This window comes from Salmo salar, chromosome ssa29, assembly GCF_905237065.1.
Source record: "Salmo salar chromosome ssa29, Ssal_v3.1, whole genome shotgun sequence".
In the NCBI taxonomy this organism is placed as follows: domain Eukaryota; kingdom Metazoa; phylum Chordata; class Actinopteri; order Salmoniformes; family Salmonidae; genus Salmo; species Salmo salar.
The window spans coordinates 35,538,456-35,682,634 of NC_059470.1; the positions used below are offsets into that span (position 1 = coordinate 35,538,456).

The 144,179-nt window shown below is 43.3% G+C and overlaps 4 protein-coding genes and 1 pseudogene across 4 annotated transcripts; 3 read left to right on the plus strand and 2 right to left on the minus strand.

Annotated features, from left to right (window-relative positions):
- Positions 1 to 12,385: 12,385 nt before the first annotated feature.
- On the minus strand, positions 12,386 to 44,706 carry LOC106590645 (calponin-3). The gene is made up of 7 exons (XM_045710671.1): positions 44,409 to 44,706; positions 21,973 to 22,094; positions 18,345 to 18,411; positions 17,392 to 17,529; positions 16,646 to 16,762; positions 16,116 to 16,262; positions 12,386 to 14,124 (listed from the first exon to the last, which is right to left on the minus strand). Exons 1-7 carry the CDS (start codon positions 44,463 to 44,465, stop codon positions 13,759 to 13,761), a joined length of 1,014 nt encoding a protein of 337 aa, XP_045566627.1. The 5' UTR covers positions 44,466 to 44,706; the 3' UTR covers positions 12,386 to 13,758.
- A 3,752-nt stretch (positions 44,707 to 48,458) lies between these two features.
- Positions 48,459 to 60,840, minus strand: alg14 (ALG14 UDP-N-acetylglucosaminyltransferase subunit). The gene is given in 4 exon segments (NM_001146548.2): positions 48,459 to 49,057; positions 56,786 to 56,908; positions 57,454 to 57,605; positions 60,667 to 60,840. Coding segments are annotated over 4 exon segments (651 nt in total). The 5' UTR covers positions 60,812 to 60,840; the 3' UTR covers positions 48,459 to 48,826.
- A 791-nt stretch (positions 60,841 to 61,631) lies between these two features.
- LOC106590651 (TLC domain-containing protein 4-B) lies at positions 61,632 to 86,664 on the plus strand. Its single transcript, XM_014181786.2, has 7 exons — positions 61,632 to 61,915; positions 70,674 to 70,843; positions 72,787 to 72,876; positions 73,005 to 73,063; positions 74,010 to 74,104; positions 79,194 to 79,267; positions 82,666 to 86,664. The coding sequence occupies exons 2-7, from the start codon at positions 70,689 to 70,691 to the stop codon at positions 82,979 to 82,981; spliced, it is 789 nt and encodes a 262-aa protein (XP_014037261.1). The 5' UTR covers positions 61,632 to 61,915; positions 70,674 to 70,688; the 3' UTR covers positions 82,982 to 86,664.
- LOC123731547 (uncharacterized) lies at positions 83,290 to 88,503 on the plus strand. Its single transcript, XM_045710823.1, has 3 exons — positions 83,290 to 83,305; positions 83,804 to 84,443; positions 84,513 to 88,503. The coding sequence occupies exons 1-3, from the start codon at positions 83,290 to 83,292 to the stop codon at positions 85,054 to 85,056; spliced, it is 1,200 nt and encodes a 399-aa protein (XP_045566779.1). The 3' UTR covers positions 85,057 to 88,503.
- A 6,377-nt stretch (positions 88,504 to 94,880) lies between these two features.
- LOC106590646 (uncharacterized) lies at positions 94,881 to 97,216 on the plus strand (annotated as a pseudogene).
- The last annotated feature ends 46,963 nt before the right edge of the window (positions 97,217 to 144,179 follow it).

The following is a 144,179-nucleotide window of genomic DNA, read 5'->3' on the forward strand; positions in this document are numbered from 1 at the left end:
TAAAACACAGATAATGACTTGGTGTTAAAGATAGAGACTCATGATTAACCAGATAATGACTTGGTATAAAAGATGGAGACTCAACCAGACTAAAACACAGATAATGACTTGGTGTAGAAGATGGAGACTCATGATTACGAAAAGATGGAGACTCAACCAGACTAAAACACAGATAATGACTTGGTGTAGAAGATGGAGACTCATGATCAACCAGACTAAAACACAGATAATGACTTGGTGTAAAAGATGGAGACTCATGATCAACCAGATAATGACTTGGTATAAAAGATGGAGACTCAACCAGACTAAAACACAGATAATGACTTGGTGTAGAAGATGGAGACTCATGATTAACCAGACTAAAACACAGATAATGACTTGGTGGAAAAGATGGAGACTCATGATTAACCAGACTAAAACACAGATAACGACTTGGTGGAAAAGATGGAGACTCATAATCAACCAGACTAAAACACAGATAATGACTTCTAGAAAACCAGGTACTAAGAGAAGTGTTTCTCAGTTTTGTTTTGGTGAAGACATTCTTGAGTTTACTAGCAATTATAAACATTTGTGTTCTTTTATTGATGAACATATTACCTTTTGTCACGTCCTGACCATAGAGAGCTCTTATTTTCTATGGTAGAGTAGGTCAGGGCGTGACTGGGGGGGTTTATCTAGTTTATTTAGTTCTATGTTGTTTTGGTTCTAGTTTCTTTTTTCTATGTTGGGATTTTTGTATGATCCCCAATTAGAGGCAGCTGGTCATCGTTGTCTCTAATTGGGGATCATATTTAAGTAGTTGTTTTCCCCACCTGTGTTTGTGGGAGATTATTTTGAGTTAGTGCATGTTGCACCTCTGTCGTCACGGTTTGTGTTTTGTTTGTAGTTTATTGTTTGTTTTGCAAAGTTTCACATTAAAATAAAAGATGTGGAACGATACCCACGCTGCACTTTGGTCTCCTTCCTACGACGAACGTGACAGAATATCCCACCACCAGAGGACCAAGCAGCGTGGCCAGGAGGAATGGACATGGGAGGACATCCTGGACGGAAAAGGATCCTGGACGTGGGAGGAGATCCAGACCGGATGGGATCGCCCCCCGTGGGAACAGGTGGAAGCAGCGAGGGAGGAACGGCGACGAGATCGGGAGTCACGGCAACGACGGAAGCCCGAGAGGCAGCTACCCCCAAAAATGGGGGGGGGGCACACGGGGAGATTGGCAGAGTCAGGGTTTAGACCTGAGCCAACTCCCCGTGCTTACCGTGAGGAGCGCGTGACCAGTCAGGCACTGTGTTATGCAGTGATACGCACTGTATCTCCAGTGCGCATTCATAGCCCGGTGCGCACTGTGCCCGCGCCCCGCATTTGCCGGGCTAAAGTGAGCATTCAGCCAGGACGGGTTGTGCTGGCTCAAGGCTCCTGGTCTCCAGTACGCCTCCTCAGTCCAGGATATCCTGCGCCAGCTCTACGCATTGTGTCGCCAGTGTGCATTCACAGCCCAGTTCGTCCTGTGCCAGCGCCCCGCACTTGCCGGGCTAAAGTGAGCGTTCAGCCAGGACGGGTTGTGCCAGTTCTATGCTCCAGACCTCCAGTGCGCTCCACGGTCCAGTATATCCTGCACCGGTTCGACGCACCAGGTCTCCAGTGTGCCTCCACAGCCCAGGACATCCTGTGCCTCCTCCTCGCACTCTCCCTGAAGTGCGTGTCCTCAGTCCAGTACGTCCTGTGCCTGCCCCCCGCACTCGCCCTGAAGTGCGTGTCACTAGTCCGGTGCAACCTGTACCAGTCCCACGCATCAGGCCTCCAGTGTGCCTTCCCGTTCAAGAGCTTCCGGCGAAAGTTCCCAGTCCAGAGCCTCCTGAGACGGCCCCACAGTCCGTAGCCTCCTGAGACGGCCCCACAGTCCGTAGCCTCCTGAGACGGCCCCACAGTCCGGAGCCTCCTGAGACGGCCCCACAGTCCGGAGCCTCCTGAGACGGCCCCACAGTCCGGAGCCTCCTGAGACGGCCCCACAGTCCGGTGCCTCCTGAGACGGCCCCACAGTCCGGAGCCTCCTGAGACGGCCCCACAGTCCGGAGCCTCCTGAGACGGCCCCACAGTCCGGAGCCTCCTGAGACGGCCCCACAGTCCGGAGCCTCCTGAGACGGCCCCACAGTCCGGAGCCTCCAGCAACGGTCCCCAGTCCGGAGCCTCCACCGATGCTGGTGGGTTCGCAGGATGAGAGGGTTATTTGTCCTGCACCAGAGCCGCCTCCTTTGCTGGCGGATCCGCAGGATGAGAGGGTTCTTCGTCCTGCACCAGAACTGCCACCAACACTAGACACCCCCCCTAACCCTCCCGTTTGGTTTCAGGTTTAGCGGCCGGAGTCCGCACCATAGAGAGCTCTTATTTTCTATGGTAGAGTAGGTCAGGGCGTGACTGGGGAGTTTATTTAGTTCTATGTTTTGGTTCTAGTTTCTTTTTTCTATGTTGGGGTTTTTGTATGATCCCCAATTAGAGGCAGCTGGTCATCATTGTCTCTAATTGGGGATCATATTTAAGTAGTTGTTTTTCCCACCTGTGTTTGTGGGAGATTATTTTGAGTTAGTGCATGTTGCACCTCTGTCGTCACGGTTTGTCTTTTGTTTGTAGTTTATTGTTTGTTTTGCAAAGTTTCACATTAAAATAAAAGATGTGGAACGATACCCACGCTGCGCTTTGGTCTCCTTCCTACGACGAACGTGACATCTTTCTATACGGAACATCTGACCTGGTTGACTCAGCAAGTAGAGCTCTTGGGGGAGTTATAGGAAAAACTAAAACAATCAAAGATATTGGTTATGCTACGTATTCCAGACTGTTTCAGAAAGATAATGACTTGGTGTAAAGATATTGGTTATGCTACGTATTCCAAACTGTTTCAGAAAGATAATGACTTGGTGTAAAAGATATTGGTTATGCTACGTATTCCAGACTGTTTCAGAAAGATAATGACTTGGTGTAAAGATATTGGTTATTCTACGTATTCCAGACTGTTTCAGAAAGATAATGACTTGGTGTAAAGATATTGGTTATGCTACGTATTCCAGACTGTTTCAGAAAGATAATGACTTGGTGTAAAGATATTGGTTATGCTATGTATTCCAGACTGTATCAGATAATGACTTGGTGTAAAGATATTGGTTATGCTACGTATTCCAGACTGTTTCAGAAAGATAATGACTTGGTGTAAAGATATTGGTTATGCTATGTATTCCAGACTGTTTCAGATAATGACTTGGTGTAAAGATATTGGTTATGCTACATATTCCAGACTGTTTCAGACATGCGAATGTCCTGTTCTGGACTATTCAGCAGGAGTGGGGGGCGCTAAGAGCTATTTAAAAAAAATTTCCATAACAGAGCAGTATGTTACTTTTTAGGTGTCCACAAATTTGCACTTATACTTGCAATAACTGGGGACACGGGCTGGGAACCCTGTGAGGTGAGATGGAAGGCAGGTATGGTGAGACTTTGGAATAGACTGTTAGATATACCAACAGCCAGAATAGCTGGTAACGTTTTTCAATGGGATCTGTCCATAGGGGGAGCCTGGTAACGTTTTTCAATGGGATCTGTCCATAGGGGGGGCCTGGTAACGTTTTTCAATGGGATCTGTCCATAGGGGCGGCCAAGGTAACTGAAATGTCTGACCTTTTTCAACAGTCTGACTGTGAACATCTGTACCAAAAACCAAAGTAAGGGAGACATAGATATGATTAAAAAACAACTGATGCAATATGATAAAAAAATGGGTGGAGGATCGATTTTTTACCTTTGTTTGTTTTTCACTCCTTATGCGATGCACAATGCAGAGAACACCGGAAGAATTATGATTTAATTACCACAGTGAATTATTGTTATGTTTGTTTACATGTCAATTTACCCCATAAGGGATGGTTTGCCAATTGGCGATTTGACACAATGAAAAAAATATATTATTCATTCCTTCATTTAATTCATATAGAAAATTATCTAAATTAAAATCTCCACAAATATTTTGGAGTAATCCTTGACGATTGCTAATCAATATCCAAAAACAGCCTACATTTTTTTTTACTGTGAACCTACACGTCATTACCAATGTGAGGGGACATGGCAGGTGAAACGGTGTTGCAGTAGTCTACTGCAGGTTTTTCCAAACTCTGTTCCTAAAAAATGAGCGGAACCGCATTGAGTTCACAAAAACTGTCTGAAAGGGACAAAGTGTGAAAACACCTTAGACCGGTTTGTGTGGTTAGATAGGATTATGACTGAAATGGTCTGGTACTCTTTACAGGCTGACCTACTGTTGAGCTTGATATACAGTACCAGTCAAACGTTTGGGGACACCAACTCGTTCAAGGGTTTGTCTTTATATTTGACATTGTAGAATAATAGTGAAGACATCACAACTATGAAATAACACATGTGGAATCAAGTAGTAACCAAAAAAAAAAAGTGTTAAACAAATCAAAATATATTTTATATTTGAGATTCTTCAAAAACAGCCACCATTCTCTCAACCAGCTTCATGGGCATCAGCATTTGTCCTGCCACTTTTAAAAGGGGGAGATCCAACTCTTAAATAATTATAGGCCAATCTCAAAGCTGTCACCCCTGGTGAAAATACTTGAAGCCCTTGCGTGAACAGCTAAAATAGTTTTTATTTACTAACTCTATTTTATCAATGTACCAATCGGGTTTCAGGAAGAAGCATAGCACAATTACAGCAGCCATGAAGGCTTTAAATGATATCACTGAAGCTCTTGACAAAAAACAGCATTGTGTCTCACTTTTTATTGATCTCTCTAAGGCTTTTGATACAGTTGATCATGCTATACTAAGGCAGAGATTGTCGAGTGTAGGTCTTTCAGAGCATGCAGTTGCATGGTTTGTTAACTATCTGTCTGATAGTGCACTCAATTTGATGGGCTTATGTCTGTTAAATTGTCTGTCTTTAATGGTGTGCCCCAAGTCTCTGTACTTGGTCCTCTGTTATTCACTATTTATATAAATAATTTACACAAAAATGTCCAAAATGCGCAACTTCATTTTTATGCTGATGATACTGTTATTTACTGTTTTGCTTCATCTCTTACAAAAGCTTTCCAGAACTTGCAAACTGCTTTTAATACTGTTCAACATACCTTGTGTCAATTGAAGCTTATCCTCAATACTGACAAAACTAAACTAATGGTGTTTTCTAAAGCAAGAAATAGACCTGTGAACCTTTCACCTATTACTACCTGGCAGGGCAAGGAGATTGAGGTTGTAACCTCATGTAAATATCTTGGAATTTTGATTGATGATGGCCTCTCTTTTAAAATGCATATTCAACAACTTACAAAAAAATTGAAGGTGAAATTTGGATTTTATTTTAGGAATAAGGCCTGTTTTTCTTTTGAAGGCAGAAGAAGGCTAGTATCAGCTACATTTATGCCTTTACTAGACTATGGGGATATTTTATATATGAATGCTTCCGTTCACTGTTTGAGATCAATTGACACCCTTTACCATGGCACTTTGAGATTTATTTTAAACTGCAAAACCCTTACGCACCACTGCACTTTGTATACCAGGGTTGGCTGGCCTTCTCTAGTCACTCGTAGGCATCGGTCACTGGTATACTTTTATTTACAAAGCCATTTTGGGTTTACTACCTTTTTATTTGGGCATTTTTATTGTTCAGAAATGTGGTGGGTACTCTCTTCGTTCGCAGGACTTTATCCTGCTAACTGTTCCAAATGTCCGAACTGAATTTGGTAAAAGGGCTTTTATGTACTCTGCGCCATCGTCTTGGAAACGCCTTACAAAATACTTTTAAACTGGAAGAACTTGTCCCGATTGGTATTTTTAAATCACTGATGAATGATCTTGAGACTGATTCCCTGACCTGTCAATGTTTTTAATTTGCTGTTTTTGATTTTGTTATACTCTTGTGAGTTCTAGGGTTTTTACTAGATTACTTGTAGTTTTTCATGTTGTCTGTCTGTAATTTTTGTAATGACTTGGTGCTGCCTATCTTGGCCAGGACGCTCTTGAAAAAGAGATTTTAAATCTCAATGAGCCCTTCCTGGTTAAATAAAGGTTAAATAAAAAAAAAAGAGGTAGTCACCTGGATTGCATTTCAATTAACAGGTGTGCCTTGTTAAAAGTTAATTTGTGGAATTTCTTTCCTTCTTAATGCGTTTGAGTCATACAGAATATAGCCCTATTTGGTAAAAGACCAAGTCCATATTATGGCAAGAACAGCTCAAATAAGCAAAGAGAAACGACAGTCCGTCATTACTTCAAGAAATTTACTTCAAGAACTTTGAAGGTTTCTTCAAGTGCAGTCGCAAAAACCATCAAGCACTATGATGAAACTGGCTCTCATGAGGACCGCCACAGGAAAGGAAGACCCAGAGTTACCTCTGCTGCAGATGATAAGTTCATTAGAGTTACCACCCTCAGAAATTGCAGCCCAAATAAATGCTTCAGAGTTAAAGTAACAGACACATTTCAACAACAACTGTTCAGAGGAGACTGTATGAATCAGGCCTTCATGGTCAAATTGCTGCAAAGAAACCACTACTAAAGGACACCAATAAGAAGAAGAAACTTGCTTAGGCCAAGAAACACGATCAATGGACATTAGACTGGTGGAAATCGGTTTGATGAGTCCAAATTTGCGATTTTTGGTTTCAACTGCCGTGTCTTTGTGAGATGCAGAGTAGGTGAACGGAAGATGTGTGGTTCACACCGTGAAGCATGGAGGATGTGGTGTGACTGTGTGGGGTGCTTTGCTGGTGACACTGTCAGTGATTTATTTAGATTTCAAGGCACACTTAACCAGCATGGCTACCACATAATTCTGCAGCGATACACCATCCCATCTGGTTTGCGCTTAGTGGGACTATCATTTGTTTTGCAAACAGAACAATGACCCAACACACCTCCAGGCTGTGTAAGGGCTATTTGACCAAGAAGGAGAGTGATGGAGTGCTGCATCAGATGACCTGGCCTCCACAATCACCCAACCTCAACCCAATTGAGATGATTTGGGATGAGTTGGACTGCAGAGTGAAGGAAAAGCAGCCAACATGTCACGCCTGCTCCCACTCTTCCTCCCTGGCGCTCGAGGGCGCCAGGCTCCCCAGCATGACGCGCTCCTGCCACCATCATTACGCACATCTGCCTTCCCCCCGTCACGCACATCAACAATTATCGGACTCACCTGGACTCACTCAATCACCTGTTTATTACCTCCCCTATACTTGTCAGTTCCCCAGCTCTGTTCCCCACTGCTGCATTGATTGTCGTTTGTCATTGTGTATCCGTGGGCTGACGCTGTTTCTGTCTTGCTCTTTGTCTGTTCCTAATTAAATGTCAACTCCCCGTACCTGCTTCTCGTCTCCGGCGTCGGTCCTTACACAACAAGGCATCAGCAGATGTGGGAACTCCTTCAAGACTGTTGGAAAAGCATTCCAGGTGAAGCTGTTTGAGAGAATGCCAATAGTGTTCAAAGCTGTCATCAAGGCAAAGGGTGGCTACTTTGAAGAATCTCAAATATAAAATATATTTTGATTTCTTTAACACTTTTTTTGGTTACTACATGATTCCATATGTGTTATTTCATAGTTTTGATGTCTTCACTATTATTCTACAATGTAAAGAATAAAGACAAACCCTTGAATGAGTAGGTGTGTCCAAACGTTTGACTGGTCCTCTATGTCAGAAGTTGCCTCTGAGCCTCTTAGTAATTGGCAGTAAAACCGAGGAAGTCTTACTTCTCACTTTATTACCCCCAGATTAAATCTGAGGTATTCACCATCTGACTGGGTGAAATACTGACTTCATTGTTCGGCCATGTTGTTGTTACTAACTCATAGTGTGGCGGTTGGGCCATACAGAAACCAGTGGCGGTTGGGCCGTCCAGAAACCAGTGGCGGTTGGGCCATACAGAAACCAGTGGCGGTTGGGCCGGACAGAAACCAGTGGCGGTTGGGCCGTACAGAAACCAGTGACGGTTGGGCCGTACAGAAACCAGTGGCGGTTGGGCCGTACAGAAACCAGTGGCGGTTGGGCCGTACAGAAACCAGTGGCGGTTGGGCCGTACAGAAACCAGTGGCGGTTGGGCCGTACAGAAACCAGTGGCGGTTGGGCCGTACAGAAACGTACATTCCTTCTCAGTTCCCCCAGTGGTGAATGTTGCCTTGTCTCACCCAATGTCAACATGCAAGGAAATGAGCTCTAACTACTGGACTGAGAAACAAGTAATTTACAGATAATGGCGTATGACTGTATGACTCTCATGCACCTCCCAGCTGGTTTAGATCAGCACCAGCCACAGACCTCTCTTCCTAAATGAAGACACACCTTGCGTTTCAAATCAAATCAAATCAAATGGTATTGGTCACATACACATGGTTTTACACACAAGGCTAATGGTTAGCACGCTAGGCTAGTGAGAGGCATTATAGACGCTATACTCCTTCACCACAGGCTGTGGGAGAACTTTAGTACAACATCCTATGTAGAAGGTGATGACATGCTTTGGTCATTCAAGCCAGATGCTGGACATTGCATCTGTAGCAGGATGTACTGTGTCTTGGATGTGACCATACAGTACTGGTTGGGGTGCAAATGGCAGTTGAATAATTACTTTGTACATATGCACATTCCCTGAGGCTGAGGAATGCAAGTGTATTGCTAACAGCCCTCCACTTGATCTGGTCTGAGATCAGGGCCTTGGCCTCCCCAGCAGGGGATGAATCTGGTCTGGGATCAGAGCCTTGGCCTCCCCAGCAGGGGATGGATCTGGTCTGGGATCAGAGCCTTGGCCTCCCCAGCAGGGGATGGATCTGGTCTGGGATCAGGGCCTTGGCCTCCTCAGCAGGGGATGGATCTGGTCTGGGATCAGAGCCTTGGCCTCCCCAGCAGGGGATGGATCTGGTCTGAGATCAGAGCCTTGGCCTCCCCAGCAGGGGATGGATCTGGTCTGGGATCAGGGCCTTGGCCTCCCCAGCAGGGGATGAATCTGGTCTGGGATCAGGGCCTTGGCCTCCCCAGCAGGGGATGGATCTGGTCTGGGATCAGAGCCTTGGCCTCCCCAGCAGGGGATGGATCTGGTCTGGGATCAGGGCCTTGGCCTCCCAAGCAGATCTCATGATGAGTAGCAGCCCGTCAGCTGCAGGAAATGGTCCCCCCCCCCAGCCTCCATGTGTCTCCCAGGAGCCTGATATATACTCTCCTTCACCCACCCCCATTCCTCATCCCCCCCATCCCCAAATCCCAGGAGCCTGATATATATCCTCCAACGCTCATCCCCCGTTTCCCCCATCCCGGGAGAGGTGCTTTGAGTCACGGCACAAGGAGCAGCTAGCTGGAGCTCTCAGCTAATAAAGTCCAGACCTCAGAGGGAGGCTAGCTGAGATACTCACAGGCTAACTTTCTATGCAACCAGCCATCCATCCATCCATCGGGTGTCATTAGATCCCAGACTGGCTCTACCACATTTAATTTGTATTATCTTTAACCTTTATTTAACTAGGCAAGTCAGTTAAGAACAAATTCTTATTTACAATGATGGCCTACCAGGGAACAGTGGGTTAACTTCCTTGTTCAGGGGCAGAACGACCTATTTTTACCTTGTCAGCTCGGTGATTTGATCTAGCAACCTTTCAGTTACTGCCCCAACGCTCTAACCACTAGGCTACCCGCCGCCCCCACTAGGCTACCCGCCGCCCCCACTAGGCTACCCGCCGCCCCCACTAGGCTACCCGCCACCCCCACTAGGCTACCCGCCAACCCCACTAGGCTACCCGCCACCCGCCGCCCCAACGTTACACTGCAGAACCACTCCAGTTATATGACATCACTAGAAATAGATACATGAATGGGTTATAGTCGTCTTTGAACATTATGGTCATTATTTTTAGAAATATACACAGTTTGTAACGTGAGATGAAGATAAAAGCTGTTTAAAACCACAGCTCCTCTGGTTGAATCCTGGTTAAGTACTTCAGTAGGATTCAAAATGGAGGGTCTGTGTTCATAAACTGTGTGTGTACCTTCTCTGTTCCCTATTCAACTCATTGGTAAACCTTCTCAGGTTACTGTGACTGAGCAAGACCGAATGGTAGCCTCTTAAACACTAACAGTCCATGACTAACCAAGGTTACTCCACACTGTTTTAAACACCTTCAGTACACAGGCTGCCTGAGCAGGATCTGTTGAGGTGTGTGTGAGTGAGTGAGTGAGGAGAGTCGGGGGGTATCTAGACAGTTGCAGGACTGGTTGGTTGGAGTTCTGCCTTCTCTTCATGGCCTTCCTACCGTGTTACTGTGGTAACCACCTTTTTTGGACTGCTTTCTCTTGTGTCTTGCGTTTTCATCTCAGATTCCACAGCTCTCACACAAAGCGCAGATTATTCCCAAGCAGCCAACTGACTAGGGATGAAAAAAAGGAGACGACCAATGTCCAACACTAACGCTCTGCAGCCCTGTCCATTACACAGGCAGCCGCCCCATCAGAACGGACACACAGGCAGCCGCCCCCTCAGAACGGACACACAGGCAGCCGCCCCCTCAGAACGGACACACAGGCAGCGTCGAACGAACCAGCAGCCCAAACAGAAGCCGCCCCAGAACGGACACACAGACAGCCACCCTCAGAACGGACACACAGACAGCCACCCTCAGAACGGACACACAGACAGCCACCCTCAGAACTGATTCACTGAACCATCCCTTTCCCAGAACTCAAGAGGAATGCTAGTTCACTCATCACTTTGCTTTCAGTTCAGCCTTTCTTCTGCACAAGAAGAGAGAGCAGCAAGCTTAACCTAATCGAATTCAATGTTCTATTTGACGTCTGATGTTTCTGTGGATGCTGGAGGATCCGCTAGTCCTCCGATCCGCTAGTCCCCTGATCCCGCTAGTCCTCTGAGCCCGCTAGTCCTCTGAGCCCGCTAGTCCCCTGATCCCGCTAGTCCCCTGATCCCGCTAGTCCCCTGATCCCGCTAGTCCTCTGATCCGCTAGTCCTCTGAGCCCGCTAGTCCCCTGATCCCGCTAGTCCTCTGATCCCGCTAGTCCCCTGATCCCGCTAGTCCTCTGATCCCGCTAGTCCCCTGATCCCGCTAGTCCTCTGATCCCGCTAGTCCTCTGATCCCGCTAGTCCTCTGATCCCGCTAGTCCTCTGTCATGGTCGTTTATCGGCTTGTATCACCGACCAAGCCATCGGAACTGTTAATCAAGTTCTACGTTAATGTCACGATTGAAAAATCATTCCTGAGACAGCATAAATGCAGGGGTTTCTTTCTTCTGGCCACACAAACATATACAAGCAAACAGAGAGACTAGCAGTTAACATTTAAATGATTAATTATAAAAACGGTAAACAACTAAACGGTCAGTACATGATGTATGAAGGGACACGAGGCAATTTTCTCTTCAGTTAGTGGCTGTGTCCGTAATGGCATCTTCCATTCCCTACAGTGCACTACTGTTGACTAGTGCACTATGGGCCCTAGTGCACAGTGAATAGGATGCCTTTTCAGACAAAGCCTGTGCCTTTCTTTTGCTGACTTGTTCTACTTCTGAGACTGACTGCGGTTACATAGTGGTCTACAGAAAACTGTGGGACATCAATTCAGACAGAGAACTGCTTTCCAACACCCCTCAAAAGTAGAGCACTATATTATAGAGAATAGGTTGCCATTTCAAACACAGCCCTGGTTTATAATTAGAGTGAGACATGGTGATAAATACAGTGGGAATGAAGGGGGTAATAAGATCATGAGCCATGTTGGCCATGCCCTGCTGGTTTTGGTGCTGGAGAGTTGGATTGGTTCCAAAACCACCTCTCTGACAGAACCCAGTGTGTGGCTCATGAGGGCATGAAGTCAGAGTTTCGACAGCTCAGGAAAGGTGTCCCTCAAGGGTCGATGTTAGGGCCGGTCCTTTTCACTCCGTATATTAATTATGTAGGTGAACATGTTAACTGTATGACACAATTGTGCCTCTAAAATTGAGAATGCTTTTCAGGATTTGCAACTGGCTTTGGATGCCATTCTGAACCAACTCTTCCACCTGAAACTGTGCTGAATGTCGTTCAGAAACAACTCTTCCACCTGAAACTGTGCTGAATGTCGTTCAGAAACAACTCTTCCACCTGAAACTGTGCTGAATGTCGTTCAGAAACAACTCTTCCACCTGAAACTGTGCTGAATGCCAGAAAGTCTCAGTACATGGTTTTGTCTAATCTCAAAGCAGACAAATGGAGTCATTTGCAGATTTTTACTTTAAATGGCATCTTTTCTTATAAGTACCTAGGCATGTATTTAGATGAACAGCTGCATTTCATACGGCACATTAAAAACTTGACAAAGAAACTGAAGCTGAAATTATATTTTTATTTTTAGGAACAAATCTTGTTTTTCTATGTCAGTTAGAAAGGATCTTGTGAGAGGGCCATTTTTTAAATCTGTGTTGGATTATGCTGGACGCAGTGTATCAAGGAGCACTTAGGGTCACAACTAACGCAAGACCACTCACCCATCACTGTCAACTATATAACATGGTGAAGTGGCCCTCGCTTCCTACCAGAAGGAACTGGTACATATTTGTGTACAAGGAAGTGCTTGTAATACTCCCTACATATATTTGCTCCTGACTAACACCATCACAATCCTACAGCCTCCACTCTCAGTTCAGTTCCAAGGGAAAGGACTGAAATGGGGAAACAATCCTTCTCCTACAAGATTTCCTGTACTTGGGACAAACTACAAAATACTTTAAAACTGGAAGAGATGGTGCCACTGCCCGAGTTTAAAGCTCTGATAGAAACGGGAATGTAACTGACCATTCTAATAGTGTATAATGTATTGTGTTGTGTGTACACACTGACTACTTCCTGCTGACTTCTTGCTAGGTCACCCTAGGAAAAAAATAGGTTTCTAACCTCAAGGCTATTTTCCTGGTTAAATAACATGCCGTGATAAGATTAGCCATACTGTATGCAATAAAAGCAGAACATTCTGGTTTGGTCATCTGGTCTAATGGAAAAGCCATTAGACCGTACTCACTTCAGGATAAAGCTAAATGGTCCATTTGGATGAGATTGAAACCTGCTAAAATGAAATAGATTAAATGTCCTGACTGAACATTTTCACTCAATTTGATTTGTATCAATAAAATAAAAAAAGGTAATATTGGTCATTTTAGGTTGGCTAGGAGATGGGTAAAGATGGGTAAATTTAAAAAAGTCAAAAGCAGCTGGTGAACCTTTTAAGACTGGCATGATTATGTGAATTCCTTTAAAGGGATGAGTCCATCAGTAAAGCAAGTCTGGGGATAAAAAAGTGGAATGGATGTAGACGATACAACGTTTACGTCACAATGTCCCATACTTCATAATGTAACAGTCGATTTAGAAGGAATGTTCTCAACCCTAATATATAGCACATCTCCAACACTGGATCTCAGGACATTACATACTTTAACTGACTGAAACCACTGCTGTTCAAATGGAAGAAGAGTTGGGAGGAGGTGAAGAAGAAATGAACTCAAGGCAATATTTCTCTCTTAGGCTTCAATTTAAAAACAACGCTAAACAGAAGACTACAGAGGAAAAAGATTGGCTCTGTTTGTTGTGGATAAAATACACTGTTTAACTGTTTCGTCTAGCGGCCGTTGTGGTGGAGCCGGATTAGTCTGGCAGCACAGACAGATCTGGGACCAGGCCAGTGCCGGATGGCCCTGAAGGGACAGCCCTAATAGTCGATGCCCTGGTCAACCTCGTTGTAGTGGGCCACGTCGCTGTAGTTGTCCTCTTCCTGATAAGCCACTGGGTACTCCTCCCCCTCTCCCTCCTGGAGGAACTCCTCAGCCTGATAGTCACTGTCGCTGATCTCTGAGCAGTTGGTGCCCAGGCTCCCGTCGGCATGAATGACAGGCTCGGTGGGCGAGCCGCAGTACTTTGGGTCGTACACCTGGCGTCCTAGGCCATATGCGCTCATACCCTTCTGGGACGCTGCCTTGTTGGTGCCCATCTGCAGGGAGATGGTGCAGTTGTCCACTTGCTGCACCTGCTTATTGTCGAAGATGTCACGACGCGTTCCCGGGCAGGACATACCGGCCTAGGAGAGGAGCGGAGAAGAGAGGAGGACAGGGACACATTTAGGAGATTTCCAAGAAAACAGTTATAAGGCAGGAATACTGACCTGGATGGTCTTCTTCAAGACAGCTATGGGTATTATGTACTATCAACAATGTGATTATGGTGATGTGCAAAGTAGATCTAGACTCCCCCAGGCTCTCTGTTACTTCCCCCAACTCTCTGTTACATTCCCCCCAGGCTCTCTGTTACATTCCCCCCCCAACTCTCTGTTACATTCCCCACGGGCTCTCTGTTACATTTCCCCCCCCCCAACTCTCTGTTACATTCCCCCCCCAACTCTCTGTTACATTCCCCCCCGGGCTCTCTGTTACATTCCCCCCGGGCTCTCTGTTACATTCCCCCCGGGCTCTCTGTTACATTCCCCAACTCTCTGTTACATTCCCCCCCCAACTCTGTTACATCCCCCCCCAACTCTGTTACATTCCCCCCCAACTCTCTGTTACATTCCCCCCCAACTCTGTTACATTCCCCCCCAACTCTCTGTTACATTCCCCCCAACTCTCTGTTACATTCCCCCCCCAACTCTCTGTTACATTCCCCCCCCAACTCTCTGTTACATTACCCCCCAACTCTCTGTTACATTACCCCCCAACTCTGTTACATTCCCCCCCCAACTCTGTTACATTCCCCCCCAACTCTCTGTTACATTCCCCCCCCAACTCTCTGTTACATTCCCCCCCCAACTCTCTGTTACATTACCCCCCAACTCTCTGTTACATTACCCCCAACTCTGTTACATTCCCCCCCCAACTCTCTGTTACATTCCCCCCCAACTCTGTTACATTCCCCCCCAACTCTGTTACATTCCCCCCCAACTCTCTGTTACATTCCCCCCCCAACTCTCTGTTACATTCCCCCCCAACTCTCTGTTACATCTCCCCCAACTCTGTTACATTCCCCCCCAACTCTCTGTTACATTCCCCCCAACTCTGTTACATTCCCCCCCAACTCTCTGTTACATTCCCCCCAACTCTCTGTTACATTCCCCCCAACTCTCTGTTACATTCCCCCCCAACTCTGTTACATTCCCCCCCAACTCTGTTACATTCCCCCCAGGCTCTCCGTTAAATCCCCCCAACTCTCTGTTACATTCCCCCCAACACTCTGTTACATTCCCCCCAACACTCTGTTACATTCCCTCCCCCCAACTCTGTTACATTCCCTCCCCCCAACACTCTGTTACATTCCCTCCCCCCAACACTCTGTTACATTCCCTCCCCCCAACTCTTTTACATTCCCTCCCCCCAACTCTTTTACATTCCCTCCCCCCAACTCTGTTACATTCCCTCCCCCCAACTCTGTTACATTCCCTCCCCCCAACTCTGTTACATTCCCTCCCCCCAACTCTCTGTTACATTCCCTCCCCCCAACTCTCTGTTACATTCCCTCCCCCAACTCTCTGTTACATTCCCTCCCCCCAACTCTCTGTTACATTCCCTCCCCCAACTCTCTGTTACATTCCCTCCCCCAACTCTCTGTTACATTCCCTCCCCCCAACTCTCTGTTACATTCCCTCCCCCCAACTCTCTGTTACATTCCCCCCAACTCTCTGTTACATTCCCCCCCAACTCTCTGTTACATTCCCCCCCAACTCTGTTACATTCCCCCCAACTCTCTCCCCCCAGGCTCTCTGTTACATTCCCCCAGGCTCTCTGTTACATTCCCCCCCAACTCTCTCCCCCCAGGCTCTCTGTTACATTCCCCCCAGGCTCTCTGTTACATTCCCCACAGGCTCTCTGTTACATTCCCCCAGGCTCTCTGTTACATTCCCCCCAGGCTCTCTGTTACATTCCCCCCCCCAACTCTTTTGAGAGTAGCACTTGCTGGGTAGCTCCTTTCATTACATAGGTTCCATCATGGTTTCAATAGGGGAAGTGGACCACTGTAAAAGTAACTGTGGGTTCCACCCGCTGACATACTAGTAGTGTTAAAATACATCATTGGCTTCACCTGGCTGGCTCCTTTGTTGGTGCCCATCTGCAGACTGATGGTGGTCTGGTCGTAAGGCTTGTCTGTCTGGGTCTTTGGGTCGTAAAGATGTCTCCTTGTCCCGTACGCTGTCATACCAGCCTGGCTTGCACACTTGTTGGTCCCCATCTAAACACGCAGGAACATAGAACCATTAGCTGAATAGACCCAATACAGGCATCCGGCCTCCATATACAGGCATCCGGCCTCCATATACAGGCATCCGGCCTCCATATACAGGCATCCGGCCTCCATATACAGGCATCCGGCCTCCATATACAGGCATCCGGCCTCCATATACAGGCATCCGGCCTCCATATACAGGGCGATTGTGCATGTATTACATTTGAAGAATCAGTAACATAAGCTACATATAAACATTCTATTATCGGGATGATTTCCACTGGCAAAATATTGTAGAATAATGAACAAAAACAACACATTTTATTGCATAGTCACATCCAGTAACAGAGCCTAACAACCTATCACACATCATCCCCAGCATGTCGTACCTGCAGCCCGATGACACACTGTCCAGCCTTGATCTTCCTATCATCAAAATGGCGTGTCTGTTTGTCTGCGTATTTTACACCAATGTCACACGATGTGTGCATGCCTTTGGTCTTTGCCTATGGAATGAGATAAGAAAGTGGAAATATATTGATGCTACAAGTCCCTTGGTGAGAAGGAACCCCATCAGAAAGTCTTGGTAACACTTTACTGTAGCTGTCCCCAGAGAAGGAACCCCATCAGAAAGTCTTGGTAACACTTTACTGTAGCTGTCCCCAGAGAAGGAACCCCATCAGAAAGTCTTGGTAACACTTTACTGTAACTGTCCCCAGAGAAGGAACCCCATCAGAAAGTCTTGGTAACACTTTACTGTAGCTGTCCCCAGAGAAGGAACCCCATCAGAAAGTCTTGGTAACACTTTACTGTAGCTGTCCCCAGAGAAGGAACCCCATCAGAAAGTCTTGGTAACACTTTACTGTAACTGTCCCCAGAGAAGGAACCCCATCAGAAAGTCTTGGTAACACTTTACTGTAACTGTCCCCAGAGAAGGAACCCCATCAGAAAGTCTTGGTAACACTTTACTGTAGCTGTCCCCAGAGAAGGAACCCCATCAGAAAGTCTTGGTAACACTTTACTGTAACTGTCCCAGTATACACTTATTACCATAACATGTATTCTTGTATGTTTTGAAAAACTAAAATGTATTATCACAGAAAACGTTCAGGAAAGTCTTTCTACCCCCCCTCACCATGCTGGCCAGGGAGAGCAATGTGCTCTGGACTTGGGTCATGTTGCCGTTCTCAAACAGGTCGTTGGCCTCGAAGATGTCATTAGGCTTCATGCCATAGGCCAGGATGGCTTTGATGAAGTTGCCAAGGTTCTCCAGCTGGGGGAACACAACAACACGGGTTACAGAGCTGGTACTATTCCCTATTCTATCTGACAAGACAATCCTATCCCTTCTACACCATACATTTCTATATGAATGTTCTGTGATGTTACATCCTCCTGAACAGGCCCCAGAACACAGAGGGGATGGGGAGGAGCATAGTAGGAATGGGGAGGGGCATAGCAGGGATGGGGAGGGGGTTAGGTAAAAACATCAGAAAGTAATAACTCCTTAAAGGTGTTGAGAGAGAAAGAGAGCAACAGAGAGAGAAAAAAAGAGACAGAGACCAAAGAGAGAGAGAGAAAGAGTGAGACAGAGAAAGAAAGAGACAGAGACGAGAAAGAAAGAGAAAGAAAGAGAGAGACAGAAAGAAAGAGAGAGAGAAAGAGTGAGAGAGAGAAAGAGTGAGAGCGCATGAGAGAGAGAGAGACAGGTGAAGGCTTAATGAATGAATCCATTTATTCTCCAGGCAGGACATTTTTACAGGTCTTAAATGGTGTTTAATGACGTGAATAGCCACTCTACGGCTTCTGTGCTCTCTTGGAAAAAGTGTTCATATTATTATGGAAGGGTGTGAACAACACCATACACTGAGGTTACGTTTGACGAAGACATGAGCCTGCCAGTTCAGAGCATGAGCCTACCTCGTGGCAGTTCAGAGCATTAGCCTACCTCGTGCCAGTTCAGAGCATTAGCCTACCTTGTGCCAGTTCAGAGCATTAGCCTACCTTGTGACAGTTCAGAGCATTAGCCTACCTTGTGCCAGTTCAGAGCATTAGCCTACCTTGTGCCAGTTCAGAGCATTAGCCTACCTTGTGCCAGTTCAGTTGTGAGTGGTTAATTTTCTTTATCGAGCCAGGCTGCAGTTTGTTTATCAATCTGGGGGAAAGGAGTGAAAGAGTCATGCATTAAAGTACCCATGTTCCTTAAAGCACTCATGTTCCTTAAAGCAGCCATGTTCCTTAAAGCACCCATGTTCCTTAAAGCACCCATGTTCCTTAAAGCACCCATGTTCCTTAAAGCACCCATGTTCCTTAAAGCACTCATGTTCCTTAAAACCTGTTGGGGCTAGGGGGCAGTATTTGCACGGCCGGATAAAAAAAACGTACCCGATTTAATCTGGTTACTACTCCTGCCCAGTAACTAGAATATGCATATAATTAGTAGATTTGGATAGAAAACACTAAAGTTTCTAAAACTGTTTGAATGGTGTCTGTGAGTATAACAGAACTCATATGGCAGGCCAAAACCTGAGAAGATTCCATGCAGGAAGTGGAAATCTGATTTGTGGAATCACCTTCTACACTTTGCCTTTGAAACACACCGTGAGTTAGGATTCATTTAGCTTTTACTAAGGCTTCCACTAGATGTCAACAGTCTTTACAAAGTGGTTTGAGTCTTCTCCGGTAGAAACTGACCGAAAGAGAGGCTTGGAAAGTTGATCACAGGGGGAGGGCCATTACTACTATGACGCGGGCGCCCATGGGAACCCTTTTGTTCCGAAACGTTTAGTAAGACAATGCAATCGTCCGCCTTGAATATTATTGAAGCTCTGGTTGAAAAAGGCCCTAAAGATTTATGTTATACAACGTTTGACATGTTTGAACGAACGTAAATATATATTTTTTGCACATTCGTGACGACAAGTCCAGCGCGCATCGTACATTATGAGTAGCCTTCGGAACGTGCTAACAAGAAGGAGCTATTGGGACATAAATTATTAACTTTTTCGAACAAAACTACATTTGTTGTGGACCTGGGATCCCTGGAAGTGCCTTCTGATGAAGATAATCAAAGGTAAGGTATATTTACAATAGTATATTTGATTTTAGATGGTTCCAAGATGGCGCTAACATGTATCGCCTAGCCTATTTTTCTGAGCATACCACCTCGTTTATTGCAAAGTGTGATTTCCCAGTAAAGTTATTTTGAAATCTGGCAATGCAGTTGCATTCACGAGATATTCATCTATAATTCTTTGAATGACAATATTACATTTTAACAATGTTTTCGAATAGTAATTTTGTAAATTGTAGCGCTGATCACCGGAAGCATTTGAGGGAAAATATTTTCTGAACGTCATGCGCCGATGTAAAATGCTGTTTTTATATACAAATATGAACTTTATCGAACAAAAAATGCATTTATTGTGTAACATGATGTCCTAGGAGTGTCATCTGATGAAAATTGTCAAAGGTTAGTGCTGCATTTAGCTGTGTTTTGGGTATTTGGGATGCATGCTAGTTGCTTTGAAAATGGCAGTGTGATTTTTTTTGGCAGGGTACTCTCCTAACATAATCTAATGTTTTGCTTTTGCTGTAAAGCCTTTTTGAAATCGGACAACGTGGTTAGTTTCAGGAGAGATGTATCTATAAAATGGTGTAAAATAGTCATATGTTTGAGAAATTGAAGTTATAGCATTTATGAGGTATTTGTATTTCGCGCGACGTGATTCCACTGGCTGTTGACTAGGGTGGGACGCAAGCGTCCCAGGTTCCCAGACAGGTTAAAGCACCCATGTTCCTTAAAGCACCCATGTTCCTTAAAGCACCCATGTTCCTTAAAGCACCCATGTTCCTTAAAGTACCCATGTTCCTTAAAGTACCCATGTTCCTTAAAGTACCCATGTTCCTTAAAGTACCCATGTTCCTTAAAGCACCCATGTTCCTTAAAGCACCCATGTTCCTTAAAGCACTCATGTTCCTTAACTTCTTGGGGCTATGTGGGACGCTAGCGTGCCACCCGTGGTGCACCCTATCAACAGCAGGTGCATTTCAAGAGCGGCAAATTTGAAACCAAATAAATGTCAAAATTCAAATTTTTCAAACATACAACTATCTTACACCCTTTGAAAGATAAACATCTCCTTAATCTAACCACGTTGTCCGATTTCAAAAAGGTTTTACGGCGAAAGCATAAAGTTAGATTATGTTAGGAGAGTACATTGACAATAGCTGTGTGTAATGTTTTGTCAATTCAAAGACAGGCGTCACCAAAACCATAAAACCAGCTAAAATGATGCACTAACCTTTTACAATCTCCATCAGATGACACTCCTAGGACATTATGTTAGACAATGCATGCATTTTTAGTTCTATCAAGTTCATATTTATATCCAAAAACAGCGTTTTACTATGGCATTGATGTTGAGGAAATCGTTTCCTCCAATAACCGGCAGTCAAGTCAGCACCACAAATTAAATAATTAAAATTAGAAAACATTGGTAAAATATTATATTGTCATTTAAAGAATTATAGATTTACATCTCTTGAACGCAATCAACTTGCCAGATTTAAAAATAACCTTACTGGGAAATCACACTTTGCAATAATCTGAGCACTGCGCCCAGAAAAATATGCTTTGCTATACAGACAAACGGCCATGTTGGAGAGATCTAAAATCGAAAATACTATGTAAATAATCCATTACCTTTGATTCTCTTCATCAGATGTCACTTCCAGGAATCCCAGGTCCATAACGAATGTAGTTTTGTTCAAAAAAGCTCATAATTTATGTCCAAAAATCTCCGTCTTGTTAGCACATGATCTAAGCCAGCCGGACTTCTCGTCATGAACGAGGGGAAAAAATATATTTACGTTCGTTCAAACATGTCAAACGTTGTATAGCATAAATCATTTGTGCCTTTTTTAACCAGAACATGAATAATATTCAAGGTGGACGAATGCATTCTCTTTTATAACGTATTGGAACGAGGGTACCCAACATGAACTCGCGCGCCAGAGTCTAATCGGCCATCACCGTTCCATGGCTCTTGTTCGGTCAGATCTCACAGTAAAAGACTCAAAACACTTTGTAAAGGCTGGTGACATCTAGTGGAAGCAATAGGAAGTGCCAAAACATTAATCAACCCCTGTGTGTTTCAATGGCATAGGCTTAAAGGTCATTCAACACATCAGGTATCCACTTCCTGTCAGAAAATGTCTCAGGGTTTTGCCTGCCAAATGAGTTCTGTTATACTCACAGACACCATTCAAACAGTTTTAGAAACTTTAGGGTGTTTTCTATCCATATATAATAAGTATATGCATATTCTAGTTACTGGGTAGGATTAGTAACCAGATTAAATCGGGTACGTTTTTTTATCCAGCCGTGAAAATACTGCCCCCTAGCCCCAACAGGTTAAAGCACTCATGTTCAATGTAAAAATGACATCTTACGACAAACTGATAGTAGTTTTAACAAGTGAATCTTGGGGAGGACAATATCTGCAGAATGGACATGTGTATCAAATGTGTATTCCACTGGGATGGGAAATAGACAAGATGCTAATCATGATATCAATCTGTGGACAGTGACAGGAGTGTGATTGATTACTCATATAAAATCAATGTCAGTGTTTCCACCCAGCAAACATCAGCTACAGATCAGATCAGATCAGATCACAGCACAGCACAGCACAGCAGAAACACACACACTTACTCTCCCAGGATGATTCCGTCCTTCAGGCCCTTCTGGAAGTTCTCTCCTATGGTCATCCCCGTCACTTCCTCGATCCAGAACCGAAGCTCCTCCTCCTTTTGCATGTCATATTTCCCTGCGATCTGAGAACAGTTAGTGTCTTTAGTAAAAGTTACTATCTTTGTAATCTTGGAACTTAAAGCCATATCTCTCATGTCCTGGCCAGATACTATGTTCAAGTCTGTCACATGAGACTAGTATCTTTGTAACAACACCATTCCCATTAAAAACTCTCATCCATCAACTGCCTCAATAAATATATCCTTCTGATAGATGTAGTTCATAATTTGACAGGGTTAAGAGATGTGAAAATGTCTCAAGCTGCTTTGAACTAAGGAACTGACAACAAAAATCACATCTCATACCAATAAACCCAGCAGAGACGTCCATGTGTTACATAATCACCAGCTTCTCTCTATTTACACACTGTGTCAGATCACAACGAATGAACGCCGGCCGTGCAAACACTCACCGAATCAGCTTCGGGAGGGAAATATCACGGGTTTGGATTGTGTGTTTCATAATCTACTTTGTATTAGAACACCGTTTTCCCTTGGAGAAGAATCTGTACACTTCAGATGTCAGCTAGCCAGGCTGTTACAGTGCTGTCAGGGGCCGAGATTACGGATTTGGCCCAAATGGCACTATATTCCCCATTTAGGGCACTTCTTTTAACCAGAGGCCTATGGGCCATTTAGTGCACTACTTTTAACCACAGGCCTATGGGCCATTTAGTGCACTACTTTTTAACCATAGGCCTATGGGCCATTTAGTGCACTACATTTAACCAGAGGCCTATGGGCCATTTATTGCATCTGTTTGTCACGTGTGTTCCCTCTCTGGCCTCTAGGTCACCAGGCTGCTCGTTATGGCGCCCACCTGTCACCATCGTTACGCGCACCTGCGCGTCATCAGACTCACCTGGACTCCATCACTTCCCTGGTTCCTTCCCCAGGCGTTATTGTTTCATGTCTGTGTACTGTTAGTGTTTCTTGTTTTGTATTATGTTCCTTTAATTTTATTAAAACACTCACTCCCTGAACTTGCTTCCCGACTCTCAGCACACATCGTTACACTGTTATATCCAGTCTCCACCCGAGCATTGAGCTGTGAGGTAAGTCATAGACTGGAGGGTTGAAGCTCAAACGTTTAAATGTTGTTTTGCCAACCAGACATTTAGCAGACTGTTTCCTGTGATGTGGATTGGCCACAACAAGGTCCTAAGAACAAACAGGTCCTCAGGGTTGTCACACCATAATACTTTCAGATTTACACCTTGGCTTCAATAAAGTCAGTGTGAGAAAAATAAATAGATAAACATAATTTATGACTCTACATCAAATGCAATTCACAGGGGAGATAATTCTGACAGTTAAATAACCCATTATGCAAGCGCATTATTTATACTGAGAACAAAAGAGAAGCTGTTGACTGAAAAATCAAGGCATTTATTGACTGGTCTGATATCTTTTCCTGGAGTGTATTAGTCCTAAACTATTGCCAGTATCAGGATACGATATGACACTGGTCGTTTCATTGTGTGGCCTGATGCTGTAAGGACAGCGTGTTCTCCCTGCGTCAGACATCAGCACACAGCTCTGAGAGGAAGTGATTAGGGTTGAATGGAGGGAACCTGGTTACCGAGATTTACCGCCCAAAACCACTCCCTTTTCATGGGATAAATAACTGAGAGAAACCGCTAAATTATTATATGCCATGTCTAAATCTGTCTTTCTCTACGGCCAGGTAGGTCTACATCTAATATGAAGACCGAATGCGCGTCTAATTTACCCATCTCCATGTAGCTTTCTCTACGGCCAGGTAGGCCTACATCTTCTGTAGCAGACCGAATGAGGGTCTAATTTACCCATCTCCATGTGGCTTTCAGGGGTCACCTTGTTTTTAAATTGTAAAGATTATAGTTGTTTTAATTGCAGCTGCAGATTTTTTTAAAAACAGCCTATCACTCGAATATCATTGCTTTAAATCAGTGGACTCTCTCACAGTGTCTCTCTCTCTCTCTCTCAACTCCATTAAAATTGCATCCAAAATCGATACTCCTGTTCTAGATTGACATAAAGCCCTATAGAGTATATAAATGCCAAGGCCTGCCTCTTTCGGGTAATACATTAAAATGCACTATTAGCATAATATTTAGCTAATAAATGATGGGCTATGGATAATAAGCATTGAAGTTACAGCCTCTGTCTCTTGTGCAACACGTACAGACCTGTGCTCCACTGGCCTCTCTCCTTAAAACAAACGCTCCTTAGCTCTTGGAGTCCCATGCAGGAAAAGCTAGACTACAATAGCTTGCTGGACATTTTACTAGCATTTGTTATATCAATAGACTATTGGAAGAGGGACACAAGCTCTTGTTTGCTGAATGTTAAATAAAGCATCCTATAGAACTCAGGGGGTAGACTGAAAGAAGAGTGAATGTGGTAGACCTAATAGCAGTTATTGATTCAGACCCATAACCATTCAATCTTCATGAAGAGAAGTGAAAGCCTTCTGCATCTAATACTTGTCCTATATTATATAAGGATGTCATTAGAATGATGAAGATAAGGACAACGAAACGTATTTCATGTAACTGTTGAAAGCGAGGAAGGAATGAAGCAACGCTAGAGAGAGAAAGAGGAGGTAGGCTAATAACATTAGGGGAAATATTATGAAAGGTACATATGCGTCAGCCTACTAATTATACACATAGGCCCCATTATATTTCAAAATTAAAATCAAATTAACTAGCCTATACTAGCCTGCACTAGCCTGCACTAGCCTGTACTAGCCTGTACTAGCCTGCACTAGCCTGCACTAGCCTGCACTAGCCTGCACTAGCCTGCACTAGCCTGCACTAGCCTGCACTTGTAACTTTGTAGGCCACATGTGCTGCACCAGAATCACACGTTCTCCTCTGCTTTATCATGGTTTGAACGAGGTGCATAATTCCAGTCCATATCATACAGTACAGTAATACAGTTCACACTCCAAAAGATTAGCCTACTGGAGCTAGTTTCATTTATTTACCCAAGAGAGCTTATAGCTAGCTACATCTATGGGCTTTTATGTTTTGGACAACGGCACAATCATTTGGGCTTGGGCTCATTAAACGTTGTTAATGTAGGGGGCTCATTAAACGTTGTTAATGTAGGGGGGCTCATTAAACGTTGTTAATGTAGGGCTCATTAAACGTTGTTAATGTAGGGCTCATTAAACGTTGTCAATGTAGGGCTCATTAAACGTTGTCAATGTAGGGCTCATTAAACGTTGTTAATGTAGGGCTCATTAAACGTTGTTAATGTAGGGCTCATTAAACGTTGTTAATGTAGGGCTCATTAAACATTGTTAATGTAGGGCTCATTAAATGTTGTTAACCTCTCTAGGGTAGGGGGCAGTATTTGCACGGCCGGATAAAAAAACGTACCCGATTTAATCTGGTTATTACTACTTCCCAGAAACTAGAATAAGCATATAATTGTTTGATTTGGATAGAAAACACCCTAAAGTTTCTAAAACTGTTTGAATGGTGTCTGTGAGTATAACAGAACTCATATGGCAGGCAAAAACCTGAGAAGATTCCTTACAGGAAGTGCCCTCTCTGACCATTTCTTGGCCTTCTACACTCTCTTTATTGAAAACTGAGGATCTCTGCTGTAACGTGACACTTCCTACGGCTCCCATAGGCTCTCAGAAGGCGGCAGAACGGTGAATGATGACTTTGCAGGCCATGGCTGAAAAACAGTAGCGCATTTGGATAGTGGTCGATCAGAGAACAATGAGACTGGAGGCGCGTGCACGAGCCGACACCATGTTTTTATTTTTTCGTGTTTGAACGAAAAACAGGGTTTCCCGGTCGGAATATTAACGCTTTTTTACGAGAAAAATCGCATAAAAATTGATTTTAAACAGCGGTTGACATGCTTCGAAGTACGGTAATGGAATATTTAGAATTTTTTTGTCACGAAACGCGTCGGGCGCGTCACCCTTCGGATAGTGTCTTGAACGCACGAACAAAACAGAGGATATTTGAACATAACTATGGATTATTTTGAACCAAACCAACATTTGTTATTGAAGTAGAAGTCCTGGGAGTGCATTCTGACGAAGAACAGCAAAGGTAATCCAATTTTTCTTATAGTAAATCTGAATTTGGTGAGGGTCAAACTTGGTGGGTGTCAAAATAGCTAGCCCGTGATGGCAAGCTATCTACTCAGAATATTGCAAAATGTGCTTTTGCCGAAAAGCTATTTTAAAATCGGACATAGCGATTGCATAAAGGAGTTCTATATCTATAATTCTTAAAATAATTGTTATGCTTTTTGTGAACGTTTATCGTGAGTAATTTAGTAAATTCACCGGAAGTTTGCGGGGGGTATGCTAGCTCTGAACGTCACATGCTAATGTAAAAAGCTGGTTTTTGATATAAATATGAACTTGATTGAACAAAACATGCATGTATTGTATAACATAATGTCCTAGGGTTGTCATCTGATGAAGATCATCAAACGTTAGTGCTGCATTTAGCTGTGGTTTGGGTTTATGTGACATTATATGCTAGCTTGAAAAATGGGTGTCTGATTATTTCTGGCTGGGTACTCTGCTGACATAATCTAATGTTTTGCTTTCGTTGTAAAGCCTTTTTGAAATCGGACAGTGTGGTTAGATTAACGAGAGTCTTATCTTTACTACGTAAATTAGTCATATGTAAGAGATTGTAGTGGGTTTTTAAAATTTTGAAAATCGCGCCATTATCAATTTTGAAACATATGACTATTTTACAGCCTAGAGAGGTTAATCTAACCACACTGCCCGATTTCAAAAAGGCTTTACAACGAAAGCAAAACATTAGATTGTCAGCAGAGTACCCAGCCAGAAATAATCAGACACCCATTTTTCAAGCTAGCATATAATGTCACATAAACCCAAACCACAGCTAAATGCAGCACTAACCTTTGATGATCTTCATCAGATGACACTCCTAGGACATTATGTTATACAATACATGCATGTTTTGTTCAATCAAGTTCATATTTATATCAAAAACCAGCTTTTTACATTAGCATGTGACTAGCATGTGACTAGCATTCCCACCGTACACTGGCGGTGAATTTACTAAATTACTCACGATAAACGTTCACAACAAGCATAACAATTATTTTAAGAATTATAGATACAGAACTCCTCTATGCACTCTATGTCCTATTGTGAAAGCACATTTTGCAATATTCTCAGTAGATAGCCCGGCATCACAGGGCTAGCTATTTAGACACCCAGCAAGTTTAGCACTCACCAAAGTCAGATTTACTATAAGAAAAATGTTATTACCTTTGGTGTTCTTCGTCAGAATGCACTCCCAGGACTTCTACTTCAATAACAAATGTTGGTTTGGTTCAAAATAATCCATAGTTATATCCAAATAGCGGCGTTTTGTTCGTGCGTTCAAGACACTATCCGAAAGGGTAAATAAGGGTGACGAGCATGGCGCAATTCGTGACAAAAAAAATCTAAATATTCCATTACCGTACTTCGAAGCATGTCAACCGCTGTTTAAAATCAATTTTTATGCCATTTTTCTCATAAAAAAGCGATAATATTCCGACCGGGAATCTGCGTTTAGATAAACAGACGAAAGAAAATAAAGCATGGGGTCGACTCGGGCACGCGCCTAAGCCCATAGTACTCTGATCGGCCACTTGCCAAAAGCGATAATGTGTTTCAGCCAGAGGCTGCCTCGATATCGTTCAGCTTTTTCCCGGGCTCTGAGAGCCTATGGGAGCCGTAGGAAGTGTCACGTTAGAGCAAAGATCCTCAGTCTTCAATAAAAAGAGCCAAGATGAAACAACTTGTCAGACAGGCCACTTCCTGCTTGGAATCTTCTCAGGTTTTGGCCTGCCATTTGAGTTCTGTTATACACAGACACCATTCAAACAGTTTTAGAAACTTTAGGGTGTTTTCTATCCAAAGCCAATAATTATATGCATAATCTAGTTACTGGGCAGGAGTAGTAACCAGATTAAATCGGGTACGTTTTTTTATCCGGCCGTGTCAATACTGCCCCCTAGCCCTAACAGGTTAATGTAGGGCTCATTAAACGTTGTTAATGTAGGGCTCATTAAACGTTGTTAATGTAGGGGGCTCATTAAACGTTGTTGATGTAGGGCTCATTAAACGTTGTTAATGTAGGGCTCATTAAACGTTGTTGTTGTAGGGCTCATTAAACGTTGTTAATGTAGGGGGCTCATTAAACGTTGTTAATGTAGGGGGCTCATTAAACGTTGTTAATGTAGGGGGCTCATTAAACGTTGTTAATGTAGGGGGCTCATTAAACGTTGTTGTTGTAGGGCTCATTAAACGTTGTTAATGTAGGGCTCATTAAACGTTGTTAATGTAGGGGGCTCATTAAACGTTGTTAATGTAGGGGGCTCATTAAACGTTGTTAATGTAGGGGGCTCATTAAACGTTGTTAATGTAGGGGGCTCATTAAACGTTGTTGTTGTAGGGCTCATTAAACGTTGTTAATGTAGGGCTCATTAAACGTTGTTAATGTAGGGGGCTCATTAAACGTTGTTAATGTAGGGGGCTCATTAAACGTTGTTAATGTAGGGGGCTCATTAAAAGTTGTTAATGTAGGGGGCTCATTAAACGTCGTTAATGTAGGGGGCTCATTAAACGTCGTTAATGTAGGGGGCTCATTAAACGTTGTTAATGTAGGGGGCTCATTAAACGTTGTTAATGTAGGGGGCTCATTAAACGTTGTTAATGTAGGGGGCTCATTAAACGTTGTTGTTGTAGGGGGCTCATTAAACGTTGTTAATGTAGGGGGCTCATTAAACGTTGTTAATGTAGGGGGCTCATTAAACGTTGTTAATGTAGGGGGCTCATTAAACGTTGATGATGTAGGGATCATTAAACGTTGTTAATGTAGGGCTCATTAAATCTATTTAATATATGTCTCATCAGACTCAGGTAGCACCAGGTTTGAATCGTCATGCTGATAAAAACTCTAATCAAATCCAGACATATTTATATGCTTTTGAATGACACTTCTGGTTTTGGTGGGAAATACAGTGTTACGCGGGATGGAACACTTGTAAAATACCAGGAAGTGATGCTATTGAGATCATGGTCATGGCTAGAAGCCATCAGAGGAAGTGAATGTGAAGCCAATTACAGCTGCATGCTCTTCTTCTTCTCCAGCTGCTTCCGCTCTCTCTCTCTCTCACACACACTTGTGTACACACACTGAACACGATAAGTTAATGGCTGGAACACATACCCACTGGCTCCCTGGAGCCTTTACCATGCTTCATCCTTAAATGACAAACACACAGCATAACATATACACTAACGCACAATCTCATTTGTGTAAACAGATGTACAGGATCTGCTAAAAATGGTAAGCCTACATGGGGAAAATGATTTGTTCTGCCACTAGTGTTTCTGTGCTGTAATGTACAGTACTTCAGTGTCAATGAGTAAGTACTGTGCTGTAAATTACCCACAATTAGATTGAATAATGCCATGGAGATTTAACAGGACTTTTCTACAATGTCAAACAAAAGCGTAAATGTAACTGTTCTTTATATGGTACTGTCGGATGAGCAGTTGCAGTCACCCATTAGCTCATAGTCCATTATAAACAGCTCAGAGTCCACTGTAAACAGCACTTCAACATTGGCCTATGTCCTATAAACATGGCCTTTCAACAAGCACATCACAGACACTCTAGTCATCCACACTGAGTCAGACAGACAAACTCATCTTTATGATAAAAAAAAAAACGTATTTCACCTTTATTTAACTAGTTAGGCTAGTTGAGAACAAGTTCTCATTTGCAACTGCGACCTGACCAAGATAAAGCATAGCAATTCGACACATACAACAACACAGAGTTACACATGGAATAAACAAAACATAAAGTCAATAACACAGAAGAACAAAAGAGAACAAAAAGTCTATACAGTGAGTGCAAATGAGGTAAGGCAATAAATAGGCCATGGTGGCGAAGTAATTATAATAGCAGTTAAACACTGGAATGGTAGGATGTGCAGAAGATGAATGTGCAAGTAGAGATACTGGGGTGCAAAGGAGCAAGATAAATAAATAAATAAATACAGTATGGGGATGAGGTAGGTAGATAGATGGGCTGTTTACAGATGGTCTGTGTACAGGTGCAGTGATCTGTGAGCTGCTCTGACAGCTGGTGCTTAAAGTTAGTGAGGGAGATATGAGTCTCCAGCTTCAGAGATTTTTGCAGTTCGTTCCAGTCATTGGCAGCAGAGAACTGGAAGGAAAGACGACCAAAGGAGGAATTGGCTTTGGGGGTGACCAGTGAGATATACCTGCTGGAGCGCATGCTATGAGTGGGTGTTGCTATGGTGGCCAGTGAGCTGAGATAAGGCGGGACTTTACCTAGCAGAGACTTGTAGATGACCTGGACCCAGTGGGTTTGGCGACGAGTATGAAGCGAAGGCCAGCCAACGAGAGCGTACAGGTCGCAGTGGTGGGTAGTATATGGGGCTTTGGTGACAAAACGGATGGCACTGTGATAACTCAACAAACTTGATGTAGTCTGAGTGTTGGAGGCTATCTTATAGATGACATCACCGAAGTCGAGGATCGGTAGGATGGTCAGTTTTACGAGGGTATGTTTGGCAGCATGAGTGAAGGATGCTTTGTTGCGATATAGGAAGCCGATTCTAGATTTAATGTTGTATTGGAGATGCTTAATGTGAGTCTGGAAGGAAAGTTTAGTCTAGCCAGACACAAAGGTATTTGTAGTTGTCAACGTAGTCTAAGTCGGAGCCGTCCAGAGTAGTGATGCTGGATGGGCGAGCAGTGATCGATTGAATAGCATGCATTTAGTTTTATTTGTGTTTAAGAGCAGTTGGAGGCCACGGAAGGAGAGTTGTATGGCATTGAAGCTCGTCTGGGGGTTAGTTAAGTGTCCAGAGAGGGGCCAGAAGTATACAGAATGGTGTCGTCTGCGTAGAGGTGGATCAGAGAATCACCAGCAGCAAGAGCAACATCATTGATGTATACAGAGAAGAGAGTCGCCCCGAGAATTGAACCCTGTGGCACACCCATAGAGACTGCCAGAGGTCCGGACAACAGGCCTTCCGATTTGACACACTGAACTCTATCAGAGAAGTAGTTGGTAAACCAGGCGAGGCAATCATTTGAGAAACCAAGGCTGTCAAGTCTGCAAATAAGAATGTGGTGATTGACAGAGTCGAAAGCCTTGGCCAGGTCGATGAATACGGCTGCACAGTAATGTCTCTTATCGAGGGGGGTTATGATATCGTTTAGGACCTTGAGCATGGCTGAGGTGCACCCATGACCAGCTCTGAAACCAGATTGCATAGTGGAGAAGGTACGGTGGGATTCAAAATGGTCGGTAATCTGTTTGTTAACTTGGCTTTCGAAGACCTTAGAAAGACAGGGTAGGATAGATATAGGTCTGTAGCAGTTTGGGTCTATAGAGTGTCTCCCCCTTTGAAGAGGGGGATGACCGTGGCAGCTTTCCAATCTTTGGGAATCTCAGACGATACGAAAGAGAGGTTGAACAGGCTAGTAATAGGGGTTGCAACAATTTCGGCAGATAATTTTAGAAAGAGAGGGTCCAGATTGTCTAGCCCGGCTGATTTGTATGGGTCCAGATTTTGCAGCTCTTTCAGAACATCAGCTATTTGGATTTGGGTGAAGGAGAAATGGTGGGGGCTTGGGCGGGTTGCTGTGGAGGATGCCGGGCAGTTGACCGGGTTTAGGGTTAGCCAGGTGGAAAGCATGGCCAGCCGTAGAGAAATGCTTATTGAAATTCTCAATTATAGTGGATTTAATCGGTGGTAAGTGTTTCCTAGCCTCAGAGCAGTGGGCAGCTGGGAGGAGGTGCTCTTATTCTCCATGGATCTAGTCAGAGGAAAGAGACGACCACATCTGACCACTCTTTTTTACACCTTTTTCCTCGACATTGAGCAGCTTAAATGTAGTTTATTCCCTGTGCATAGATTTACCTCGTTAGCACCAAATGCCAATACTGGGCTTCAAGGGGGTGCCATATACAGGCTAGCAATGCAAACCAAGCGTTCTACTGACCGGCTGCTAATAAAAACAGTGAGGTAACAACAGCTTTTCAGGACCTGTGACACTAAAAGCCCATAAATTTGTAGCAAACTCCCCCCACACACACGCACACACAAAAGCCTGTCAGCTGGGATGTCAAAGCTTTCAACAGAAAGACGTGCCCTCTCTGAAGCAATGTGTGTCTGTGTGTGTGTGAGAGTGTCCATTTCCCTCTGAAATTTGATGTCAGAAATGAGGCCCTGCTCTCAACTTAATAACAGACAAAAGGGCAAATCTTCAAATGCCCTTCCATCTCGTAAAAGGACATAAGTGGTGTTCTGGCTCAATGAAAGAACTGGGAGGAGTGGAAGGAACTTGTCCCTCATTTCTGAACAGCTTGAGAGCACACTGTCATTTACAGGAATTCATCTAGAAATCCACCATCACCAGAAAACATACTGAGCCTCCTCAGAGAGAAATCAGGGAAGATTAGAGGAGATTTTTCTTCTACAGTTCTCTCTCTCTCTCTCTCTCAGCACAGCAGTCCTTCTCTAGGAATGTTGCCAGGAACCCCTCCTCACCACCCAACCCTGTAGCCCAAGCATTTCCTGATGACGCTGCAGAAACATCTGGAAGGAGAAGGTTTTGAGGTACAGAAGGCCTAAGAAGTGCAACATGATGAATTCAATGTAGGATAGATACACCACTGCCGAGGCAATTGCTGTTTAAATCAGTATCCAGTCCGGTGTTGTTTCTCTCTTTTGAATTAACACGTTCCAGTCAATTCTACAGTCATAAAGTTTCTTACAATTAAGTTACCGTTCCCATTTACGCAATATCTTATAATAATTGAGGTCATCTCTAACCGGGCGGTGAAACCAGAACATTCTTTGACCAGAATGACCCCCACTTGATTAACCATTTGTTAAAAATCACACGTGACCAAGTATTGTCCAGCTGGTATTCATTAATATTTAACCACTATCCATTAGCGCTGAAAACATTCAGCATAATGTGAACAGATTGGATGTGCTAGAAATGTTTATACACAATTGAAGTCAGAAGTTTACATACACTTAGGTTGAAGTCATTAAAATTCGTTTTTCAACCACTTCCACAAAATGTCTTGTTAACAAACTATAGTTTTGGCAAGTCGGTTAGGACATCTACTTTGTGCATGACACAAGTCATTTATCCAACAATTGTTTACAGACAGATTATTTCACTTATAATTTACTGTATCATAATTCCAGTGGGTCAGAAGTTTACATACACTAAGTTGACTGTACCTTTAAACAGCTTGGAAAATTCCAGAAAATGATGTCATGGCTTTAGAAGCTTCTGATAGGCTAATTGACATAATTTGAGTCAATTGGAGGTGTACCTGTGGATGTATTTCAAGGCCTACCTTCAAACTCAGTGCCTATTTGCTTGACATCATCGGAAAATCAAAAGAAATCAGTCAAGACCTCCACAAGTCTGGTTCATCCTTGGGAGCAATTTCCAAATGCCTGAAGGTACCACATTCATCTGTATGTGGATATATTGAAGCAACATCTCAAGACATCAGTCAGGAAGTTAAAGCTTGGTCGCAAATGGGTCTTCCAAATGGACAATGACCCCAAGCATACTTCCAAAGTTGTGGCAAAATGGCTTAAGGACAACACAGTCAAGGTATTGAAGTGGCCATCACAAAGCCCTGACCTCAATCCCATAGAAAATTTGTGGGCAGAACTGAAAAAGCGTGTGCGAGCAAGGAGGCCTACAAACCTGACTCAGTTACACCAGCTCTGTCAGGAGGAATGGGCCAAAATTCACCCAACTTATTGTGGGAAGCTTGTGTGTTTGCCCCAAGTTAAACAATTGAAAGGCAATGCTACCAAATACTAATTGAGTGTATGTAAACTTCTAACCCACTGGGAATGTGATGAAAGAAATAAAAGCTGAAATAAATCATTCTCTCTACAATTATTCTGACATTTCACATTCTTAAAATAAAGTGGTGATCCTAACTGACCTAAAAACAGGGATTTTTTACTAGGATTAAATGTCAGGAATTGTGAAACTGAGTTTAAATGTATTTGGCTAAGGTGTATGTAAACTTCCGACTTCAACTGTATACAGTGCATTTTGAAAGTATTCAGACCCCTTGACTTTTTCAAAATGTTGTTACGTTGCAGCCTTAATCTAAAATGGATTTTTTTTTTTTATCTTCAGCAATCTACACAGAATACACCACAATGACAAAGCAAAAACAGTTTTTTAGAAATTTTACCAAATATATTAAAACCAGAATTAACTTATTTACATAATTATTCGTACCCTTTTTCTATTAGACTTGAAATTGAGCTCAGGTGCATCCTGTTTCCATTGATTATCCTTGATGTTTCTACAACTTGATTGGAGTCCACCTGAGGTAAATTCAATTGACTGGACATGATTTGGAAAGGCGCACACCTGTCTATATAAGGTCCCATAGTTGACAGTGCATGTCAGAGCAAAAACCATCCATGAGGTTGAAGGAATTGTCCGTAGAGTTCCGGGACAGGATTGTGTCGAGCCACAGATCTGGGGAAGGGTACCAAAAAAATGCTGCAGCATTCAAGGTCCCCAAGAACACAGTGTCCTCCATCATCATTAAATAGAAGTTTGGAACCACCAAGACTCTTCCTAGAGCTGGCCGCCCGGCCAAACTTAACAATTGGGGGAGAAGGGCCTTGGTCAGGGAGGTGACCAAGAACCCGATTAGAGCTCTGCCAGAGCTCCTCTGTGGAGATGGGAGAACCTTCCAGAAGGACAACAGTCTCTGCAGCACTCCACCGATCAGGCCTTTATGGTAGAGTGGCCAGACGGAAGCCACTCCTCAGTAAAAGGCACATGACAGCTCGTTTGGAGTTTGCCAAAAGGCACTTCAAATCTCTCAAACCATGAGGAACAAGATTCTCTGGTCTAATGAAACCAAGACTGAACTCTTTGGCCTGAATGCCAAGCGTCACATCTGGAAGAAACCTGGCACCATCCCTATGGTGAAGCATGGCGGTGGCAGCATCATGCTGTGGGGATGTTTTTCAGCGGCAGGGACTGGGAGAATAGTCAGAATCGAGGCAAAGATGAAAGGAACAAAGTACTGAGAGATCCTTGATGAAAACCTGCTCCAGAGAATAGGTTCACCTTCCAACAGGACAATGACCCTAAGCACACAGCCAAGACAACACAGGGGTGGCTTCGGGACAAGTCTCTGACTGTCCAGAGCCTGGACTTGAACCCGATCAAACATCTCTGGAGAGACCTGAAAATAGCTGTGCAGCAACGCTCCCCATCCAACCAAACAAAGCTTGAGAGGATCTGCAGAGAAGAATGGGAGAAACTCCCCAAATACAGGTGTGCCAAGCTTGTAGCGTCCTACCCCAGAAGACTCGAGGCTGTAATCGCTGCCAAAGGTGCTTCAACAAAGTATTGAGTAAAGGGTCTGAATACTTATGCAAATGTAATATTTCCATTTTTTTATTATTATAAATTAGCAAACATTTCTAAAACCCTGTTTTACTTTATCATTATGGGGTATTGTATGTAGATTGAGGATTTTTTTTAAATCCATTTCAGAAAAAGGCTGTAATGTAACAAAATGTGGAAAACGTCAAGGGGTATGAATACCTTCCGAAAGCACTGTAGCTTGGTGCTGAAATAAAACCAAGCACTGACATATCGTAAAAAAATCTCACATTTAGGCACACAAGGCCAAATCTTAACTTGAGACATACTGCATAACCAAGTTTTTGGGGACGATACCAGTATCGTGGTACTAGTTAGTATCTTGGAAAGTTAAATAAAAAGGTTCAATAAAAATTAAAAGGAAACAAAAACACGAAGAGGATTTAACTTCTTTAGGAAAACCACCTTAATGTTGGAAAACAAACAACATTTATCATCCTGAGTCAACACACATTTTTCACAAGCTATAGCACAGCAGGTTTTTAAAGGACCAAAGTGTTTGGTCTGCTTTGTGCCATTAAAAAAAATAAAAAAGATAGTTCCCTGCCCTAACAAAAAGCCCACCAGAGTCAATCATTTTCCATCAAGTCTTTAACGTGTTGTTACGGACAATAGTGTCATCTCAAACAAATACGTGCACAAGATAACAGTATCCTTCCCAAAGACTCATCCCCAAAGACTCATCCCCAAAGACTCATCCAAGTTGAACATGTCAAGGTTGGTGAAAACCCCACTATTTATCTGCTGGACTGGAATCTGAAAGTAAAATAATAATAAAAAGCTGAACAATGGTTCAGGAAAAGGGCTCACTTCCCATTCACCCCAAAACAGCATCACTGGGCTTAACATGACAACAAGGAATTCAGGAATCAGAATCTCACTGTGAAAAGAAGATCCAGCCTGAACCAATGCAGGGAGGGAAATAGAATATGAACACTCCAACCTGCAACCCACCTCCCTGCAGCTCTCTCTCTCCCCATCTGTAATGGAACTTTTCATGCATCTGCAGAGCACATGCTCAGAACTTTTTCCAGTTTAAAAACAATATCCCACATATAGAGTTAGGCACATGCTCAGATAGGGCTCTACCTGTGCAGAGCACATGCTCCTTTGTCCTTCCAGTCTACAAAGTGCCCTTTTGGGTGGTGGTATAAAAAAACATTTACATAAATGTTTTCGTCGTTCTTGTTCCGAACCCACTGCCCTTAAGTCGTCGTTAAATTCTCAAATTAAATTCAGAACCAAAAAGTTGCGCGTCTTGATTGTTGACCAACGCCAATGACCAGTCATCAGAATTGACGTGCAAAACCTGACGTGTATATCCAGATTAGTTACCAGAAAGAAGTTGTTTCATTTCTTCCAGTTTTGCCTGGCAAGAAACAGAGTAGGCCTACGTTGATCATCCATATAAAATACAGTTTAGGATTCTACTACTGACTGGTCTCTACCAGAACAATAGGCTACCTGTGATTTCATTGATCATTTTCATATTTCAGATAGACCTAGTTTGGGTGCCATTCATGATATATATCCATAGTTGATATTTGCTGCTAACATGAATGACTTTCAGCTTCAAATGCAGGTGTAAAACGCTGTTTTATTTCTGTAGCCTAGTGATCTTCAACTAGATTCAACCGTGGGCCAATTTATTTATTGAGCGAATGGTCGGGTGGCCCACAGGCCTTGCTCTAAGATGCCCACAGGCCTCACAAGACTCGTCCAAAGGTCCCCCATTACCAATTGAAAATAATGAAGTGGTGGGCGTCTCAGGCTCTGCATACTCTTGGATTGCATCCTACCTGGCAGGCCGCTCCTACCAGGTAACGTGGAGAGGATCTGTGTCTGCATCACATACTCTTACTACTGGTGTCCCCCAGGGCTCGGTTCTAGGCCCTCTCCTCTTCTCTCCATACACCAAGTCATTCAGCTCCGTCATATCCTCACATGATGTCTCCTATCATTGCTATGACGATGACACTCAACTACTTTTCTCCTTCCCCCTTCTGACACCCAGGTGGCGACAGCATCTCTGCGTGACAGGCAGATATCTCAACTTGGATGTTGACCCACCACCTCAAGCTCAACCTCGACAAGACGGAGCTGCTCTTCTTCACGGGGAAGGCCTGCCCGTTCAAAGACCTCTCCATCACGGTTGAAAACACCAGTGTCACCCTACCAGAGTGCAAAGAACCTTGGCGGGAACCTGGACAACACCCTGTCGTTCTCTGCAAACGTTAAAGCAGTGTCTCGCTCTACAACATCCGTAGAGTACAACCTTACCTCACACAGTAAGCGGAGCAGGTCCTAAATCCAGGCACTTGTCATCTCCCTTCTGGACTACTGCAACTCTCTGTTGGCTGGGCTCCCCACTTGTGCCATCAAACCCCTGCAACTTATCCAGAACACTGCAACCGCCTGGTTTTCAACCTTCATAAATTCTCTCATGTCACTACGCTCCTCCGCACACTCCACCGGCATCCACTACAAGACCACGGTGCTTACATCCCACCCCTATGGGAGGGCAGTTCCCGCTCAGCCCAGCTCTTCTCGGTCCTGGCACACCAATGGTGGAACCAGCTTCCTCCTGAAGCTAGGACAGCAGAGACCCTCCCCATCTTCCAAAAACATCTGAAAACCTCTTCAAACAGTATCTTAATTAACCCTCCTCCTCACCTTGACCGCCTCTTCTATGCCAGTGATATGTTGTAATTTCAATGACGGCCTACCAGGGAACTGTGGGTTAACTGCCTTGTTCAGGGGCAGAACGACAGATTTTTACCTTGTCAGCTCAGGGATTCGATCTTGCAACCTTTCGGTTACAAGTCCAACACTCTAACCACTAGGCTACCTGCCTCCTAGTGGTTAGATAATACACAGTGAGTAGCAGCAGTGTAAAAACAAAGGGGGGGGGTGTCAATGTACATAGGCCGTGTGGCCATTTGATTAATTGTTCAGCAGTCTTATGGATTGGGGGGTTGAAGCTGTTAAGGAATCTTTTGGAACTGGACTTGACGCTCCGGTACCGCTTGGCGTGCGGTAGTAGAGATAAGTCTATGACTTGGGTGACTGGAGTCTGACAATTTTTGGGGCCTTCTTCTGACACCGCCTAGTATATTGGTCCTGGATGGCAGGACGCTTGGTCCCAGTGATGGACTGGGCACTAAATTATCCTTGGTATGACCTTCTTAAAACAATTCCATATAGCTAGACAGAGCTTAGATTCTTATGGGATAAAAACAGTTCTGTAGGAATAAGGTTTGTGCAGTAGGTCTAATATATTTTCACAGCATATTGGCTATATGCCTTGCCTGCCAATATTGTTCTTCTCAGACCATATTGTATTTCAAAACTCAAGCTTTGATAACAAAATAGATCAGTTGGTGTAGCAGTTGCGAGGCACAGTGGAGCATAAATGTAAATAATTAGCTTTTTATTTTACTGGTTAGTAAGTGTATCTGATGGGCATGATGGTTTCAAGAGAACGGTGAACTCAGGAAAAAATCATGACGTCAGTGATCTTCAGGTGGAAAAGTCGGAGCTCTAGAAAGATGCCAAGTTTACGACTTTGAATTCCGAGTTGGATGACCGTTGAAAATGATTTTTCCCAGTGGAATTTCAATTTTCTTCAGAGTTCACAGTTGTATTGAACGCACTGAAGTCAGAAGTCTGAGATTTCCGAGTTTCCAATTGTTTTGAATACGGCATTGGCCTCAATGGAGGGAGGGGGAAGCAGAGGGTCTGCCTCTCACGGTCCCTGCTCTCCCCTTCCTTACCTCCGGTGAGACTGACTAGAGAGGGGACACTCGAGTCGCACCACAACCACGTCTGCCTCATGCACAAATTCATGTTGTTCCTGTGAACAGAGAAAGTGAAAAATTCCTCAATATTGAAATAGACATGACGAGCTGCTAATAATAATAAAAACGCAGGGCTATTGATAGACTTGGCTACTCATTCATTGCAGCTGCATTGCGAGTGGAAGGAGGGAGAAGTGCATTTTATGTTTTGTAATAGAGTTGAATGAAAACGGTGAATAAAAACTTAAAAAGCAGCTCTTTGCTGTATTCTCTCAGTCTCTCTCTGATCATGGTTTGATAAAAGTTATAAAATCTCACGTAGGCTAGTATCAAACTTTGCTGTTGCCGGGCTCTTGGAAGCAACCTATAGGCGCAGTGACTGGAGCGATCTGATTGGCCGGTGCAGTAGGCACACTGGATTTATCCACAGACCTCTTGGTCCTCCGGGTAGGCGGAATTTGTCTTTTCAGGCAAATTGAAATAGTTCAAAACAGGAACACTTTGCCTACCCAGTGAACAGGGTTTCTGCATCAAGTACATCTACCGCCAACAGCTAAGCACAACATAGAAAAGCCAACTCTAATTGCTTGCGGTACAAAAATGTTTGGTGATCAACTAGGAATGCCTTGAAGATCACGATCGACCGGTTGGTGTCCATTGGGTTAGAGGCTACTCGGTGGTAACCAAACTCCTTCTGGCCTCATTAACAATTCTCGCTTTCACATTAAAGCACCAGATTCTGGGAAAAGCTCTGCCCTTTAACAAGAGCAGTGACCTCAAGAACTGGATAAATAATTCATCTTGAAGTTCCCTCCAACTGCTGTAGAAAAGATGGAACAGTGTGAATTCCTGTTCTATTTTAAAACACTTGAGAAGTAAGGTCAAGGTAACACCAGTCAGACATTTGGTCCACACTTCAACCCCAGAGAGTGGTGGTACCGTGGACAGGACTTCAGGGTTGTTTGATTACTAATGAGTGACATGATGATTTGAAGGACTATATAAATAAAATTGGCTGAGGGAAAGTAACTTTGAACACAATGACAGTTAGAAAAATTCAGCTTTTTTCAGCTTTTATTCAAGTCCTTCATTTAAAGTGTGTGTTAATTTTGCATTTTTTTATTTAACTAGGCAAGTCAGTTAAGAATAAATTCTTATTTACAATGACAGCCTACCCCAGCCAAACCCGGACTACAGCCGGATGTGACACAGCCTGGATTCGAACCGGGGACTGTAGTGATGCCTCTATGTACTGAGATGCAGTGCCTTAGACCGCTGCGCCACTCAGTGTGGGTGTGTGCGTGCCTTTGTGTGTGAGTGTAGTTGATTGACAGATGCTGGTCATCTTTCAAGATTAACACGTGTATACATTAGAAAACCAAGCTGCTTTTCATTTCCAGCTGTCAGAATCCACCGCATATTAATACAAGCAGCTCTCAAATAAAGCCGGTGTTGGCAGCCACCCTGGAAAATACCGGAAAGCACACAAGCATTAGAAAAACAAGAGACGATATTTTCATTTAAACGTTTTCCCGGCTGGGCCAGCCCAGCGTTGGTTGAACTACGCTCGCGCATCTGATTTCAGTCGAGGTTTAGAACATTACCTCACCCAAAAGCTTGTCATACCGCCGCAAACATAAACAGGGGTCACTAAGTAGTTAATAAAAGGGCCAATACAGCCATTTTTATCTCAATATCAAATCATTTCTGGGTAAAAATGAAATACCTTACTGTGATTATTTTTGACCATTTTAATTGAGAATTCAAGCAAGAACTTTGCTAGGACTGGTCTGAGTGGGGAGGGGGAAACTGAAAACTAGCTGTTATTGGCAGAGGTTCGGAACACTTTCTTATTGGTCTATTAACTAATTTACCGCCTGGTGGTGTCAACAGGCAGGTCAAAAGAGGCAGAGAATTCAGACAGTCTTTTCAAACAGCTCTTACATTAAAAGGTCATTATCATCACGGTATTATTCCAACCTCAGTGTGTAAATGAATATTAAACACACAGGACATTTTTGTCTGCACTGGGCCTTTAAAGGAATGAGATGGTCTGGTCTCATTAAGGCAAGACAAACAGAGAGAGAGATGGTTTGAGACACAGGATTTTAACCCTGTCTGGAACCACAGCTCAGTCAATCTGTTCTCATAATATCCCATCTTCCGGTAGAGAGACTTCTCAAAAGGACAAAACTCATAACAGAAAGGCGAGAAAAAGACAGTGAGAGAGAAAGATGTCAGACCTGTAGCTCAGTGAATTAGAGATCTTTCGGATTGTGTTGTTTGTTGCCGGTAACCTTGGTTTCCAGGTTCCAGTTTCTCATGTTCAGGTAGTGTGTCAATGTGAGACTATGGGGATGATAGAGATCGGTCATTGAGGCATTCTAAGCATGTCTGACATGGGACCTTAATGAGACCTCAGCACAGGTTATTGTTATAACAGATTTGTTAATAGCATGCTGGTTCCTCCAGTTTCTGCTCTGTATTCAGTCAGAGCTTGATACATTGACATCTGCTGACGTTTGACAAACTACTGACTCAACTTTTGACACACTATCGTAGAAATATGTCACTTAAAAGCTACTCTAACAACACTTGATAGGTTTCTGTCGATGACCAGCTTTCTGCTAACTGACAACACACTTCCAGTATCCCAGATTCCACTGTGTTGTTCACAAGTCATTGTCCTGGTCTATAACTCCTTCAGCTTTGTTGAAAAGTGCCCATTGTCTTCCCTCTTTAACCAGATATTCTCATCATTGGCCAACAGGAAATAGACCATGACAGTCTGCTGATATTTTATCTGGAGAGAACGCTTGGTTTGCTTTCTGTTGGCACCAATGCTATCAAGGCAAACAGAGACTGGGCAGACAGAAACTGTAAACACGAGACAATTTCAAATAGCCGACTAACACGTTAAACATGGGCCTATCTCCTCCGGCCTTGACTGCCTGTTTTCGAAGGGTAGGCTGACCGATGACGTCATGATTCAATCATTTCCTATTGGTAGCCTAGGAGACCAATGTTCTAAGAACAAGACATTCCTCTAATGATTTAATACTACTCTGATCTTTTCTTCTGAGCACAGCTTGACAGTATCCAGACAGCCAATTTATACAATGCCCATTACTTCCTACCGTTCAATGGTCATTTCAACTAATTACATGCCCATTTGAGTCTAACTATGTTTACTTTAACTGTCTGACCTTGAATGTAAGACAGAATGTAAGGTTGTTTTACCTCAATATTTCATCTTTTTTGTTGTTGTTGTAAAATGTGTATAAAACTACCATTGTGATCTCTCATGGACTGTAAGTACCTACATCCACAACTCCATCTACACAATTTGAAAATGGTTACATTTCTCTCACTTATACGGGCTGTCATTGAAACACATTCAGGAGTGTGGCTTTAAACCATACATTTTTGTTAAATTGACATGAATGAACCTAGTCCAACATCTGACTGACAGCTGTACAGTTAATTAGTGTTACAATGGAAAGTTATATCTGGAGTATTTCTCCTGTCTTATCCGGTGTCCTGTGTGAATTTAAGTATGCTCTCTCTAATTTTCTCTCTCTCTCTCTCAGAGGACCTGAGCCCTAGGACCATGCCTCAGGAGTACCTGGCCTGATGACTCCTTGCTGTCCCCAGTCCACCTGGCCGTGCTGCTGCTGCTCCAGTTTCAACTGTTCTGCCTGCGGCTATGGAACCCTGACCTGTTCACCGGACGTGCTACCTGTCCCAGACCTGCTGTTTTCAACTCTCTAGAGAGCAGGAGTGGTAGAGATACTCTCAATGATCGGCTATGAAAAGCCAACTGACATTTACTCTTGAGGTGCTGACTTGTTACACCCTCGACAACTACTGTGATTATTATTATTTAACCCTGCTGGTCATCTATGAACATTTGAACATCTTGGCCATGTTCTGTTATAATCGCCACCCGGCACAGCCAGAAGAGGACTGGCCACCCCTCATAGCCTGGTTCCTCTCTAGGTTTCTTCCTGGGTTCTGGCCTTTCTAGGGAGTTATTCCTAGCCACCGTGCTTCTACACCTGCATTGCTTGCTGTTTGGGGTTTTAGGCTGGGTTTCTGTACAGCACTTTGAGATATTAGCTGATGTAAGAAGGGCTATATAAATACATTTAATTTAAAGTCCTAATCTCTCCCCATTGGTTGCCCAATTGAAATGTGGGGGCATAGCCTATCTATCCATCGCCCCCCTACGTTACTGACTCCTTAATGTCTCCCTGCTACAAACAATGAATTGGACTTGGCTTCCATTCATGCCACTTCCAGTGATTGGTTTTATTGGAATATTTTGTAAATTTAGGACTGCCTATCTTAATTGATGTGAGACAAACTCCGGGTAAACTATTTTCTACTTTTTGTCTAAGTTTCTAGGTAGCCCATCAACCACAATTGTGCATCAGAATCAAATAAACCCCCGTCCAAAACAAATACTCATATTTTCAACTCTGCTTGTAACCTTATCCTAGCCGAATAAAGTCAATTCCCCAATGTACGACGGAGCTATCATATAGCGGAGTTGAGTTGTATCGGGTGCCTGTATCCTAACCTGGCTGTATCCTATCCTAACCTGGCTGTATCCTATCCTGACCTGGCTGTATCCTATCCTGACCTGGCTGTATCCTATCCTGACCTGGCCGTACCCTATCCTGACCTGGCCGTACCCCATCCTGACCTGGCCGTACCCTATCCTGACCTGGCCGTACCCTATCCTGACCTGGCCGTACCCTATCCTGACCTGGCCGTACCCTATCCTAACCTGGCCGTATCCTATCCTGACCTGGCTGTATCCTATCCTGACCTGGCTGTATCCTATCCTGACCTGGCCGTACCCTATCCTGACCTGGCCGTACCCTATCCTGACCTGGCCGTACCCTATCCTGACCTGGCCGTACCCTATCCTAACCTGGCCGTATCCTATCCTGACCTGGCCGTACCCTATCCTAACCTGTGATTATAAATACCCCAAAACTAATTATTTAACTACTTGTCGGGTTCTTTACTCACTTTGCTTTTCACCTCTGCTGATAATCCGTAGGCTGGTCCCTTATTGAATGAAGTCATCTTTGTTCCGAGATTTAAAAGTCAATATTCCTGGCTACAAAGTAGCTGAAACGATTCCTTTCGGTTTCTTTTTATCACTCAATGAACAGCGTACTTCTGGGTCCCGTTCAGTCAGTCCAAAAGAGGCGTTTAATCCGTGCAGAGGTGGTGGTGTGTGAGTATCGCAGTGTCGGGTCGGACACAGAAACTTCTCGACTACATTACCTACTTTTTCTTTTGTTGAAAAAATGCCGCAAGACTATTGACGGAAGACTTCAGAGCCAATCAAAGGAGCCGAATATACATGCCCTCTGCTCATTGGAGGCTGCTACTGCTGCACATTTATATGGAAGTGATTTATGCTCCTCATTTCAACAAGAACAATCCTACATCTTATCTATTTTATTGCTGAGCATTTGGTTTGACATGAAACGTCCTCTTTAATGATGTTGTGGCTATACATTTCAGTTATTCAGCATGAAAAAAGGACAGCAATTGAAGCACAATAGCCTATATGTTATACATGTACAGTATATGTAAGTTATACATGTATTTATGTTCCTAGGCCGTCATTGTAAATACCAATGTGTTCTTAACTGACTTGCCTAGTTAAATAAAGGTAAAATAAAATGTTAAAAGCATTTGTTTGATCTGTAGGCTACTAAAATAAAATGTATTTACATTCACTATAATGAGCCTATTTTGATCTACCTGATCTAGGTTCCTCTTATAGATTGGATAGGGTGGCAGGTAGCCTAGCGGTTAAGGGCATAGGGCTGGGAACCAAAAGGTCACTGGTTTGAATCCTTGAGCTGACTAGGTGAAAAATGTGTGGATGTGCCCTTGAGCAAGGCACTCAAAAAATACTGCTTCTGCAAGTTGCTCTGAATAAGAATGTCTAGTAAATCACTGAAGATATCAATTACATCTTGGGTGGTTGCCATGCATGTTATTGGTGTAATAATAACAGCCAAGCTGCTACACACTGGAAGCCCTGAGTCCATAATAAGCAGTATTGGTCCCTTTGACTCAATCCAAGTTGGAAGAGGAGTCTCAAGGGCATGACACACACACACACACACACACACACGTTGTCTTTGTTGAGATAGCGATCTTCCAATGTCATTCAACCTTTGCGGTGTGTATAAAGGGACCTTGTTTGAAAGTATGCAGTTTGTCAGTGTCAGGTTTACAGGTAATATTGTAGGACAGAAGTTTCATCATCGTCAACACTCCACCTAGTAAAGGAGCGGAGCAGAGTCATAAAGGAGCTGGGAAGAGTCATATAGGAGCAGAGTCATACAGGAGCAGAGCAGAGTCATACAGGAGCAGAGTCATATAGGAGCAGAGCAGAGTCATACAGGAACAGAGTAGTCATATAGGAGCAGAGCAGAGTCATGAAGGAGCAGTCATATAGGAGCAGAGTCACACAGGAGCAGAGTCATATAGGAGCAGAGTCACATAGGAGCAGGGCAGAGTCATATAGGAGCAGGGCAGAGTCATATAGGAGTAGATTCATACAGGAGCAGAGCAGAGTCTTGGTACAGTTTAATTTTATATATATGGATGATCAATTGTTGACTGTCAGATGGTGAAGCGTGATTCATCACACCAGAGATCGCGTTTCCAGAGTCAAATGGTGGCGAGCTTTACACCACTCCAGCCTGGTTGGCATGGTGATTTACACCACTCCAGCCTGGTTGGCATGGTGATTTACACCACTCCAGCCTGGTTGGCATGGTGATTTACACCACTCCAGTCTGGTTGGCATGGTGATTTACACCACTCCAGCCTGGTTGGCATGGTGATTTACACCACTCCAGCCTGGTTGGCATGGTGATTTACACCACTCCAGTCTGGTTGGCATGCTGATTTACACCACTCCAGCCTGGTTGGCATAGTGATTTACACCACTCCAGCCTGGTTGGCATAGTGATTTACACCACTCCAGCCAGGTTGGCATAGTGATTTACACCACTCCAGCCAGGTTGGCATAGTGATTTACACCACTCCAGACTGGTTGGCATAGTGATTTACATCACTCCATCCAGGTTGGCATAGTGATTTACACCACTCCATCCAGGTTGGCATGGTGATTTACACCACTCCAGCCAGGTTGGCATAGTGATTTACACCACTCCATCCAGGTTGGCATGGTGATTTACACCACTCCAGCCTGGTTGGCATGGTGATCTTAGGCTTGTGTGCAGCTTCGGAAACCCATTCCATGAAGCTCCCGATGAACAGTGCTCGTGCTGACGTTGCTTCCAGAGGCAGGTTGGAACTTGGTAGTGAGTGTTGCTACCGAGGACAGTTCATTTTTAACTTACTACGCGCTTCAGCACTACCATTCTGTAAGCTTGTGTGGCCAACACTAACCAGTGGAGTAGTTCTTGCTCCTAGACTTTCCAGTTCACAATAACAACACTTACAGATGATCGGGGCAGCTGTAGCAGGGCAGAAATTTGAATAACAGACTTGTTGGAAAGGTTGCATCCTATGACAGTGTCACGTTGAAAGTCAGTGAGCTCTTCAGTAAGGCCATTCTACTTGTCAATGTTTGTCTATGAAGATTGTATGGCTGTATGCTGGATTTTATACCACTGTCAACAATGGGTGTGACTGAAATAACCGAATCCAGTCATTTGAAGGGGTGTTCACATACACTATATATGCAAACAAATCTCTAGACAACGGTACATCATCTGGTTTCACCATCCTGTCATATCACTAGACAGGACTACACCATCCTGTCATATCACTAGACAGCACTACACCATCCTGTCATATCACTAGACAGGACAACAGCTGGTTTCAGCATCCTGTCATATCACTAGACAGGACTACACCATCCTGTCATATCACTAGACAGCACTACACCATCCTGTCATATCACTAGACAGGACAACAGCTGGTTTCAGCATCCTGTCATATCACTAGACAGCACTACACCATCCTGTCATATCACTAGACAGCACTACACCATCCTGTCAAATCACTAGACAGGACAACAGCTGGTTTCAGCACCCTGTCATATCACTAGACAGCACTACACCATCCTGTCATATCACTAGACAGGACAACAGCTGGTTACAGCATCCTGTCATATCACTAGACAGGACAACAGCTGGTTACAGCATCCTGTCATATCACTAGACAGAACAACAGCTGTTTCAGCGTCCTGTCATATCACTAGACAGCACAACAGCCAGCGTCCTGTCATATCACTAGACAGGACAACAGCTGTTTCAGCGTCCTGTCATATCACTAGACAGAACTACAGCTGCAGCGTCCTGTCATATCACTAGACAGGACAACAGCTGGTTACAGCATCCTGTCATATCACTAGACAGGACAACAGCTGGTTACAGCGTCCTGTCATATCACTAGACAGAACAACAGCTGTTTCAGCGTCCTGTCATATCACTAGACAGGACAACAGCTGTTTCAGCGTCCTGTCATATCACTAGACAGGACAACAGCTGTTTCAGCGTCCTGTCATATCACTAGACAGAACAACAGCTGTTTCAGCGTCCTGTCATATCACTAGACAGAACAACAGCTGTTTCAGCGTCCTGTCATATCACTAGACAGGACAACAGCTGGTTACAGCATCCTGTCATATCACTAGACAGGACAACAGCTGGTTACAGCATCCTGTCATATCACTAGACAGAACAACAGCTGTTTCAGCGTCCTGTCATATCACTAGACAGAACAACAGCTGTTTCAGCGTCCTGTCATATCACTAGACAGAACAACAGCTGTTTCAGCGTCCTGTCATATCACTAGACAGGACAACAGCTGTTTCAGCGTCCTGTCATATCACTAGACAGAACAACAGCTGTTTCAGCGTCCTGTCATATCACTAGACAGGACAACAGCTGGTTTCAGCGTCCTGTCATATCACTAGACAGGACAACAGCTGGTTTCAGCGTCCTGTCTTTAGCATATTGTTTTTGGGTGTTCTCTCTGGTTATCTTTACCGGGTTGAATTCAAAACCAGAAAGCTGAGGTAATGTAATTTATTCACATGGTAGTTACAACAACACCTCACTCAATTCAGCTAATACTGTAGCTACATATCAGGTATGAATACCATTTAGTATTTCTTTACACTGTACTATATAATAAAAGCACCATTTCATAACACATTGAAGTGATCCAAAACATCTTTACATAGTTATTATGTATAGGGCTCGATGTTCCAAAGTATTCGCAATTTTAGTTTGTAGAAAAATGTACATCACAGTCCATCAAGCAAGCAAACTATTATACATGATCTATCAGAGCAAAGTGTTCCCATTTGTAACATGATGAAATAGTATCAGTAAAAACAAAAAAAGGTAGTCTTTTTTCCCCCCCAGATAGTCTATTCAGAGTCAGACTATCCTTCCGAGGTAAATTGATTTGGGGTATTTGTCTTTCAGGGTGGACCACTGCACAAAGAAGTAGTCTGAGATGTGATAGAGGATCTTCCCGGACAGGGATAGGCTCTCCACTCTGCAGATGCTCTCAACGTAGACAAGCAGGACTCTCTTCAATCCCAGGAGGCCCAGGAGAAGTCCTGCCGCGCACAGAGGGACGCAGGTCCCAGGGCCGTTACACAGCACCTGAAACAACACAGAGAGAGGAGCACATGTTCATACAGCATGACACTCCTAGCCACTCACAGGCCCTCAGAATGACCTCGACTAACCCGTAACCCCGCACCGGTACCTCCTGTATATAACAGTGTTATTGTTACTTTTTTTTAAATATTTTTTTAAACTTTTTTTACATTTTTTTTTTACTTTCTTAACTCTATTTCTTGAACTGCACTGTTGGTTAAGGGCTTGTAAGTAAGCATTTCACGGTAAGGTCTACACTGATTGTATTCGGGCGCATGTGACAAATAAAATTTGATTTGATGATGAGTATGGTCTGGGAAGGAGGAGAGAGGGAAGGAGAGAAGGAGAGAGTGAAAGAGGGTAGTGCTAGAAGAGAATGAAGCAGTAGGGTTTTGGGGAGATGGGGAATTACAGGAAGACAGACAGCTGTGGAGACACAGGGCTGCAGGGTCTGGAATATACAGCCAGGGATGGGCAACTGGCGGCATGCCCTCCTTTTGTAGGCCCACGGACTGTTATATATACACATACACATACATATACACATTGGGTGGGGGGGGGGGTTACCTCAGTCAGGGTCTCAACTTACTGTTGAGGGTTAGAATAATAGAATACACAAGGTACAATTTTAAAAAATGTGGTGACTCAGCAGTCACTCAATTAGCCCATGTCTGCATCACAGGAGGTTGGTGGGACCTTAATTAGGGAGGACTGGCTCGTGGTAATGGCTGAAGCGGAGTCAGTGGAATTTGCTCCGTTCCAGCCATTATTATGAGCCTTCCTCCCCTCAGCAGCCTCCACATTATTTTTTTCCATTGGTAAATTAGCCTATCTAATCTTGTAGTAACCATGGACGAATTACCGACCTGGGTGGGGCCCATTCATCATCAGTTAGATTTGCCTCCACCCTTTGGCAAAATGTATAGAATTGCATGAAATTATCCCAAAAGAGCACCCTATTCCCTATGGGCCCTGGTCAAAAGTAGTGCACTAGATAGGAAAAAGGGTGCCATTTGGGACACAACCAGTGTCAATCACCACTGATACACATTGTGGTTCACAATTTATTGACCTTGGCAAGTCAGTTAAGAGCAAATTCCTATTTACAATGACGGCCTATCAAAAGGCCTCATACGGGGACGGGGGCTGGGATGAAAAATATAGAACACAGACATCACGACAAGAGAGACCACAACACGACGTAAAGAGAGATGTAAGACGACAACACAGCATGGCAGCACAAAACATGGCAGCAGCACAAAACATGGCACAATCATTTTTGGGCACAGATAACAGCAAAGGTAGAGACAACAATACATCAAGCGAAGCAGCCACAACTGTCTGTAAGAGTGTCCATGATTGAGTCTTTGAATGAAGAGATTGAGATAGAACTGTCCAGTTTGAGTGTTTGTTGCAGCTCGTTCCAGTCCCTAGCTGCAGTGAACTGAAAAGAGGAGCAACCCAGGGATGTGTGTGCTTTGGGGACCTTTAACAGAATGTGACTGGCAGAACGGGTGTTGTATGTGGAGGATGAGGGCTGCAGTAGATATCTCAGATAGGGGGAGTGAGGCCTAAGAGGGTTTTATAAATAAGCATCAATCAGTGGGTCTTGCGACAGGTATACAGAGATAACCAGTTTACAGAGGAGTATAAAGTGTAGTGATGTGTCCTATAAGGAGCATTGGTGGCAAATCTGATGGCCGAATGGTAAAGAACATCTAGCCGCTCGAGAGCACCCTGACCTGCCAATCTATAAATTACGTCTCCGTAATCTAGCATGGGTAGGATGGTCATCTGAATCAGGGTTAGTTTGGCAGCTAGGGTGAAAGAGGAGTGATTACGATAGAGGAAACCAAGTCTAGATTTAACCTTAGCCTGCAGCTTTGATGTGCTGAGAGAAGGACAGGGCTTGTACGAGGTGACTACCTCAAGCTCTAAACCCTCAGAGGTAGTAATCACACCTGTGGGGAGGGGGGCATTCTTCTTACCAAACCACATGACCTTTGTTTTGGAGGTGTTCAGAACAAGGTTAAGGGCAGAGAAAGCCTTGTGGAAGAGAGCTTAATACAGTATGGTTCATGATTGAATGTGGAGCGATATCTGTGAAACTAAGAAGTGAATCTTCAACTGTCATACCCCATCAGAACCCAATACTTAAGTTTATTATACTTCAAGGTTTGTAATGTACTGTAAATATTAACAGACACGATATAGAGTAAAAACTATACTTTTGATATCATTGATGGTCAGTCCTTGCTTCCATAGCTGTCTTTGAATTTGAGAATGGTTACATTTTCTCAGACCCCTCCCTCAACACATACAATATACACAATTACAATATACACAATTACAAAACATATTAAGAAAAACAGACACATTTATCAACACAGAGGTCTCTGATCATGACTGAACTAACCAAGGGGGACCAGAACATGTCCTTTCAGAGAGCTATGGAAGTTGTTCCACATTCACAGTGGATAAAAAATAAAAATCAGCTTTACCCAACTCTGTGGAGACCGAAGGGGCCTCCAGTGTTATCCAAGCCTGAGACCGGGTTTGGTCATTTGTAAGTCTAAATTGAATTAAATGATGAAAGATATATATAGGACATTTCTGCATGACTGCTTTGTAGATAAACAAGGAAATGCTGCCCTCTCCTTACATTTAAAAGAGGCCCAACCCACTTATTGATACAAAACACAATGGTGAGTTCTGTAACCATCACCAGTAATAAACCTAAAGGAACAATGGTGAGTTCTGTAACCATCACCAGTAATAAACCTAAAGGAATAATGGTGAGTTCTATAACCATCACCAGTAATAAACCTAAAGGAACAATGGTGAGTTCTGTAACCATCACCAGTAAAAAACCTAAAGGAACAATGGTGAGTTCTGTAACCATCACCAGTAATAAACCTAAAGGAACAATGGTGAGTTCTGTAACCATCACCAGTAATAAACCTAAAGGAACAATGGTGAGTTCTGTAACCATCACCAGTAATAAACCTAAAGGAACAATGGTGAGTTCTGTAACCATCACCAGTAATAAACCTAAAAGGAACAATGGTGAGTTCTGTAACCATCACCAGTAATAAACCTAAAGGAACAATGGTGAGTTCTGTAACCATCACCAGTAATAAACCTAAAAGGAACAATGGTGAGTTCTGTAACCATCACCAGTAATAAACCTAAAGGAACAATGGTGAGTTCTGTAACCATCACCAGTAATAAACCTAAAGGAACAATGGTGAGTTCTGTAACCATCACCAGTAATAAACCTAAAGGAACAATGGTGAGTTCTGTAACCATCACCAGTAATAAACCTAAAGGAACAATGGTGAGTTCTGTAACCATCACCAGTAATAAACCTAAAGGAACAATGGTGAGTTCTGTAACCATCACCAGTAATAAACCTAAAGGAACAATGGTGAGTTCTGTAACCATCACCAGTAATAAACCTAAAGGAACAATGGTGAGTTCTGTAACCATCACCAGTAATAAACCTAAAGGAACAATGGTGAGTTCTGTAACCATCACCAGTAATAAACCTAAAGGAACAATGGTGAGTTCTGTAACCATCACCAGTAATAAACCAAAGGACACAACTGAAAACAGCATCTAGTGGTTTAAGTGTAGATGCTTCTGCATGCATATAGATAATATCCCCAGAATCTAAAATAGACATAAAAGTGGCCTGGACAATATCCTTCCTATTATCAAAAGTCAGTAACCAACCTTGAACTTATTTACCAGCTCAGGGAAACTAATCCGGACGCTTATAAGAAATCTTGCTATGCCCTCAGACAAACCATCAAACAGACCACCATATATGTTTCAAACAGACCACCATAGCCCCTGTGCCCAAGATAGCCAAGGTAACCTGCCTAAATGATTACCGGCCCGTAGCACTCACGTCGCACTCCACACTGCCCTTTCCCACCTGGACAACAGGAACACCTATGTGAGAATGCTATTCATTGACTACAGCTCAGTGTTCAACACCATAGTACCCTCAAAGCTCATCACTAAGCTAAGGACCCTGGGACTGAACACCTCCCTCTGCAACTGGATCCTGGACTTCCTGACGGGCCGCCCCCAGGTGGTGAGGGTAGGCAACAACACAAAGCTGTCATCAAGGCAACGGGTGGGTATTTGAAGAATCTCAAATATATTTTGATTTATTTAACACTTTTTGGTTACTATATGATTCCATATGTGTTACTTCATAGTTTTGATGTCTTCACTATTATTCTACAATGTAGAAAATAGTAAAAATAAAATAAAAACCTGGAATGAGTAGGTGTTCTCTAACTTTTGACCGAGAGATTATTAGTTTTTAATTTTTTCACAGCATTACCAATTTTATTTATATAGATTGTAAACAGTAGTGGGCTGAGTTTCACACCTTGGGCACCCCTTTATGTAACTCAAGGCACTCCGATTTTATCCCCATCTACCTTGATGGCCTGAGTTCTGTCATTGAGATAATTATGAAACCGTCGACAAGGCATCAGTACCCAACACCACCAAGGAAAGCTTATTCAACAGAACAACATGGTCTACAGCATTAAAATCCTTAAAAACATGGCAGAACAATTCTTTCCATCATCTAAGGCATTTGCAATATCATTTCCAACCAGCACAGTAGCCATAGTGCTGCTATGTTTAGGTCTGAATCCAGATTGCTTAACATTAAGAACCCCATTTTACAGATAGATAATAACGTAGCCCTTTGTTGACCAATGATTCCAGTACATTTGAAAGACAAGGACGCCTGTATGTTTGATAATTATGATGATCACTAATATCCCCACAACAGAGACAGGGTGAGGCCCCCCCCCCTCTGATTGTTATTGCTTCAATTAAGGATTTGAGCTTTAAGCGCCAGAGAAATATCGATGAATCAAAAAAAGAGTTGGTTTGAGTAAGTGGGTTCTCTCTCTCTCTCTCTCTCCAGCCAGCCAGCCAGCCAGCCAGCCAGCCAGCCAGCCAGCCAGCCAGCCAGCCAGCCAGCCAGCCAGCCAGCCAGCCAGCCAGCCAGCCAGCCAGCCAGCCAGCCAGCCAGCCAGCCAGCCTATACGCATTAGACTGTCTGATAGATTGCCGGTTAAAACAGCGCTTGCCGTAAACGTTTGAATGTTACTTTTATTTTATTACTATTATTTTGGGCAGCTGGAGTGGAGACAGGGTTTGGGTTAGCGTGGAGATGTCACCGATGCTCGGTTGGAACTGTGAAACCCCGACCCCGACCTTGATCAGGGCCCAGAGTCAACATATAGATGCCTGGACAGCAATGATATCAGAATGAGTGACACACACACAATTAAAATCAATAGTCTCTCTCCCTACAATGTTGTTGCTATTAATTAAAGTAAAGGGTTAGCTTTCATTTTAGGCAGAGCACAAAGACCCTGAAATAAATAGCTTATTCTGGGCTACCAGCAAAGTTCAACAGTATCCAAATTAAGTCACCATTGTGTTAGCGCTGCCTCTATAAGAACTGCTTCCAAATAAGAAAACATTTCCTTCTCTGAAAGCAGTCTTGAGATAACACTACTTACGTCAATAAGACACCCTAAATATATTATGGAATGCATTATGTTACCAAGTTGTATTCTAGCAAACAAAAGCAGTAATAGGCCACCTTGAACACACTTCCATCCTCACACTGTGAAGACACTTATCTTATTGGATTGTGCTGACAAATCTGGGGGAGGAAACAGCGTGTGTGTCCTCAGAAATGACTTTTACAGGTAACACACGCTTGAGAAACCCACAACCCTCAGCCTGACCCCACACTTTGCTGTGATTCCTCCCAAGAATGTGTCCGGTCTACCCTATGACATATTATCTGGCATTTGTGGGATAAAGAAAACAGACTATCTGAGAGAGAAATAAATTAGGGGAAATATTTTACAGATTCCAGACATAAAATAATGCTGTATGTTAAATACACTATTTCCACATAAAATCCTAAAACAGAGAACTTATTGAAACAGAAGAGGACTATAAAATATAGAGTCCCAGGAAATTCAGAAGCTCCACATTGATCACTAGCACCTCAACTGCCTCTGGATCCTACAATGGAACGCTCTACGGGTCAGAGGGGCGTTGAACGCTCTACGGGTCAGAGGGGCGTTGCAAGCTCTACGGGTCAGAGGGGCGTTGCACGCTCTACGGGTCAGAGGGGCGTTGAACGCTCTCTGGGTCAGAGGGGCGTTGAACGCTCTCTGGGTCAGAGGGGTGTTGAACACTCTCTGGGTCAGAGGGGTGTTGAACGCTCTCTGGGTCAGAGGGGTGTTGAACGCTCTCTGGGTCAGAGGGGTGTTGAACGCTCTCTGGGTCAGAGAGGTGTTGAAAGGTGTGGAATACTCTATGGGGAGGTGAATGGATGGACAGTGGCTAATTATGAGATTCCATTGAGAGCTGAATGGACGGACAGTGATTCTTCAGGGCAGAATGTCAGCCACCAATGGCAGGTGATATCACAATCCAAGACTACTACTAACTAGTCCTTTCTGTAAGCACAGTCTGCCGTCCCTTTCTCTCGCTCTCCCTCTCTGTGCTTGGTTAGTCACACACTGCCCTACACTCCTCTTCCCCATCCTCCCTCCCTCCCTCTCTTCCTGCTGTTATCCCAAGAGACTGAAGGGGGAAACCTGACCCTCTGTCTCCCCTCTCCCTCCTCCAGAGCAGAGCTGCAGAGTTAAGGCGTCAGCATGCTTCAGTTCGGCTGGCTCCTAGCTGAACTCGGCTCGGCTAGCCAGTATACACTTCCTCAAAATAGTCGGAATTAAATCGAAGATAAAATGAATAACACATTTCTTGAGTTGAAGTTTTTTTTTGTCTAAGGAGATGTTAGTAGTGAAATTTGACATCTAAATAAGAGGTGGGAGGTCTGGTCAGTCCTGTCCTGATCTGGGACCAGACCATCGTACCACACCGGGGGCTGTATCCTAAACCAACCAGACAGATTATATTCTATTATGAATAAACCTTCCATGTCTGGTCTGAGAGAGACTAAATGGGATGGGGTACAGCAGTGTACTGTCAGAGAGACTAAATGGGATGGGGTACAGCAGTGTACTGTCAGAGAGACTAAATGGGATGGGGTACAGCAGTGTACTGTCAGAGAGACTAAATGGGATTACGGCAGTGTACCGTCAGAGAGACTAAATGGGATGGGGTACAGCAGTGTACCGTCAGAGAGACTAAATGGGATGGGGTACAGCAGTGTACTGTCAGAGAGACTAAATGGGATGGGGTACAGCAGTGTACCGTCAGAGAGACTAAATGGGATGGGGTACAGCAGTGTACTGTCAGAGAGACTAAATGGGATGGGGTACAGCAGTGTACTGTCAGAGAGACTAAATGGGATGGGGTACAGCAGTGTACTGTCAGAGAGACTAAATGGGATGGGGTACGGCAGTGTACTGTCAGAGAGACTAAATGGGATGGGGTACAGCAGTGTACCGTCAGAGAGACTAAATGGGATGGGGTACAGCAGTGTACCGTCAGAGAGACTAAATGGGATGGGGTACGGCAGTGTACTGTCAGAGAGACTAAATGGGATGGGGTACAGCAGTGTACCGTCAGAGAGACTAAATGGGATGGGGTACAGCAGTGTACTGTCAGAGAGACTAAATGGGATGGGGTACAGCAGTGTACTGTACATAAACAGTACCATGTCTGTTCTAACAAGGCTAGATGATATATTATGATTCAACCTACCATGTCTGGCCTGAGCCTGAACACCAGAGGAACGGCGTAGAGCAGGGCGTTCAGAGTGGAGATCACAGAGGAACTCCAGGATTGACGTACCTCACGGCTTCGAGGGATCCGCTGGATGGTAAACTGACGGGGAGGGAAGTGCTAAAATGAGACGGCTAGCTTAAATCTCACAGGTCAATCGTCTCTGATAGCAGAGACAGGTACCACAAGCAATACTGACTATACAGAGAGAAATCTAGCCCAATGGCAAGTAGCCTAGTGATGGGAAGTTTTGTTACACCAAAAAAAAATTATAATAAGAATAATAATAATAATAATAACATAAAAAATAAAAAGGAGTTGACCCCATCTGGTGGTGAGGATAGGACTTGCACTGAGAACTCGATTTACACTACAGATCAGAATCTCATCTCAATGAGAACTAACAACATAAGATGTTAATTTGAATAGAAGTGGACTTATCATTGCAACTCAAAATGTTATGTAAGACATTCTATTACAGAGAAGAATTCCTATTTCAACGATCGGTAACAATGCTGTAAGAAACAGGATCCTTAGACCTTCATTTGTCCATGTTTTCCTTATTTTGAAGGGCAGTTGATGACTGTGTCTGAAATAGGCTACTCAAGAACTATGCTACTTAAATGTGCAAGAGGCTGTAGGCTTACCTGGCCTTTTGAACCAGTGTCTTTCTTTGACTTTTCAAAGGTGCGTATCTTGTCTTCACTCATCTTGTCTGTGTCTGCGATTATATAGTGTCTTGGGCTGTAGGACTGAGAGAGACTCTCCATCAGTCGCAGTATCTCAGTGGTGTGTCCCCCTGAAGAAAAAAACACAATGAATGCATAGATATAACGTAGCCTACATGGTCAATAGAAGCAAGCACTAGTATTATCCCCTGGGTCTCCTTTTCCAATGGTGCTCTGTGTTACAATAATCCAAACAGCTTAAAACAAAGTATATACAAAGCATAATTCTTAGATTTTACAAGTACATTTCATACATGAAGGGCACATTTTGGCATTTGCTGTATGATTGAAGAGAACCTCCAAATTGCAAATGTACGGTCTCTTACTAGATGTCCGCGAATGCTTGTAAAATTCGCCGACGGCGGCGGGCCGTGCACCGGGGCCAGATCTTCCGGGAAGTCATCGAATGAAATTTTCAAATTTGTCATTTTTCCGCTGTCCCGGAAAATACCACCAGATGGTGAATGTAATCATATTGCAAATGTACAAAACATCACCAATCACGACATGGACTTTTCTCCTAAACGAAAAAGACGAAGACGAAACTTGGTGAGCATTGGTTTGGCATAATGGGCAGTTGGCCCCGAACAAGATGGCATCGAGGCCTCAACGCTGTTTGAGTTAATGCTATTTTTCTGGGATTAACCTCTCTGGGCTAGGCACTGGTCGCCCCCGTCTTTATTTTTTCCCCTCTATTTACCGAAACGCAGATTCCCGGGCGGAATATTATCGCTTTTTTACGAGATAAATTGCATAAAAATTGATTTTAAACAGCGGTTGACATGCTTCGAAGTACGGTAATGGAATATTTAGAATTTTTTTGTCACGAAATGCGCCATGCTCGTAACCCTGATTTACCATTTCGGATAGTTTCTTGAACGCACGAACAAAACGCCGCTGTTTGGATATAACGATGGATTATTTGGGACCAAACCAACATTTGTTATTGAAGTAGAAGTCCTGGGAGTGCATTCTGACGAAGAACATCAAAGGTAATCAAACTTTTGTAATAGTAAATCTGATTTTGGTGAAGGCTAAACTTGCTGGGTGTCTAAATAGCTAGCCCGTGATGGCTGGGCTATGTACTTAGAATATTGCAAAATGTGCTTTCACCAAAAAGCTATTTTAAAATCGGACATATCGAGTGCATAGAGGAGTTCTGTATCTATAATTCTTAAAATAATTGTTATGTTTTTTGTGAACGTTTATCGTGAGTAATTTAGTAAATTCACCGGAGGTTCTGAACGTCACATGCTAATGTAAAAAGCTGGTTTTTGATATAAATATGAACTTGATTGAACAAAACATGCATGTATTGTATAACATAATGTCCTAGGGTTGTCATCTGATGAAGATCATCAAAGGTTAGTGCTACATTTAGCTGTGACATTATATGCTAGCTTGAAAAATGGGTGTCTGATTATTTCTGTCTGGGTACTCTGCTGACATAATCTAATGTTTTGCTTTCGTTGTAAAGCCTTTTTGAAATCGGACAGTGTGCTTAGATTAACGAGAGTCTTGTCTTTAAATAGCTGTAAAATAGTCATATGTTTGAGAAATTGAAGTAATAGCATTTCTAAGGTATTTGAAAATCGCGCCACAGGATTCAACTGGCTGTTACGTAGGTGGGACGATTTGGTGCCACCTAGCCCAGAGAGGTTAACATAGGGCTATATATCATTTGGGAAGTATAAATGCCATTTGGACATGGTTCAGACTTTTGGGTTTGGAAACAGACTTCCTATGATCGTACATGGCAAATGGACATAACACCCTGATTTGGCACTGTCAATACTTTCATATTGCATTTGGACATTTCTTATGGCATTTGGCAATGGTTCACTGACTTTTGACTTCCTATGAAATCATATCGCAAATGGACAAAACATATGCCTTATGGACACGTAAAAATAAAATACAAATTATGACAATAAAATATGACAAAAGTATGTTCATACAGTTCTTATACATGTGTAATTGACCAAAAAAACTAAATAATTTCAAAAAACAGTCCAGAAAGCACTTTTTTAAGGGGGTGATCATTTTTCAAAAAGAAATTCTAGTTTTTACTCTTGGGTCTTGACTTGTGTTACATTTGCAACAAGAACATTTACGGTGGAGCGCGCTCGCCATCTATTGGATTTTTGCTGCGTGACACTTGGCATTTGCCTTATGGCATTTCCATTCATTTTTGTCCATTTCAGGGGGGTGTTCCCTTACACAATGAACAGGTATTAAAGTCTTAAAAGGGACCTAATTAACCAGGATGTCCAGCTGTAATATATATCCTGAAAGAATGAGCAGCACTATAACTAAAAGCAGTTTGGCCCAAAACAGAGGAGACATATTGTATCACCATAATCTAGGACTAGCAGGAGTGTTGCCTGTACAATCTTCTTCATGTTGTCAAAAGTCAAACAGGACTATTCTAAATACGACACCAAGGTTAATCCTCCGTGTTTTAGTTAGTTTATCTATCTGCGTTTTAAATTACAATGTATCATCAATCAATTTGTGCTCCACTCAAGCTAGCCTATAGGCTACATTATGCAAGTCAGTGGGGTCGATACTATACGACTTGGATAACAAACGTTGTTTTAATGTTTCGTATGGAATCTAAAGCATGCTGCAGTTCACAAATGGCGAGTTTTACAGAGAGAGCACTAACTTAGAGATCAAAACACTATCATCCGTATAAATGGTGCAATTTACAATTCCTCACAGACAAGCCAATAGTGTTTCTAAAGAAAGTAAAAACGTGATGTTTTGACATAAAACACTGACTGCGCATTATAATGTTACAGCCTAAACAAAAGACATGTAGCTTTAGAAGAGCTTTATGCTGACCTCTCTTCCTCAGTTTATCCGCCACATCATGTTTGTTATTGGTGACGTCAGCCCGAATAGCTAGGTTACCTAGTTACCGTAAAAACGCGATTATTTGTTACTACTCTGTAGTTTAATAACTAGCATAAAAAGGCAGCAAGAAATGCCAATTAAGTGTAAAGTAAAGAGTAAAGCCTAGTAATTGATAAATATTCATAAATGCCCAAAAAGCAAAGGATTGTGGAAGCTTCAGTACCTGCTGCTAGCTTAGCCAGCTAGCTAACGTTACATTTAAAATGATGATACCTGATCCTGCAACAACAAGCACGCAGACGGGACCTTTCTCTCCAGGTTTACATTTTGATCCAGAACGAAGCACAATCAGAAGACGAACTATAACACAAATCACTGTAAAACAAAGTCCTGTTAATAGTGCTAACAACACTGCCATGATTGCTACTACGGACACTCGTTTGGACCAGTTGGAGCGGAGCGCAAAAGCGTTATTTATGTAGTTTCCTGGAAACGGTCTAAGCAACAATAAAATGGATGTCAACGGGGAAAACCAAACTGCTGAGATTGATTTTGATTAAGCTTCAACCATTAATCAAGTATGTTTTTTTTGGCTTTGTTTAGTTTATTCAAAAAAACAAGTCAGCATCATCAATATGTCTAGCAAGGATCCAGACCACAAAATGCAACATCCCCTGGCATGTAGCTTCAATCATTGTATTTGATGGCCATACTGTCATGTCATAACCTGTCAATATAATAATCTCAATAATAACAGTTTCTACTACATTGAACCAGAACATGCAGGAAAGACGGCTATGGGGATAAATCTTCCCAGAAGCCTATTTTAATAGGACAGGTGGATTGGCTTGGGGAGCCGATGCAACCCCAAATCTCAAGCAATATTAGCCTATTTATTGCTTGAGCGTGGGTCAGCCCAAAACTGTGTCACCAATCAGGCCCCCGAGGACTGTAATTTCCCACCCCTCCAGTCTAAACCACCTGGTAGGCCATACGTCACCCCCCTTTAACACCATCTGAGTCACAGGACCAATGTGACTGACAGGGTTCTAACCATGGTCTTTTCAGCAACACCAAATATTGTCTCTGTTGATCAGGGAGACAAATTGATATTAGCAAATTCACATGTATTTCATTTAACGCGTGTGTGTGTGTTGGGAGGGAGGGGGTGTATCTGAATAGGCCTATCTCTTTAAGAATGTAGCTGTAATTCGATCCTATATGATAGAGTGCCCTGCCCTACTGTAACGTCCCCATCATTTCCATAAACGAGCGTCAGTTTCGCTGCATCACACACACCGCTGTCAATTTGCGCGTTATGTGGGGTGGATTTATCATTCAGTGCAATGCAGTTTAGAGCTACGGTTCTCGTTTGCACGGTAAAATCCGACTTGAAGGCTCCGAGAGAGCTATATTAAAAGTACTAAACATAACATGGCATCGGACAGAATTTGCCATGCCGTCGCACCATCACAAGCCAGTTGAGTTCGGAACAGAGATCTAAATGGAAGCCTGAAGAAAGGTAAATCTGACTGTTCATGTGTGTCTCTTAGGCTGTTCGTTTATGATTTTGAACCATACGCTATGTTACAATTACAGTAAAGGGAATGCCGTTCGTGCAATGCAACGTGGGCTGGTCCGTGCATGTTGTTTTTTAAATTGGTTGAAATTATCCGAATGAAAATGATAAAGGAATACATTGACTGAATTATCTTTGAATGTAAACGCATCTACCACGATGTAACTGCATAGTTTCAATGTTACAAGTTATGTCCCACCGATTCTGCGATTGATATGCTACATTACAAATACTGTATATATGTATATACACACATGCGCAGGGTTTGTTTCATTGGTTCATTTCATAGGCTACACATTTGCAGCATAGGCCTACATATTTTTTCTTATTCATTTTAACCTTTATTTAACTAGGCAAGTCAGTTAAGAACAAATTCTTATTTACAATGATGGCCTACACCGAACGAAGCCAATTTTGCGCCGCCCTATGGGACTCTCAATCACGGCCGGTTGTGATACAGCATGGATTCGAACCAGGGTGTCTGCAGTGACGCCTCTAACACTGAGATGCAGTGCCTTAAGACAGCTGCACCAGTCGGAAGCCATAAAGAGAAAAAACATTTAAGTAGACATAACAATTAGATGAATGAACAAAACAAAGACATTTGATGTTGATTAATAAACCAGCTCGGAGACTTCCTTCACAACGGAGTGTGTCCGTTTATGACAGCGACTGGTGCTTCTAACAACGTACTGGGAGCTAGATGATTTGATGATGGGGATGCTAGATTATGCAGTTGGTTTGCTGGCCCTGATGTTGGCCTCAGCCTCTCAGTATCCTCTCTGTAATGCCAGGTCGGGTGATGCATGCAAGCAAAAACCCCAAGCCCAGATTGTTGAACAGATACTCTAGCAGGGGTTGGCAATTCCAGTCCTCGAGGGTCCAATTGGTGTCACAGTTTTGCCCCAAGGTAACACAGACTCCAGTAATCACCTAATCATTATCTTCAGTTTAGAATGCAATTTGATTAATCAGCTGTGTTTTGCCATACGTGTTTAATGCTTTTTGACCTGTCCCCAAATGAATATAGTTGGTTAAGAGTTAGTTTTGATATTTCAATCTGCGTGGTCTGATCGCGTCTGGTTTGGGTGGACAAAATCAACATGCGGGCACACGCTTGCATTGTAATGATTTTTTTTTTTTTTACACATACATGTCATTCAGTCATTGCGCCCACACTGCTCGCACGCATCAATGAGCTTCTGTGTAACCAGGCACTAACATGCTGACCAGACCGCACATGTGCCTGCACTGACTTTACAGTCAATAATACAGTAGAAAAAATAAAAATCTATGTACAGTGAGTGCAAGGGAGGTAAGGCAATAAATAGGCCATAGTGGCGAAGTAATTACAATATAGCAATTAGACATTGGAATGGCAGATGTGCAGAAGATGAATGTTCAAGTAGAGATACTGGGGTGCAAAGGTTCAAGATAAATAAATAAATAAATACAGTATGGGGATGAGGTAGATTGGATGGGCTATTTACAGATGAGCTATGTACAGGTGCAGTGATCTGTGAGCTGCTCTGACAGCTGGTGCTTAAAGCTAGTGAGGGCTAGTGAGGGAGATATGGGTCTCCAGCTTCAGTGATTTTTGCAATTCGTTCCAGTCATTGGCAGCAGAGAACTGGAAGGAAAGGCGGCCAAAGGAGGAATTGGCTTTGGGGGTGACCAGTGAGATATACCTGCTGAAGCGCATGCTACTGGTGGGTGCTGCTACGGTGACAAGTGAGCTGAGATAAGGCGGGGCTTTACCTAGCAGAGACTTGTAGATGACCTGGAGCCAGTGGGTTTGGCGACGAGTATGAAGCGATGGCCAGCCAACGAGAGCGTACAGGTCGCAGTGGTGGTTAGTATATGGGGCTTTGGTGACAAAACGGATGGCACTGTGATAGACTGCATCCAATTTGTTGAGTAGAGTGTTGGAGGCTATTTTATAGATGACATCGCTGAAGTCGAGGATCAGTAGGATGGTCAGTTTTACGAGGGTATGTTTGGCAGCATGAGTGAAGGACGCTTTGTTGCGATATAGGATGCCGATTCTAGATTTAATTTTGGATTGGAGATGCTTAATGTGAGTCTGGAAGGAGAGTTTACAGTCTAGCCAGACACCTAGGTATTTGTAGTTGTCCACATATTCTAAGTCAGAACCGTCAAGAGTGGTGATGCTGGGTGGGTGGGCAGGTGCGGGCAGCGATCAGTTGAAGAGCATGCATTTAGTTTTACTTGCATTTAAGAGCAGTTGGAGGCCACGGAAGGAGAGTTATATGGCATTGAAGCTCATCTGGAGGTTAGTTAACACAGTGTCCAAAGAAATTGCTAGGTTACTTGTAGTATTACAGAGAAGCAACAACAAATAAATATACACACACACACACACACACACACATACTAACTCTCCCAGGATGACCCAACATGTTTTCAAAGACTCCATCCACCCAAGTCATAAACTGTTCTCTCTGCTACTGCACGGCAAGCGGTACTGATGCACCAAGTGTAGAACCAACAGGACCCTGAACCGCTTCTACCCCCAAGCCATGAGACTGCTAAATCGTTAGTCCTTGCCTCGATTCGGCAGTCTAGTCCAGATCATCATGGCATTTGTAGTTGTTTATGATAGCCACATTAGCAGCTAATTAGCATTTCATTTGGGGGGGGGTAAATACAGGCAAATATATTGATAAAAGTAATCTGTCCTAGAGAGATTTACACGGTTATCAAAACGTCACGCCAGGGTAAGCCTACATGAAACACAGCTTTTATTCGAAGTGTTTCTAAAATTCGCTATGGGAAAAATGAACGGTGGAAAATGATTGGAACCATTTCCCTATTTGACCGCTAGGTATTATGGGTATTATGACACCTCTACTGTGGAGATGGATTATCTATCCTGTAGCCTAGTTACTTTATTCCTAGTTATATTTGCATATCTACCTCAATTACCTCGTACCCCTGCACATTGACTCAGTACTGGTACCCCGTGTTTATAGCCAAGTTATCGTTACTCATTTTGAATTTATTATTACTTTTATTATTTTGTGTTATTACCTTTATATTATTTCTCTATTTTCTTTCTCTGCGTTGTTGGGAAGTTAGCCTTTCACCTGTTAGTTTCACCTGTTGTTTACGAAGCATGTGACAAATACAATTTGATTTGATGACTCCATCCTTCAGGACCTTTTTTTGATTGTAAACCACAGTGATTGAACTAGCTCACTGGGAGAGTCATCAGAAGCTACAGCAGATGTCCTTTGTGATTGCGTGCGTGCGTTCATTGCTTTCTGCGCTGCGGAAGCTATGCTGATGCGTGTATCTCTGAGTGGCAGGATCTGTCTGTTTTATTGCCACACATCAGTGCTGTGGCTGAGACAGGCTCTCTCCTGGGTCATAGCCCTAACACTGCTGCTGGATAAAGGCTTTACAGCTGAGGCTGGGGGCTGGGGGCTGAACCTGCAGTACACAATAATAGTCCCTTGCACAGGGGGGATTCGCAGTGTAAAAGCCGAGTAGCCAGTCGACTGGTACAGGCAGTAATAATACATGAGTGTAAATGTTGTTACCTGAAGTGACAGAAACATATTTGGAAAGCAGAACTAACATGCTTACTAGCTGCATTTTACTGCGGGAATGGTTACTGGCGGAATTCATGTGGCAACATAGTACAGAAAGGAAGTCAGGAATTGATGTTCTAGGGTGTCCAATCGCAGTAGTATCAGGAATTGATGTTCTAGGGTGTCCAATCGCAGTAGCATCAGGAATTGATGTTCTAGGGTGTCCAATCGCAGTAGCATCAGGAATTGATGTTCTAGGGTGTCCAATGGCAGTAGCATCAGGAATTGATGTTCTAGGGTGTCCAATCGCAGCAGCATCAGGAATTGATGTTCTAGGATGTCCAATCGCAGCCGCATCAGGAATTGATGTTCTAGGGTGTCCAATCGCAGCAGCATCAGGAATTGATGTTCTAGGGTGTCCAATCGCAGTAGCATCAGGAATTGATGTTCTAGGGTGTCCAATCGCAGTAGCATCAGGAATTGATGTTCTAGGGTGTCCAATGGCAGTAGCATCAGGAATTGATGTTCTAGGGTGTCCAATCGCAGCAGCATCAGGAATTGATGTTCTAGGGTGTCCAATCGCAGTAGCATCAGGAATTGATGTTCTAGGGTGTCCAATCGCAGTAGCATCAGGAATTGATGTTCTAGGGTGTCCAATCGCAGTAGCATCAGGAATTGATGTTCTAGGGTGTCCAATCGCAGTAGCAACCACGATAATCTCCAGCTGTTCGGGTTCTCCTCTGCATAGAGACTGCATTGTGTGTAAGTGGTGTCTGCTGAGCTGGCTCTTGTTGGAGCCAAAGGCTTATCTGTACGGATCAGCGCCTTCTACGCTGCACAGTTCAGAAAGGAAGATTCTGCAGCAGAAGGAGCCTATCTCTATGGATACTTCCTGTAGAACTCCAGGGATCGCTGTTGTGTGCTACAGTTTGCCTTCTAGTCTGCTGACATCGTCACAAGCTCAATGGAAACCAAGAGTTTTGTTTGATGCATAGGGCCTATATGGTCAGATGGAATTAAACGTATGCCCCAGTTACACCTGCCAGCTAGGGTTACCTAAAAGAGCTCAACTACCAGGCTATGCCAGTTGCTGTTTAATGAGGGGAACCATTTCATCCAGTATAAGACAGGTGGTGACGGGGACCATCTCAACCAGTACAAGACAGGTGGTGACGTGGACCAGCTCAACCAGTACAAGACAGGTGGTGACGTGGACCAGCTCAACCAGTACAAGACAGGTGGTGACGGGGACCAGCTCAACCAGTACAAGACAGGTGGTGACGTGGACCATCTCAACCAGTACAAGACAGGTGGTGACGGGGACCATCTCAACCAGTACAAGACAGGTGGTGACGGGGACCATCTCAACCAGTATAAGACAGGTGGTGACGGGGACCATCTCAACCAGTACAAGACAGGTGGTGACGGGGACCAGCTCAACCAGTACAAGACAGGTGGTGACATGGACCATCTCAACCAGTACAAGACAGGTGGTGACGTGGACCATCTCAACCAGTACAATACAGGTGGTGACGGGGACCATCTCAACCAGTACAAGACAGGTGGTGACGGGGACCATCTCAACCAGTACAAGACAGGTGGTGACGGGGACCATCTCAACCAGTACAAGACAGGTGGTGACGGGGACCAGCTCAACCAGTACAAGACAGGTGGTGACGGGGACCATCTCAACCAGTACAAGACAGGTGGTGACGGGGACCAGCTCAACCAGTACAAGACAGGTGGTGACGTGGACCATCTCAACCAGTACAAGACAGGTGGTGACGTGGACCATCTCAACCAGTACAAGACAGGTGGTGACGGGGACCATCTCAACCAGTACAAGACAGGTGGTGACGGGGACCAGCTCAACCAGTATAAGACAGGTGGTTACGGGGACCATCTCAACCAGTACAAGACAGGTGGTGACATGGACCATCTCAACCAGTACAAGACAGGTGGTGACGGGGACCAGCTCAACCAGTACAAGACAGGTGGTGACGGGGACCAGCTCAACCAGTACAAGACAGGTGGTGACAGGCCACCTATTGAATCATGAGCAATACAATGGACCAGGCAAAACTATCAAAAATATACTATTGTATTACAATAAACTTATTTCAGTTACAGGTTAAAAAACAACTGGCAATCTTCTTTCTTCAAGCAAGTATCGCAATAATACATACCCAGATGGTGTCTTCTGCTCTACTCAGGCAATAATACATACCTAGGACTTGAAATCATGTACTGTCACTTTAAGACCATAAAATGACATTGCATATCATAGTATCATCATCATCATCATCATGACAAATCTACCTGACGAAGCCACCATCACCCAGAGCATGGGGAGGGGCCAAGTGACAAGAACTACAGAAGAAGAAACGATAGCCGACTACCCTAAAGTCCAGCCTATGACATGCCCACCATATCTTTACAGGCCTTTTAATATTTAGCCTACCCTGTGTTTATAGCCTAACACATTGTGCAGATCAGCAATGATCTACTCCAGTGTCTCTGGAGTAATACCTTGGCGCCATTTTCTAGGTGAACTCTTTTGTTTATTCTTTGCCTGCACCCTGTCCCTGGCAATATTATCGGCATTGCCACAAACACTTTATTATCCACAGCGCTTCCTCTGTTTGTGTCATTGTGCCTCTTTCAATCCATCAAACTTCATTAATAGATGCCTTTTCAAAGTGCTTAACAAATGAAATAATTACAGGGTGAATTGTTGACCCGCTGTTGGCTCCTCAGCATAAAGCACCCAGCTTCTCCACTCCCCTAGTTCAGCCTAAAGCACCCAGCTTCTCCACTCCCCTAGTTCAGCCTAAAGCACCCAGCTTCTCCACTCCCCTAGTTCAGCCTAAAGCACCCAGCTTCTCCACTCCCCTAGTTCAGCCTAAAGCACCCAGCTTCTCCACTCCCCTAGTTCAGCCTAAAGCACCCAGCTTCTCCACTCCCCTAGTTCAGCCTAAAGCACCTAGCTTCTCCACTCCCCTAGTTCAGCCTAAAGCACCCAGCTTCTCCACTCCCCTAGTTCAGCCTAAAGCACCTAGCTTCTCCACTCCCCTATTTCAGCCTAAAGCACCCAGCTTCTCCACTCCCCTAGTTCAGCCTAAAGCACCCAGCTTCTCCACTCCCCTAGTTCAGCCTAAAGCACCCAGCTTCTCCACTCCCCTAGTTCAGCCTAAAGCACCCAGCTTCTCCACTCCCCTAGTTCAGCCTAAAGCACCCAGCTTCTCCACTCCCCTAGTTCAGCCTAAAGCACCCAGCTTCTCCACTCCCCTAGTTCAGCCTAAAGCACCCAGCTTCTCCACTCCCCTAGTTCAGCCTAAAGCACCCAGCTTCTCCACTCCCCTAGTTCAGCCTAAAGCACCCAGCTTCTCCACTCCCCTAGTTCAGCATAAAGCACCCAGCTTCTCCACTCCCCTAGTTCAGCATAAAGCACCTAGCTTCTCCACTCCCCTAGTTCAGCCTAAAGCCGAACATTCACTGACTTGGTTGAGTTTTCACTGACTGACACACGTTCACAGCCGTCACGCTGAGACAGTCACACCACACTCACACCATGGATTTGCAGTAAGGGAAATGTCTGTGGTGCAATACAAGTGATAAGCTTGAGGTTGGCCCACAAATATTTCCTATCTTCTTGACCTAACCCCAGTATACTGTCTGTCTGGTGTCTACGTAGGCAGTTCCTGTACCTAACCCCAGTATACTGCCTGTCTGGTGTCTACGTAGGCAGTTCCTGTACCTAACCCCAGTATACTGCCTGTCTGGTGTCTACGTAGGCAGTTCCTGTACCTAACCCCAGTATACTGCCTGTCTGGTGTCTACGTAGGCAGTTCCTGTACCTAACCCCAGTATACTGCCTGTCTGGTGTCTACGTAGGCAGTTCCTGTACCTAACCCCAGTATACTGCCTGTCTGGTGTCTACGTAGGCAGTTCCTGTACCTAACCCCAGTATACTGCCTGTCTGGTGTCTACGTAGGCAGTTCCTGTACCTAACCCCAGTATACTGCCTGTCTGGTGTCTACGTAGGCAGTTCCTGTACCTAACCCCAGTATACTGCCTGTCTGTCAAAAACCAAACTACTAGGAGTGCAGCTAGACAGCTGCTTATCATGGTCATCTCAAATAAATCATCTACAATGTACAACTGCATGCATGATCAGAAGGATAGATAAATATTTACCGGGAAAGATTCTTAAGCAAATAACACAAGCTTTCATTGAGAATCAGGTGAAGTACTGTTCTGTGGTCTGGGGAAATGCATCAGCAAGTGAAGTTAGGAGGCTGCAGAATGCACAGAACAAAGCAGCAAGGATTGTTTAAAGGTGGAGATATGGTTCTTCTGTTGTAGTCACACACACAACGTTCTTGGTTGGTCATCAGTCAACAAGATAATTGAAAAAAACATGCTGATTTTATTTCATAATATACATCATTTAAAACGGCCAAACTCTATTTACAACGGTATTCAGTTGGTAAGAGACATTCAGTCAATACTAGGAATAGATTGTCCACCATCTATGTGTTATCCAGACAGAAAAGAGAAATAGGCAAAATAAAGAGCAATAAAGAAATTGAATCATTTATCTGAGCAAACCAGAAACCTTTCATTATATAAATTCAAACAATACTTTAAAACCATTTAAATATAATACATAGGGAAGTTGTGCTGGACTATGGTAGATGAAGAATCAATCTATCGTTTTAGACTGTTAGAGTATTTATCTGGTCAATATGTCAGTGTATTATGTCTGTTTGTAACAGTGTGTTATGTGAAAATGTGATGGTATTATAAATTGTGTTTTAATGTTGAAGGACTCTTGGAAGATTAGTCCAAATTAGGACTAAAAGAGATCATAAAATCTCTCTTCTCTCGCTCTCTTCTCTCCTCTCTTCTCTTTCTCTTCTCTCTCCTCACTTCCCTCTCTCTTCTCCCTCTCTCTTCTCTCCTCGCTTCTCTCTCTCTTCTCCCTCTCTCTTCCCCCTCTCTCTTCTCTCTCTCTTCTCTCTCTCCCTCTTCTCTCCCTCTCTCTTCTCTCCCTCTTCTCTCCCTCTCTCTTCTCTCCCTCTCTCTTCTCCCTCTCTCTTCTCCCTCTCTCTTCTCCATCTTCCTCTCTCTTCCTCTCTCTCCAGTGGGGTTAGGCGGCCATGGACCTGTTCAGCCAGCTGATCCTAGTCATCTTGGTCACCAGTTTCCTCTCCTTCCAGTGGCTCTTCCACCGGGTCAGTCCCTGGGTCTCCCCCCGCGCCAGTCCTGGCTTCCTACGCCTGGCAGACCAGCAGAAAGTGGAATGGAACTCAAGGTACATTGGCTACTGGCTGCAACACTGATATCATATGATCGTCCTTCGTGTGTCACTACATACATGATCATTTCGACAGTCTGCTATAAATCTGTTATTGTTGTTCATGTGTCAATGCCTCAAGTCACCCAGATGTTTTCACAGGTCAATACTCAGGTCAATACACAGGTCATTTACACAGGTCATTTACACAGGTCAATTACACGGGTCAATTACACGGGTCAATACTCGGGTCATTTACACAGGTCAATACACAGGTCAATACACAGGTCAATACACAGGTCATTTACACGGGTCATTTACACAGGTCAATTACACAGGTCAATTACACAGGTCAATTACACAGGTCATTTACACAGGTCATTTACACAGGTCATTTACACAGGTCATTTACACAGGTCAATACACAGGTAATTTACACAATGTGGCTCCTTATCTGGGGCGGCTGGTATCCTAGTGGTTAGAGCGTTGGACCAGTAACCGTAAGGTTGCAAGATCAAATCCCAGAGCTGACAAGATAAAAATCTGTCGTTCTGCCCCTGAACAAGGCACTCTTCCTAGGCCGTTATTGAAAATAAGAATTTGTTTTTGACTGACTACTTAAATCAAATAAATCGCACCAGATGCTCTTATCAAAAGATCTGCCGTGAACACTATTATTACATCATGTATTCCAAGAATGTTCCATGACTCATAACCATCATGTTGTCATGACCACCCCACACATTCTCAGTTATTACAACCGTCCATGTATTATATATTGACTTACTATTGACTATTGACTTGACTATTGACTTGACTATTGACTTACTATTGATTTACTATTGACTTGACTATTGACTTGACTATTGACTTGACTATTGACTTGACTATTGACTTGACTATTGACTTGACTGTCTGCAAAGGCACTGCTGTTTTGAAGATTACAGATGAGCCTCAGATGACCCTGTCTGTGAAGGTTCTGTAGTTGTCTGGTCTTGGTCTGGCCCGTGCCAATGGCCAGGGGGAGAGATGAACAGACTGGCAGACAGACTGGCAGACAGACTGGCAGAGAGTCAGTCAGTCAGATAACAGAGAGTCTGTCTCTCTGCTATCTGACTGACTGTCTCTCTGCTATCTGACTGACTGTCTCTCTGCTATCTGACTGACTGTCTCTCTGCTATCTGACTGACTGTCTCTCTGCTATCTGACTGACTGTCTCTCTGCTATCTGACTGACTGTCTCTCTGCTCTCTGACTGACTGTCTCTCTGCTATCTGACTGACTGTCTCTCTGCTATCTGACTGACTGTCTCTCTGCTATCTGACTGACTGTCTCTCTGCTATCGGACTGACTGACTGATTCTCTGATATCGGACTGACTGACTGATTCTCTGATATCGGACTGACTGACTGATTCTCTGATATGTCTGACTGCCTGATTCTCTGATATGTCTGACTGCCTGATTCTCTGATATGTCTGACTGCCTGATTCTCTGATATCTGTCTGACTGCCTGATTCTCTGTCTGACTGCCTGATTCTCTGATATCTGTCTGACTGCCTGATTCTCTGATATCTGTCTGACTGCCTGATTCTCTGATATCTGTCTGACTGCCTGATTCTCTGATATCTGTCTGACTGCCTGATTCTCTGATATCTGAGTGACTGACTGACCCCTGAACAGTGTTTCATCTCATTGGGCTGAATCTGTCTGCTGGTGGCCGTGCAACCAGAGAGTTAATTCACCCTGCGCCGTCCTGCGCTCTGCACAGGAACGCTTAATCTGCATCACCTATTACAAAGTGTTTTATCACAGATTTAACAAGGTGTGTGTGTGTGTGTGTGTGTGTGTGTGTGTGTGTGTGTATTTTATCACAGATTTAACAAGGTGTGTGTGTTTCATCACATATTTGACAAGGTGTGTGTGTTTTATCACAGATTTGACCAGGTTTCTGTGTGTTTTAGGACGGTGTCCACACTTCATGCCCTGGTGGTGGGGTTCTTTTGCCTCTACATCCTGCTGTTTGACGACGCCGTCAATGAAGACCCCGTCTGGTGAGGACTCTGTTGCTTTGTTGTAGTGTGTGATGGTAGCACGGTGTTGTGTACATATCGTTACTGTATGTTATATAGAACCGTGTTGTAATGTGTTGAATGTTTTTCCCGTCTTTTTCTGCCAACAGGGGAGATCCCACACTTGTGAAGATAAATGTTGGCATGACAACAGGCTACCTCATATCTGGTGAGATCTCACTGACACACTTTTGTCGCATACACACTTTCACCGTTCCTCGTTCACTACAGGCCGTCTTTCAACGTTCCTCGTTCACTACAGGCCGTCTCAATGTTCCTCGTTCGCTACAGGCCGTCTTTCAACGTTCCTCGTTCGCTACAGGCCGTCTTTCACCGTTCCTCGTTCGCTACAGGCCGTCTTTCACCGTTCCTCGTTCGCTACAGGCCGTCTTTCACCGTTCCTCGTTCGCTACAGGCCGTCTTTCACCGTTCCTCGTTCACTACAGGCCGTCTTTCACCGTTCCTCGTTCACTACAGGCCGTCTTTCACCGTTCCTCGTTCACTACAGGCCGTCTTTCACTGTTCCTCGTTCACTACAGGCCGTCTTTCACCGTTCCTCGTTCACTACAGGCCGTCTTTCACCGTTCCTCGTTCACTACAGGCCGTCTTTCACTGTTCCTCGTTCACTACAGGCCATCTTTCACTGTTCCTCGTTCGCTACAGGCCGTCTTTCACCGTTCCTCGTTCACTACAGGCCGTCTTTCACCGTTCCTCGTTCACTACAGGCCGTCTTTCACCGTTCCTCGTTCGCTACAGGCCGTCTTTCACCGTTCCTCGTTCACTACAGGCCGTCTTTCACCGTTCCTCGTTCGCTACAGGCCATCTTTCACTGTTCCTCGTTCGCTACAGGCCGTCTTTCACCGTTTCTCGTTCACTACAGGCCGTCTTTCACCGTTCCTCGTTCGCTACAGGCCGTCCTGGCCATCTTTAGCCACACTTCGGCAACATTGGTTATCGACATCGGGAACATCGGCTATTTCAGTTGTGTTTTGTCCTTTTTGTCTGTACCAGAAAATGATTGTTGTTTAGTTTCATTTCTGAACCCAGCTTTTTGTTCACCTGCTGCAGTATGTTCTCAGTTAACCCCTGTGTTGCTCTTTTCCTTTGTCTTCCAGATCTGCTGTTAATATTTTACTATTGGAAGGCGATAGGCGACAAGTTTTTTGTAGTGCACCACCTGGCTGCGCTGTATGCTTACTACTATGTACTGGTGAGTTCCCTATTGTCCAATAGCAGAACATGTAGGCATGATGGGAAAGATACAGCTAAAGGTGAACAGCTGTGTGATGGTGATGGCAGGGAGGGTGAGTGAGTGTCATGCTGTGTGATGCTGAACGCAGGGCTGGGTGAGTGCTAACAAAGCTTTGCTCCTGTTAGGTCCACTAGGACTCTGCTTGTGAGAACATCTGACGTTAACCTACTGGCACTAATTTCACATGTTCTTCTAAATGCCTCTCATTAGCTAGTCCTCAGCTGTTGAAAAGACAAGCAGGAAATCCGTTAGATTAGAATGAGGTCAAACTCTACTGTAGGCTTGGCTTTAGGATTCTGTGTTCAGTCACACAAATTAGATGTTGTGTTGTCCAGTTTTGGGGAGTTGCTTGTTGATTGTCTCTTGTTATGAAAAGGGTTGTGGTTGTGGTACAAGAAAATGTGTTATTTTGTGTTTAGGATGATCGTTAGCGATAGTTTGGATTGAAAGAACATTTGATAGGTTTGATATCGTTGAGTTTCAGGTATGATCATGCTTCATCAGCACTGTCTTGTCAAGCAACTTGTCTCGTTTGACTGGACAGTGACAGAGAAACTGGTTATAACCACTATAACAACTGTTTATAATGCTGAAACAGGTTGTAAACTGGGTATAACGCTGAAACGGGTTGTATGCTGGTTAAAGCCACTATAACCACTAGTTATAATGCTGAAAAAGGTTTTAAGCCCAGTCATCCAGGACACTGCTGTTCACCCTTGGTCTGTAGTCTTCTAGGTCACCTGGTTCTATAGCTCATGATTATGGCTATGATGACAGTGTTGCTATTTTTTGCATGGAATGCTTAGTGATGGTAGTGGCCGACACCCTCATTTCCTTTCCCTTCCTCATCACCTTCCCATTAAAAGCCCTGCTTTTCTTTCACTGACCCCTCAGCCTTATATAGAGCTGTGCTGGACTGAGCTGAGCTGAGCATGCCTCCATTTCTCCTGGCTTTCCCAGGTCTCTAACAGTACTGTGTGTGCATGCCAAAACAACTTACTTCCTACCTCCTACTGTTCTGTCTCCTTTCTCTCACACTGCCCCACTATTTCCACAGTTTCTTCTCGCTTGTCTGTTATGGCAGAGGGCCCTTGAAAGCAACTGAAATGTTAATGATAACACTTTGCCATGTATGATGCTTAAATGCATCTCGTCTATGAATGTGTGCTCACTGAAATGCCCCACACTAGCTCTGTGAGGGCTCACCTACCTAACTTCAAGCCTCGAGCGTCTCTGTTTTAAATTATTTCATTTTTTACCTTCATTTAACTAGGCAAGTCAATTAAGAACAAATTCTTATTTTCAATGACGGCCTAGGAACAGTGGGTTAACTGCATTGTTCAGGGGCAGAATGACAGATTTTTACCTTGACAGCTCGGGGATGTGATCTAGCAACCTTTCGGTTACTGGCCCAACACTGCCGCCCCAGTAAGGCAAAGATCATGTCTTGATTCAGGCCAACCCAAATCCTTAAACCTTTTTACAATAATTATCCCTTAGCATTGTATGCGAATTGTATTCCTACCCAACTGGATTAAATGAATACACTTGAAGTACAACAGTATATGCATTGCAAAAGCTACCCTATCGGAGATGCAATGCATTCCTATGTAAATGTCTTTTTTTTTTACCTTTCATTCTAGAGACAGAAAGTCCATTATGTTAAAGCAACGGAGCAAAATGAACGGTGTTGTTGAAAACGGCAATACTTCTACTACTTAAGATAATTGACCATGAGGTTAAATTGTCTTGCTGCTACAACTGACAGGCCATCAGAAGGACGGATGACACGGTGGTTTAGACCATACTGTCACTGAAACATTCGTGACTTCTTAGCATGGTCAACATGAAGCACTTTATCAACATAAAACCCTCATTAACTATCATCCGACTTAATTCAGAACTTACTAATTGATTGACTTACTTTTTTTGTGTGATTCTTTTATTTATTTTTTATTAAAAAAAAAAAAAAAATGTAAATCAAAGCTGGTATATGTGAGTATGTAGTTAATTCGGTGACTAGGCATATTATTAGTTAAACCGGCTGTTATATTGCAGATTGTCTTCTGTTATTATTATGTCATACTAGATCAGTGGAAAAACAATAAGGTTATACTCAGAACTTCTGGTCAAATAGCTTGCTAAACAAAGCAAATGAATTCATAGGCTAATATTTGATTGCTATTTGAGTTCTAGAACTCATGCTAACCTATCAACGTTGGTGTTGCTTCTTTTTGTTGCTCGTAACTGTAGTTACACCTTTTCCCCCCCCCTAATCTGTCTGTCTATCTTTATCCTTTGCTAATATGATTTCTTAAAATAATATAGGCCCACAATCACCAGCAAAACATTCAAGCAAAAAAAAAAAAACGACCAAATTCAAATGAGGTTTTGTAGGATGTAAAATGTTCAGACCAGGGCTGACTCGTCTGGACTGAATCCTTCCTGTCTTGTCTGCTACACTGACCAGATCTGACCTATCTGTCCAGTAACAGTATGGACTTACCAGTATCTAGACGTATTAGCATAGAGATGCTGGGAAAGTTCATATCCTCTCTGGTATAGACTTGAAGCAAATGCATTGTGTCCTGACACGTCCATATCTTGAGAGTGAGTACATGCCATTTATGAACTTTTGTTATAAGGTAAGTTTCCCCTTTTGGTGTGTGCTATTTGGATCATTTTAGCCTGTGTTAGGCCTGAAATAAATAACAAATCATCAATCTACACACAATACCCCATAATGACAAACCAAAAACAGGTTTTAAAAATTTCTGCAAATTGATTTTTTAAAAACGAAAAAAAACGGAAGTATCATATTTACATAAGTATTCAGACCCTTTACTCAGTACTTTGTTTAAGCACATTTGGCAGCGATTACAGCCTTGAGTCTTCTTGGGTATGATGCTACAAGCTTGGCACACCTGTATTTGGGGAGTTTCTCCCATTCTTCTCTGCAGATCCTCTCAAGCTCTGTCAGGTTGGATGTGGAGCATCGCTGCACAGTTATTTTCAGGTCTCTCCAGAGATGTTCGAACGGGTTCAAGTCTGGGCTCTGGCTGGGTCACTCAACTCCATTCAGAGACTTGTCCCGAAGCCACTCCTGTGTTGTCTTGGGTGTGTGCTTAGGGTCGTTGTCCTGCTGGAAGGTGAACCTTCACCCCAGTCTGAGGTCCTGAGCGCTCTGGAGCAGGTTTTCATCAAGGATCTCTCTGCACTTTGCTACGTTCATCTTTCCCTCAATCCTGACTAGTCTCCAAGTCTCTACCGCTGAAAACATCCCCACAGCATGATGCTGCCACCACCATGCTTCACCATAGGGATGGTGCCAGGTTTCCTCTAGACGTGACACTTGACATTCAGGCCAAAAAGTTCAATCTTGGTTTCATCAGATCAAAGGATCTTGTTTCTCATTGTCTGAAAGTCTTTAGGTGCCTTTTGGCAAACTCCAAGTGGGCTGTCCTGTGCCTTTTACTGAGGAGTGGCTTCCGTCTGGCCACTCTACCATAAAGGCCTGATTGGTGGAGTGCTGCAGAGATGGTTGTCCTTCTGAAAGATTCTCCACAGAGGAACTCTGGAGCTCTGTCAGAGTGACCCATCGGGTTCTTGGTCGCCTCCCTGACCAAGGCCCTTCTCCCCTGATTGCTTAGTTTGGCTGGGCGGCCAGCTCTAGGAAGACTCTTAGTTAATCCAAACTTCTTCCATTTAAGAATGATAGAGGCTACTTTGTTATTGGGGACCTTCAACGCTGCAGACATTTTTTTTGTACCATTCCCCAGATCTGTGCCTCGACACAATCCTGTCTCGGTGCTCTATGGACAATTCCTTCGACCTCGTGACTTGGTTTTTGCTCTGACATGCACTGTCAACTGTGGTGTGTGCCTTTCCAAATCATGTCCAATCAATTGAATTTACCACAGGTGGACTCCAATCAAGTTGTAAAGACATCTCAAGTATGATCAATGGAAACAGGATGCACCTGAGCTCAATTTCCAGTCTCATAGCAAAGGGTCTGAATACATATGTAAATAATGTATTTCAGTTTTTTGATTTTGAATAAATTCGCAAACATTTCTATAACCTTTTTCGCTTTGTCATTATGGGGTATTGTGTGTAGATTGATGGAAAAAAAACTAACAATGTAATCAATTTTAGAATGCAACTTAACAAAATGTGGGAAAAGTCAAAGGGGCTGAATACTTTCCGAATGCACTGTATGCATGGCTAATCATGGCTAATCATGGCACATTTGGCTAGTGGCTGAATGTCTACTCGTAAAATCCTGGCTGTATGCGCACACTATGTTGTTAGCAGTGGTGCTAACAACAAGGGAATGTAATTTAGCTGTTTCACTGCCAAAACTCACCCTTTTCAATGAGTCACTGAAGCCTCATAGCTGTTCTCATAGCTGTTCTCATCGAAATCATGTGAATGGGTTTATTAGGGTCTACTGGAGATGAAATGGAACAACCGATGAAATGGATAAATCCTTCAGAAGTTAGCTGAGCCTCCCGTGGGATGAGCCTTTTTCTGTTTGATCTGAAAAATAGAAGAAGAGCCGACCTATATTCAGAAAGTGATTTCAATTATTTAATTTTAGATCTGAAAATGTCTCCTTTTAATCTCAGCTTTGGTTCAGCACTGACAGATCAAAAGGTCTCTTCACCAAGATATCTGTAGTAGAGTTCTAACCCTCACGTACAGTATGTAATACCAAGTCTGTTTGAGAGTACCTTTTCCCCCGCTTGTTATTGCCGTTGGAAAATACATTTATCTTTGTATCTTAATATTGAGTGATCATGAAATGTACGTTTAATGCGCTGAAAAGTTCACTATGGTAAAAGTGAGATCTTCATTTTTTTTTTATTAATTATCACATGACTTGTGTTCTTTTGTTATTGATGATGGATTAATCTTTGTGGGCACAAACGGTGCGAAGGCCTCACTTTAACTGCTGTGATGTTTGACCAAATGAAAAAGCATTTTGACTCCCTTCCTTTCCTGTTTCATTGTTTCTTTCTGTTTTCTTTTTACGTTGTTCCTCCAGAGACAAGGAATGTTGCCTTATTTTGCTAACTTCCGTCTGCTTGCAGAGTTCTCCACGCCGTGTGTGAACCAGCGGTAAGTCTAAGATGTACTGTATATAAACACATTTATTATGTCTATGGTAGGTACCACCCACACTGAGGCCTGAACTTTCTAAAACAAAACTTTTTTTTTTAACCTTTTATTTAACTAGGCAAGTCAGTTTTTAGAACAAATTCTTATTTACAATGACGGCCTACCGGGGAACAGTGGGTTAACTGCCTTGTTCAGGGGCAGAACGACAGATTTTGACCTTGTCAGCCTCGGGGATTTGATCTTGCAACCTTTTGGTTACTGGCCTGCCGCCCCATCTTAGACAGGGCAGTGACACTCAGAGACCTTGCAAAGCTGCTGCGGAAGAAATACACTTTGTTAACCCTCATACTACCTACATATTTTACACACATGAATTACCAACGGGGGTCATTTTGACCCCAAGAAGAAACTGTTAGAGATAATCTTAACAAACTATCAACTTCATTCTTATCAAAACGTCAATAAACATGGAAATAATGTTTTGAAATAAAAAGTAACCAAAACAGACTGTTCTTTTACCAAAATTACAGTTAATTAGTATATTCCGTAAAACGAAAATATACATTTTTCCCTTAAATAATGTGTAGCTTTTCTTTCCAAAGTACAATCCACTTAAGTACAAAAAACAACAGATTTATGGTAATTTCATTGTAATGCCATTACATATTTTGAAGTAAATACACATTTTGTCATATTTATCTTGTAAAAAAAACAGCTGCCATTACATTTTTTTTTTTGTTGAAAAAAAGTGATTAAAAAAGTGATTCATCCATTGATCTTGAGAGACAGTGTCCAACAATTTATTAACTTACACCAAAGCCAGTATTATCATTGCTGCTAGTGAAACAATGGGAGAGGTAGGGCCTGTGGCAGGAAGCTTTAAAAAAACATGCCTAAATCCTCATTTCCAACCAAATGTTATAGCAACCCAAATATCCTAACAAGTTGCACATGTAGAATATTGGAGGAATTCTGGTATTTATATAACCTTTCCCGTGAAATATTTATTTTTCAGAGAAATCAAATCAAACTTTATTTGTCACATGCTCCGAATACGACAAGTATAGACCTTACCGTGAAATGCTTACTGACAAGCCCATAACCAACAGTATGGTTCAAGAAGAGTGAAGAAAATATTTACCAAATAAACTAAAGTAAAAAATAATAAAAAGTAACACAATAATATAACAATAAAAAGGCTGTATACAGGGGGTACCGGTACAGAGTCAGTGTGGAGGCTATATACAGGGGGTACCGGTACCGAGTCAGTGTGGAGGCTATATACAGGGTATTACGGTACAGAGTCAATGTGGAGGCTATATACAGGGTGTTACGGTACAGAGTCAATGTGGAGGCTATATACAGGGTGTTACGGTACAGAGTCAATGTGGAGGCTATATACAGGGTGTTACGGTACAGAGTCGATGTGAAGGCTATATACAGGGGGTACCGGTACACAGTCAATGTGGAGGCTATATACAGGGGGTACCGGTACACAGTCAATGTGGAGGCTATATACAGGGGGTACCGGTTCAGAGTCCATGTGGAGGCTATATACAGGGGTTACCGGTTCAGAGTCCATGTGGAGGCTATATACAGGGGGTGCTGGTACAGAGTCAATGTGGAGGCTATATACAGGGGGTGCTGGTACAGAGTCAATGTGGAGGCTATATACAGGGGGTACTGGTACAGAGTCAATGTGGAGGCTATATACAGGGGGTGCTGGTACAGAGTCAGTGGGAGTCAATCCAGAAACCTGGATTCAAATCAACTTTTTTTTAGATTTGCCCTAGAATAACTACTTTCGGGGAATACACACCACTACAGCTGTGTAGATTTACAGCGTATCTGAGTTCCGTTTTGCAGTTCTATTAAGTATTTATACCATTGGCAGACTCTATTCCATTGGCATAGTTTTATATGCACAAAAATAAGGTAATTTTGGTTTTGTACACAGTCGTACGATATGTGGTACAGAAAAGGACAATCTTAGGGGAGTACATGGGAAAGAGCTATATCTCTGTAGATGATCTGTCCATCTGGTCTAAAGCACTGATACAGGTCCCCCTCCACCTCTGGTGGTATGGATAACATGTTATTATGTCTCCAGACGTCCAAAATGACCCCAAACATCCATATTGATACAGAAACACTAAACAATGATTTTGTATTTATTAAGAACAAGTTGATTGACAAAGTCATGAATAATTGAATAAACCATTTTTGGGCTATGATAAAAAAAAAACATGCCTCTGGTGTCAAAATGAGGCATGCTTGAGGGTTGATTTGTTTAAAGCCAAGTCCCATACACCCATGTTTACGATTTTCATATATTGATTTTACTGGATATGTTTTATGTTCACACGTGTGAAAGATGTTGTTTGAATCCTGTTAGGCCCAAAGTTAAACTTCAGTTTGCTCATCCTTTACATCGCTGTACTTTTTCTTTACATCGTTGTTCTGACTGTGACTTTCTTTACATCGTTGTTCTGACTGTGACTTTCTTTACATCGTTGTTCTGACTGTGACTTTCTTTACATCGTTGTTCTGACTGTGACTTTCTTTACATCGTTGTTCTGACTGTGACTTTCTTTACATCGTTGTTCTGACTGTGACTTTCTTTACATCGTTGTTCTGACTGTGACTTTCTTTACATCGTTGTTCTGACTGTGACTTTCTTTACATCGTTGTTCTGACTGTGACTTTCTTTACATCGTTGTTCTGACTGTGACTTTCTTTACATCGTTGTTCTGACTGTGTCTTTCTTTACATCGTTGTTCTGACTGTGACTTTCTTTACATCGTTGTTCTGACTGTGTCTTTCTTTACATTGTTGTTCTGACTGTGACTTTCTTTACATCGTTGTTCTGACTGTGCCTTTCTTTACATCGTTGTTCTGACTGTGACTTTCTTTACATCGTTGTTCTGACTGTGACTTTCTTTACATCGTTGTTCTGACTGTGACTTTCTTTACATCGTTGTTCTGACTGTGTCTTTCTTTACATCGTTGTTCTGACTGTGTCTTTCTTTACATCGTTGTTCTGACTGTGCCTTTCTTTACATCGTTGTTCTGACTGTGCCTTTCTTTACATCGTTGTTCTGACTGTGACTTTCTTTACATCGTTGTTCTGACTGTGTCTTTCTTTACATTGTTGTTCTGACTGTGACTTTCTTTACATCGTTGTTCTGACTGTGACTTTCTTTACATCGTTGTTCTGACTGTGACTTTCTTTACATCGTTGTTCTGACTGTGCCTTTCTTTACATCGTTCTGACTGTGACTTTCTTTACATCGTTGTTCTGACTGTGACTTTACATCGTTGTTCTGACTGTGACTTTACATCACTGTACTGACTGTGCCTTTCTTTACATCACTGTACTGACTGTGTCTTTCTTCCAGCTGGTTCTTTGAAGTGTTAGGTTACCCCAAGTCCTCCAAGCCCAACATCGCTAACGGGATGGCAATGGCCCTGGTCTTCTTCCTGGTTCGCATCGCCGTCATGCCCCTCTACTACAGCCGCATGTGGTCTGTGTACGGCACCGAAGCCTTTTACCGCGTCCCGCCGGAAGGCCGCGCTGCCTGGATCATCTCCAGCGTCTCGCTGGATGTCATGAACGTCATGTGGATGCATAAGATCGCCCGCGGCTGCTACAAGGTCATGTGCTCGGCCCGACGGCACAAAGTGGAGACACGAGATAATGGAAAGACTGACTAAGAAGCAAGAGGGATGGTTGATGTAATGGTTAGGGGAAACCCATTGAACCACTGTCCCCTTTGTAGTGCACAATTGGATTAGTACCTGACTGTTTCAGGGGTCAACTAACTCACACCAAAAGCCAAGTCTCACACAGACTGAATTTTATGCTAGTTGACGCAGCACATTTTTGCTCCCCTTTTGAGATTGGAGCATTGTGCTGGATGTGGACAAAGGGACAATAACTGGGGCAGTGGTTGGTGAAACTGTTAGCAACACTTTCTGTGCATGGCCAATTATTTTTCTGTGCATTTTATCACAAAAGAGGCATGTCTGGGATGACGTGTCTGTTTTTCCCCAGCACTTCACCAAGTCAAACGTTTACTGCTTGTTCCAGACCATAGACTCAATGTGTGATGTTCATGTGCTCCCCAAAGGAACATGAAGCCCCTCACTTAATGTTGCTCTTTTTAATATTCTGGTTGTCTGAATCCCATAGGTTATAGATTTACATTTTGAACACAGAGGAATTAATTATTGTTCAAATGGTGAGTACAAATAAAATAACAGTTTTTGAAAATCAGTTTTTTGGGACACAACCAACCCAACCAACCTATCTAACCCAAATAGCCCGACCAACCCAAATAGCCCGACCAACCCAAATAACCCGACCAACCCAATTAACACATGCAGGAAATCTTGTTGTAATTGTGTCATTAAAAATCTGCTGTCTGTCTGCTGAGGAAGGGCGGAGTCTAGCGTCTTCCTGTTTAAACCCAAACTGACTGTCTGTCAGAACACTGGATGGACATCTAGTGCAATCAAACCTATATCCAAGATGAGTGAGTTCAACTGAAAGAAACCTCTCAGTGAGACACTCTGATACAGAGACCGGCCCTGGCTCAAAGACAGACAGACCCCTGGCTCAAAGACAGACAGACCCCTGGCTCAAAGAAGACAGACAGACCCCTGGCTCAAAGACAGACAGACCCCTGGCTCAAAGACAGACAGACCCCTGGCTCAAAGACAGACAGACCCCTGGCTCAAAGACAGACAGACCCCTGGCTCAAAGACAGACAGACCCCTGGCTCAAAGACAGACACACCCCTGGCTCAAAGAAGACAGACAGACCCCTGGCTCAAAGAATACAGACAGACAGACAGACAGACAGACAGACAGACCCCTGGCTCAAAGAATACAGACAGACCCCTGGCTCAAAGAAGACAGACCGACCGACCCCTGGCTCAAAGAATACAGACAGACAGACAGACCCCTGGCTCAAAGAATACAGACAGACCCCTGGCTCAAAGAATACAGACAGACCCCTGGCTCAAAGAAGACAGACAGACCCCTGGCTCAAAGAAGACAGACAGACCGACCGACCCCTGGCTCAAAGAATACAGACAGACCCCTGGCTCAAAGAATACAGACAGACCCCTGGCTCAAAGAATACAGACAGACAGACAGACCCCTGGCTCAAAGAATACAGACAGACAGACACGACCCCTGGCTCAAAGAAGACAGACAGACCCCTGGCTCAAAGAAGACAGACAGACAGACCGACCCCTGGCTCAAAGAATACAGACAGACCCCTGGCTCAAAGAAGACAGACAGACCCCTGGCTCAAAGAAGACAGACAGACAGACCGACCCCTGGCTCAAAGAAGACAGACAGACCCCTGGCTCAAAGAAGACAGACAGACCGACCCCTGGCTCAAAGAATACAGACAGACAGACCCCTGGCTCAAAGAATACAGACAGACCGACCCCTGGCTCAAAGAATACAGACAGACAGACAGAGACCCCTGGCTCAAAGAAGACAGACAGACCCCTGGCTCAAAGAAGACAGACAGACAGACAGACCCCTGGCTCAAAGAATACAGACAGACCCCTGGCTCAAAGAAGACAGACAGACCCCTGGCTCAAAGAATACAGACAGACAGACAGACCGACCCCTGGCTCAAAGAAGACAGACAGACAGACCGACCCCTGGCTCAAAGAAGACAGACCGACCCCTGGCTCAAAGAAGACAGACAGACCGACCGACCCCTGGCTCAAAGAAGACAGACAGACCGACCCCTGGCTCAAATAGAGTGAGGCCTCCTATGGGCCACTCACACTCTGGTGAAAGTTAAAGTTGGTAAAGGGGGAAAGTTAAAGAAGAAATGTATAAATGGATTCCTTACATTTGTCCAGCCGGGTTCGATTTAGAAGGATTTTGGTTCTAAATATTCATGTTGATATTTTTGTTTCAATCAAAAATGGGACTGATGTGGGTACACTTTGCTGATTATGCCATAGGATATGTCACGCTGCTTGCTTGTCTGACCAAAAGGATGTCGAAAGGGAAACTTTGAGAATGTGTGAGTTGAAGCGATAGGGAAATGCATCGTGAGAGTTGTCAGCTGGATTCTGACATTCCTCTCTGATTTTATTTGCCCAGATGATATAAGACGTGTGACCTTTTTGTCCTCAACATTTTCAATAATTTATTAGACTTTAAATACCATAATCATGGTAACAAGTTGTTTTTCTCTTTTTCCAAACCTACTGTCAATACCAACGTATCTATACAGTCAACTGGTGCATGCTGGAATTAATTGTATGTACCGGGTATCAGATCAGTATGGAACTTGAGGATACGCCATGTTTGGACGAGGGGCCATTGGGACAATGTTATTGGATGAGTTTGTCCCCTCTGAGCTCGACCAATGGCTACTAACACTCACCTTGTTCTAAGATCTTGGTGTAAGGAACTTCTTCTGAACCGCATTAAATATTTATTACCAGTTATGTACTGGAGCAACTCCTCAATGTTTGTGTCTACATACACGGAGTGTACCAAACATTAGGAACACCTTTCCTAATATTTAGTTTCACCCCCTTTTGCCCTTAGAACAGCCTCAATTCGTCGGGGGCATGGACTCAACAATGTGTCGAAAGCGTTCCACAAGGGATGCTGGCCCATGTTGATGCCAGTGACTCAACCCAGTGTGCCTGGCACCTACTACCATACCCCGTTCAACGACACTGAAATATTTTGTCTTGCCCATTCAACCTCTGAATGGCATACACATACACAATCCATGTCTCAAGGCTTAACAATCCTTCTTTAACCTGTTTCCACCCCTTCATCTACAGTGGATTTAACAAGTGACACTAATAAGGGATCATAGCTTTCACCTGGTCAGTCTTTTCATGGAACGAGCAGGTGTTCCTAATGTTTTGTACACTCAGTGTATTTTTAATTTAAGGATACGTGTAATTTATTTGGTAAGAGGTATTCATGATGTATCTTTTTTGTAGATTTATGAGGAAACGTTTTCATGATACAAGTAACATACATTTATAATCAATGTATATTATGCCTGCCTTTTCTCTGAGCAGTTTAGTTTAATGGGCACATACACGCATTAAAGACTATTACTTGTAATTACTTAAGATTATTACTTATGAAAAGGTGTGTCATACCACATTTGCATTTTACTGACTGAATTACTTTTTTAAAAACAAAGTAGATTTGACAAATGTTTTTGTGTGAGGATACTTAATAAGAAATACTAGCATTGTCCTCATCCAAAATGAAAAGTTTACTTTTCAAAAACCTTTTCATTTATTGACATGTGTACTTTTATTTTCTATGGTGGACACAAAGAAGCATATTTTTAATGGTCTGTGAAATTAAAGAGGATACTCCAGTCATCATATTTGGCCCTTGTCATGTTCTGCAGTCTTGTTTTTACAAATTTAAAATGTTTACATTTTTAACACAAATTTAAATTTTTTTAACACAATTTACATTTTTAACACATTTTAATTGCACAGCAATCTTTTGTTACAACTTTTAATTTGTGTTCGTTTCTATTTCATAAACCCGCCTCAATGTGATTAACAAACCATGTTCACTGTGAAAAGGATAACATTTAAATGTTTGTGGAGGGGTGTAATATTGCCTGTGTCGACCGCCGAACGCCGCCCGAACAAGGAGAGGGACCGACTTCGGCGGAAGTCGTGTCAAGGGGATTATATGAATGTATTGTAATAAATAATTTCTAAGTTAAATGTGTGCCAGTATAGAGCAGCGTTAATTGAAGCTCTATACATTTCAGTTTAACTAAACTGTAGAAACCCTGACGTGTTCTTTTATAATCTCCTCATTATCAACTATCCTCAATGTTCACTGATCTGAAAGGATGGGTGGAAATATGGTTTACGGAAGGAAGGATTATGGGATGGAAGCGATGGTAGAGTTGGTATAGTCAATATAAGAACATCAGCGCTCAGTAATGTGGTCATACAGTCAGTCTGTGGTTGTGACAGTATGGTCAGTCTGTGGTTGTGACAGTATGGTCAGTCTATGGTTGTGGCAGTGTGGTCATGCATGATCATGGTCCTCTCCTCACAAACCCTCTCTAACTGCATGTGGTATTGCATGCAGATAACACTAAAATTAAAGCAATTTTATTGCAATATGTATTTATTATTTTCATCCTTTGTGTACATGATGATTAAACCCCCTGAGTATTATTTGGTAGGCCTACTTGTTCATCATGGAATTCAGAGATGATGATGATGGTGATGGTGAACATGTGAAAACCAAAATGTGGCTAATACCTAGCACAGAAATATCCAATTAGGAAAAGTATACATGAATATTATAACAATCAGCACATTTGCAATATGGGCAGTACAAATAAACATAAATAACTTACATTTTTGCATTTCATTTTAATTCTCTATTTATTATTCAAGTAAACCAGAAAGTACACTGGTGATGGTGCAAAATAGGCTTTCAAAACAGAGGTCCTCTCATTCTGCAAGTGTTTAGTGAATGACGAGGGGGAGAGGGATACACAGGCTAAGATGGTTCAGTGAAGTGAACCCTGAATTCTACAAATGTTCCAAAAACCTTGGTTGCTGGCCGTTGTTGACTTAGTTTTTGATCTTTTACAATACATGTCAAATCTGTGAAGATATGTGTTCCTTTTTATGATTTGACATTCATTGTTTTTATTAAAATGTTCAGAATGAAACGTAGAAGATATGGGGTCCAATGTTCACCCATAACGAGGAAGATATGTGGTCCAATGTTCCCCCATAACGTGGAAGATATGGGGTCCAATGTACACCCTTAACGAGGAAGATATGGGGTCCAATGTTCACCCTTAACGAGGAAGATACAGGGTCTAATGTTCACCCATAACGAGAAAGATATGGGGTCTAATGTTCACCCTTAACGAGGAAGATATGTGGTCCAATGTTCACGCATAACGAGGAAGATATGGGGTCCAATGTTCATCCATAACGAGGAAGATATGGGGTCCAATGTTCACCCAAAGATAAAAATATACTATGAAACATTCAGCAGCACCCTTTGACCTGTTTGAAGAAAGGGAAAGTTTAGCCTACATGTTGGGCAGAAAATAGGTACTTTTTAAATGTGTAATTGAAATTCAAACATTTGTGTCTTAATTGTAGACACCTGGTGCCATTTGTCTGGGTAAAGGAATATTTTAAGTGTCAATAAATGCTCAGAATCAAACAGTTTGCTTACTGTCTGTTACTTTATGAAGGGGACATTATGAAGAGGATGGGGGACATCATATATAACAAATGAATATACAGGTAACTGACAAAAATTAAGGAAACCTCAACATAAAGTGTCTTAATAGTGTGTTGGGCCACCAAAGCCATCAGACTGTAAAACAGCCATCACTAACACAGAGTGGCTGCTGCCTACGTACAGACTTGAAATCATTGGCCACTTTAATAAATGGATCACTAGTCACTTTAATAATGCCACTTTAATAATGTTGACATATCTTGCATCACTCATCTCATATGTATATATTGCATTTTATACCATCTATTGCATCTTGCCTACATTGCTCATCCATATATTTATATGTATAGATTCTTATTCCATTCCTTTACTTAGATTTGTATTGGGTAGTTGTTGTGGAGTTAGATTACATGTTAGTTGTTGCTGCACTATCGGAACTAGAAGCACAAGCATTTCGCTACACTCGCAATATCATCTGCTAACCATGTGTATGTGACCAATAACATTTGATTTGATTGATTTGATTTGTGTGGAAGCACCTGCTTTCAATATTCTTTGTATACCTCGTTTACTGAAATGTTTATTTTATTTTGGGGGTTACCTAGTACAAGGCTGTAGCTCTGTGGAAAACTATGCCAAAGAAGATCAAGGACTGATAAACAGAGACTCTGACCGAGAGACTGATAAACAGCTTCTATCTCCATGCCATCAGACTGTTAAACAGTCATCACTAGTGAGCGTCCGCCATGTACTCTGCCCTGAACCTTAGTCACTATTAATAGCTGGCTATCACCTGGTACTCTACCCTGCACCTTAGAGAATGCTGCCCTGTCTACATACTGTAGAGCCATTGAACACTGGCCACTTAAAAAGTCCTTACATACTTTACCCACTTCATATGTATATACTGTATTCTAGTCATGGTTTATCCTATATAACTACTGCTGTCCACTTCATATGTATATACTGTATTCTAGTCCTGGTTCATCCTATATAACTACTGCTGTCCACTTCATATGTATATACTGTATTCTAGTCCTGGTTCATCCTATATAACTACTGCTGTCCACTTCATATGTATATACTGTATTCTAGTCCTGGTTCATCCTATATAACTACTGCTGTCCACTTCATATGTATATACTGTATTCTAGTCCTGGTTCATCCTATATAACTATTGCTGTCCACTTCATATGTATATACTGTATTCTAGTCATGGTTCATCCTATATAACTACTGCTGTACACACCTTTTTCTATTCATGTACTGTCAATATTGACTATACACACCATTCACAAACATATATACATATTTATATTATGGGCTCTTATTGCTCGTTCTGATATTGATCATTCTGATATGTCTTTTGGACAATGTGTATATTGTTAAGGTATTGCTAGATTTTGCTGCATTGTTGGAGGTAGAAATAAAATCGTTCTGCTGCACCTGCGCTAAAATCTGCAACACTGTGTATGAGACCAATAAACGTTGGTTTGATTTGCACTGTAGGGTTACATTGACACCTACAGGTCTGCTATGGTACTGTTTCCCTAATTAACACTTCCCAGATTACGTATGCGTTGCGCGACCGCCACCTGTTCACTGTGTTTACTACTGACCACCGCAGAGGGTTTCTGGATCATAGAAACAGAAGCCATTCATAAAAAGTGAATATGTTCTGGATGGTTCCCGTCCTCATATGACGTATCATCAAAACACTAGTGACCACTCGCAATAAATCCATGTTTGACAGTGTAATGTTAAAATGCCCAAATAACGCCAATTAATGAAACATATTTTAAGTCTTGTGGAATACTCGTCTCTGATTGGCTTGAAGGGCATTCTGGAGCTTTCATTATTTCACTATAACGCACGGTATATTTGCATGGTAGTATTCAATGGCTATAGTTCAATGTTTGAGCTGATTTTGAAAGCAAAATAAATAAATAAATAAGTGGCATGCATGCATGCCAGCAAAGCCACTACACCACTCAATACAACACTAAACAATACATTCATTGCACTATAATGGTGACAAACGGTGCCCACAAACTGTTAGGGCCTAAATAAAGCCGTCCCAACAGCAGAGTCCCAACACCTTACCACTGCTACACCTGGCTATCAGCGGAGCCTTTTCTGGCAGCAAAACAGTCCATTCAGACTCATTTACTGCTTTTTAAAAACATAGCTGATATGGCTGACTTGCTTAAATAAATGTGGTTTCTACTGGCAATTGAAATGTACAAACTATGGCATAAGGGGACGACAAGAGGATAAGAGGCAATCCGTAATTTCAATAAAGACATTAATGAGCGAGCAAGGACGGACGTACGTAGTCAATATAACTAAACTCAGCAAAAAAAGAAATGTCCCTTTTCAGGATCCTGTCTTTTAAAGATAATTCAGAAAAATACAAATAACTTCACAGATCTTCATTGTAAAGGTTTAAACACTGTTTCCCATGCTTGTTAAATGAACCATAAACAATTAATGAACATGCACCTGTGGAACGGTCGTTAAGACACTAACAGCTTACATACAGTAGCCAATTAAGGTCACAGTTAACTTAGGACACTAAAGAGGCCTTTCTACTGACTCTGAAAAACACCAAAAGAAAGATGCTCAGGGTCCCTGCTCATCTGCATGAACGTGCCTTAGGCATACTGCAAGGAGGCATGAGGACTGCAGATGTGGCCAGGGCAATAAATTGCAATGTCTGTACTGTGAGACGCCTAAGACAGTGCTACAGAGAGACAGGACGGACTGCTGATCGTCCTCGCAGTGGCAGACCACGTGTAAAAACACCTGCACAGGATCGGTACATCCGAACATCACACCAGCTGGACAGGTACAGGATGGCAACAACAACTGCCCGAGTTACACCAAGAAAACAAAATCCCTCCATCAGGGCTCAGACAGTCCGCAATAGGCTGAGAGAGGCTGGACTGAGGGCTTGTAGGCCTGTTGTGACCCACCGTCGCTGGACCAGACAGGACTGGCAAAAAGTGCTCTTCACTGACGAGTAGCGGTTTTGTCTCACCAGGGGTGATGGTGATGGTCGGATTCGCGTTTATCGTCGAAGGAATGAGTGTTACACCGAGGTAATTGATATAAGTCAACGTCTAAGTATTAAGTATTTTTACGTTAATTGTTATGGCTGTATTGTTTTAAAAAACCAATAATGTTGTGGGTCCATCAGAGTCAAATACTTTCTATAGAACAAACTTCACGTCATGATAGGCAACCGAAATGAATAATGTGTTATATTATTATACATAGAGGAGGGAGTAAAATGTAGGCAAGATATAAACATTTCAGAACAACTACTAGTGGAATAAGACACTTGAAACAAATAGCCAAACCGAAGACTGCAGACATTACTAGTGCCTTCCCCCGCGATCAAACCGACATAAAAAAAATGAAATGAAACGCAGCCTAACGTGATCAGAAATCCCAACTAGCATGCAGCAATGAAGAATTGAGTGCGTGCACGTTCATGCGAGGGGAGGGATTCTGGCAGGTGGGAGCTTTTTGGCACAACACCGGAGCACAGGAGGTTGGTGTCATTGTAATGGCTGGAGCAGAATAAGTGAATTGGTATCAAAATACATCAAACACATGGTTTCCATGTGTTTGATGCCATTCCATTGGCTCCATGTCAGTTCTTTTTTTTGAGTCGTCCTCTCCTCAGCAGCCTCCACTGAGCCAGATCCATGTATTTATATGTATGTATTGTTTTCTAAATATGTAGCCAGTCAGCTAGCTCGAATTCCAATGTTGGCTAGAAAAGCTAATTCGGTCCATTTATGAAAATAGCGACAATAATCTCACAGTATTTTTTACTTATTAAAATCTTCACCCAACGGCACTATGCAGCATACATGTGTGCAACAACTGAAGCTAGTAGCTAGCCCATCTGTAGCCCCCAACTAACTAGTTGAGTTTCAGTTATTGTCTTATTATTGTTCAGCTATCTTGTTTTGAACACCAAATGACACAAGCTGCCTGCCAGTGGTAGCTAGCTAGATATCCCTGCCTTACTGTTGCATCATTGGCTATCTTGGATGAATGCAGATGTCAGTCGTAATTTTAACAAGCAAAGACAACCATCGTTTTCAATGAATAAACTGGCATTTTTTAAATACTCACATTTGTCTGAGTGGTCAAGTCAATATCTTTATTGTCCAAGTTAGGATGTTTGTGTGAAGGTTCAGCAAAACATGCTGTTTCAACTCTGCTTATCATTGGCCAGTGCTAAGCATCAGTCACAATATAATGGTTGTATCTAGCTATGAGCAGGAACACATACACACACACACACACACACACACACACACACACACCAGGGTTTCATCAGGAAAATGTGATCAGCACACAAATATTTATTTTGCCACTGATAGTTCCATAGCCTGCCACACATGAGTTGCTGGGCTCGGGGTACAAGGTTATCAGGAAGTGTACTAGCTAGCTACTTGTCTGGCAAGTCAGTTAAGAACAAATTCTTATTTGCTGGGGTGGCAGCGTAGCCTAGTGGTCTGAGCGTTTGACTAGTAACCGAAAGGTTGCAAGTTCAAATCCCCAAGGTACAAATCTGTTTTTCTGCCCCTGAACAAGGCAGTTAACCCACTGTTCCTAGGCTGTCATTGAAAATAAGAATTTGTTCTTAACTGACTTGCCTAGTTAAATAAAGATAAAAAATGTACAATGATGGCCTACCCCAGACAATGCTGGGCCAATTGTGCAACCACCCTATGGGACTCCCAATCACAGCCAGATGTGATTCAGCCTGGATTTGAACTGTAGTGATACCAGTGCCTTAGACCGCTGTGCCACTCAGGAGCCCTTGTAATCATTCTAAATTGACAGTTATTTTCCTCTGCTAGCCCTCTAGCTACCAGGTGAGGACTAGTTACTTGCTTGCTAGTAGCTAATGTTTTCCACAGAAAATAACAACCTCTGTTTTAAAAGACAATGTTATTTATTGACTGTGATATTCTTCGTCTATGAATAAGTTAACCGGCACGGGCTATCAACATTGTTTGTTGTTTATTGCGAACAAACAGTTGTGTACGTGGTACATTAACCTCACATAGCTAGAGGTAGCGAGTGGCTCACTACCGCCATCTGTCGGGTAGTTTTGATAGTCCATCATGAAATAGCACTGCGATATTGACAACGGTTCATTGTCCTTACCGTACTGTCAACTACATTATGTGATGACTTATTTGTAAATACAGAGCACAGCTATGCACAGAACCATGCAGAAGAATGCAACTTTCTACACCTGGAACTACATTTGCTTGCTATTGTGACGTCACGGTGATGTCTCATATAGCTCTAACACAAAGCGTGCCACGACTACGAAAAGTTTATATATTCTGAATCGGGACAAAGCCTGAAATCCTAAAATATCCCCACAAGGATAGTAAAAACAAGGAAAATTCTCCTTCGTGGGGACATTTCCCGTGTTCCCATGAGGAAAAAGGCTATTTCGAGTTTAGGGGATTAGGTGTAGGGTTAGGGCTACAATTAGGATTAAGGGTTAGGGGAAAATAGCATTTTTCGTCCCCACGAGGATGGAAGAACAAGTGTGTGTGTGGACGTGTTTAACTATACTTGTGGGGACTAGACAAGAATAGTAAATAGTAAAAATTGTAAAAATTTGACCAACTGGGGTTATTTTGTTAGTCCCCACAAGGTCAAATGCTATTTCTAGGGGGTTTAGGGTTAAGGTTGGAATTAGTGTTAGACGCTAGGGTTAGGTTTAGGGTTAGGAGCTAGGGCTAGGTTAGGGTAAGTGGTTAGGGAAAATTAGTATTTTGAATGGTGTGGTTACTTGTACAAGACTGTGTGTGTGTGTGTGTGTGTGTGTGTGTGTGTGTGTGTGTGTGTGTGTGTGTGTGTGTGTGTGTGTGTGTGTGTGTGTGTGTGTGTGTGTGTGTCTGTGTGTTGAAAAAAGCTGTTGATTTTTCTCCATCCTTCCCTGATTCAGAATATTTCATTTCAAAGTCATGGCTTGCTTGGTTCCATAGCTATTGACAAGAGAACCGAATATTCAATCAAAAAAATGTTTTACCTCAGGTTGACTGTGTTTGCCTAACTAACTGCTAGCATTAGCTAACAGACCCATGTGTAGACAGATATTGCTATGAATAGGGGGTTAGTTTCAGTAGCTATGGACATAGAGTTGTTGCCTTGCTAGCTACTGTAGCTAGCTAGCATTTATGAGACAGACCCAGAGCTGAAGCTAACTAGACTAGACTCATTAAGCTAGCTAACATCTGATCACTTCTATCCTCTAGCACTAGCCTATCTTTCTGGACAAGGGCAAGACAGGTCAGTCAAGATGGGTGCCACAATGTCCAGTCTAATGTCCAATGTTCTACCCCCAGTCTCCCCCTCGAGGCAACGGCCTGTCCCCCTCCTGCGTTCAGTGTCGGCGTGGCCCCAACCTGTGTTCAGTATCAGCTTGGCCCCATCCTGTGTTCAGTATCAGCTTGGCCCCATCCTGTGTTCAGTATCAGCTTGGCCCCATCCTGTGTTCAGTATCAGCTTGGCCCCATCCTGTGTTCAGTATCAGCTTGGCCCCATCCTGTGTTCAGTATCAGCTTGGCCCCATCCTGTGTTCAGTGTCGGCGTGGCCCCATCCTGTGTTCAGTATCAGCTTGGCCCCATCCTGTGTTCAGTGTCGGCGTGGCCCCATCCTGTGTTCAGTATCAGCTTGGCCCCATCCTGTGTTCAGTATCAGCTTGGCCCCATCCTGTGTTCAGTATCAGCTTGGCCCCATCCTTTGTTCAGTGTCGGCGTGGCCCCATCCTGTGTTCAGTATCGGCGTGGCCCCATCCTGTGTTCAGTGTTGGCGTGGCCCCATCCTGTGTTCAGTGTCGGCGTGGCCCCATCACAGGGCTGTGCGATGCACCAGGTACATGAACCAGTCAAAGGTAAGCTCCGTCTCAGCTTCTTCACCAGGACCAATAGATTGCCGGTCTATGTCACTTTTATTGTTGTTGTTTTTCCAGAGCTTTGTTTACCATGTACTATTGTTACTAGTTATAGTGGATGAAGATCTGAAGGGTGGCGGGTAGCCTAGCGGTTAGAGCGTTGGGCAGGTAACCAAATTGTTGCTGGTTCGAATACCTGAGCCAAAGAGGTGTAGAATCAGTTGATGTGCCCTTGTGCAAGGCACTTAACCATAATTTGCTCCAGAGGCACTGTACTACTGTGGCTGACCCTGTAAAAGTACACTGTACCTATCTGGTGTATGTGACAATAAAACATAAATTTTTTTACAACACCCCCTGTGTTGTATGTAGCTGACAGGTTGTGGAAAGAATGTTCCTCTCTGACGACAATACATTCTATTCTGTGAAGCTTGTCTCTTTGGAGCAGGACTTTTTCCTGACAGTGACCTACCTAAGATGTGTGTTGTAACTTTGACTTCTCCATCCATGGCCTCAGTAGTTGCCCCTCCCTCAGAGTGCCCCATGTACCACTCTACTGCTGATGTCCCTGCACAAGAGATGCCCACTGCTGCCGCAGGGCCCGTACACCACGACCGGGCCTATGAGTTTGTGGACTGTCCTATAAAGACAGCAGCTGCACAGGGCCAGACTGACATCGACCCCACTAACATGGTCAGTAAGAGGATAAAGTGTCTACATGTTAACTGTTACTGACTAATAGCAGTCTAACTGTAGCTAGGAAATAGTTTTCCCTCCCCATGGTATCAGCTGATTTGGTTGGTTGTTTGATGGGTGTTCAACATGAGTAGTGAAGGGAAAGGCTTGATGTGGGAAAATTCACTTTATAAAAGCTGATTAAGAGGAAAATGTTTCAACATGTTGGCTAACGTTATGATCATCCTGTTGGGTCCAGATGCCTCCCCCCCATCCAACTCCCTGCTCCAGATCAACTCACCCTCCTGCCAGTGAACAGAGAGGAGTCTAAGATCCCAGGGGCTGGAACCAATAAGAACTGGGTCTACTCCTCGGAGCAGACGTTCTGGAATGCTCAGGGAAGGTTAAGGCTACATTGATGAAGTTAGATAGGCTTACATCTTACTACAGTCTTGCTATTTACCAAGGGTTAAAGCTACTAAGAAGCTGTATTGAAGGGTGGAGAGCTCTTTTGTGAACAGTGCTTACGATGTGTTCTGACTGCAATGTTTTCTGTTAAGTCTGTGAAATCAAGGTGATCTCTCATATAGCTCTTAAACAGAGCGTGCCATGACTATGAAAATGAAATATCACCGATCAGAGGAGAATAGAGAGAAATCCAACACTTTTCTTTTTGGTGAAACGTTATAATTGTTTTTGTTCTAGGTTTTTGAGCTTTCAATATTCAATAGCTCTACACAAAGCGTGCCATGACTATGAAATTGATATGTAAAATTGCTATATGTCACCTGAGTGGCTTTGGTTGTTGTTGCTGGAAACACTCACTAGACTGTGGCATGAAGTCTGTTGGCCTGTATGTCTGTGCTTTCAAGAAGCAGGAGACAACACAGTACAGCATTGTGGTTTAAACAGCAGAAAACCATTTTCTTCCCCACCACCAGGTGGCGCTGAAGGGAAGATGACCTGGGTGAAGCAGGCATGGCAGCAGAATCTGATGTGGGAGGCCCTCCACGCCGGGGGAGTAGAAAAAGAGACGTTCCTGGATTTAGTTATTCATAGTCATAGCTAGTTATAGTTAGGAGCGACAGGTCACCTAGTTGTCAGAGTGTTGGGTCAGGAACAGAAAGGTTGCTCGATCGAATCCCAGAGCAGACGAGGTAAAAATCTGTCATTCTGCCCCTGAACAAGGCAGTTAACCCACTGTTCCTAGGCCGTCGTTGTAAATAAGAATTTGTTCTTAACTGACTTGCCTAGTTAAATAAATAAAAATAGTTAATTATGCTAAAGTTAGGCCTAATCAATGGAGAAAACTTTTTAGAAGCCTTTCCGAACGTACACCTCAATAACCCATCAGACCTCCAGATCTAACACTGCTTTTACCGTGTTACAGACTGATGAGGAATGAGGAAATGAGGAGGAAATAACCTTTTTTTTCTCACTCGTTCTGGCTGACATTTTACTTTTCTTGTTAGGGAATGTCCATGCGGTCCGTCACTGAAACGTTTTGGGGGGCAAAGCCAAGGAGTTCTCCTCTAGGGTTCGAATGCATCACTGGATGGGGTGAGAGAAAATTGCTGTCAATAACTTTGTAATCCTCTACTTTGAAATGTTTGTGCGAAGAAGTTATATGTGCAGAGTACATTCTGAATTAAAGGACCTTGATAAGCGTACAAAGTCCATTTCATAGTAGAAGATATTTTGAATTATTTTATTTGTATCTGTCTTCTGATATGAGTTGCCATTCGACCGTCATGACTGGATCGTGGACCGCTGTGGGAACGAAGTCCGCTACGTGAACGATTACAACGACGGAGAGTTCAACAAGGACACCGATGAGTTCTCCATCCTGGACGTCCGCCCAGCTTTTGACTCTATAGATGCAGTCTGGGACAGGATGAAGGACGCATGGTGGAGCTGGACCTCGTAAGCAGCAACCAACACGCTGTGAAACACGGTTTTCCATTCTTCATTTCAATACTGAGATTAGATAAAAAACAAAAAACAAGAAGACCCATTCACTCTGTCTGCAATAAGTGTGTCCACTTGGGGCGGCAGGTAGCCTAGCGGTTAGCACGTTGGACTAGTAACCAAAAGGTTGCAAGATCAAATCCCCGAGCTGACAAGGTAAAAATCTGTCGTTCTGCCCCTGAACAAGGCAGTTAACCCACTGTTCCTAGGCCGTCATTAAAAATAAGAACTGGTTCTTAACTGACTTGCCTAGTTAAATAAAGGTCAAATAAAACAATTGTAATATACCAGATTCATCATAATTGTTTTTGATTTATTCAGTTTGAGGTGGTTCAGGATTAGATCCTTCTAGTGCAGTTTAAAACGCCATGATGTGCACATGAGCCTGCAAGAGCGATTGGCTTTAAACATTCGCTGGAGGTGTGTTGCTTTGGTTCTAGCCTCTCAGCCTTTTTTAAATATGTTTGATTGCACAGGGAGTGTTTTGCTATAGCTAAATGAGATAGACATAGATGAGGAGAAAGTATACTTATTTTTTTAAACAGTCAGAGGGGCAGTTGACGTCTAAACTAGGTTAACTGTAGGATGTTGACATCTAAACTAGGGTAACTGTAGGATGTTGACATTTAAACTAGGTTAACTGTAGGATGTTGACATCTAAACTAGGTTAACTGTAGGATGTTGACGTCTAAACTAGGTTAACTGTAGGATGTTGACATCTAAACTAGGGTAACTGTAGGATGTTGACATTTAAACCAGGTTAACTGTAGGATGTTGACATTTAAACTAGGTTAACTGTAGGATGTTGACGTCTAAACTAGGTTAACTGTAGGATGTTGACATTTAAACTAGGTTAACTGTAGGATGTTGACGTCTAAACTAGGTTAACTGTAGGATGTTGACATTTAAACTAGGTTAACTGGAGGATGTTGACATCTAAACTAGGTTAACTGGAGGATGTTGACATCTAAACTAGGTTAACTGTAGGATGTTGACATTTAAACTAGGTTAACTGTAGGATGTTGACGTCTAAACTAGGTTAACTGGAGGATGTTGATATTTAAACTAGGTTAACTGGAGGATGTTGACATCTAAACTAGGTTAACTGTAGGATGTTGACATTTAAACTAGGTTAACTGTAGGATGTTGACGTCTAAACTAGGTTAACTGTAGGATGTTGATATTTAAACTAGGTTAACTGTAGGATGTTGACATTTAAACTAGGTTAACTGTAGGATGTTGACATTTAAACTAGGTTAACTGTAGGATGTTGACATTTAAACTAGGTTAACTGTAGGATGTTGACATTTAAACTATGTTAACTGTAGGATGTTGACATTTAAACTAGGTTAACTGTAGGATGTTGACATTTAAACTAGGTTAACTGTAGGATGTTGATATTTAAACTAGGTTAACTGTAGGATGTTGACATTTAAACTAGGTTAACTGTAGGATGTTGATATTTAAACTAGGTTAACTGTAGGATGTTGACATTTAAACTAGGTTAACTGTAGGATGTTGATATTTAAACTAGGTTAACTGTAGGATGTTGACATTTAAACTAGGTTAACTGTAGGATGTTGATATTTAAACTAGGTTAACTGTAGGATGTTGACATTTAAACTAGGCTAATTGCAACCTTCTCCTTCCATCATTTTTATTTAAGTCAGTATACTCTGTTTGTTTTGGTGGTAAAGATTTTAACACTTTTGTTGAGTTTTTATTAAAGAAATATGACAGGACCACTATTAGTGCATCCGTCTGACCTTAGTATACGGTAGAGCTTTGCTACGGATCTAGCATGATCCAAACTCCTCCTATTCAGTTGGGGTGGTCACTCACTCTTACAAAATATATGCTTTTAGACTATTCTGTTGTCAACCAATTGAATGGACTCATTTTGATTTTGACTTAAGACACTTCCTGTTTGTTCATTGTACAGTGATGTTACACATAGCTCGGCCTGTTCAGAATTGTAGCTAGTTGTCTTCATCTGTTCGGTCTACTTATATAGCCATGCCGTATATTTACATGTATTTCCCAGTCAGCTGTTGTGGTAAGCTATGCTGATTGATTTTATTTATTGTCTCAGAGGTGAATTTCTGTGTGTACAGCTGCTTGTTTTCAAACATTATTTTACTTGAACCAAACTACCATTAAACTGTTGTCTACTGTCTCTGAAACCATTGGGTCGCCATTTTGGTTCTACTGGCTCTGAAACCATTGGGTCGCCATTTTGGTTCTACTGGCTCTGAAACCATTGGGTCGCCATTTTGGTTCTACTGGCTCTGAAACCATTGGGTCGCCATTTTGGTTCTACTGGCTCTGAAACCATTGTGTCTCCATCTTGGTTCTACTGGCTCTGAAACCATTGGGTCGCCATCTTGGTTCTACTGGCTCTGAAACCATTGGGTCTCCATCTTGGTCCTACTGGCTCTGAAACCATTGGGTCTCTACCTTGGTCCTACTGGCTCTGAAACCATTGGGTCTCTACCTTGGTTCTACTGGCTCTGAAACCATTGGGTGTATATTTTCTTCTGCATCAGATGCGTTTGTGTTTTGAGCACCATCTTCTGGTTTAGTGATGAAACTACTTCCAATAAAAGTGTAGCTAGGCTATATGAACGGCAGATGGAGCAATATCTCCAGGATTCGTCCCCTTCCGTATCAGCTCCGTTGCACGACTACCCACAATACACGGCAGGGCTCATTGCAAGCCAGCCCATTGTTCTGTCAGTTCATAGAAGTACAGGTCACGCACGGTGTGATGAATGTGAAAGAAAAGGGGTATGATTAAGAAAAACTACAGAAATTCAATTAATCTCACCTGAAACCTTTTTTTTTCACATTCAAAACTTGTTGTCCTAAACCATATGGAAAGGAGAGTAAGTGAGAACCAACCACTCCACAGTCTGAACATCGATTCATGTTACAGTATTGTATCTGTACCTCTTTATAAAATGAACGGAATAGAGATTTGAAAGTTACAGAAAACAGGTGATGTTTCAGTTTTCTTTGAAGAAGGGTGAATAGAGAGGATAAAGAGAGAATTAGCAACAGGATGCGCCTGCTGCTTTTAGGGGGCATGTTCTCAAAAAGTTTTTTATTTGGGGAGCATAGCCCTATTTATTTCTGCAATCACTCATCAAAACAAATTGTATGCAAGCTACTTACAGTGCCTACTAAACACGATTGACATCAGGAAAAGAGGATGGGCTGATCGTTGATGATTGCTGTGAATCTGTTAGTTAGCTGACTCCATTTATTTGACTGATATCAGCCAACCAGACCCAATATTGATGATGATGATGTAGGCTAAATCAAGTGTTGTTCAAACGTTATGCTGCTGTGGCAGTACTGTTGATATTTAAACTAGGTAACTAGCTACACACACTCAACCAGTGATGGCATCTCGCAAGCGACAGAGAGGGAATTAGAGTGAGCGAGAGGGAATTAGAGTGAGCGAGAGGGAATTAGAGCGAGCGAGAGGGAATTAGAGCGAGCGAGAGGGAATTAGAGCGAGCGAGAGGGAATTAGAGCGAGCGAGAGGGAATTAGAGCGAGCGAGAGGGAATTAGAGTGAGACCGAGAGGGAATTAGAGCGAGCGAGAGGGAATTAGAGCGAGCGAGAGGGAATTAGAGCGAGCGAGAGGGAATTAGAGCGAGACCGAGAGGGAAAGTGAGCGAGACCGAGAGGGAAAGTGAGCGAGACCGAGAGGGAAAGAGAGAGAGGGAGAGATTGAGAGAGAGGGAGAGAGAGGGAAAGAGAGTGAGAGAGAGAGGGAAAGAGAGTGAGAGAGAGAGAGGGAGAGATTGAGAACGAGAACGAAAGAATGAGAGAGAGAGAGAGACAGAAGGATTGAGAGAGCAAGAGAGGTAGAAGGATAGATAGAGAATATTTGACTGTGGGTCTTACCTACTGGGACCTGGCCTTAACAGTTGTCAGGGATGTTTTACTGCTTGAATCCCAATGCTCTGGAATGACCTGTCTTTTCCTTCCCCCCATCACACCAGCATCCCAATGACAGCATATGGACCCTCAAAGCTCCGCCACAAATGCAATATGAATGATATGATTTCCCAACAGGGCTCCTGCTTGGCAGGGTGTCAGACAATTCCTGCTGTACAGACATTTTTATTTTATTTAACTAGGCAAGTCAGTTAAGAACAAATTCTTATTTACAATGGCAACCTAAGAACAGTGGGGTAACTGCTTTGTTCAGGAGCAGAACAACAGATTTCTTTTACCTTTTCAGCTCAGGGATTCAATCTAGCAACCTTGCGGTTACTGACCCAACTCTCTAACCACCAGGCTACCTGCCACACGTACAGACAGCTGTTGCATTTTAGTAAATTAAGGATTATTTATCCGTTCCCGTCTCTCCTGTCTGTATTTACATAGCAAAGAGTGTGTGTGTGTGTGTGTGTGTGTGTGTGTGTGTGTGTGTGTGTGTGTGTGTGTGTGTGTGTGTGTGTGTGTGTGCATATTATTTGATTGTGGCGTGTCCATTGTGAATCCCCTCTTTCTTTCAGTCAAACCAGTGTCAGTATTTAAAATGTTGAAGGTATTGGGTGGAAATGTGGTTGTGCTAAACATTGGGTTCCATAATGACAGTTTTCTCCATGTCCTGTTGATTCACCTCAGAGCTAGATATATTCCCTGGCTTATTTTACACACGCTGAGAACAGCACCATAGATAGTAAACGAGGAACTTGACGTTGGCTGATAATTGTAGTCCACTCTGTACATTAGCTTCAATAAAGCACTTAGGAGGAGAAAGCGGTGCACAGTGGGAAGCCTAATCTTCGAGGATTTCTCTGCATAGGACTGCAAATTATAGCTTTGGTTTGGTTTTTGCCTGTGGAAAAGTGTTAATGTGTCGTAGGCTAGCATTCATGCTGAGGGAGTAAGACCTGGTAGTCTTTCTATAGGCTAGAATTGTTATTGTCACTCACATGTTAAGAATGCTAAAGAAATTGATTGCGGCGCATATAGCTGTCATGGCGCTACATGCTTTAAAACCACATCCTGTCTGTTTAGAGCAAAGGTCTTGTGAAACAGCATATTAGTGGATGTCCTGCTTCGTCATAAATGGCACCTATTCCCTAGGTATTCTCTATGGGTTGCTGGTCAAAGCAGTGTACTACACAGGGAATAGGGTGCTGTTTGGGATACCACCTCTGTTGTGTTCAATGTAGGAGGGCTGATGTTCTGTGATGTGGACAGGGTCAGTAAAATGTTCACTTGTGTCCGTCCCTGTTGTGATATTACTAGTCAAATCGCCACCCTGCAGCTATAGTTGGCAATGAAAAGCGCTGTTAACACCCAGCTACAAATACCTTAAAGGCTTTTAAATACTTGAACATCTCTGCTTGGACCTGATATTGTCAGATTGTCATATGAGGCCCCTCTGTTTCAGAGGTTGTGGTTGGAGGTGAGAGAGAGAGTGAGAGAGAGAGAGAGAGAGAGAGAGAGAGAGAGAGAGAGACAGACAGACAGACAGACAGACAGACAGACAGACAGACAGACAGACAGACAGACGGGGACAGAGAAGGATAGAGGGACAGAGACGGGGACAGAGACGGGGACAGGGATAGAGGGAGAGAGACGGGGACAGGGATAGAGGGAGAGAGACGGGGACAGAGACGGGGACGGGGACAGGGATAGAGGGAGAGAGACGGGGACAGAGACGGGGACAGGGATAGAGACGGGGACAGAGACAGAGAAGGATAGAGGGAGAGACAGAGACGGGGACAGAGACGGGGACAGAGACAGAGAAGGATAGAGGGAGAGACAGAGACGGGGACAGAGAAGGATAGAGGGAGAGAGATGGGGACAGAGAGAGCAAAAGAGTGAGGGATTGGGAAAGCAAATGTGAAATGAGTGTCAGGTTTTCTATTGAGATGTAATCAGTCCAGTTTCCAATTTGTGCACTCAGCTTATCGCACTATCTGGAGCAATGAGACTCAGACTTTTATGGTTGGATGGGTGAGCTCACGAGTGGCACAGTGGGCTAAGGCACTGCATCTCAGTGGCTAGAGATGTCACAACAGACTTCAGTTCAATTCCAGGCTGTATCACAACTGTCTGTGATTCGGCAGCCCTATAGGGCGGTGCACAATTGGCCCAGCGTCATTAGGGTTTAGTCAGGGTAGTCCGTCATTGTAAATAAGAATTTGTTCTTAACTGGCTTGCCTGGTTAAATAAAGGTAAAATTGTACTATGGTGTAGTCAACTGGCAGACACAGAGAGGTTGGGCTCAACCATAGTTTTTAAAAATAAAATCTGATGGAAACAGGAGACAGGAGACATTGTACAATGATCCCCTCGTTTCTCCTCAATTGGATCACTAGCACAATGCCTGAATCCCTATTTAATATCTATCAACCCTCAGAGAAAGGAGGAGAGAAGAGAGGGAAGAAATGAAGATACAATATCATAGGAGTTCCCTGGAAAGCCTACCATTGACTATGTACATACTCAGCTTGTGACAGAGCTGCAGGCTTTGTGACCTGTTTTTGTTGGTTATGTTGTCGTAGTTGTGTCTAGGGGGGCATATGGGGGAGGGAATACTGTCACCTCCAGGTAGGTGTTTGTCCCCCTGTGTGCTTAAAGTGTCAGGTTCTTGTCCAGTTCTGGCATTTAGGTCACCACAGACTAGTACATGTCCCTGGGCCTGGAAACAGTTGATCTCCCCCTCTAGGATAGAGAAGCTGTCATCGTTAAAGTATGGGGATACTAGTGGGGGGATATAGGTAGCACACATGAGGACATTAATCTCTGTTGAGATCATTTCCTTATTAATTTCTAGCCAGATGTAACATGTTCCTGTTTTGATTAATTTAATAGAGTGGGTTAGGTCTGCTCTTTACCAAATTAGCATACCCCCTGAGTCTCTTCCTTGTTTCACACCTGGTAGTTTGGTGGATGAGACTATCAGCTCTCTGTAACCTAGAGGGCAACTATTGGGTCTGTCTCCTTTGTACCATGTTTCTTGTTGGATGACCAATGTCTGTATTTCCAATTTCTTTGATGAAGTCTGGGTTCCTGTTCTTTAGGCCAAAGGCAGATGACCTCAGACCTTGTACATTCCAGGATGAGATGGTAAAAGCTTTGTGTTCCGTGTTGTGTTTGTGTGGTTTAGGCCTGGACCATCACAGTAGGTGTCACACCCTGATCTGTTTCACCTGTCTTTGTGCTTGTCTCCACCCCCCTCCAGGTGTCGCCCATCTTCCCCATTATCCCCTGTGTATTTATACCGGTGTTCTCTGTATGTCTATTGCCAGTTCGTCTTGTTTGTCAAGTCAAACAGCATATTTTTTTTGTCTCAGCTCCTGCTTTTCCACAGTCTCTCTTTTTCTTGCCCTCCTAGTTCTCCTGCCTGACCACTCTGCCTGCCCCTGACCCTGAACCTGCCTGCCGTCTTGTACCTTTCCCCCACTACTCTGGTCATCGACCCCTGCCTGCCTTGACCTGTCGTTTCCCTGCCCTGTTGCTGTAATAAACATTGTTACTTCGACACAGTCTGCATCTGGGTCTTACCTTCAAACCTGACAGCACGAACTGGCACTGACTGACCCAGCAGACCCGGGCCAGCTGCGCAATGCCATCTCCCAAAGAGCCACCATCGGGAGGCACGAGGAACTGCTTTGTGGCCTTATGGAGGGGGTCCAAACGTTGGCTGAATGCCATGACCGGGCATTGGACATTTTGCTGGAGCAATTCCACGGGTTGTCTGGGAGGCAGCCTACCACGGTGGTAAGCACACAGCCCCTCAGTAACCCAGCTGCTAGCAGCGCCATCTCATCGGTCACTCCAACTTCTCGGGAACCCCCAGTTCAACGGCCAGTCGGAGCGAGCCAACCAGGATCTGGAGACTACTCTGCGCTGCCTGGTCTCCGCCAACCCCCCTCCTCCAGGAGCCAGCAGCTGGTGTGGGTTGAATACGCCCGCAACATCCTTCCCTGCTCTGCCACGGGCCTATCTCCTTTTGAGAGTTCCCTGGGGTATCAGCCCCCGCGCTTCCCCGAGCAGAAGGAACAGGTTGGCATTCCTTCTGCCCAGATGTTCGTCCGCCGCTTTCGTCATACCTGGAGGAGAGCTTGCTCGGCCCTCCTCAAGACCTCCTCCAGGTATCGACGACAAGCGGATCGCCAATGGACCCCGCCTCCCCGGTATCGTCTCGGGCGGAAGGTATGGGTATCCACCCGTGATCTGCCCCTACGGGTAGAATCCCGCAAACTCTTCCCCCGGTTTATCGGCCCATTTCCCATCTACCAAAATGATTAGCCCCTCTGCTGTTCGTCTTCTGTTGCCCCGTACCCTTCGTATACATCCCACCTTTCATGTGTCCAGCGTTAAACCCATGTCTCACAGCCCTTTGTCTCCTGTTTCCTGACCCTGTGCCTGCCTGCCGTCTTGTACCTTTCCCCCACTACTCTGGTCGTCGACCCCTGCCTGCCTTGACCTGTCGTTTCCCTGCCCTGTTGCTGTAATAAACATTGTTACTCCGACACAGTCTGCATCTTGGTCTTACCTTCAAACCTGATATTAGGTGTGAGCAGAGCATGTTGAGCTGGTGTAATGGTGGGGGTTGGGCCTGTTGTTCTGCTCACGGCCTGGGCATATGTCCTTCTCGCTCTCTTTAGTTCTCTATCTTTCTCTCTTGCTCTCTCTCTTTCAATTAAATTCAAATTGCTTTATTGGCATGATGTAACAATGTACATATTGCCAAAGTGTACTTTGGAAATGAAGTGATTTAATGTACAATATTAACATAATTAAAATACTACTAATAATAATCAAGATTTTCAATGGGACAATCAGTACCGAAAATAACCATACAATGGCATAGAGGACATGGTTGGTCTGTCAGACACTGTCCTTCATCGTATGGCATTTAGCAATGTAGTGCACTGCCAACCCACAGTTATCTGCTTCCTCCTCCAAAAGGATGGATAGCCTATTCTCATCAGAGAGGTCTTTGAAACCTTAAATAAGGGTTTCAAATTTGGGGAAATTACACTCTCTAGTTGTTGTTTTTGTTGTCTGGAAATGCAGCTCTGTCTCAGGTTCTGCTGTGGTGCAGTGGTTGCCCAGCATTTCCTCTACAGGGAGCCAGGTTTTCCTGTGTCTACCTTTCTCAATGGCAAGGATGTTCTCACTGAGCCTGTACTTTGTCAGTGAGTTAGTAGAACAGGTTTATGGCCCCAGGACCAGCTGGATGAGGGGACTATTTTCTTTACTCAGCTCTTGGCATTGCGGGGCTTTGTTATGATATGAGAGGGGGACACTGTTTCCAAAAAGTTTTTATTATTTGTGGATATTGGCCTTGTTTGTAGTTTCCCTCTGGACATGTAGGAGAGTCTTACAGAACTCTGCATGCAGGGTTTCAGTGGTGTGTTTGTCCCATTGGGTGAAATCTTGTTTTGCAAGTGGACCCCACATCTCGCTGCCATAAATTGTAATTGGTTCAATGACACATTGAATTCGTTTTAGCCACATTTTTTTCAATTTGCCGTAGAATGCCCTTTCTCTCAGTTCAGTTGAGCTTATTTTTAAACCTAAGTAATTGTAGTGTGTACAGTACTCTATATATTTAAACCTGAGTAATTGTAGTGTGTACAGTACTCTATATATTTAAACCTAAGTAATTGTAGTGTGTGCAGTACTCTATATATTTAAACCTAAGTAATTGTAGTGTGTGCAGTACTCTATATATTTAAACCTAAGTAATTGTAGTGTGTACAGTACTCTATATATTTTGTACCAGTTGAGAACTTTGGTCTAATTACCTGACATCTGGATCTTCTCTGGAAAATCATTATTTTAGTCTTTTTGGGGTTTACAGGGCCCAGGTCTGGCAGTACTGCTCTAGCAGGTCCAGGCTCTGCTGTAGTCCATGTGCTGTGGGGGTTTACTGCCAGGGCCCAGGTCTAGCAGTACTGCTCTAGCAGGTCCAGGCTCTGTTGTAGGCCATCTGCTGTGGGTGACAGCAGGCACAGGTCATCTGAGAAGAGTAGGCATTTAACCTCTGAATTGTGGAGACTAACACCAGGGACTGAGGATTTTTCTGGAATTGTGACCAATTTGTTAATGTAAATATTTTAGCGCTCAGGGCTGAGATTGCAACCCTGGCGAAGGCCCCGCCCCTGGTTATAGAATTCTGTTATTTTCTTGCCAGTTTTGATGCTGCTCGTATTGCCAGTATATATTGAGTTAATGATGTCATATGTTTTACCCCCTACACCACTTTCAATAACTGTAGAACAGTCCTGTATGCCAAATAGAATGAAATGCTTTTTAGAAGCCGATATTTTTATTACATTTTTATTTAAACGTTATTAACTAGTGGGATAAAGCAAGCGTATATTTTGGTATTATTTTGCTGGACATGTTTATCTATCAGGGTGTGTAAGGTGTAAATATGATCAGTCGTGCGATGTTTTGGTATAAATCCAATTTGGTTTTTACTCAAGACACTGTGCTTATTGTATTAGTTTAGAACTCTTACATTTTATAATGCTACAGAAAACCTTCCCCAGGTTACGGTTCACACGAATTCATCTTTAATTGTTAGGGTCAAATTTGTCTCCGTCCTTAAATATTGGGGTCCTTGATTCCAGATGTAAAGGAAATAACCTACATTCAGGATCATATAAAATGTTGCACTAGTGAGTTTGAGCATCTCATTTAGGATGCCATCAGGTCCTCATGCTTTTTTGAATTGGAGGCCCTGAAGTTTCTTATAGAGCTCCTGGTCAGTATTTGGGGAGTCGATTGGATTTCGATTTTCCTTTATAGCTTTTTCCGATCCATTCAATCTTCTCATAAATTTGGCATTGTTTTGTCTTTGCATCAATTTTAACGGTGTTGTAGAGTGTTTTAAAATGGGTCATCCACATGTCACCATTTTGTATCGCTCATTCCTCTTGTTTCGATTTTAAGTTTTTCAAATTTTGCCTGATGTTGTTTGTGTTTATGGACTCCTCAGTTAGTGTCAGCAGCTTGCTGTTGTACTGTGCTTTTTTGTTTCTGTGTGTACGTTTATGGAGTTTTAAAGTCTCACAGTAATTAAGCCGGAATTTACCATTATTTAGGTCTCTGTGCTGTGGTTTAGTTCTAAGTTTTTATCTGAAATTTACAATCTGTAGTCTATTTTAAAAAATATATATTTTTGTCAATTTCAGTTTTGCTTCTTTTTCTGTTTGCCTGAATATAATGTTTATGTTATTTGTATGCCTTCTTTACTGTGAGTGGATGTGGTATCCAGTGGTATCCAGAAAGTTATCTAAGAGTGTTTGGATTTTTTGGTTACTGGTTCTGACATTCGTCTGTGCTGTTTTGGGCCCATTTGTATGAATAGCTGATTTTGTACAGCTTACTGGGCTGTGAATGTGTGGTTGTTTCCATGTCTGTCCTTTTGAGGAACAAGGTTATTTGTCTGTGATTGACGATGAATGAGCTGAGAGAAAGGGTCAATGTCTGTAATCATATAGTCTACTGTGCTGTGAGCAATAGGTGAATCTCCCCAAAGAGTCCCCCCGTAACCTACCATTGACAAAGTACAGACCCAGGCTTCTACAGAGCTGCAACAGATTCCTTCTGTTTTTGTTAATTGTGCTGTCACTGTTGTTTCTATGGGGGAGATTAAGACAGTTAGAAACAGTATGGCCTGTAATAAAGCTGTCCCCTCGTGTGCTCGTTAGATCAGGTAGTGTTCCTGTGCGCGCATTTGTGTCCCCACAGATGAGCACATTTCCCTGGGCCTGGAAATGGCATGTCTCTTCCTCAAGGGTGGGGAAGATCTCCTCTGAGTAATACAGAGATTCTGAGGGATGATATATGTTGCGCAAAGGAACACATATTTTTCTGTCAGTACAATTTCCTTTTCCAGTTTTAAACTATGATATTTACCAATTTTGAGGAGATCAATTCGATTTTGTAGATTAGATTTGTACAAAATTATAAATCCTCCAGAGTCCTCTCTCTCTTTCCCACCCATTTTGTACTAACACGTCTTCAGGGATTTCATTACATTTGGTCCTTCCCACTAAATGTGTATTTGTTTTAATATCACTTTAGAGACATTTCAGAACCGCAATAGAAACAGTTGATCTCTTGTATGTTAAATACAACAAAAAATAATCACATAAAGACAGGATATGTGGCCTTCTAATTGGCTGTAAATGTGAGGAAAATGGAAATGTTTTTAGCAAAATATGCAAATAAAGGCAGAGCGATGATGGTTAATATTTGAGACGGATGCTTGAGGGACTATTCTACATTGGAAAAACACACAATCGATTGGATTCCACACCTGATTTGTTGAAACTGTAAACTCTTAATGAAATCCAACATCACCTTATGCTGTTTTTTTTCTGCACGTTCTCTTATTGAAAAAAAAAGAAAAATAAAGTACATTACAATGATATATTTTATTTTAAACGGGGACTGAATGCTGAGTTAAGCCTCCCAGGCTTGCAAGGACAGACCAGATACAAATTAAATTAGCACTAAGGTGTGAAGAAAAAGGTGTAGATGCCTTCGGGCCCAACAAGTGGCAGGAGTCTTTGAAGCATCCTCTGAAGCCCCCTCCTGCTGTTCAGAGACCATTCAGTCCCCTGAAGCCCCCTCCTGCTGTTCAGAGACCATTCAGTCCTCTGAAGCCCCCTCCTGCTGTTCAGAGACCATTCACTGGCGTTTTCTACAAGAAATCTGCCTCCAGAAATAAAAGCTTCTCCCAAGTGGGTGTAACACCTCCTCCCATTGCCTGCTGCTCTGCTGCTTGGATTCCACCTGGTGATCTGTTCACTGTCTGCCCTGGTCTGTCTCCCCCTGTCTGGTACAGGTACTCCCACCACCCTCCCCCTCTCTGTTCACTGTCTGCCCTGGCCTGTCTCCCCTGTCTGGTACAGGTACTCCCACCACACTCCCCCCTCTCTGTTCATCGTCTGCCCTGGCCTGTCTCCCCTGTCTGGTACAGGTACTCCCACCACACTCCCCCCTCTCTGTTCATCGTCTGCCCTGGCCTGTCTCCCCTGTCTGGTACAGGTACTCCCACCACCCTCCCCCCTCTCTGTTCACTGTCTGCCCTGGCCTGTCTCCCCTGTCTGGTACAGGTACTCCCACCACACTCCCCCCTCTCTGTTCATCGTCTGCCCTGGCCTGTCTCCCCTGTCTGGTACAGGTACTCCCACCACACTCCCCCTCTCTGTTCATCGTCTGCCCTGGCCTGTCTCCCCTGTCTGGTACAGGTACTCCCACCACACTCCCCCCTCTCTGTTCATCGTCTGCCCTGGCCTGTCTCCCCTGTCTGGTACAGGTACTCCCACCACCCTCCCCCCTCTCTGTTCACTGTCTGCCCTGGCCTGTCTCCCCCTGTCTGGTACAGGTACCCCCACCACCCTCCCCCCTCTCTGTTCACTGTCTGCCCTGGCCTGTCTCACCCTGTCTGGTACAGGTACTCCCACCACCCTCCCCCCTCTCTGTTCACTGTCTGCCCTGGCCTGTCTCCCCCTGTCTGGTACAGGTACCCCCACCACCCTCACCCCTCTCTGTTCACCGTCTGCCCTGGCCTGTCTCCCCCAATATTGTGCGTTTTGCTATTTTGCTATTTGCGTCATGACTCCTGCATACTTTGTTGACTACAAACTTTCTTTACCCAACTTTCTTTGCCCGGCTTTGTATTCATGTTAACTGATGAAATTGCTGTACAACATGATCTTGTTGCCATCTGATGCACATTCAGATGTCATAAATCAGCACTGCAGAGCTCTCCCTGTCCTCTGCCATGCCCTATTTGTATTACTGTTGATGATATCTGGAAATGTGCATGTACACCCTGGCCCATCTACAGCTGCTAGCCACAATTCTGACTTGTGCTCTGATATCTCCTTCACTGATTTCTGCTCTCGTAAAAGCCTGGGTTTTCTGCACATTAACACTAGAAGCTTATTATCAATTGAAAGTGTGGGTTCACAGCTCCAATCCAGATGTGTTGGTCATTGCTGAGACGTGGTTAAGGAAGAGTGTTTTTAATACTGATGTTAACCTTTGTGGTTATAATCTTTTTCGGCCAAGCCAGATCTTCCAAAGGTGGGGAGTGGCAATTTTTTACCAAGGATCACCTTCAGTGCTCAGTTGTCTCCACCAAGTCTGTCCCCAAACAATTTGATTTGCTGGTTTTAAGCATGACACTTTCAAATAGCTCTTTGTTGTCTGTTGCTGGGTGCTATCGTCCTCCATCAGCACCGGCCTGTACCCTACCTGCCCTAAGTTCTCTCCTGGCCCCTTACACTAAATCTGAATTTGTCCTGCTTGGTGACCTAAACTGTGACATGCTTAAACCACCTGACCAAGTCCTATAGCAATGGGATTCCCCAAATCTTTCTCAGATTATTACCAATCCCACCCAGAAAAGGCTACTCTCGATGTTATCCTCACAAATAATCCTGATAGGTATCAGCCTGGTGTTTTCTGTAATGACCTTAGTGATCACTGTTTTACAGCCTGTGTTCGTAATGGCTGCTCAGTGAAACGACCTGTCCTGATTTGTCATAGATGCTTGGTAAAAAGCCTTCCTTCATGAACTGGCCTCTGTAAAATGGTATAGAATCAGCTTGATCCCCTCTTTCGAAGACGCTTGGACCTTCTTCTTTGACACCCACATACAACACCTGTTCTGCCAGTCACATTCTGTTAAAAGGTCCCCAAAGCACACACATCCCTGGGTCGCTCCTCTTTTCAGTTCGCTGCAGCTAGCGACTGGAACCAGATGCAACAAACACTCAAACTGGACAGTTTTATCTCAATCTCTTCATTCAAAGACTCAATCGTGGACACTTTTACTGACAGTTGTGGCTGCTTTGTGTGATGTATTGTTGTCTCTACCTTCTTGCCCTTTGTGCTGTTGTCTGCGCCCAATAATGTTTGTATCATGTTTTGTGCTGCTACCACGTGTGTTGTTACCATGTTGTTGTCATGTTGTGTTGCTACCATGTTGTGTTGTTATCTTAGGTCTCTCTTTATGTAGTGTTGTGTTGTCTCTCTTGTTGTGATGTGTGTTTTGTCCTATATTTATATTGTTTTTTTTAAAATTTGTTTTAATCCCAGGCCCCCGGTCCCCGTAAGAGACATTTTGCTTTTTGGTAGGCCGTCATTGTAAATAACAATTTATTCTTAACTGACTTGCCTCGCTAAATAAAGGTTAAAATATGATTGTTTTTTAAATAAAATGAACCCTTCTGATTTATGAGGATGGCACAACATGATCACAGGATATTGAAAAAAATAAAAATAATTTTAGAAGTAATTTTTGGGGAATTGAAAATAAATATGAATATACCAATGCTATGACACATGCAACACCACTGAATTAGAGGACAAAGCTTCGCAACATTTCTTAGCAAAACATTTTCATATTTGGCCATATTAATATTATTGTATGGTGGTAAAGGCATTTAGTGTTGAAATTATTGTTTGATTTATAAGATTATAAGTCACTACAGTCTTCCCCGAGACCCTGTAACACATAACACTGTAGATCTTTTAATACCTGTAGCAACCTTCTCTTGACGCACAGATCCGAAGCAGAGCCACCTGTTTGTCTGAGGCTGCGTATAACCCCCCTCCCCCCCACCTAATTCCTTAGACCCTGCACTACTTTCATCTAGTGGTTCATTACAGGGAATAGGGTGCCATTTGGGACGTAACCCTGAGCCATGAATGCTAGCCCTCCACCCATTAGCATAGCCTCCTAATTACAATAACACAATACATTAGGTCATTAGCATGCCGTGACACGCACTCAGGAATAATGTATCGGGAGGTACACAGGCGTCCTGTAATTACACCAGACTAGCTGCTTTCTACGTGACCAATAAGCACGGCATCGCAATTTACACAGTGTCGGCTGAGCGCTTTTCACTAAGACATTCTGATGTTGGGAATGTGTTGGTCGCTAAGGAAACCCAGTATAGCCAAATAATATGATCGTCTATGTAAATTAGGTTTACAATTAAGGTTGATGTTACAATTCATTTTGTATATGGAGGTCGGGTCAATGTCTTATACGATTATTGTATAATAAGACCTGACTACTATAACGCCAACTCACTAAGTTGAATGGAGGATTGCTAGTGTAGCTGAATAGAGGGTAGCCAGTTTAGCTGAATAGAGGATAGATATTATAGCTGAATAGAGGATAGATATTATAGCTGAATAGAGGGTAGATATTATAGCTGAATAGAGGATAGATATTATAGCTGAATGGAGGATAGATATTATAGCTGAATAGAGGATAGATATTATAGCTGAATAGAGGGTAGATATTATAGCTGAATAGAGGATAGATATTATAGCTGAATAGAGGATAGATATTATAGCTGAATAGAGGATAGATATTATAGCTGAATAGAGGATAGATATTATAGCTGAATAGAGGATAGATATTATAGCTGAATAGAGGATAGATATTATAGCTGAATAGAGGATAGATATTATAGCTGAATGGTGGATAGTCGGTATAGCTGAATGGTGGATAGCTGGTATAGCTGAATAGAGGATAGATATTATAGCTGAATAGAGGATAGATATTATAGCTGAATGGAGGATAGATATTATAGCTGAATAGAGGATAGATATTATAGCTGAATAGAGGGTAGATATTATAGCTGAATAGAGGATAGATATTATAGCTGAATGGAGGATAGATATTATAGCTGAATGGAGGATAGATATTATAGTTGAATGGAGGATTGCTAGTGTAGCTGAATGGAGGATAGATATTATAGCTGAATGGAGGATATATATTATAGCTGAATGGAGGATAGATATTATAGCTGAATGATGGATAGTCGGTATAGTTCAATAGAGGATAACAGTATAGCTGAATGGTGGATAGCTGGTATAGCTGAATAGATTATAGATATTATAGCTGAATAGAGGATAGATATTATAGCTGAATAGAGGATAGATATTATAGCTGAATAGAGGATAGATATTATAGCTGAATAGAGGATAGATATTATAGCTGAATAGAGGATAGGTATTATAGCTGAATAGAGGATAGATATTATAGCTGAATAGAGGATAGATATTATAGCTGAATGGTGGATAGTCGGTATAGCTGAATGGTGGATAGCTGGTATAGCTGAATAGATGATAGATATTATAGCTGAATAGAGGATAGATATTATAGCTGAATAGAGGATAGATATTATAGCTGAATAGAGGATAGATATTATAGCTGAATAGAGGATAGATATTATAGCTGAATGGTGGATAGTCGGTATAGCTGAATGGTGGATAGCTGGTATAGCTGAATAGATGATAGATATTATAGCTGAATAGAGGATAGATATTATAGCTGAATAGAGGATAGATATTATAGTTGAATGGAGGATAGATATTATAGCTGAATAGAAGATAGATATTATAGCTGAATAGAGGATAGATATTATAGCTGAATGGAGGATAGCCAGTATAGCTGAATGGTGGATAGCCAGTATAGCTGAATGGTGGATAGCCAGTATAGCTGAATAGATGATGGATAGTATAGATAGTATTACAAGTGTGAAATGGAACGTTAAAACAGTATAATGTCCTATTAATGGCTGTTTTATTGATGTAGTTGAGATGTTAGTGATGCTTAAGTTTGCATTGGACTCTGACTGGCGTTTTGAAATGTGTGAAATGAGGTGGTCAATCAAAGTCGGTGGACACGAGCACTACGTCCCAAGAAGCACCCTATTCCCTATATCGTGCACTACTTTTGACCAGAGCCCATAGGGAATAGGGTGCACTACTTTTGACCAGGACCCATAGGGAATAGGGTGTCATTTGGGACATTGACAAGGTCAACAGGAAGCTCAGAGAGAATATTCTGTTTTGTTTTCTTCTTCTGAGCTCTGCCATCTGCACTGTTCTATTGTTGTCCATTTATAAATATGCCTTCCTCATTTCATTGAAGCCATCAAGTTTTTTTCCTCTTCTGTAATTCATTTTTCATTCATCTCTTTGATATGCACATAAAAGAACAGTTGAAAAAATAATAACTTCTGAGATATTCAGGGCATTGACACGGCTCATTGTTCCTATGCAGGGTGTTCGAGAATGCACAAAGCTACCAGACTATGCTCACTACAATATTTATGTTTGTCTTAGCAACGGAAAATAAAGATAGTTTCCAGAACGCTATGTAATCCCAGTGTAATATGATAAGCTTCTATACAGCTCTGAGAGCCCCAACCAGGGCCCCAACCAGGGACCGAGATGCCTGGGTCACATGCTGATGTGTACGTACAGCAGAGGGTGGTGTTGGACTGTGAAAGAACCCACCCCTGGAAATTGTAATTGTAGACTGCACAAGGTGCAGTTTCTTAATTTGGTAGTGCATTATTCCTCTTGTCATGTCAGTCATTGCATACCTTAATAACATTGGCAAAAAATTGTTGTTATTTTATGAAATGTGAATGTGATTTCTTTAATAATATAATACAGTTATACACTTTACTTGTTTGAGAACAAATTCTCAGGCAGACCACAACTCAACTGGGTCATATGCAGGTGTATAATAAGATAAACAATAATAATGATACGCCAATAATAATAATAATATTAATAAATGTGATTTGTATAGACATTTCAGACACGGAATACAGCTCAAAGAGGTTCGAGCTGTATTGCCTTCTACGGTTAATCATTTGTGTTTGCTGTGGCATGTTGTTCGTTGTTGTGGTTTTAGAAAGAGGATCAGATCAATTCTCTCTCTAAATGGACAAAAGCCTGCTGTCTGTCTTCCACATCCAGACATTGACGTTCTTTCTCTTTCCCTCCCTCCCTCCCTCCCTCCCTCCCTCCCTCCCTCCCTCCCTCCCTCCCTCCCTCCCTCCCTCCCTCCCTCCCTCCCTCCCTCCCTCCCTCTCTCTCTATCCCCCTCCCTCCCTCCCTCTATCCCCTCCCTCCCTCCTTCCCTCTGTTTGTCAATCTAATTTCTTCCATTACTCTTTTTCATTCCATCTCCCACTGGCTGGCTTGAATAATGTCCCCTGGTTCTCTGCCTCCCACTGGCTGGCTTGAATAATGTCCCCTGGTTCTCTGCCTCCCGCTGGCTGGCTTGAATAATATCCCTGGTTCTCTGCCTCCCGCTGGCTGGCTTGACTAATGTCCCCTGGTTCTCTGCCTCCCACTGGCTGGCTTGAATAATGTCCCCTGGTTCTCTGCCTCCCACTGGCTGGCTTGAATAATGTCCCCTGGTTCTCTGCCTCCCGCTGGCTGGCTTGAATAATATCCCTGGTTCTCTGCCTCCCGCTGGCTGGCTTGACTAATGTCCCCTGGTTCTCTGCCTCCCACTGGCTGGCTTGAATAATGTCCCCTGGTTCTCTGCCTCCCACTGGCTGGCTTGAATAATGTCCCCTGGTTCTCTGCCTCCCACTGGCTGGCTTGACTAATGCCCCCCTGGTTCTTTGCCTCCCACTGGCTGGCTTGACTAATGTACCCCTGGTTCTTTGCCTCCCACTGGCTGGCTTGACTAATGCCCCCCTGGTTCTCTGCCTCCCACTGGCTGGCTTGACTAATGTACCCCTGGTTCTCTGCCTTCCGCTGGCTGGCTTGGCTAATGTCCCCTGGTTCTCTGCTTCTCCAGCCAACCCTACCAACTGACTCCCAGGTAACAATCCCCTCTTCTTAGAGAGTTTTACCCATGCAGCATGCACTGAGACTGTGCTCGGGGAGACCCTCTGTCCCTGTGTATGTCTCTCTTATGTTGGTCTTTCTAGACAGCACCATTTGGAAGGCTGTTTATTCATGTTAACAGTTTGCTGCAGGGATCCGCTGCAGGGATGAACACGCAGAGAGAAGTGTGAGACTTTTGAATCCACTGAAAGGATAGTGAGAAATGATTAAATACAGCACATTCTATTTCCTATTCATCAGAATAAACGACACTCCCGGTGGATGTCTCTAACCGTTTCCATGACACTCCCGGTGGATGTCTCTAACCGTTTCCATGACACTCCCGGTGGATGTCTCTAACCGTTTCCATGACACTCCCGGTGGATGTCTCTAACCGTTTCCATGACACTCCCGGTGGATGTCTCTAACCATTTCCATGACACTCCCGGAGGATGTCTCTAACCGTTTCCATGACACTCCCGGCGGATGTCTCTAACCGTTTCCATGACACTTCCGGCGGATGTCTCTAACCGTTTCCATGACACTCCCGGCGGATGTCTCTAACCGTTTCCATGACACTCCCGGTGGATGTCTCTAACCGTTTCCATGACACTCCCGGTGGATGTCTCTAACCGTTTCCATGACAATCCCGGTGGATGTCTCTAACCGTTTCCATGACAATCCCGGTGGATGTCTCTAACCGTTTCCATGACACTCCCGGTGCATGCCTCTAACCGTTTCCATGACACTCCCGGTGGATGTCTCTAACCGTTTCCATGACACTCCCGGTGGATGTCTCTAACCGTTTCCATGACACTCCCGGTGGATGTCTCTAACCGTTTCCATGACACTCCCGGTGGATGTCTCTAACCGTTTCCATGACACTCCCGGTGGATGTCTCTAACCGTTTCCATGACACTCCCGGTGGATGTCTCTAACCGTTTCCATGACACTCCCGGCGGATGTCTCTAACCGTTTCCATGAGCCAGGTTTTCCTCTGTCTACCCTTCTCAACGGCAAGGCTGTGCTCACTGAGCCTGTACTTTGTCAACGTTTTTCTAAGGTTTTGATCAGTAACCATAATCAAATATTTAGCCATGGTGTACTGTCGATATAGCGCCAGATAGCACTGCATTTTGCTTTGTGTTTGTGCTTGTGTTTCCCAATAAGCAATGTAGTTTTGTTTTGACTGTGTTGTAATTTGGTTTATTCTGATTGATTGGATATTCTGGTCCTGAGGCTTCAGTGTGTTAGTAGAACAGGACCAGCTGGATGAGGGGACTCTCTCTGTCTGTCTCTCTCTCTTTTACTCCCCCACCCTACTCTCTCTCTCCCTCACTCCCCCCATCCTACTCTCTCTCACTCCCCCCCACCCTACTCTCTCTCTCTCCCTCTCTCTCTCTCCCATATTATTTTGGCCTTGGCCCTCAGATATGCAAGCTATTTATTTCTTGTTTGAGATTTTATTACTTGTTTCCGGAATACTTTGAATTGCAGTTCAAGCGTAATAAATCCTCTGTCTTTGCCCAGTCCCCACCCTCCTCCCCTAAAAACTGCACAGTCTTCTCTTTCTTTCCCCCACACTGAGTGGCGTGGTCTATTTTCTATTTTCAGCAGGTTTGGGTAGGTTACTCTGTTTATTGTCTGTCATGAGAGATGGGACATTTTTTGTGTTTAAAATTTGCTCTTCATGACAGAATGTTAAAATGAGGTGAAATCAAACTCCTCTCTCTCTCTCTCTCTCTCTCTCTCTCTCTCTCTCTCTCTCTCTCTCTCTCGAACTGAGAATAGAAAACATGGGATGTATCGGAATATTCATGTGAGTTTCATTTACCAACGCCAAACATTTTGACTCTGAGGTGTGAAGAGAAACTGAATATGTTGTCAACACATCTGGAATAAAGGGCGACAGGCAGCCTAGCGTTGAGCCAGTAACCAAAATGTCGCTAGTTTGAATCCCCAGCCGACGAGGTGAAACATCTATCTGTGCCCTTGAGCAAGGCACTGGATAAGAGCGTCTGCTAAATGACTAAAATGTAATGTAAATGAATACATTTCTAGACTGTAAAATCACATTAGAGAGATGTCTTATCTTTAGTAGAATATAATTTTCCCATACCTTGAAGCACTTCTTGAATATAAACATTTTTCCTTGACCATACATACACTCTCTGGCTTAACTTGAATCACCCCAAGACATTAGTGGGGAAAAAACCATCCTGCCATCGGCTTACTCCATTCAGTGTGGTAGTTTGGAGACGGAGGTTTGCTGTTTCAATCCCTAACAAACACCATTAATCAGTGTTTGATATGACAGGTGAGGCTAAGTGATATCTGGCCCTTCCTGTGCCAACAGTCCCTCTGTGGTCTCTAAGGACGACAGGACTAAACACCTCCACCCACACAGACAGGGGCCTAATGAACCCATTGTATTTGAGTGGGCACATAATATGTGAGAATGGAGGGGAGAGTGCAGCATTTTAAAATCACCTGAACCTCCTTTTTGCCTAATATCTACAGTCATAATCGTTATGCCTAATTCTATTTAAAAAAATAATATATATATATGTATTTTTTTTAATGTTTTGAATGAATGATGCACATTGATTCTTAAGAATTTTTATCCTTACCAGTTTAGTACAGCTGCTATACTGGTATATATAGTGTCACAACCCAAGTATTAAAGCAATTTTTGTATTTTCTAAAGTCTAGCAAACTTGCCCACAGGCATTCCAGCTAAGATAGTTAGCCAGTTAGACAAGCTACTCAACTTGATTGACAGTGAGAAATGGCTTGGTAACTGGTTATGAGTTTGGGAGATTGGGAACCTATCTAGCTGGCTAGCTAAAGCCAACTTCATAAAATTTCTAGGTGGCTAGTATTACAGAGAAACAACAAAACATTTTTTGTTTTATTTATTCATCAAGAAGGAACCAATAGGCTAGCTATATCACTTAATCACATTCATTTACAAATATACCTCCAGCGAGTCCTGCCTGGGGGAGCTGAGGGTGCTCTTTGCATGGTCCAATCAGTGTGCCCCCTCTGCAAAATACAGCTGACAGATCTTTTTATAAATAATTATGATATAACGTGGGCTTAAAAATGAAGTTTAGCAATTAATTTAACATCTGAAAATGAAAAAAAAACAAACAGGACAAATTTGAAAGGAAATGTGGCGTTGTGCCCCACTGTTACCTATTCCCTATATAGTGCACTACTTTTGACCAGGGCCCATTGTGCACTATATATGGTAGTGTGTGTCAATTGGGACACAGGCAGGGAGTCTGGGGCGGATATTGGGTCTGGAGCTGGCTCAGGGCATGGAGAGAGCCGGATGAACAAGGAACCAGGGATGGTTTGGAATTCACTTATTATGTCTGCCAAATAGACTGACCAGGGGATGGTGGATGGGGGTTAGGGGGTTGGAGGCAGGGGGTGTTCTCTGGCCTGGATTAGAGAAGGTAGATGAGGGGTTAGGGGGTTGGAGGCAGGGGGGTGTTCTCTGGCCTGGATTAGAGATGGTGGATGGGGGGTTAGGGGGTTGGAGGCAGGGGGTGTTCTCTGGCCTGGATTAGAGATGGTGGATGGGGGTTAGGGGGTTGGAGGCAGGCGGTGTTCTCTGGCCTGGATTAGAGATGGTGGATGGGGGGTTAGGGGGTTGGAGGCAGGCGGTGTTCTCTGGCCTGGATTAGAGATGGTGGATGGGGGGTTAGGGGGTTGGAGGCAGGGGGTGTTCTCTGGCCTGGATTAGAGATGGTGGATGGGGGTTAGGGGATTGGAGGCAGGGGGTGTTCTCTGGCCTGGATTAGAGATGGTGGATGGGGGGTTAGGGGGTTGGAGGCAGGGGGTGTTCTCTGGCCTGGATTAGAGATGGTGGATGGGGGTTAGGGTGGTTGGAGGCAGGGGGTGTTCTCTGGCCTGGATTAGAGATGGTGGATGGGGGGTTAGGGGGTTGGAGGCAGGGGGTGTTCTCTGGCCTGGATTAGAGATGGTGGATGGGGGGTTAGGGGGTTGGAGGCAGGGGGTGTTCTCTGGCCTGGATTAGAGATGGTGGATGGGGGTTAGGGTGGTTGGAGGCAGGGGGTGTTCTCTGGCCTGGATTAGAAATGTTGGGTTGGAGGCAGGGGGTGTTCTCTGGCCTGGATTAGAAATGGTGGATGGGGGGTTAGGGGGATTGGAGGCAGGGGGTGTTTTCTGGCCTGGATTAGAGATGGTGGATGGGGGTTAGGGGGATTGGAGGCAGGGGGTGTTCTCTGGCCTGGATTAGAGATGGTGGATGGGGGTTAGGGGGATTGGAGGCAGGGGGTGTTCTCTGGCCTGGATTAGAGATGGTGGATGGGGGGTTGGAGGCAGGGGGTGTTCTCTGGCCTGGATTAGAGATGGTGGATGGGGGGTTAGGGGGGTTGGAGAGGGGGGTGTTTTCTGGCCTGGGTGGGGTATGATTTCTATCTCCCTTGCTCCTAACTAGCAGATCATCTCCTACACCGATCTACTGTATATTTTGGGGATGGAGATTAGTCCATAGCACAATCATTTCCCTTTTCTTGTGCGGTGTGTGTGTGTGCAACACAGTGCCGAAGATGGGTGTAGTAGGGGATTACATACATTTTTCAATCAATCATACAGATGCAGTATTTAATTTGATCACCTTGTTACTGGAGGCCTTTTCTGTAATGCAGGAAATACAAAAATTGTAGTGTATTTGAGGTTTAAAAAGTTAGTAATTTCCACTTTGAAATTTCAGACTTGATTTTCCCATGTGAAAAATGTATCAACCCATACAAAAATGTCCACTAATTATAATCCACATTTCCTGTTGCTGCAGGATTATTTTCCTGTGATAGCATAATATCCTTCATCTGTAAGCTATTTCTGAAAGTACACATAGGTCATTTGTGAAAGTGGGCTTTGGGGAGTGAAGTTTTTGCTAATCAGCCTGAGCCCCCAATCAACGTGGCTGCTGCTTCTTGCCTCCTGGCTGTGTCACAAATGGCACCAGTTTCTTACTTATAGATTCAGTCCCTAGTGCCCTATCTCCTGACTCCAGTCTGTTACCTATAGCTCCAGTCTGTTACCTATAGCTCCAGTCTGTTACCTATAGCTCCAGTCTGTTACCTATAGCTCCAGTCTGTTACCTATAGCTCCAGTCTGTTACCTATAGCTCCAGCCTGTTACCTATAGCTCCAGTCTGTTACCTATAGCTCCAGTCTGTTACCTATAGCTCCAGCCTGTTACCTATAGCTCCAGCCTGTTACCTATAGCTCCAGCCTGTTACCTATAGCTCCAGCCTGTTACCTATAGCTCCAGCCTGTTACCTATAGCTCCAGCCTGTTACCTATAGCTCCAGTCTGTTACCTATAGCTCCAGTCTGTTACCTATAGCTCCAGCCTGTTACCTATAGCTCCAGTCTGTTACCTATAGCTCCAGTCTGTTACCTATAGCTCCAGTCTCTAGTGCCCTATCTCCTGACTCCAGTCTGTTACCTATAGCTCCAGTCTGTTACCTATAGCTCCAGCCTGTTACCTATAGCTCCAGCCTGTTACCTATAGCTCCAGCCTGTTACCTATAGCTCCAGCCTGTTACCTATAGCTCCAGTCTGTTACCTATAGCTCCAGTCTGTTACCTATAGCTCCAGTCTGTTACCTATAGCTCCAGTCTGTTACCTATAGCTCCAGTCTGTTACCTATAGCTCCAGTCTCTAGTACCCTATCTCCTGACTCCAGTCTGTTACCTATAGCTCCAGTCTGTTACCTATAGCTCCAGTCTGTTACCTATAGCTCCAGTCTGTTACCTATAGCTCCAGCCTGTTACCTATAGCTCCAGTCTGTTACCTATAGCTCCAGTCTCTAGTACCCTATCTCTGACTCCAGTCTGTTACCTATAGCTCCAGTCTGTTACCAATAGCTCCAGTCTGTTACCTATAGCTCCAGTCCCTAGTGCCCTATCTCCTGACTCCAGTCTGTTACCTATAGCTCCAGTCTGTTACCTATAGCTCCAGTCTGTTACCTATAGCTCCAGTCTGTTACCTATAGCTCCAGTCTGTTACCTATAGCTCCAGTCTGTTACCTATAGCTCCAGTCTCTAGTACCCTATCTCCTGACTCCAGTCTGTTACCTATAGCTCCAGTCTGTTACCTATAGCTCCAGTCTGTTACCTATAGCTCCAGTCTGTTACCTATAGCTCCAGTCCCTAGTGCCCTATCTCCTGACTCCAGTCTGTTACCTATAGCTCCAGTCTGTTACCTATAGCTCCAGTCTGTTACCTATAGCTCCAGTCTGTTACCTATAGCTCCAGTCTGTTACCTATAGCTCCAGTCTGTTACCTATAGCTCCAGCCTGTTACCTATAGCTCCAGCCTGTTACCTATAGCTCCAGTCTGTTACCTATAGCTCCAGTCTGTTACCTATAGCTCCAGTCTGTTACCTATAGCTCCAGTCTGTTACCTATAGCTCCAGTCTGTTACCTATAGCTCCAGTCTGTTTCCTGTAGCTCCAGTCTCTAGTACCATGAGTGAAGGAAAAACAGAGAGATGCCATTGTGAGGAGAGAGGGAGGATACAGCCCACTCGTTTTGCTTTTGACATATAGTTGATATTAAAAGTTAATTGTTCTGGCTATTTCATCCTCCCGGCTGCATGCAGGTTTGCCTTTAGCCCGCATGTCATTACAGCCCCTGTCATATGGAATCTTCCTGCACCTATCAGGAGGATCTCACCTTTGACACTGGGAGATAATAGGAAAACCGAAAAGACACGACAAACTTAAAGATTTCCACCTGAATAAGCTCTGTGACCCTGAAAGTCTGAAAAACAAGCCAGGCTGACATTAAAGATTGAACAACAGGCAGGCTATTTCAAGGCACAGTTTTTCTCCTCCTGTGTCCTATAGTAGTCTACTTCTGGCTACACATAACCCTATAGTAGTCTATTACTGACTACACAAAACCCTTAACCCATTCCTCCACCCCTCCTTAGTCTTGATGAGTGTTAACTGTGTATACTAACACTTATGGGAAATCAGTGGGAAATCACCACTGCTTATTCCATGAAAAGAAACCTCCAACATGGTTCTTCTCAGTGTACTTTCCTTCTTGATTAGTTAAGGACTCTTTCCATTAGGTCTGCGCGTGGGTCAATGTTTATTTCCAGACCTGCACAGTGAGTGAGGCCATGGGTTCTTTTGTTCGCTGCTCTTTGATTTTGTTCAATTGTTCCTTTTTTTCTCTCTGTGAACAAGGTGCACTTCAGTCGACATGCAGACATGGGCTAATAAAGTGGCCCCGTTGATATACGCTACCGCGCTATTCTCCAGTCCAGTCTGCCTGTGTTTCTAATATTCACTGGCTCTGTGTGTTACGGGGGTAGAAAACCTACAGTATATCATCACGCTCAGTGCCTTCGGGAAAATATTCAGACCCCTTGACTTTTTCCACATTTTGTTACGTTACAGCCATATTCTAAAATATATTAAATAGTTTTTTTCCCCCTCAATAATCTACACAGAATACCCGATAATGACAAAGCAAAAACTATTTTTTAGAAATGTTTTCAAGTGTATAAAAAAAGAAAATGTTAATATCACATTTACATAAGTATTCAGACCCTTTACTCAGTACTTTGTTGAAGCACCTTTGGCAGCGATTACAGCCTCGAGTCTTCTTGGGTATAACGCTACGAGCTTGGCACACCTGTATTTAGAGAGTTTCTCCCATTCTTCTCTGCAGATCCTCTCAAGCTCTGTCAGGTTGGATGTGGAGCATCGCTGCACAGCTATTTTCAGGTCTCTCCAGAGATGTTTGACCGGGTTCAAGCACTGGCTCTGGCTGGGCCACTCAAAGACATTCAGACTTTTCCCGAAGCCACTCCTGCATTGTCTTGGCTGTGTGCTTAGGGTCTTTGTCCTGTTGGAAGGTGAACATTCACCCAGTCTGAGATCCTGAGTTCTCTGGATCAGGTTTTCATCGACGATCTCTCTGCACTTTGCTCTGTTCATCTTTGAAATATTTTTCATCTTTCATCTTTGAAAAACAACCCCACAGCATGATACTGCCACCACCATGCTTCACCGTAGGGATGGGGCCAGGTTTCCTCCAGACGTGATACTTGGCTTTCAGGCCAAAGAGTTCAATTTTGGTTTCATCAGACCAGAGAATTTTTTTCTCACGGTTTGAGAGTCTTTAGGTGCCTTTTGGCAAACTCCAAGTGGGCTGTCATGTGCCTTTTACTGAGGAGTGGCTTCCGTCCGACTACTCTACCATAAAGGACCTGATTGGTGGAGTGCGGCAGAGATGGTTGTCCTTCTGGAAGTTTCTCCCATCACCTCAGAGGAACTCTAGAGTTCTTGGTCACCTCCTTGACCCAGGCCCTTCTCTCCCGATTGCTCAGTTTGGCTGGGCGGCCAGCACTAGGAAGAGTCTTGGTGGTTCCAAACTTCTTCCATTTAATAATGCTGGAGGTCACTGTGTTCTTGGGGACCTTCAATGCTGTAGATATTTTGGGGTACCCTTCCCAAGATCTGTGCCAAGACACAATCCTGTCTTGGAGATCTACGGACAATTCCTTCGTCCTCGTGGCTTGGTTTTTGCTCTGACATGCTCTGTCAACTGTGGGACCTCATATAGACAGGTGTGTGACTTTCAGTTGTGGAAAAAGTACACAAATTGTCATACACGAGTAAAAGTATAAATACCTTAGTAGAAAATGACTCAAGTAAAATTATAAGTCACCCAGCAAACTACTGCTTGAGTAAAAGTAAAAAATTATTTGGTTTTAAATATACTTAATTATCAAAAGTAAATATAATTGCTTAACTATACTTAAATATCAAAAGTAAAAGTATAACTTATTTCAAAGTCCTTATATTAAGCACACCAGACTGCACCATTTTCTTGTTTTTTATTTACAGATAGCCAGGGGCACACTACAACACTCAGAGATATTTTACAAACGAATCATGTGTTTGGTGAGTCCTCCAGATCAGAGACAGTAGGGATGACCAGGGATGTTATCTGGTTAGTGAGTCCTCCAGATCAGAGGCAGTAGGGATGACTAGGGATGTTCTCTGTTTAGTGAGTCCTCCAGATCAGAGAGTAGTGATGACCAGGGATGTTATCTGGTTAGTGAGTCCTCCAGATCAGAGGCAGTAGGGATGACTAGGGATGTTCTCTGTTTAGTGAGTCCTCCAGATCAGAGACAGTAGGGATGACCAGGGATGTTATCTGGTTAGTGAGTCCTCCAGATCAGAGGCTGTAGGGATGACTAGGGATGTTCTCTGTTTAGTGAGTCCTCCAGATCAGAGGCTGTAGGGATGACTAGGGATGTTCTCTGTTTAGTGAGTCCTCCAGATCAGAGGCTGTAGGGATGACTAGGGATGTTCTCTGTTTAGTGAGTCCTCCAGATCAGAGAGTAGGGATGACTAGGGATGTTCTCTGTTTAGTGAGTCCTCCAGATCAGAGAGTAGGGATGACTAGGGATGTTCTCTGTTTAGTGAGTCCTCCAGATCAGAGAGTAGGGATGACTAGGGATGTTCTCTGTTTAGTGAGTCCTCCAGATCAGAGGCTGTAGGGATGACTAGGGATGTTCTCTGGTTAGTGAGTCCTCCAGATAAGAGGCTGTAGGGACGACCAGGGATTTTCTCTGTTTAGTGAGTCCACCAGATAAGAGGCAGTAGAGATGACCAGGGATGTTCTTTTGATAATTGTGTGAATTAGACAATTTTATTGTCCTGCTAAGCCTAAGCATCCAAAATGTAGTGAGTACTTTTGGGTGTCAGGGAAAATGTATGGAATAAAAAAATGCATCATTTTCATTCGGACTGTAGTGAAGTAAAGGTTATCAAAAATATAAATAGTAAAGTAAAGTACAGATGCCCCCAAAAACCACTTAATGTGTATTTTCAAGTAGTTTCCTTAAGTACTTTACACCACTTGTGCTTTTCCAAATCATGTCCAATCAACTGAATTTACCCCAGGTGGATTCTAATCAAGTTGTAGAAACATCTCAAGGATGATCAATGGAAACAGGATGCACCTGAGATCAATTTCAAGTCTCATAGCAAAGGGTCTGAATTCTTATGTAAATTAGGTTTAGGAAAAAAAAGACATTTACAAAAATAAAGAATAAACTGTTTTCGCTTTGTCATTATGGGGTATTGTGTGTAGATTGCTGAGGATTTTCATTTATTTAATCCATTTTTGAATAAGGCTGTAATGTAGCAATATGTGGAAAAGGTCAAGGGGTCTGAATACTTTCCAAAGGGGCTGTACATGTAATGAGGCCTCCCCATCATGACTGGGATCCTGCGTGGCTGATTTGGTAGAGCATGGCGCTTGCAACGCTTAGGTTGTGGGTTTGATTTCCCTTGGGAGACCAGTAAAAATGTGTGCACTTACTACTGCTTGTAACTCTGGGTAAGAGTGTCTGCTAAATGTAGAAGGGATGCAATTAAATAATCAATAATATTTTCAAAGAGCACACCGTTTATCTTATTGACTAGAGACTTTCTCATACAGTATGTCTCTCCTTTTAATGGTATACGCCCCCAAGGCCATGGCTGAGTGGATAGGTAACGGTGGAGGCCATGGCTGAGTGGATAGGTAACGGTGGAGGCCATGGCTGAGTGGGGGGTAACGGTGGAGGCCATGGCTGAGTGGATAGGTAACGGTGGAGGCCATGGCTGAGTAGATAGGTAACGGTGGAGGCCATGGCTGAGTGGGGGGTAACGGTGGAGGCCATGGCTGAGTGGGGGGTAACGGTGGAGGCCATGGCTGAGTGGGGGGTAACGGTGGAGGCCATGGCTGAGTGGGGGGTAACGGTGGAGGCCATGGCTGAGTGGGGGGTAACGGTGGAGGCCATGGCTGAGTGGATAGGTAACGGTGGAGGCCATGGCTGAGTGGATAGGCAACGGTGGAGGCCATGGCTGAGTAGATAGGTAACGGTGGAGAAGCATCAGCTATACTATTATATCCAGTGTGTTATAACTGTGCCTCACATAGAATCCTGGACTGGAACTAGATGTTGTTTTCTATCAACAAAAGAATGGTTGGAGAGAGTCTAGGTTCAGTTCACACATCTTCACACCAGCTCACAACATGTCTAGTACCCCTAGACATATCTATGATGGCTTTAGAGGTACATGAATATAGAACATGTCAGAGTAGGCTACTGGAGTAGCCTTTTATTTTTATTCTGAAAAACTCCCCAGTCCTTAATGATTACAAGCATACCATTAACATGAAGCAGCTACTTTTCTTGAAAATATGGAGAGTGGTACTCAGTAATGTGTTGTATTGGATTGGCCCCAAACATAACAGTTTGTATTAATTTTTTGCAGTATTACTTTAGTGCCTTGTTGTAAACACGATGCATGTTTTGGAATATTTTTATTCTGTACAGACTTCCTTCTTTTTACTCTGTCAATTAGGTTAGTATTGTGGCAGAGCTAAAATATTGTTGATCCATCCTCAGTTTTCTCTGATCGCAGCCATTAAACTCTGTAACTGTTTCAAAGTCACCATTAGCCTCATGGTGAAATCCCTGAGTGGTTCCCTTCCTCTCTGGCAACTGAGTTAGGAAGGACGCAAGTAGGTCACATGGGGGACAGGCATTGAGCCGTGAGGTGTTGCTTTATTTGTGTTTTTAAACCAGGTTTGCTCTTCACTCGCACTATATAAGATGGGACTTCCATGCACTCATGGCTCTGGATAATACTGTGTTTCCTTGAATTTGTTCTGGACCTGGGGGCTGTGAGGAAAACCCTGGTGACATGTCTGGTGAGGTGAGTGTCAGTGCTGTGTGTTAACTGACTATCCAAACAATTTGAAATTTCCAACACATTAATATTCATTTTAAAAACGAGAAGTGACGCATGCCAGTCTCTCTAATATCAGCCCTCGGATACAATGAAGTGCAAGATGTGCTGCTCTGTTCTGGGCCAGTTGCAGCTTAACTAAGTGTTTCTTTGCAGCACTTGACCATATGACTGGACAATAATCAAGCTAAGATAGAACTAGATGACTTGCTTTGTGGAGTGTGGTGTCAAAAAAAGCAGAGCATCTGCTCCCGAGTGGAGCAGCGGTCTAAGGCACTGCATCTCAGTGCTAGAGGCGTCACTACAGACACCCTTGTTCAAATCCAGGCTGTATCACAACTGGCCGTGATTGGGAGTCCCGTAGGGCGGCACACAATTGGCCCAGTGTCGTCTGAGTTTGGCTGGTGTAGGCCATCATTGTAACTCACTTAAAAAAATAAAATGTATTATGGACCGACCTCTCCCCATCTTTACAACAATGAATCTGTATGTTTTGACCATGACAGTTTCCAATCTAATTTAACACAAAGAAATTTAGTCTCCTCAACTTGTTCAACAGCAACACCATTCATTACCAGATTCAGCTGAGTTCTAGAACTTACGGAATGATTGGTACCAAGTACAAAGCTCTTAGTTTTAGAGATGTTCAGGAACAGTTTATTACCCATTCCAAAACTGACAGCAACTCTTTGTTAAGGGTTTCAGTGACTTCATTAGCTGTGGTTGCTGATGCGTATATGGTTGAATCATCAGCATACATGGACACACATGCCTTGTTTAATGCCAGTGGCAGGTCATTGGTAAAAATAGAAAAGAGTAAAGGGCCTAGAGAGTTGCCCTGCAGTACACCACACATGACATATTTGCCATTAGAGAAGCTTCCATTAAAGAAAACCCTTTGAGTTCTATTAGATAGCTCGCTCTCAGTCCACGATATGGTAGATTTTGAACAGCCATAACACGTACGTTTTCTCAACAACAGGTTATGGTCAATAATTTTAAAGGTTGTACTGATTGAATTCCAGACTGCTTTCTCACCTTGATAAATTACCTTCCATTAAAAGATTGCCTTTTAAATATTCACATTCAGTGCGCTCTCATTCCGCTAAAGATATTTTCTCCACAAGGAAAGTAGCATGGTTAGATTCTTTACATTGATGGGCGGAAAAGTGCCATAGCCAGTCCTTTATAATGTGCTCTGAACGGGATTGTACTGTATGAAGAGAGGACGAGCCAAAAAAGAGCAAGAGAGAAATAAAGAAAGACAGAAAGAGTTGACGGAACGCTGATCCTGGATAATCAATTTGGGAATTTTCAATGGGCCATTACTGGCACACTCCCATCCGTTGTTCAGAGCACAGCAGACACATTAATGAACCACCCACCATGTCCCACCCCCAAACATTCATTCTTACCCCACAGCCCATCCCCCAGAACAGAGGAGGGGACTCGCCATAGAAAGAACAGGCTGATTACACAGATGGCATGGTCAACTATCAGTACCAGATGAATCCCCAGTTAAATGTGACATCTCAACCTGCACTGGGTCCCATTCAACTGGCTACACATAGAACCCATATGGCAAGGAGACACAGGCTGCAATTTAGACCTGGCAGAGAGCCAACCAACCTCCACACATACATGAAAACACACACACCCACGCAAGATTGCACACACAACGCCCCTCCTACTAATAGACATGTTTTGACACGTCTAGCCAGCATCCAGGCGATACCATCCTAGTGTTTTTTTGTTGTTGAATGTGGGCCAAGCTTGATATCACCTTGTCATCCATTAACACTGTATACTGTTAAAAATGTATTCTCTCTCTTGTCTGAGATCAGACATATATGCCCGTTGTGGTACAGTTCTATTAGAACTAGTAGTCTATTGTTAGAAGAGTCTAATAGTCAAAACAGAAGACAATTACACACTTGACGGGTGCTAATGAGGGCACAATGCTTAGGTTTTACTGTAGAAGTATGGAGCTATAAGTTGAAGGTTGGAACTAAATTATTAAAATATTCACTTCTCATTATGCACTTTAGACTAATAATTGAAATTATACAGTATACCAGAGATAAAGGACTGTTGATTTTGCAACCACACAACTCAAACGCCGGTTCACCAGTATGAACAAAAACGCAAACATTTTTTTTTTTTTGAGCTCTCAAGAACTGTTGTCTGCTAAAGATGCTAATCTGTTTGCATCTGCCAATTTATTGGCTTTCAACTATCCAGACGACTTGTCCCCAGAGCTTCCTATAGCCTATTGTTAATCTCTTTCCGTAACGTGTTGAGGTCGGCAATTAAGGAGAATAAGAGGCTCAATTAACCTTTTACTGCAGTGGGCTAAATCAGGGTCACACAGAGTCTTTCTTGGTAGTCTTCAACAAATTTACCTTGAAATGAAAGTGCACACCTCACACACATGGTTATGGGCTTTTAAAAGAAAGAATACACTTGTACTGTGTCAGATATGTACTTGAAATGTATTTAATTGTGAGTTTTCATCCCATTATTACACTTTATATACATCACAAAAAAACTGAAATACAACAACACCGTTTAACATAGAATTATGAAATTATGGAAAATGTTAATAACATTCCACCCGTGAAACCACTAGAGGGCGATTTGGTCACTTTACTGCAGGAAAAGGTCTACAAATGTTACAGTTCTGCTGTATTTGAAGCACCGCTCCATTCCGCCCAGTATCCTGGATGTTTCTATGGCAATCGGGCATTTTCTAACCATCCCTTCACCTGTCATTTCTTCTGAGAGATAGTATTCTATGGTGTCCGGTACGTCACTGCTGATGGCACCACTGTTCAATGGCTTTAGGCTGATATCTATTTTTAACTGTGTACGCCTACCTACACACCTGCTCCTCATATCATACTTCCCCTCCTGACAATAGAGAGTCTTCTTCTTATTGCTTACTTACTTGAGTGGGTAACATCATGTGCAATCTAATTTCCTGCTGTTAACGTGTAGCTGTGTGCTTGAGGCCCAGCTCTGGCGAAGCTTCCAAGCATTAACAACACAGAATCAAGTGACCCACAGAAAAGTGGAAACCTCAGGTGTTGAGTGTCTCTTGTTATCTCTCGTTCTCTCTCGTTCTCTCTCTCTCTCGTTCTCTCTCTCGTTCTCTCTCTCTCTCGTTCTCTCTCTCTCTCTCGTTCTCTCTCTCGTTCTCTCTCAATTCAATTCAATTCGCTTTATTGGCATGACGTAACAATATACATATTGCCAAAGCTTATTTTGGATATTTACAATATAAAAATAAATAAAATGAGAATCAAATATTGTCAACGGGACAACAGTAACAACAATAATCAAGGGTCAAAATAACCATACATTCAACAATAACAATAATCATACAGTAGAGGACATGTGCAGGTTTACTGTCAGACACTGTCCCTCAACTTATGGCAGGCAGCAATGTAGTGCGCTGCCAACCCACAGCTCTCTGCGTCCTCCCCCAACAGGACGGGTAGCCTATCTCTCTCTCTCTCTCTCTCTCTCTCTCTCTCTCTCTCTCTCTCTCTCTCTCTCTCTCTCTCTCTCTCTCTCTCTCTCTCTCTCTCTCTCTCTCTGACATGTATGTTTACATCGCCAAAGCAAGTGAAGTAGATAATAAACAAAAGTGAAATAAAAAAAAAGTACAGTAAACATTACACTAACAAAATGGCTATATACAGGGTTGTAATGATGTGCAAATAGTGAAAGTACAAATGGGACCATGGTTCTTCAACGTTTGCCCTTTTCAGGTCACAAATCTTGCTGCTGTGATGGCACAATGTGGTATTTCACCCAATAGATATGGGAGTTTATCAAAATTGGGTTTGTTTTCAAATTCTTTGTGGGTCTGTGTAATCTGAGGGAAATATGTGTATCTAATATGGTCATACATTTGGCAGGAGGTTAGGAAGTGCAGCTCAGTTTCCACCTTATTTTGTGCTCATTGTGCACATAGCCTGTCTTCTCTTGAGAGCCACGTCTGCCTACAGCGTCCTTTCTCAATAGAAAAGCTATGCTCACTGAGTCTGTACATAGTCAAAGCTTTCCTTAAGTTTGGGTCAGTTACGGTAGTCAGGTATTCTGCCACTGTGTATTCTCTGTTTAGGGCCAAATAGCATTCTAGTTTGCTCAGTTTTTTAATTATTTCTTCCCAATGTGTCAAGTAATTATCTTTTTATTTTCTCATGATTTGGATGGGTCTAATTGTGCTGCTGTCCTGGGGCTCTGTGGGGTCTGTTTGTGTTTGTGAACAGAGCCCAGGACCTTAATTGGTATGTTGATATGAACTCTACTAGAATAGATACTTAAGGGGTCTATACCCACCCACGGTGACTTCTCTATTGTAATGGGGTTTCATGAAGGTCTATAGTAATTTATTTATTTAGAGTTGTGTTCAATGCAATGGATCATGGAGGCAAACATATTGTCATTGGCATGGCATGGGGGCGAATGGCGATTTGCATTTCATGTTGGGAAAAAAAAGGACTGAGTAATGTTTTACTCACAGTTGTCAAAGACTGGGGTTTGAACCATCAATTCCAGCAGGCTAGTGTTAATTTGTCATGCCATAATTAATACAACAATGTTACGCCTATTTTAACTGTTCCCGATTACTGAAACAGATAAATTATTATTTTCATTTAACTAGGCAAGTCAGGTAAGAACAAATTCTTATTTACAATGACGGCCTACCCCGGACGACGCTGGGCCAATTGTGCGCCGCCCTATAGGACTCCCAATCACAGCCGGATGTGATACAGCCTGGATTTGAACCAGGTACTGTAGTGATGCATCTTGCACTGAGATGCAATGCCTTAGACCTCTGCACCACTCGGGAGTTCTTGATGGACGGCAGGTAGCCTAGTGGTTAGAGGCAGGTAGCCTAGTGGTTAGAGGCAGGTAGCCTAGTGGTTAGAGGCAGGTAGCCTAGTGGTTAGAGCGTTGGCAGGGTAGCCTAGTGGTTAGAGGGGCGGCAGGGTAGCCTAGTGGTTAGAGGGGCGGCAGGTAGCCTAGCGGTTAGAGGGGCGGCAGGTAGCCTGGTGGTTAGAGTTTTGGACTAGTAACCAAAAGGTTGCAAGATTGAATCCCCGAGCTGACAAGGTATAAATCTGTCGTTCTGCCCCTGAACAAGGCAGTTAACCCACTGTTCCTAGGCCGTCATTGTAAATAAGAATTTGTTCTAGTTAAATAAAGGTTAAAAAATGGAGCTGTACCTTGCAATGATACTTCTCTGTTTGTCTGCATGTTAACGTATCACCCATTCCCTCCAAGGTAAGACAGATTTTCAACCTTGCCTGAAACTATTGGATACATTTTAAATCTATTCAAAAAGCCATATCATTCTCTGTCTGTCACACAGGTAATAAACATTTCAATATGATTTAATTTATTTTAGAAATGGTTAAGAAAATTGTATAACATTTGCATAATTGTGCATAAATTATACATTCAGTAGTTTTTAAATGAGTCAATCAGTTTTTCTCTGGCGACAGATAGGCCCACCATCCGTTCTGTAGGCTAAGTAGGCTCTCCATCCTACTGGGGAAACCACAGTGAGGCTCCTCTACCTGTGCATAACAATCAAACTAAGTCTTTGTTTATTGATTGAGTGATTGGAATGTTTATGGCTCGTTTTGACTGTGTGTATGTGTGAGTCATTTACTCATAGGATCCAGCAGCCAGGCTCCTGATTGGCCTCAGTTGACATGACTGTTAAGTACTTCTGATTAAAAAAAAAAATAATAATAATTTAAATCAGTCAAAAGGAGGATGAAATCGGATAAATAAATAAATTAATACACGAGTCCTATTCTCGATCTTTAGAAAAAGAAAACCCTTTTTAAAGCACTCGTGTGAAGGGAAGCAAGGTACTATCAAGCCATCAAGTTACTTGTTTGCTAGTGTTTCAACAGTAATTGTAGCTCATGTATCTGTGATCTAATGTAAAAGCTGTGATGAGAGACTTACTGTATATGTCAGTAATGCTTCAGTGTTCTCAACCTTTATCTGAAAGAATACACTAAACAAAAGCCAAGTGTGCCTAGTCGGAGCTCAAAAAGTACATAAAAGTGTATGAATACTTATTTGACCACCACAAAATATGTACACACTTCACACCGTTCTTGAGAGAGCTGTAAAATACTTCTCACCATCGGCAGCCACCTTTGTTATATTCAGAAGACACGGACTGACTTCCTTCCACTGCTTCCACAGCCTTTATTTGTAACAATGTTCATTAAAATGCTACCTACTGCAGTTACCTCTGGAGCCTTTGAACAGTCCTTTCTGGGAGCCAGCGGATAATGTCACTGTCAGGTGTGTAGAGGGTGTTAATCAGTGGGTCCTAACCTGCTGGCAGGAGAGAGAGAGTGAAAGTTCATACAAAAATTGTTCCATGTTTAAATGAGCTGCCATTTGGGAACAGGATCATTAGAGGCGACTGGTTAGAACAGGATAATTACAGGTGACTGGTTAGAACCAGATAATTACAGGTGACTGGTTAGAACCAGATAATTACAGGTGACTGGTTAGAACCAGATAATTACAGGTGACTGGTTAGAACCAGATAATTACAGGTGACTGGTTAGAACCAGATAATTACAGGTGACTGGTTAGAACCAGATCATTACAGGTGACTGGTTAGAACCAGATAATTACAGGTGACTGGTTAGAACCAGATAATTACAGGTGACTGGTTAGAACCAGATCATTACAGGTGACTGGTTAGAACCAGATCATTACAGGTGACTGGTTAGAACCAGATCATTACAGGTGACTGGTTAGAACCAGATCATTACAGGTGACTGGTTAGAACCAGATAATTACAGGTGACTGGTTAGAACCAGATAATTACAGGTGACTGGTTAGAACCAGATAATTACAGGTGACTGGTTAGAACCAGATCATTACAGGTGACTGGTTAGAACCAGATCATTACAGGTGACTGGTTAGAACCAGATCATTACAGGTGACTGGTTAGAACCAGATCATTACAGGTGACTGGTTAGAACCAGATAATTACAGGTGACTGGTTAGAACAGGATAATTACAGGTGACTGGTTAGAACCAGATCATTACAGGTGACTGGTTAGAACCAGATAATTACAGGTGACTGGTTAGAACCAGATAATTACAGGTGACTGGTTAGAACCAGATAATTACAGGTGACTGGTTAGAACCAGATAATTACAGGTGACTGGTTAGAACCAGATCATTACAGGTGACTGGTTAGAACCAGATCATTACAGGTGACTGGTTAGAACCAGATCATTACAGGTGACTGGTTAGAACCAGATCATTACAGGTGACTGGTTAGAACCAGATCATTACAGGTGACTGGTTAGAACCAGATAATTACAGGTGACTGGTTAGAACCAGATAATTACAGGTGACTGGTTAGAACCAGATCATTACAGGTGACTGGTTAGAACCAGATAATTACAGGTGACTGGTTAGAACCAGATCATTACAGGTGACTGGTTAGAACCAGATCATTACAGGTGACTGGTTAGAACCAGATAATTACAGGTGACTGGTTAGAACCAGATAATTACAGGTGACTGGTTAGAACCAGATAATTACAGGTGACTGGTTAGAACCAGATCATTACAGGTGACTGGTTAGAACCAGATAATTACAGGTGACTGGTTAGAACCAGATAATTACAGGTGACTGGTTAGAACCAGATCATTACAGGTGACTGGTTAGAACCAGATCATTACAGGTGACTGGTTAGAACCAGATCATTACAGGTGACTGGTTAGAACCAGATAATTACAGGTGACTGGTTAGAACCAGATAATTACAGGTGACTGGTTAGAACCAGATAATTACAGGTGACTGGTTAGAACCAGATAATTACAGGTGACTGGTTAGAACCAGATAATTACAGGTGACTGGTTAGAACCAGATCATTACAGGTGACTGGTTAGAACCAGATCATTACAGGTGACTGGTTAGAACAGGATAATTACAGGTGACTGGTTAGAACCAGATCATTACAGGTGACTGGTTAGAACCAGATCATTACAGGTGACTGGTTAGAACCAGATAATTACAGGTGACTGGTTAGAACCAGATAATTACAGGTGACTGGTTAGAACCAGATAATTACAGGTGACTGGTTAGAACCAGATCATTACAGGTGACTGGTTAGAACCAGATCATTACAGGTGACTGGTTAGAACCAGATAATTACAGGTGACTGGTTAGAACCAGATAATTACAGGTGACTGGTTAGAACCAGATAATTACAGGTGACTGGTTAGAACCAGATAATTACAGGTGACTGGTTAGAACCAGATAATTACAGGTGACTGGTTAGAACCAGATAATTACAGGTGACTGGTTAGAACCAGATCATTACAGGTGACTGGTTAGAACCAGATAATTACAGGTGACTGGTTAGAACCAGATAATTACAGGTGACTGGTTAGAACCAGATAATTACAGGTGACTGGTTAGAACCAGATCATTACAGGTGACTGGTTAGAACCAGATCATTACAGGTGACTGGTTAGAACCAGATAATTACAGGTGACTGGTTAGAACCTGATAATTACAGGTGACTGGTTAGAACCAGATCATTACAGGTGACTGGTTAGAACCTGATAATTACAGGTGACTGGTTAGAACCAGATCATTACAGGTGACTGGTTAGAACCAGATCATTACAGGTGACTGGTTAGAACCAGATAATTACAGGTGACTGGTTAGAACCAGATCATTACAGGTGACTGGTTAGAACCAGATAATTACAGGTGACTGGTTAGAACCAGATCATTACAGGTGACTGGTTAGAACCAGATCATTACAGGTGACTGGTTAGAACCAGATAATTACAGGTGACTGGTTAGAACCAGATCATTACAGGTGACTGGTTAGAACCAAATCATTACAGGTGACTGGTTAGAACCAGATCATTACAGGTGACTGGTTAGAACCAGATAATTACAGGTGACTGGTTAGAACCAGATAATTACAGGTGACTGGTTAGAACCAGATAATTACAGGTGACTGAGTGGTTCGTATTACCAGGATAATTTCCTATTTAAATTAGACAGAGTAGTTCTGCATCCACTATCTGAAATGTCTCTAATTTTCAGGTCTTATGAAGTTCCATTACCCAGGGGTCATTTTGGTCATGTCTAAGATGTCGTAGACGACTTGAAGAGACAAAATGTTTTATGTATCATTAACAATGATCTAAATAACATCAAGTTACATTTTGAAGAGTAACACCTTTGTCTTGTGAAAAATGAAGTTTGTGTAATAAATATTTTGGGGACTTTGACACACAGCGGCCAAACTGTTTTCACCCTGTGTTTATCATCTTTATTGTCCTGATATTACGTCTCTCTTCCTGTGTATTTATCAAGCTGTATGGGCCAATAAACTGGACAATTCTTCAATGTTTCCAGGAAGTCTTCACATCGTAAAAAAAATCTCAATGAATCAACGTCATCCATCAGCTGGTCGGGCAGATTGTTTTGGGAGGGAGGGAGGAAGAGCGTGCGATGGACGGGGATCTAGACGGCAGTGGTTGCAAGTCATCTTTAAAAAAATCGGATTATATTGTCACATACACCAGATAGGTGCAGTGAAATGTGTTGTTTTAAAGAAGGATGGACGGATGGACTGATAGACGACCTGTCAACATTACCATAATGGCCTGTATCTCAACATACAGTATATCAACCATTGTTGATTTACTTAAGGTATGATCAGTACACTTGTACTATACAAAATTGTATTCATAACAACTGTATGGCAATTAGTAACATTTTCTCTATTCCCATCTCCTTACATTTCATATTCTATCACTTTTCTCCTCTCTTTCCAGTTGGATAGGTGAAGTGAAAACAGATGCGATAGTTTCAGTATACCATTGCGTTACCATTATTTATCTTTTTAGTTTTATCGACTAACTGTTCTTGTTGCTTCCAGAGGCAGTTTGGAACTGGGTCGTGAGTGTTGTAACTGAGGAAAAGACTTGCTTCAGCACTCGGCGGTCCCGTTCTGTAATTTCTGTGTGGCCTACCACTTCGCAGCCTGAGCTGTTTTTGCTCCTAGAAGTTTCCACTTCACAATAACATCACTTAAGGATGACCGGGGCAGCTCTACTGTAGCAGGGCAGAAATTTGATGAACTGACTTGTTGGGAAGGTGGCATCCTATGATGGTGCCACGTTGAAAGTCACTGAGCTCGCCAGTAAGGCCATTCTACTGACAATGTTTGTCTATGGAGATTGCATGGCTGTGTGCTCGATTTTGTGGCTGAAATAGACTAATACACTAATTTGAAGGGGTGTCCTCATACTTTTGTATATATAGTGTAACTCATAGACTTTTAATTGGGAACATGACCCAGTTTCACAACAGGCTGGAAATTATTTCTGGTTCCTGTTGTTGTTAACACTGTATCTTCTGTCTGAGTAATGTTTCTACATTATAACTCACAGGAAACAGACAGGACAGGAAGAACATCTTTCAGTAGGTACTGTTTCTACATTATAACTCACAGGAAACAGACAGGACAGGAAGAACATCTTTCAGTAGGTACTGTTTCTACATTATAACTCACAGGAAACAGACAGGACAGGAAGAACATCTTTCAGTAGGTACTGTTTCTACATTATAACCCACAGGAAACAGACAGGACAGGAAGAACATCTTTCAGTAGGTACTGTTTCTACATTATAACCCACAGGAAACAGACAGGACAGGAAGAACATCTTTCAGTAGGTACTGTTTCTACATTATAACTCACAGGAAACAGACAGGACAGGAAGAACATCTTTCAGTAGGTACTGTTTCTACATTATAACTCACAGGAAACAGACAGGACAGGAAGAACATCTTTCAGTAGGTACTGTTTCTACATTATAACTCACAGGAAACAGACAGGACAGGAAGAACATCTTTCAGTAGGTACTGTTTCTACATTATAACTCACAGGAAACAGACAGGACAGGAAGAACATCTTTCAGTAGGACCAGGTGGCTGAGTGGGAGGAAGTATAATTTCCTTTAGCTCCTTTGCTAGGCGACTGCTTCACAATAAAATGCGGATTTTGGACATTTTCTTTTGGTTGGTAAAGACGCTCTTGTAGAATGATACTATTGTAGCCTGCTATGTAGTGTAGTATAGTATAGCTGGTCTTGACAGAGACATACAGTATATTCAAACATTTTAAAACAAAATGGAATCATCTCCACATTTTGAGGCAGCAAGAATGACGAAACAAAGGCCTTCTGTCTTTGCCGCTTCCTGCCCACAGAGAAGTTATAACAGACGGCTGAAGAGCGTGATCATAAGCAGTCCAGCTCGTAAAGTCAAACAGCAATGTTGTGGGTTCAGCTGCTCTGTTCAGTGTCTGGTCAGGACGGCCCTACCGTCAATCACAGGGGATCAGCTGCTCTGTTCAGTGTCTGTTCAGGACGGCCCTACCGTCAATCACAGGGGATCAGCTGCTCCGTTCAGTGTCTGGTCAGGACAGCCCTACCGTCAATCACAGGGGATCAGCTGCTCTGTTCAGTGTCTGGTCAGGACAGCCCTACCGTCAATCACAGGGGATCAGCTGCTCCGTTCAGTGTCTGGTCAGGACAGCTCTACCGTCAATCACAGGGGATCAGCTGCTCTGTTCAGTGTCTGGTCAGGACAGCCCTACCGTCAATCACAGGGGATCAGCTGCTCCGTTCAGTGTCTGGTCAGGACAGCTCTACCGTCAATCACAGGGGATCAGCTGCTCCGTTCAGTGTCTGGTCAGGACAGCTCTACCGTCAATCACAGGGGATCAGCTGCTCCGTTCAGTGTCTGGTCAGGACAGCTCTACCGTCAATCACAGGGGATCAGCTGCTCCGTTCAGTGTCTGGTCAGGACAGCCCTACCGTCAATCACAGGGGATCAGCGAGCCGCAGGGCTCTCTTTCCGGGGGTATGGGCTGCTCTCATTGTCACCATCAGGCAGCACAGTCAAACCAGAGCATGGCTGCTACTACTGTGTACAGATGTAGGATCTTAATGTCAGCTAGTTTGCTACAGCAGGAAAATAATCCTGCAGCAACAGGAAATGTGAATTATTATGTGGATTATAATTAATGAACATTTTTGTAGGGGTTGATTCATTGTTTGTAAGAGAAAACTCCAGAAGCCTTTTTAAACCTCAAATACACTACAAGTTTCAAATGTCCTGCATTGCAGGAACGTTCTCCTGCAACAGTGTGCTCAAATGAAGATCCTACATCTGTATGGCCTCGATAGGGGAGATAAAGCCAATACTGGTCTTTAGGTTTATACTCCGCAGCCATCCAGCCCGCGCTATAGACCTCCCAATCATGTCATCCAGCCAGAGGCCATCGACACACACACACACACACACACACACACACACACACACACACACACACACACACACACCCATCGTCTCCTTCTCCCAGCCCAGAGGACATCGATCGGAAGGCAGCATTGGGCCCGGGGAATAAGATCACCGGATAAAGCTAGCTGCTGAAGAGCAGGAGGGAGATTGACGCTGACCTCTCGCTTGTTGCCAATTCAACGGACAATAACAAGAAATGTGTCAACGTTAAGCCCTGATTTGTGATTTTGGGGCATAGATACGGGACATGACATAATGGTTTATTGGATGTTGAAATTCTGGTGTATAGTTGTGTTAGTAGGATTATATAATGGTTGGGTACAGTATTATGATGGGAGTCAACCATTCAGTTTAACTTCTAAAAGTATCAGAATGGTACTGTATCATGTACCTACCATAGAGATGTTCTAGAGAGATCAGCTCCTATCTTTGGGCCAAGTGTGCCCTCTATCCAACTCTATGGCACCGACACCTACTGTTACCGCTCATAAATCCAAGATAAAATAAAATCACAGCTATGAGAACCCATTTGTCAATTGACCGGATAATAGGAAGCGACAGGACCAGCTTTGTCCTGCTGGTGCATGAGGAGAAAGATGGCTTCTCGTCCCAATGTAGTCTACCTCTCGAATGCACTGTGCAAAACACATCATTTCGCTCAGACGTGGCAGAGAGTTATTCACGGCCGAGACGCAGGTGGATTCAGTGTGATGGATTTGACAAGCTACCAAAGCGTTAAGGAAGTGTGCCCAGAAAAATTGAATGCTATACAATTCTGTCTCTCTGCCTCTACCTCTCTCTCTTTCTCTACCTCTTTCTCTCTCTGTCTTTATTAAAGGAATAGGGCGTCTTTGAATTCATCTTTCTTAAAAATGTTCAGACATTGAGCTTTGACGAACAGCACATTGTTGAACTCACACTATCTAAAGTATCAGTATGTTACTATCTCATGTACTTTGGAAGACTACACCTCCCTATAACTCTAGAAACCCTCTAGGACATGGAAGACTCTACCTCCCTGTAACTCTAGAACCCCCTCTAGGACATGGAAGACTACACCTCCCTATAACTCTAGAACCCCTCTAGGACATGGAAGACTACACCTCCCTATAACTCTAGAACCCCCTCTAGGACATGGAAGACTACACCTCCCTATAACTCTAGAAACCCTCTAGGACATGGAAGACTACACCTCCCTATAACTCTAGAACCCCCTCTAGGACATGGAAGACTACACCTCCCTCTAACTCTAGAACCCCCTCTGGGACATGGAAGACTACACCTCCCTATAACTCTAGAACCCCCTTTAGGACATGGAAGACTACACCTCCCTATAACTCTGGAACCCCCTCTAGGACATGGAAGACTACACCACCCTATAACTCTAGAACCCCCTCTAGGACATGGAAGACTACACCTCCCTATAACTCTGGAACCCCCTCTAGGACATGGAAGACTACACCTCCCTATAACTCTAGAACCGCCTCTAGGACATGGAAGACTACACCTCCCTATAACTCTAGAACCCCCTCTAGAACATGGAAGACTACACCTCCCTATAACTCTAGAACCCTCTCTAGGACATGGAAGACTACACCTCCCTCTAACTCTAGAACCCCCTCTAGGACATGGAAGACTACACCTCCCTATAACTCTAGAACCCCCTCTAGGACATGGAAGACTACACCTCCCTATAACTCTAGAACCCCCTCTAGGACATGCAAGACTACACCTCCCTATAACTCTAGAACCCCCTCTAGGACATGGAAGACTACACCTCCCTATAACTCTAGAACCCCCTCTAGGACATGGAGGACTACACATCCCTATAACTCTAGAACCCCCTTTAGGACATGGAAGACTACACCTCCCTATAACTCTGGAACCCCCTCTAGGACATGGAAGACTACACCTCCCTATAACTCTAGAACCCCCTCTAGGACATGGAAGACTACACCTCCCTATAACTCTATAACCCCCTCTAGGACATGGAAGACTACACCTCCCTATAACTCTGGAACCCCCTCTAGGACATGGAAGACTACACCTCCCTATAACTCTAGAACCCCCTCTAGGACATGGAAGACTACACCTCCCTATAACTCTAGAACCCCCTCTAGGACATGGAAGACTACACCTCCCTATAACTCTAGAACCCCCTCTAGGACATTGGAAGACTACACCTCCCTATA

Coding starts and splice junctions, on each gene's coding strand:
- LOC106590645 (XM_045710671.1), bottom strand. CDS start 44,465: ATGACTTCATTCAATAAGGGACCAGCCTACGGATTATCAGCAGAGGTG. Junction 16,263..16,645: donor AGTGTGTCATCGGGCTGCAG/GTACGACATGCT, acceptor CTGCGTGTTTAG/ATGGGGACCAACAAGTGTGC. Junction 14,125..16,115: donor CCAACAAAGGAGCCAGCCAG/GTGAAGCCAATG, acceptor CTCCTCTCCTAG/GCCGGTATGTCCTGCCCGGG.
- LOC106590651 (XM_014181786.2), top strand. CDS start 70,689: ATGGACCTGTTCAGCCAGCTGATCCTAGTCATCTTGGTCACCAGTTTC. Junction 70,844..72,786: donor AAAGTGGAATGGAACTCAAG/GTACATTGGCTA, acceptor TGTGTGTTTTAG/GACGGTGTCCACACTTCATG. Junction 74,105..79,193: donor ATGCTTACTACTATGTACTG/GTGAGTTCCCTA, acceptor TTGTTCCTCCAG/AGACAAGGAATGTTGCCTTA.
- LOC123731547 (XM_045710823.1), top strand. Junction 84,444..84,512: donor ACAGACCCCTGGCTCAAAGA/ATACAGACAGAC, acceptor AAGAAGACAGAC/AGACAGACCGACCCCTGGCT.